This window comes from Pogona vitticeps, chromosome 3 (genome assembly GCF_051106095.1).
Source record: "Pogona vitticeps strain Pit_001003342236 chromosome 3, PviZW2.1, whole genome shotgun sequence".
Classification (NCBI taxonomy): Eukaryota; Metazoa; Chordata; class Lepidosauria; order Squamata; family Agamidae; genus Pogona; species Pogona vitticeps.
The window spans coordinates 242783821-242927999 of record NC_135785.1 but is presented as its reverse complement, the minus strand read 5'-3'; the positions used below and the strand labels follow the sequence as shown (position 1 = coordinate 242927999).

General features: G+C 40.6%; 2 long non-coding RNA genes across 2 annotated transcripts; one reads left to right on the top strand and one right to left on the bottom strand.

The window, feature by feature from the left end:
- Window positions 1–56843: 56843 nt before the first annotated feature.
- LOC144588053 (uncharacterized) lies at window positions 56844–101704 on the top strand. Its single transcript, XR_013543379.1, has 2 exons — window positions 56844–56893; window positions 96350–101704. It is a non-coding gene; the product is annotated as an uncharacterized LOC144588053 (long non-coding RNA).
- Window positions 87083–96371, bottom strand: LOC144588052 (uncharacterized). Its single transcript, XR_013543378.1, has 2 exons — window positions 94691–96371; window positions 87083–88405 (listed from the first exon to the last, which is right to left on the bottom strand). It is a non-coding gene; the product is annotated as an uncharacterized LOC144588052 (long non-coding RNA).
- Window positions 101705–144179: the final 42475 nt, after the last annotated feature.

Sequence of the window (144179 nt, the reverse complement as noted above, 5' to 3'; positions counted from 1 at the left end):
CCCTATCCTTGGCCCTGCCTACTAGGTCTCAATATCAACTTGGAGTGAGCGGTTTTAACACAGAGGCATGGGGCGGGGGGGGGGGGGGGAGAAGGGACAAACACCCAAATGGGAGTGTGCTGTGTAGAAGAATAATTCCTTGTGCCACCTGGTGTGTATGAACGGTTTTGTAAAATAATGCAAGTAAACAAGACAGAGAAAGAAGACCAAACCCAGCAGGAATCTAGCTATTTGAAAGAAAATAGGAGAAGGTTGAGTATCTGGATGATCTCAGGGCATGCTCACATAAGTTATACCCCTGGTTAGATCACTGTAGAAATTTCTGGTCACACGATGCATGGCCAGTATAGATTATTTACCTGGCTAGCGATGTAACTGCAGTTTATTTCTCCCTCGTTGGGAGGCTTCTGTTATTTTGTTCTAATGGTGTTTTGATATATTCCTTTGTGGTATGACATGTGTGCACAAACCCATTGATCCTTTTCTAAACACAGGTCACCATGGAAGGTGGTCACCATTACTGCCACGCGTCTGCCCTTGCTATAAGTTAAAAAAAAAATTCACAGCCAATATGATGATCCATAGGTAAAACACATGTCAATAGACAGGTATGCCAGGGCATTGGTAAGTCTTGCATGACACCACCTACTGCAGGGGTGGTCAATTAATTTCTATAGGGGGCCACATGAAAAATCTGAACTGTTTTCAGGGGCCAAACCAACTTTACTTAAAAATAAAAGATAAGCAACTGATCAACTTTAGACAAAAAGCGATAAATGGTTTTGATGTTCAACTTGTTCACTGAGAGAAATCCAGTCTGCCTTGGGCTTGAACAAGTGCTTGAACACCGGACTGGAGCGACAACCGGCAGGCCAGACAGGAGTGGCTCGTGGGCCGTATGTGGCCCTCGGGCCGCACTTTGCCCAGGTCTGACCTACTGTCTGGCAAGTAACACAGCTGCCCACTCCAGTTCTTCCAGAGTTACCCACAGAACAGAGGAAATTTTACGGAACATGAACCTCTACCTAACATATCAACGTATCATTAATTTTTAATATATATTTAAAGGGGCTGCAATGCCTGAGAAAACAAGAGAGGAAATAAATCAGTACCATGGTGTAGCCAGCTGTAACGATTCAAATAGGAGAAATGAATCAGTAACAATAAAACACATTGTTATGTGTGTCCCGGTACAGTATATATACCATGGGAGCATAATTCAGTACAAGAAAGGTATGGAAAGTATTGTTAGAACAGGGGAAGATTTCCCTGGTGTGACCACAGCCTCAGGGATTGGAGATAAGCAAAGCATTGGAGGGAAAGGAGTGGGGCATTGTGGAGAAGTCAGTAGACCAGATGGAGAACTCTTGTGGGCCAGATTCCGTCTGTGGATCAGAAGTTTCCAGGATCGGGCTATAAGAAACCACAACTTGTTTGAACTGTAAAACGTTAATGTAGCGTTTACCTTGAGTGTATTCGCGAAGGCTTTCACGGCCGGGATCTAATAGTTGTTGTGGGTTTTTCGGGCTCTTTGGCTGTGCTCTGGAGGTTGTTCTTCCTAACATTTCGCCAGTCTCTGTGGCCAGCATCTTCAGGGGACAGCACTCTGTGCTCTGGTGTAGTTGGCGTGGGAGTGCAGTATGGCTGCGAGATAGGCTTTTGTCTTTTTCTGTAGATGGGTTTACCTTGAGCTTTACCCTCATCTTTCTATATATAATGCTAAGAGGTGCTTAGAACTGAGATGCTGTAATAATATTGCAAGATTCAACTGCAAAAATGTTTAGTCTGCTGTATCATACTATCTGGACCTATTCAAGAATAATGTCCTTCTCTTCCCTTCTAAAAGGGAAGGAGACACTTTCTCTTGCAAGTCTGCAGGATGCTACGCTGTGAGAGGGCACAGTGACAACAGAGAACCAATCCAACTGTCATTTGATTTCAGTGGCCGTGGTAATGGGAACCACTGATGTTCATCAGCTGCCATGTAATCATCAGTGGATTCAAGACTGTGTCTAGTGTGGTTCCTTGGTCTTTAGAAATCTCTCACCACCCTTGTTTTAGATGGTGGATCTGTGGATACAAGAGTGTACAAAATTTAACCACTTAGCTTTGAAATACCTGAACTTTATTCTGAAGTCAGAGGCTTCCAGAAGGGATGAGAGAGAGGGAGAGCACCTCCTGCGTGATCAGAAGGGTGAGCTGTTTGACCACAACAGGTGTTTCTTGTCTCCAAGCTTTCATGGCCTATGACACTGCTGAGCTATGGACAATGCTAATTGGGGGTCTGAAGGAGACTAGAAAAAGAACAAATGTTTTAAATAAGAAAATCACCTGCCCCTGCCATACATACTGGACTACTCTTTCTAAAAATGAAAACAGGGAGGCAACCTTTCTCAGCAGGGTATGAAATAGAGTGTCAGTGTCTTAGCAACTGCAGAACAGTAGCACAAAAATATACAAAAAATAGCATACAACACTATCCCCACTGCTGAGTGAAGGAAGATAGCAGCCTGTTTTATAAAGATTGTGAGCATTAGTTTACTTAGTCTGTATTGTCAACTTTGATTGCCTCTCTAAGGCTTCAGGCAAGGACATTTCCCCTAGTCCTACTTAGAGATCCCTGGTGTTACTTTGTGCTCTCCCAAACAAATACAAACCATACCTGATCCTACTTAACTTTTGGATAAGACCATGGTGGTGTTTTCTGGGTGGTTTAGTGGCAACAGCCACCTTTCTGGCAAACTCTTCACATAGAGCAGTGGTTCTCAACCTTAGGTTCCCAGATGTTTTCGGACTAAAACTGCCTGAAGCCTTCACCGCTAACTGTGGTGGATTTCTGGGAGTTGTAGTCCAAGAACATGTGGGGACCCAAAGTAGGCAACCACTGACATAGAGACATAGCAGGAGTTGCGGGAAGGTTAATTATCCATGTATCGCTATTCCTTCATTATTGGTTCACAAAACCGATCTTTTCTTTATTGCTATTTTTTTCCTTACATCAAATGGGTCAGCATCATTGCATGAAGAGCCTCTGCGCCATCATCACATACCACCAAGTTATCTGGTGTTAATATGGAAATTGTTCATGTCAGCCTTCCTAAATCTTTTGGCCATGCTTGTTGGAGATAATGGGACTGTAGTCCAACACAGCTAGAGGTTTCCAGAGTCTCCAGATCATAATCAGATGACCTGATAGTTGTAGATGATAGAGGATGTTAGTCAAGGCACCAGATTGAAGAAGGCTGCTGTAAATGACGACAGCAGTGTATTATGGAATGAATTTTTCAATCTGATACATAACTGTTGAAGTTTTTAAACTGAAAATATTGGCTTGCCCCACCAATCTGTGATTATGGCTGTGTTAGGGCCATCTTTGCTTTGACCACCATCCTTCCTGTAGCCAGGTGAAAAAGCAGGCTAAAACTAACATGCGATTTTGAATGACATATGTTATGAGGTTCCCAGGACAGGGTCAAATCCAGGGTAGGAAGAAAGTAAATTCAGTTAATAAGGACCACCTGACATACATGGCATTCACTATTCAACAATGTATGAAAGACCCCCAACATAGAGTTTGGCTGTTTTTAATTAAGATATAAATCCTGATATCAAAGTGACACAAAATCCCCAATTTGCTCAAACATAAATTTTATACCACTTAAAGAAATTTTACAAGTTAGGATAAATATTCTGGCTTCATGGCATATTGGATTAATTGTATGACTTTTCAGGAATTTGGCTGGAGCAAGCCACTAATAATTCTAGCTCACAGCTTTCCTAATTAAATATATCTCTGATTTTTTTTTATCAAGCTTGCATGTACAAAAATAAGATACATATGGGCATAGTAGCTTTATTTAGACTACAATTAGTGGTTTGCTTCGTGTACTGTTATAAAACCAGTTTCTACATGAACAAGAAATTAGCATAAGTCGACACACATCCAGCTATGTATGCTTGGTGGATTTAGAATACTGAGTGCCTGTTGTAGGGGATGAAGGTAAAATACTGGAAAGATTTTGGTATGAAATATCCTAGGAGAAATAGCCTGGCTGGCAGGCAAACTGGAACTCTGAATGGGAGCATTCAACACTTCAACATATTATTCCAGGTCCCACTTGAAGATCTGTCTCTCTCCACACCCCTCTGATCCCCAGCACATAACTATTCACACCCCACTACCAAACAGTTTCCCTTCTCCTCTTCTTTGTGCTAGTTAAGAGAGTGGTGGTTAATACTCTTTGGTTTCATACTCTCTGGTTCCCATTCTGTACAGCCACAGGTGTCAATCAGTGGATTCGTGGTATCACTGGTGCAACACAGAAATAGTCTAGATAGGACCCAGGATTTTCACAACCATTGCTATAAATTCAGTCTCCCTCAATCACTGTGTCACCCTGCAAGTGTGACATGCAATCTCCTACTAGCCCTTTTTGTCATGGATTATCCATCTGACATCTTTCATCAGACCAACAACATTTCTGGCATACTGGTAATAACTTTGGACAATGGATGCTTCTCCTAATTCCTTTCCCCTCTTCTCTTTATATTTCACATTTACATTAGCAAGAAAACTTATACTCAACAATATTTGATCATTTTCAACTACTGTACTAATGGAATTACTATTTTTCTTTGTCTGAATCCCTTGCCGATAATACTACTGTGATTTTTATGTTCCCCAAACACACCATAAATGATAAAAACAAAATGCCTGAATGTCTGTAAAATTATAAATATTCCTTTGGGAAATATGGGCTTTTTGTCTTTATCATGGTGGGTTCTTTGAAAGAGTGTTTAGTGGGATACATAATATGAAAGGCTGGGAAACACCGCTGTACAGGATGAGCTCTTTTGTTGTGAATCACTCCTCTCAAGGTCCGGTCCAATAGTCAAGAGACATCCAGAAGGTTCACGAAGCAGTCAACAAACAATAGCATCCAAAAACAACAATTGCTTCCTGCACTGATTTAGCACAGGAGCCAAACCTATATGGGGCCATGGTGATTAGTCATTGCTTCCAGCTGCACTCCCTGGTTGATTCCCTTCAACACTTATGGCTCGGTCTCAGCTAAGTCCTCAACTGAACCACCACATCTCTTGTCTGTTATAGCAATGACATTACTCTGCCACTTGGAATGAAGTACTTTGCTTACTAAGAAACTTGGTCAAGAGTAGAGATTGGCACAAAGTACTTTGTGGCCCTTTGTCATAAGTCATCTGTGCTGCAGCACAACTGCTGTGCATTCCCTCCCCCAGCTCACTCGCTGATCTGCTGGAGTGTGCTGCTCCTTTCCTCCTCATCCAGTCTGGACAGGAGCCCAGACTTCCCTTTTCTGCCTCCTCCAGCAGCTGGCCACTTAGATGAGGAGGCGGGGCAAGGATTCAAAGGCAGCGCTGCAGGAATCCCTGCCCTGCCTCCTTGTCTGAGTGGCCAGCTGCTGAAGGAGGCAGAGAAGGGAAGTCCTGGCTCCTGCCAGGACTGGAAGATTGTTCGAAGGGAAGGGAAGGAACAGTGCACACTGATAGGTCAGTGGGTGAGCTGGCGGAGGGGGAAGGGAATGCACAGTGCAGACGACTTATGACAAAAGGGCACAAAGTACTTCATACCTATCTCTAGTCAGGAGTGTTCGACAGTAAGCACGATGTGGTACAGGAACAATGCTTACTTGTGTGTTTAGCCCTCTGAAATTCAGAATAATGATCTGAGCACACTTCCCCCTTTGTTAAGGAAACATGTTCATACTTTTTTCTAAGTAAATAAGAAAGCTTGTATTTATTAGAGAAATACAGTTGGAATAGGAAATGTGATAAAATCCTAGTTCCAGCTGAATTGGTAATGTCAGGAGGCATGGCTGCCCCTTTCATCTCTAGAGAACAAAGGCAAAATCTCTCCTCCTTGGAGAAGTGTGAGAAGGAAGGAAGGGACATCAGCAACCCTAAAAACAGCTATCTGAGTTTGAAGGAAGGGTCAGCATGGGTTAGAGCAAGTGAAAGACAGTCTAAGAAACTTAAGGAGGTCATCTCTTTACTCTTCCCCATGTATGGATTCATGTCCATCTTCTTTCATGCAAGTATTGCACCTGTCTACTTCCAGCAAAGAAAAGGTGGGAGCATTGTTGCTGGCTATTAGCTATAAAGCTGTATACAACTTCGGTCCAAGCTATTTGACATATCATATCATATCATCCGAGTCTTCTCAGCTCTTGAAATCTATCAGTACCACCACCTTCCCAAGCTCATTTGGCAAGGACACAAGAGAGGGCCTTTTGGGTGGCTGCCCCCAGGCTTGAGAATGCACTGCCCTGAGAAGTCAGGTTGGCTCCCTCCCTCTTTGTCCTTCTGTTATCAGAGTATTCTTCCTTTCCAGCCTGGCTTTTAAGCAAAAAGTGTCAAACGAATACTTTCTTTATTAAATCTTGGTTTTAATTTAGATACATGTTTAATTGTTATTTAAATATTTGTATGATATTTTAAAACTGTTGACTGTGTTGTAGTTTTAGTTGCTATGACCTGCCTTGGGTCACCTACGGGAAGAAAGTTAGCATATAAATAAAATAAAATAAAAATTGAAGAGAGAATTCTCTTAAGGGGAATCAAGCTTTACTCTCCTTGCCTTAACAAGCCAAGAATAGCTAGAGCCAGAAACACATTTTGCTGGCTGAGATAAAAGACACAATGGCATTCCTTCCGTTTTCCATAGGGCAGTTGACTGGAGTGACGTCTGAAACGTAGCGTGTAACTACATGGGCTCTTCTGGAGTGGGTTATGCTGCCTAAATAGGGTCACTTGGGGATGGTGGAGGTGTGATATGCTATTTGAGATGATCTTCACATCCAAATGGCATATCAGAGCTCAAGTAACCCTATTTGGTCTGACTCCTTCAATTTCTGATATTGTGAAGTGACTTAATAAGCAAGCCACTTCAGGATATCAACAAATTAAACACTTCCTCTGTTCCTCAGCATACAGGCAATGGAAGTGATTTTTTAAAAAGACTATTTAATAGACTATTGCTGATGTACTAAATCAGTTAATTTTTTTTTTAAAAAATATTTTCTTTGTCTTATCTTAAAGGGCCTGGTAAGAAACTATGGACAGCAAAATCCATGGCAGCAGATTTGACTGCAGGTGGTTTCTTGACTGGCGCTTTAAGATTAGCTAAAGATTTTTTTTAAATTATAATTGATGCAGTGCATTGGCTATGGTTTATTACACAATCTTAAAAATAATTCACTTTCCCTGCCCCTCTACTGAGTATCAGAGGAAGTGATTAATTTGACAATATCCTGAAGTGGTTTGGTCATTAAGCCACTTCACCATATTGGCAAATTCAGACCAGATGACTTGCTTTGGATTAGTTCCAGCAATCATATGCACTGGACTTATCCAAACTAGAATAATCCTACCTGCACCAAAAATCATCTGACTGCCATCTTTCAGACTGGACCAGCCCATTTGCCAGCAAACTAAACAGCAGAGTAAATGTCCATGTAGTGAGTCTCTTACTTCTGCACTGTACTCCACCTCAAGAAGGGCAGCAGGCAAGGCTGTCAACTGCCCTCACTTCAGCATGTAGTTTCTGAAATAGTTGCCTTTCATGCCTATTGGCTAAACTGGCTTGAGATCAGCCTTTTGCTTTAACTGGCTTAACAGGAGATGTACTGTAGGATGGATATAAAGAGCAGGAGACCTTATCACCAGTGAATATATATAAAAAGGCAGCTTCTAAGAAAATAGCTTTGATTTTCCTCTAAGAGATGAACAAATAAAAAAAAAACCAAGCAAATATCTGACCTTTTGAAAATGCCGATTTATCTCCTGCAGCTGTTGACAATCCACAAACTGTTAAGATACTAACGGGCCAAGTCCTGGGAGAACATTAGAGAACTTAAGAATTGCTTTGTGAAGCAACTGTAATTATGGAATTATCAGTAAAGAGTGAGAAAGTGTCTCTCACAGAGTTATTTTACGTTTGAAATCATATTGGTATATGTTATTCCTAAATGCAACGATGTGAACCAAGAAACTTGAAGTGTACATTTGGTTTTGTTGAAGTGTTTAAAGTAATCACTTCAAAGCTTGTCAAATTCCTCTGTACATCTGTGTATCTTTCCCGGTAGATAAAACAACTATACATTAGGTACACCTGGTCCCCAAAGACCTGTATGTAGGTATTTGTTGGCATAATAGACATAATTACAGTGCAAGCAGACAGACACTTAATGTAAGCATTACTGAAAAATTGATGCTTAGGTAATTGGCTCCTTTCCACTATTATATGCTTGAATCTAGAGAGAAGATAAGAGAAAGGCTGAATGTTTACACAGTCCCTGTGGCAGTTTAACAGAGAATCTCAAAATAATATAGTGCTTGGAAGAAATGGGTTACAAGTAACACAGTTACCTGGAAATAGTTACTTTTGTGTATAATGAGGGTGCAATGTAGTTACATCTCTAAAGTAATACAAGCAAGAACAAAGTTAATTTATTGATATAGCAAATAATGCTTCTTAATTTCTCTCAAACATATTTAAAGGGATTTAAAGGCATTCTTAGAAGTCTTTTCAGGGGACATTTTCTAAGTTTAATGCTACTTTAATATCAGTCCTACAGGTTTTCTTAAAAAGCCGCAGAAAGTAATGAAACCAAAAATAATAAGCAGCACAACAAATAATACTATAAATTACTCTTTCATCATTGTAATGAGTTAGTATAGCAAAACACTTTTGAATTGTTGTTAATTAATAATGGGGACAAATTTTATTTTAAAAAATTTCTATGCTCTGAGTAAATTCTGTAATTATAAATTTTTAAAAAAAATATTCAGTGCAAGGAAATAATTAGATATGCTATGATTCCCCAATGTGCCTTCTGGCAGAAGAGCCAGCCTGTGTAGCCTTGGTAAAGCTGCACAGGCTGGCTCTTTCCCAAGGGAAGTAGTAGTAAACTACTTCTGAGTACTGTATACTGGAAAGCACAAACACAAATCAAAATTGATATAATAGCACATAATTCATGATGGCAAATTACCTGATTATGGGAGAAAGAGACTGATCACGATGGACAGCTTCATGAACTAGAGGATTTTATTGAAGATATTGATCACTGTTCTGGGAAGGAGGCATGGACAAAATTGATCTGTGCTTGTATGTGGCATGCCCTCATTTTTTGAGCAAACAGTAAATATGTATTTGCTTTCTGATTCTATAAATGGCTTATTGAGGCTGAGGCAGGGGAAAGAATCTAGCTTCTACCCTTATAATGCCTTAGAGCAGTATTTCTAAGCATTGCACTCTCCAGATATTTTGGATTACAACCCCTGTCATCTTTGACCATGCTGGCTAAGAATGGTGGCTAGAAGTGTAGTTCAAAATATCTGGAGGATACCATGTTGAGAACAGCTGTCCTGAATCCATCTGTGGTGCATCATGGTGTAGCTACTGTCTTCTTCTTTAAAATAGGACTTCCAGTTATAAGTAAGATTAAAAGATAATTAGAACAATTAATATATCCGGTGCCTTATTAAACAGCAGTTAATTAACCAACTGAAGCCTCATGGCGCAGTGGTTAAACCAGCATAGACGTTGCCGTTTCAGTAATGTATACATGCTAAAAATTCCAGCTCGTTCTAGGACTACTCTATTTGGAACTTTGTCCTGCCAGGTGATACCAAAAATGCATCAGAGAGAATGCATATGGAGTTCAGCTTCTTCTTCTGCCATGGATGAAGGGTCTAGGACTCACTGCAGTACAGGAGTGTACTCAAGACACATGCTCTATAGACCTGGATCTTGGTATATGCTGTCAGCTTCTTATTAAGCCATACTCTCTTTGTCAGACTTGAGAACAGGGTAGCTGCTTTGCCAATGTGTTTATCCAACTCGACATCTAGGGAGAGAGTGTCAGAGATCGTTGAGCCAAGGTACATAAAGTCATGAACAACTCCAATTCTTGTGTGGAGATGGTAATAGATGGATGAGAGTCCTTATTTAGGGCTAAATAAGACTTGTGAATATAACAGTATTATGATAATTATTTACCAGAGAACATATGTCTGTCATACCAAATATCTAAGCACTATACATTATGTTCTGTTTTATAGATGTTAATAATTAATAAAAGTTATTCATGTTTTAAACAAGGGACAAGGGACTGTTTTAATATCAGTTGCTGGCACTAAGCACATGTATTGGAGAACAAAAATTTTTACTCTATACATAGTGTTTTTTAATCTAAATGTTTCCAGCTGCTATACAAGAGTTCTGCTAAGTCACAGATTATAATTTATTTATTATAACCAAAAGTCAACAATTTCAGAATGTCTCTTCTCTCTTAATCTGAATCTAGCAGCATCTCTGTGATAAGAAGGCTTTAGGCTTTAGTTCCATTTCTAGGGAGTTGAAGGAGACCAATGCAGAGGGAAGGTTCCATAAAAGAGATGACCTTGCTCTGTTATACATTATTTGAATACAAACCAACCTCTTTTTTTCAGCCCAATGATAAAAGGGACAGAGAGAGGACCTCCTACGTTATTCAGATCCAAAGACTGAAATCCTGTTCTGTAACTTACACCATATAAGGCTAATGATGTCCACTGTAGTCCTAATGATAATACTAATAATAAGTGGGTGGAAAACTGTATTGTGCAATGCAGGAATAGTGCTACAACGGCAAAATCATGAACATTTTTAGAAAGGCAAATTGTAAGGTAAAAACTGGAAATGGCACTGGGATTCCTGATTGTTGGTGCTACAACATCAGGAAAGATCTGACAGCATCCAGTAGTATTTGGAGTGGGAAGTGTTGACAGCCATCATTACTTGAGACTAAACAAGACCAAAAAATTATATAGAAAAAATACAACAAAATATGCTTTTGGAAGATCTCCTATTTACTTTGCACTACCTATAGTTTCTGACTACTGTATGTTTTACAGGCAGTCCTATGTAGTGCACACTACAATAATCTACTGCAGATTATAAAATTATATTATATTCTGTCTAAACAGATCTTCCTCAGCTAAGAAATGGTATAGCCGCTGCATCATATCAAGTTGATCTCTCATCTGGAAATAAAAAAAAAAATATAATAATAACAAATTATATAATTAACAATTTTCCTTTTTGTGATGCTCCATAACTGCTGCCTAAATCACTCTACAAAATGGTTGGGCTGTCCTTCTCCAAGGCAGGAGATGTTCTGATGGGAACACTGAGAGCTCCAGGGTGAGGCATCAGAAGATTAGAGGGTTCCTGAAAGAAAGACTTTGAAGGAAAGCCGGCTTCTTATCCAGAGTAAGGAAGGCAGGATTAAGCTCTGAAAGGTTCAGAACAGTCTTCTTGCAGCACTTATCACTTTCTTCATAAAATCTAGCACCGACGATCTAAACAAATTGGCTTATTGATCAAGAGGAATTAATATTTTGTTTAGTATAGTTTAATTTCTTTTCAGGCGTTTTTGAAGTTTAACAATAACATTGCCTTTGTATCTTCCAAGCAGTATGATTTTGAGCACATTTGTTTACAGTGTAATAGAGATTTAATAATCCCCGCCCTTTTGTTTTAATATCCTGATTTATATATAAAACTCGGTTTTTCAAAGTTCTTCATCCAAGAACAAAGCTACAGCAAGCTGCTTGCCAGGATTCCAAAAAGTGTCAGACACCATCCCCGAGGCTGTCTTGGAAAAGTAGATGTGATTTCAGTTATTTTTTATTACATGGACTCCAGATGAAAACTCAATGCTACCTGACAGTATTATTGTGCAGATAAGTACTTACTCCTTTATTCTTTTTTAGTTCTCCTTATCATTTTACAGTGGCTTCATGATGAGTCCATAACCATGCTTTTGTAGCATTTTGGTTGGCCTAGTAAGGTCAACTCTTGAAAATCTACAAAAGAAACAAATGACTCTAGGAATCAGAAAACTTGTCGATTTTATTTACACTGGCCTTTCATCAGTTCAGAGAAGGATGTGGTGGTGCTGCGGGTTAAACTGCAGAAACCTCTGTGCTGCAAGGTCTGAAGACCTGCAGTCATAAGATCGAATCCATGCGACAGACTGAAACCCCATCGCTTGCCCCAGTTCCCGCCAACCTAGCGGTTTGAAAGCATGCAAAATGCAAAAATGCGAGTAGATAAATAGGTACCACCACAGTGGGAAGGTAACGGCGTTCCGTGTCTAGTTGCGCTGGCCCCGTGACCACAGAAGATTGTCTTTGGACAAAACGCTAGCTCTATGGGTTGGGAACGGAGATGAGCATTGCCCTCTAGAGTCGCACACGACTGGACAAATTGTCAAGGGGAACCTTTACCTTCATCAGTTCAGGACCGAAAGCATCTGACAAAAGGAATGAAAAATATGCCAAGCTAGGGACAGAGTTGTATTAAAAGAGTATTAGGTAAGTTCTACTATAAAAAGCACCAAAATAAAACAATTTAAAAGCTACTTTAGAACACATGGGGGGGGGAGTAGTACAACACTGTCCATTACTGTCAGCGGCTAAAGGTCTATCTGATAGTGTCTTTGTCTGAGAACAACGGGGAGGGGGTCAACCTGTGGAACTCCTGTCTACAGCCAGGGAGCAGCTACTGATAAGGTACTCTCTTGTTCCAGAGTGTTGCGGCCCCACCAAGAAGGCCTGGTTTCTAATTGCAGGTTTCCAGACCTCCATCTCTTGGGATGACCACCTGTGACAACAAAGCATGGGAAGAGCAGGTGGCATGGATAGTAGATCTTAGGGAGAGATGCTCCAACTTCAGTTTTGTCCCTGAAATCTCAACGAATGGAATGCTGTTCACCTGGTAGCCCAGTCTTGAATGCCTGATTTTGGGACCGTCTGCTGAGTATGACAGGCAGGGTCATTGCTGGTGATACCATTACAGCTACAGAGCCTTCTGCAGGAATAACGGGAACCCCTGGGGCAATGCTCCACCAGTAAAGTTCCCTGGCATCAATGGAGAGGGATAATTACCCCATCCTCCCCTTGGGGATCAGGACTGCTCTGTTAAGATTTTCTCACCTTATATAAAGCTGGTCACAGTAATGCAGAAAACAACCCTGTAAAGTAGCTGCAAAGGGCTACCAGTTCAAGAGAGACTTGCTATAGATCAAGAGGATTTACATTCATTCAAAGCCCCAACTCTTCTGAAAGGAGCAGCCAGCCATCTATCAGCAATATATAAAAAAACCCTGCTTAGAAGTGGAGAAACAGGACATAATTTAGGTCTGTAGAAAGGGTTGTTTAATTGTCCTCAGTTACACAGAACTTTACTCTCCCCTACTCTCCAAACACAGATAATAACCATGGCAACTCTTGTATTTCAAGGCTCTTACAACTATGCTCACACCTTTCTTAAAGAAACACAAAGCACAATCCAGGTGGGCTTTAACCTGTAAATCATTTGAGTGGACTATTTTATTATTTCTTTTTCTCAGAATTTAACAGAACGCTAGAGAGGCTAAAAATCAACAAGATTCTATATACTGTATATAATCAGATGTTGGACTGTATGACATACATACATACATACATACACACACACACACACACACACACGCACGCACGCACGCACGCACGCACGCACGCACACATACATACATACATACATACATACATACATACATACATACATACATACATACATACATACATACATACATATGCCATTTTTAGCTGGTGTGGGAAATTACTGATGTTTCCCTATGCCATCAGAAGACAGCAGATTCCTTGTGTAGGGTGAAACATTAACAACCGAATCTACCTGGAGTCATCTGGAATACCTCTTAACTTCAGACAGAAATTTATAAAACAGTGAGCCAGGAGTAGCCACTTTTTTCTTTCTTTCATAAATTAGAAAAGCAGAATGAAATTTTTTCCAATCTACACCCAGTAACTGTTGCCATCACCACCACCACCACCACCACCACCACCACCACCACCTATAAAAGTTACTTTTTGAAAAATAGCTCCCAGAATCCTCCCATCAGCACAGAAAGTGGTGATTTTAGTCCAAGTCAGTAATGCTTCCAGGCTGGGCCATATTATTCATAAGGCTAACTAGGCTGAAGACTAGGGACCCTGCAAGGATTAGTAGCCCATCAATTGACCAGAGCCAGGTTGTCAGCTGTAGTGGGGTGGAAGAGTGGCGTGCCAGAGGCTGTCTGAAATACCTGAAAACCTAGGGGCCTGGCCACAGGTTAATATGGCCCTTCTTTCTTTCTTTCTTTCTTTCTTTCTTTCTTTCTTTCTTTCTTTCTTTCTTTCTTTCTTTCTTTCTTTCTTTCTTTCTTTCTTTCTTTCTTTCTTTCTTTCTTTCTTTCTTTCTTTCTTTCTTTCTTTCTTTCTTTCTTTCTTTCTTCTTGTCTTGATTTATATACTGGCCATAATGCCAAAGCATTCTCTGGGTGGTTGACAAAATAATTATGCGAACAACACTTTGGCCACACACACACCCAGCAAACCAGGTACTCATTTTACCGGTTTGAGAAGGATGGCAGACTGAGTCAGTCTTGAGCTGGTTACCTGAGCCCATCGGGATCGAACTCAGTCATGAGCAGAGGCTTGACTACAGTACTACAGTTTAACCATTGTGCCACAGAGCTTCTTCTTCTTCTTCTTCTTCTTCTTCTTCTTCTTCTTCTTCTTCTTCTTCTTCTTCTTCTTCTTCTTCTTCTTCTTCTTCTGTATTATTGCTCCCTTCATTTTCTTGCTGCAATAGGTCCCAAACGCCAAGGTAATCCTTATATGGTATTGGGTTCAGCCCAGTGGGAGGGAAATCCTTAGGAAGAGGCTGCAATTGTGAAGGTTCAGTTTAGAAAGCAGAGAGAGAGAGAGAGAGAGGTCTTCTCCAGGAGAGAGATAAGAATATAGGTCTTACATAGCCTACCAACACATGTGTGCAGGAGGGTCAATGGGAGGGCAAATCCCTCTAGTGATAGTCTGTATTTGTACTTGTCTTTGTATTTTGTTTTACGGCCTTGAAGGTTTCCTTCCCTTTGTTGACCCTTGGATCCTTGTAGCAGTTTGAAACAAAAATTACAGTCATGCATGCTTCTCCTTTAACGCTGGGTGTCAGTGGGGAGCATGTCCTGTTTGTTTCTAGTTCCAAGTACTATCTGTGACTAACATAACTACAGAGTTATTTTTCGTTCCAGCAGTACAAGGGGAAAGACATTAAAAGATAGAGACGGCTTTAGATTGGGTTCCCCACACATCTGGATTAGAGATACATTTGGAAGACTTTTCTGTGAACAACTCTTGCTCTAGCATCTTGTTTGGACATGGAACTCATGAGATTTTTTTTTTGAAAATAGTTTTAGTGTTTATTATTGTGGTTGTTGTTTCTGTTAATGGATTTCAAATTTCAAATTTTTGAAACATGTATTTTGCTTAGAGTGCTCATCCAGAAATAGCCACCTACAACCAAGACAATGGTACACCAACGGCAATATCACTCTTAGGTTTACGACCCACACTTAATATAGAAGCTGGGCATCATCCAACCATCTGTAAGCGTTTAAAATATCCCCATTGAATTCAACAGCAAAGTATGTGCTGAAATCTCCCCCATTGAAATAACAGGATTTAAAAGTGCTTGAAATTGGCTGACTTTTGCCACATATTTTTAATGCCATACAATCTGGCTGCTTTCACAAGCAACGGCAAGCATCCTTTTTTTTGATTCTGAATGTTTTCAGGGGACATTCGAGAATATTGTTAATGTGGCCTATTTGGTAGGGAAAATGCTATTTCTAAATCATTGGGTGTGCATTAAAAAGTCTCACATACTTGCACTTGAAATGTGTGTGGGCTGAGCGAGCCTGAATGACTCTGTCCTGCCATTGGTATTGGAAGCTCTTATTGTTGCTGCCTGCTGTTATTAATAATGTGCCACAACACCACTTAAGACTTATGGCAATCCTCCCCAATGTTTCCTACGTACAGAACACTCAGACCTGGCCTACCATTCTCTTTTTCTTACATTGTGCAGCTTTGCTAAGGCTGGACAGGCTGGCTTTTCTCCCAAGAGACGCAATAGAGAATTCAACTCCCAACCCCTGGTACTGCCTTCAGGTGCTCCGATCCACTGAGCTACTCAGTCAGGGGCTGCTGTTATCATTCTATTTATGTAGACAGCAAAGAGAATGCCATCGTGGCCTCCAGTTTGAGAGAAATGATAGAGAAGGCTCACCGAATGCATCTTTGAGGGTGGTGGGAGCAAGAGAAAGGTCTCCTCTTAAAACCAGGTTAACATAGAAAGATTCAGCCTTTGTAATAACTAGGATCCAACTCATATAGGGTTCTATAGGTCAAATACAGCACTTTTAATTGTGCCTAGAAATCGACTTGCAGCCAGTGGAACTGTTACAACAGGGGAGTTACATGATCCTTGTATTTTAGCCAGTTACCAAAAGATACAGGTGTCCCTACAGCTTGAAATGGAGCATGAAATTACGGTAGCCACAGCATTCAGTACCCACACTGAATTTCTCTCTCTTTTTTGGATGAGAAGGGTGAAATGAAATTATATTTCAAAGTAATGTAACTAATGGGAACTAAGTTGCTTTATTGGTGCAAGTTACAGTTTCTATTTTCTTTAAAGCTACATTTAAACGACATAGAGGTATTTTAACAGACATTCCCCATATTTTATGCAACTGTTTTATCAATCTTTTTAAAATAAAAAAAGATAACAGAAAAGTTATATTAAAGCAACAAAAAAAAGCAGCAGACAACACAAGGGATTCCTTTTCGAGCACTGTAATTATTAATGTCACTGAAATATTCTGAAACCACAATCATGAAAAAGGGAAAAGTAATTTTCCAAGGCCTTCTTGATTATATTTTCCTGTTCAATATGCTCAAAAAAGTGTATGGGGGTCAGTCACATTCTCTAGACAGGCATTTTGCTTTAAGTGTTGATTTAATAAAAAGGTAAAGGTTCCCCTTGACAATTTTTGTCCAGTCATGTCTGACTCTAGGGGGCGGCACTCATCCCGCTCTTCAAGCCATAGAGCCAGCGTTTGTCCGAAGACAATCTTTCCGTGGTCACATGGGCCAGTGTGATTTTAGACACGGATTGCTGTTTACCTTCCCACCGAGATGATACCTGTTTATCTACTCACATTTGCATGCTTTCGAACCGCTAGGTTGGCGGGAGCTGGGACAAGCAACAGGCGCTCACTCCGTCGCGTGGATTCGATCTTACGACTGCTTGGTCTTCTGACCCTGCAGCACAGGCTTCTGCGGTTTAGCCCACAGCGCCACCACGTCATGATTTAATGCATGCACTTAAAATCCGCCTGCCTTTAGAAGGCCACCCAACCCAGTAATACTCTGAATGGCACTGCATGACAGCCCTTTCCCCAGCCAGCACCTGGACTGTGGTGGTGTGGATCTAGTCCAAAACATGTGAAGAGAAAAGTGGCAAGGAAATCTTGTTCTATGTTCTGTAATTTTGGAAGTACGTAATTTGAAGATGCAATCTTAGAATTTTTTGACAGGTGAGGTAGGGTTGAGGTACCGTGTTGACAGGGCATAATTACTTTTTGACCACAATCAGGGTTAACAATAAGACCTTCAAATAGCTAGTGACACCAGAGGTTTTTTTTTTTTAAAGTAACATTCAAAGCTTGAGACGATCTCTTGCCCTTCTTAAATAGTATTCCTGGTGGCAAGACAGATGGAAAATGCCAGAACTGTGAGAGAGAGCTTCATTTACCAAATAGAAAGACAAAATAGAAATAAAGATTTAAACAAACAGTTAAAAACTGCAATCTGTAAATGCTGGACTGAAATCTCACTTAGAGATTTCTCTCCAAACAATAAATTATGGATTTTATTGGAAATATATATTTCTTTTTGTTGTTTTTTGTGCATGCCTTTTAATGGAAAAACTTGTGTTGACCTAGAAGATGGACTGTGTAACTTTTAAAGGACTGAAACTCTCTCCCTATCTTTGCTATTTCTGAACAATGTTCCAATACAGAAACCTAAAGCTGGCACTCGTCTAAAGGCGAGAGCCATAGCAAATTTGGCAGGCTTTTGTAGATTTTCCTTCTGCTTCTTCCATTTGTTTTTGTGCTTCTCTGGCCTCTGATATGCACCAGCCATGAAGCACACGTTCTTTATATCGGAGGGACATCAAATGCATTTAGGAAAAGGTGTCTGGAAGAATGAACTGAGACTGCCACACCTGCAGAGAGCCTTCCTAGGGAAACGATAGAAACTTGTAGAAAACTCCTTTTGAAACTGAAAATGGCTTCCCTATGGGTGATCTTCACTGAACGATGAGGTATTTTCCCCATTGGAACACATTAAACGGGTTTCAATGCATTCCAATGGGGAAAGGCTTTTTGCATGACGACGATTTCGCTTAACAGCGATTTTCCCGGAATGGATTATCGTCGTCAAGCGGGGCACCACTGTATTATGCAGTTGGTTGTACTGAGGATGTTGCAGAATTTTGTATTGTGGTCAAACTCCTGTAGCTACACAGTAGAAGTGCAGGGATTCACAGAGCAGAATAGCTTCAAGTTCCCCACATTACTGCACCCCCTTTTCAACAGGTACTTACAATCTCAGTAACTCACTCTGAGACATTGGTGGTAGAAAGAATAAAAAGTTTCATTATTCACAATAGAAGAAATCAAACAGCAAAATTGACAAACATGGCTGGCTGACCTTCAGCAACAGGCCTCAAAAAACTCACTGCCTGCTAACAGATTCTTGAGAAGGAAAGGGAAAAAAAGCATGAGCAGAGAGGTGGGACTCTCTTTGAATTCAGAGGCAGGTGGGAACAATTGGTTAGTCCTGGATAGATTGACAGTCACCCTAGCCCAGAAAGGTCCCTCCCAGCTACATCTACTAAAAGCAGCATGCGAGATTGAAACAAACTCCAACAGAGGATGTAATTTTATGTTACAACTGTAGGAGCAGGATTTTGTCCAATAAAATTTAATGTAACTTTTATAGTTACAAAGGTGTGACCTTGCTAAGATTCTTAACTATGGTAGCTAGCTAATTTGGGGAGTCTTGGAAATATAACTGAAACCCAGAGGAACTAATTGAAACTAATACTTTTTTTAAAAAAGTAACTTTCCAGACTCTGCAGTGATGTCATGTATGAGCCAGATGTAAGTACTTGTTCTTTTTCAAAAAGTAACTTTCCAGACTGCAGTGATGTCATGTATGAGCCAGATGTAAGTACTTGTTCTGCTTTAATCACATAATGTGAATAAAAGATACCATCATGTGATCAGGTAATTGAACTTTTTATGAGCTGTTTTAAACAAACTGTAAAAACAGAGGGGGAAACCCCTCAAACAATTCTCTTGCTGTGTACCAGGTACTGTCTCATTAGATATAGCAATCAAACGTCATTGCTGTCTAAGAGATACACAGCACATAAATTGCCAGGCTATAAGGCGTCAGGTTAATACTTCTGAAAATGTAGCTGATAAGGTTTCAAAACAGTGGATAGATTTTCAGCATGGATAGAAAAATATTCCAGAAATTTAGTCAATCTGGAGTAGAAGGTAACTTGTTTTAAATGACATATGGCAGCCTCTGTTATCATGACTGTTTCCTGAGAGACAGTTTATGAAAGGTGGTTTTTACAAGGCATACCTGAAACAGCTCCAGATTTCAAATATGCAATATAAACCACCCTATGAAAACTTCAGAACTAAGTCTTGATTTATAAATAGCTTCACACCTACTTTAAATGTAGGAGAATTTCTGAGATCAAGGGTGGCCACCTAAAGAAATAAATACTCAGGCTAACACAGGAGGACTTGTTGAAGGACATGTAACATCCAGTGTCAGCAGGACACTTACAAGATTAAAGACTTGCTTCTCAGCAAGAGGACTAAGAAGACCCAATCAACTTTAACAAGAATATTCTCAAGAAAAGAAATTTAATTACAGTACTTTCATTATGATTAAGGTCTCTTCTTAGCTGGCCCTCAACCACCTCCTTCCGACAGATAGGCTATTCAGTCAGTCTGTTGAAGACAATTCCCGATGCTAGAACAACTTGGAAACAGAACCCATATTTAGCCCTCCCTTAGGTAACAAATGATGGGGCAGAGCAATGCTAGCAGCTCCCTCAGCTGTCATTCTTGAGCCATCAACCATTCCCTTGCATTGGTAGACAGAAATACATGTGCCTGGTTTGGTTACTGAACTCTGATAATCTGGTCTGTGGTCCTCAGGTTGGGTGGAGGGCACAATTCTGTTGTAAGAGCTAAAATAAGATCCTGCTATATATAGAATTGGGAGAGCCTACCATTTTGTCCTTTGTGTCAGGAAATAGGGTTAGCAGGTCATGACCATCCTGTCTCCTGAGATTTGAGGGGCAAAACTTGCAACAAGGGAGCAGACCTTTGTGATGTCACCTGAAGATTAAGGATGCCAAGGGGATTCTGTACAGATAAAGCACAAATCCAGAACCAAACTGCTTTGGAGAGATCAGGTCTTTGTCTGAAGTGAAGCTGGTCTTCACCAAAGTAAGGTATAGATAAAGGTTCCCCTTGACATTTAGTCCAGTCATGTCCGACTCTAGGGCGCGGTGCTCATCCGCGTCTCCAAGCCATAGAGCCAGTGTTTGTCCAAAGACAGCTTCTGTGGTCACGTGGCTAGCACGACTAGACACAGAACACTGTTACCTTCCCACCGTGGTGGTACCTATGTATTTACTCACATTTACATGCTTTCGAACTGCTGGGTTGGCAGGAGCTGGGACAAGCGACGGGAGCTCACTCCATCGCGTGGATTTGATCTTACAACTGCAGGTCTTCTGACCTTGCAGCACAGAGGCTTCTGCAGTTTAACCCACAGTGCCACCCCGAAGTACCTCAAAGCAAATTGAGTGATTCCTGGAAGCTCAGGTGCAGGTCATTTGGAGGACAGATCAGACTGTATCAAAAGACTGCTAAATTGGTTGCCCCCCTTTTATACAGGTTGAGAAAACCTTAAGGAGGTGAGCTGCAATGTGAGGGGGATGGTGATCAAAGAAAACTGGGTTAAAGCACCTCCTATGATTGGAATCCTTTTGAAAGGCAGATCTCGTATCAAGCTCAGAAAGTATAAATAGCTGAGTTTCACATTTGGTATTCTCAATTAAATACTTAGCTGTTTGAAAATTTGTCTAGCATGATTGTACATTGCCACTTACATTTTTTTTAACAGCAGACACATTTACTGCTTTACTATTTGGGGTGATATTTCTCTTACCCTACCAGACAAGATCAAGTGCTAATGAAGGGAAATAATTTTCCAGTAGGTTGGGCTGGTTATGATTCACCTCATCAGAGCAACTCCCAAGAAATGGTGCTAATTAATGCCGCTTCATTATGCTGTTTGTTGTGAATGATGGTCCCTTGCTAACTTTTCCTCTTTAAATTAATATGACACATTGACAATACAAAAGGTGGGAAAATGCTAATATAGACATATTTCATATAGTACATTATAATACAGCGCCACTGCTCTGACTCTCTCACACTTCCTTGTAGTGCATAAGAAAGGGTTGTGGGTTTGGGGGTTTACAAATAAAATCTGACAGATACTTCAGGTTTGCTCATGCCAATGTTTTATTGTCTGGAAGGGGGTCCCTATGCCCATATATATTAAAGTGTGCACCTGCCTTCAATAAGCCCACATTAGGGTATGCAAGTGAATTCCATGCCAAATTTGCCTTGTAAAGTATGTGTAAAAAAGCACAGACATGTTGCGAATGAAAGAAGTCCACACACACACCCCGACAAGTCATAACTGGAGAAATTTAGCTGTGATGAAAGTGCCTGAAAAGGGCAGTGAAACAATTTAAAAAGGGGTAACATTTTATGCTTTTTCATACATAAATTTAAAACAGTTTTCTTTTAAAAATCTGTTTACACCCTATTGCCTTCAACTAAGGAAATGTATCCAACTCTCTTATTGAAGTCAACAGAGTGTAAACATACTTAACCTGAGCATGATCCATAATGTCCATAGACATGTATAAGAGGAACTTGGGTAAGTGTTGTGTGTGGAGGTTTCCTACATATTTGGAGGACACTCTAAAAAAAATAAAAATGAAACATCATCAAAATAGCATCACAAAGGCTTATGAGAGCGTTGATAGTGATTGAGCCTGTAGATATAAAAGAAAGGAAAGAACACTTCCAAAGTTGTTCTCTATTATAAACCTGTTTCTATGCTGATCCAGTTGATACTTTTCCTGCCATCCAGATAACATTCAGCTTGATAGTGAGTCAACACTTAACATCAATTTATTTGATTCAATTGGGATACCAATTGAATCAATCTTCCTTCCTTCCTTCCTTCCTTCCTTCCTTCCTTCCTTCCTTCCTTCCTTCCTTCCTTCCTTCCTTCCTTCCTTTTTCACAGCTAATCCCTGCATACACCCCCTGTCCCTTTTCATGGTTCTTAAACTCCCGCCCCTGAATAAACTGCATTCTGCATTGAAATAATGTTCTGTCGGGCACGTATGCCTTGCTTCTGAAATCCTCCAGGATGGGCAATTCTCCAAACAAGGAACTCGTCTAACATACATCTTGTTTTAGTAAAGAAAGGTAATTTTGAGCAATTGAAAGTGGGCATTTCCCCACTCTTGGTTGCTGCTGTCCCACTGATTTTATGAGGTGTAGCTTTTAGTGGGATGCAGGGAGCTGATATTGATCCCCGGAACCACTGCAGTTTGACTACCTCAAGCTAAAAGCATGTGACACCAAAGTAAAAATGGAAGGGAGGAAAAGAGAAATCAGCAAATATTCTTTGAGCAGGACTGGCAGAATGCAAGTAAGTTGAGTTGCTGCTAGTTTTTATTTCTTATTTGAATAGGAAGCTTTTTCCTTTTCCTGCCACTGTGTGCGTGTGTGCATGTGTGTGCGCGCGCACGCATGTGCTTGTGCATATATACTCATTCTGAAGGTGGGGGAAAGGAATATGGTGAAGCATGCAGGGATTGTACTAGTTATGCAACTCCGATTTGATATTACTTAAGCTGAGGTTATGATGGACTGCAAAAAGAATCCAAGCAATTACTCAAATGACGGTTAGAAAAGCAAATGAGGGCATATGTTGAAATGGCTCCAAATTGCTAGTTTAACTTACTATCTGGCACCATGTGGGTCTTGTGGGCAGGCCAACACATTTTCTTGCAGGTATACAAGCCCATTTGTATTGATGGCTATAACTAATTTTAGCTTGAGAAAACAAACAACTGTGGTTTTATTCAAAAATTGCCCTTGTACAAACTCCTGGGTGACTTCTCAGAATCATTTAAGCAATCTAACCACTTCTTGCTGTCCTCTCCCCATGCCCACCTTGCAAAAAAAAAAAAAAAAAAGAAAGAAAAAAGAAAAAAAGGACTGGAGTATTATTATTGCTAAATGGGTAGAGGAGAAAGTAATTTTCTCAGCTATAAAATTACAAGTCTAACAGATGATTATAAAAATACAGTACAATCCTGTATGTGACTTATTCTCAGACAACTTATATGGGGTTCTAGCACAATAGTGATTCACTTTGCAAGACCTATACATTTTTATTAAAGCAACAATATATCATGTCTGTGTTGTTGCCACAGAACAGTGTAAGCCTTTAGAGGTGTTTGTTTTTTGCAAGGTAAACACATGTGGAAGCCTGTTGGGTGACTTCAGGTAGAGATTCAGCATGGAATTACTGTGGAAGGCAGCAGGATATCTCTACTGTTAAACAGAATGATACGGTCTCAGTCAACAGATGCTGGGTGGAGGGCAACAATGAGGATGAGGGTTAAAGTGATTAAAGCAAAGCTGCTGCTTATACAGTGGTGCCTCGCTTAACGAGCGCACCGTATAACGACGAAATCGCATAGCGATCTCTTTTTTGAGATCGCTAGTGTGATCGCTTACCGATGGCCTCTATGGCCAAAACTCGCATTGCGAAGATTGGTAAGCGTTTCGCTTACCGATCTTCGCATTGTGACACCGGGAAATCAGCTGTTTGGCGGCTCACAAATGGCCGCCGGATGACCAAAAATGGCCGCCGCAACCATTTTCGCGCACTGCCCTCGCTTACCGAGGGTGCGAAAATGGCGGCGCTATGAGGAAACTTTGCTTAACGGTGAGTATAGAAGCCATTGGAACGCATTAAACTAAGTTTAATGCGTTCCAGTGACATTTTGTGTCCCGTTTAGCGATGTTTCCTCATAGCGAGGGTTAATCCGGAATGGATTAACCTCGCTATGCAGGGCACCACTGTATACTACCCCATAGTGCTTAAAGCACTCTCTTAATTATGCCGGCTACCTGCCTCCCCCCAGCTGTGTACTCAATTTACCAAACTTGGAAGGATGGAAAGCTGAGTGAATCTGGCTACTTGGGATTGAACCCAAGTCATAAGCAGAGTTTTGGCTGTGGTACTGCAATTTAACCACTGTGCCACAAGGTACCTCGAAAAAGACATAGTGGGACTGGAAAGGTGCAGAAGAGAGCGTTGTAAGTGTTGTAAGTCTGTGGAATTCCTTGACACAGGATGTGGTGATCGCATCTGGCCTAGATGCTTTAAAAAGGGGATTAGACAGATTTCTGGAGGAAAAGTCCATCGCAGGTTACAAGCCTTATGGGCATGTATAATCTCCAGGTTTAGAGGGAAGGTGCCTCCAAATGCCAGGTGCAGGGGAGAAGTATCAGGAGACAGGTATCTTGTTGTCTCATGTGCTCCCGAGGCGTCTAGTGGGGCCACTGTGAGATACAGGAAGCTGGACTAGATGGGCCCTTGACCTGATCCAGCAGGGCTCTTCTCATGTTCTTATGTTCCAAGGCTCCTACTGTGCCATGAGGCTCATCTTATGCCAGACAATGTGCCATGTAATTCCTCAGTTGTCCCGTTGCTCACAGGGGTGAAAGAGGGTGTTCTCTCCTTCATAGCAAATTAAGCTTCTTCTCTGCTTGGAATGGGGAAACACCATCTAGCCTTTCTCAGACAGCATGATGTTTTTGGCTTGAAGTAGTTGAAATGGAACAGCTCAACAAACCATTATCTCATGCAGCTTCTCCTTTGCAAATTGTCCTCCCTCAAAGCAACTTTGCCTAGATGAAACAGACACTGGGGGCTTATGTATCACCAAGAAGAAGAGCATGCATCACAAAAAGGGAGGAAAAAAAAGAAGGCAATGGTTTGCATTATATTGTATATGCTAATTCTGATAGAAAATTGGAAATTAATTTTATTTGTTTATTTTATTTTGATACCACCCATCTGGCTACTAAGGCCACTCTGGGCGGTTTACAAATTCCATCATTGTAAAACAACAATACAAACAATAACCGATTAACAACTTAAAATGAAGTGCAACAATAATGAAAATAAAGTAATTAAAAGAATAAAGGGTATGGCTGAGGGTTGAATGTGTCGTTGTTTAAAACACCACTGTATTAAGATGTTCTAGAGTCCAGGAAGGTGTGTCTAAACAGCCATGTTTTTTAGTAGTCTTTTGAAAGTTCGCAGTGCGAACTTCGAGGAGGAGACTATTCCAGAGTTGTGGAGAAGGCCCAATTTCTAGTCATCATCTTCCGGGCCTCCTTCGGGGTCAAACCTCCCAACTGCCCAGCCTGAGAAGTTCTTAGAAGATGGGACGATTGTTATAATTGCAGCACTTCTCACTTGAGTGAGGAAAATGGTGACCAGGTGACCTGCATGCTTCTGGCTCTGCTGTTCAGGCACTCATTGTCGACGGGAAACTGCGAAGTCCCAGAGTTCCCTCTTTTTGGTTCTTGATATTCTCATCAGGTATGGACTTCTGAGCAGTGTCCTAAACTCAGCTCTGGAGTCCTTTGTGCTTGTCAGGTCTGGGGAAGGAAAGGTTCATGAACTTACAAAGTTTTCTACAGAATAATGTCTTTATTCATCTTAATAGTGACTGTCTGGGCCTGTGGGCTATGGGAGTTGTAGTCCAAACAAACCCTTTCCAAGCTCTGATTAGAACTACAGTTATGTCGAACAATATAGCAATTGCCAAAACAGAGCTAAATGTAAGCATAATCTATTTCACACATTATGAATGCAACCGATAGTTCCTCTTAGCTCAAAGAAGATTCTCTTATTTGCAAAACCTCATAACAAGCCACTCAGTCCAAACATTCCTCTCCTTCACCAAGGTTCTAGAGACCTCATAATTACTCCTCGGCAGACACCTTTAGTCTTGAAGCCACAGAACAACAAAAACAAATAGTAGACTTTAAAAATGCAACTTAAAGGGCACAGCCCTACAGCAACAATGCAAATGTGTAACTAATCTCAGAGATATGAACACACACACACACACACACACACACACACACACACAAACAGAGAGAGAGAGAGAGGGAGGGAGAGGGAGAGGGAGGTTCAGTGTCACAGAACAGCAGGTCCATCAAGTCACCTGAATGTCATCCCCTGAGATTTCAGGGCTAAATGCTGTGATTGGAGGCTGGTCCTGGCAATGTCAAAAGGCTAGATGCTGAGAATGTCATGAGGGGGGCAGAAAAGGTTGGGAGAGAGCAAGAAACCACTAATTGTGGAAGTGGTCATCCTTGTTGCCCTCTTCTGAACTTCTTCCAGTTTGTTAGCATCCTTCTTAAAATGTGGTGTCTAGAACACAGTACTCTAGATGAGGCCTAACCAGTACAGTACTGTACTGAACAGAGAGGGACTACCACTTCATGAGATTTGGAGACTAACAATGGGAACTGCCTTTGATCTGTTGATGTGCCAATTGTCAGTTTCCACTGGGGGAATCCTTTCTATTTGTCTTTCCTTCTCCTCAAGCTGAAATAGTGCTTATCTGAATCATTGCTAAATGGAACACACACACACACACACACACACACACACACACACACACACACACACACACACACACACACACACACACACACACACACACACACACACACACACACACACACACACACACACACACACACACACACACATCTCCAGGCAATCAGATGAGGGGAACTGACACCCTTACGAGTGCTCCTTTGTGTCAGATTAAGTGATCATACAGGACACAAAGCAGAGAAAAGCAAATTCCGCCCATGAAGCAAAATAAAACCACCTCTGCTAGCTGAATAAAACCAGATAATTTGATGCAAACTGTAGGATAAATGAGCAATGTAGTCCCCCCCTCACTTTCCTAATTTTCCCCTTAATAACTTTGCTACTACATGTCCAGATCAGCCAACTGATGGAGGATGAACACTTGGTAATGGAAAATGCTGTAGTAAAAGACCGAGAGAACCAGTTCTTGTGCCACCAACAGCAGACAATAACCCTGCAGGTATCATGCTAACAGTAGAGATGCTGACTAGCACTTAGTTGCTTTGGCTTTGATGTTTGGTATTTTTACACTGTAGTTTTTCTATTTTGGCACAGGTAGGTGCAATGCTGGGATCTGCTCCGAAGTTTTCTTCTGGACATGGGTCCTTCAGAAGGCTTCTCGCATCTTCCTGTAAGGGCTTCCACGTTTCCACTCAAAGAAATGCACAAGAGGCTTTGAAAAGGCGATGATCACCTAAATTCCCATAAGCTCTAGTTGTACCTGAACATTTCCCCTAGAGAAATCAACCATCTGCCTCCCCAAGGAGAGGAACAGCACTTCACCTCCTTTCCTACACAGGTAAAAGCAGAGTGCATCTTTGACCTCAGGAGAGGTGAGGTGGAACAGAAGGAGCAAGAATGAGCTGTGGGAAAGCAAAAGCTATTTATATCGTGTGGTCCTGGTTAGACTCTCTGTTCAGCTGCTCACTCTCTGAAGCTTTTAGAAGTGGTCTCCCATTGTATAGGCCTCACAAATTCATAAAACTATGTGCTACCTCAGTGACTCAAATACAGAAAATGCCAGATCATGTCCGTGACAGGGCCAGGTGAGAGTAGAAAATGCATGCACGACCTCAATTGTTTTGAAGAAGTACTTCTGGAACACATACATAATACATAAATGCTTGGCTTTTCAAAAAGCTACTTGTCCCCCCTCCCCCACTTTCCTATCACACTGAATCAGCACTATAAATATAACTGTGAGCAAACAAAATGTTTTATTTGCATAAGCCTTGGCTGAGGGAGAAAGTTGCTTTGCTTTAAGAATTTACTGCTCCATGCACTTATATATACTGTATTACCTCTGCTTGTTTGGATAACCTGGTCCAAGAGTAAAAACACTTACCTCTGAATTTGTTCTGGCTTTTCACTGAGCAGAGGTTTTAAGGAAGGGAGCATTTGATTACTTTGAATCAAATGCTCCCTTCCTTCCACAGCAATGCTGTGTAGGGTTCTTTACTTCCCTGCTCCTATATTTTGACTTCTGGGGTACACAGAAGTGCAGATAATTTTATGTTGAGGAAGGAGGTAACAACGTAATAACAATCTGCAAGGTAGGTTAGTGTTATCCCTGTAACCCTTTGTGTATGTGTGTGGGCCTGTCCAGACTGGCCCTTTGGCGTGTGGCGTGGATCAGGCTACAAGGTGTCCGTTGAGGTTGGGGGGAGGAGCAATGTGTCATTTGGTGCGCTCCTCCAGTCTGAACAGCAAACTGCCCCTTGTAGCCCGATCAGCGGTCAATTAAGCATGTCCCCTGATTGTCCAAGGAAGGTCAGAGGAAGTGAAATTATTGTAAGAGCACAGACTGACTCCTGTCCTCTGAAGATGCCGGCCACAGAGACTGGCGAAACATTAGGAAGAAAAACCTTAAGAACATGGCCAAACAGCCCGAAAAACCTACAACAACCATGAAATTATTATTATTTTTTTACATTGCTCCTCTTTCCCTCTCTTGGTGCTGTCCTGTTTCTCTCTCTTCCCCCTCCCTGCTTCCTTTCTGTCATTCTTTCCTGACCATCTCTCTCCCTTGGAATTTGCTGCCACGAGGGCAGAGACTGCTGAAGCCTGCTATCTTCAGGCTAAACAACGAGCATGCCAAAAACGATGCATGCCCTACTGCTGGGCCAGAAAGTTGCGTAACAGCTCTTTAAGGGGAAGGATGGATCATTCTAAGTAGAAATACTTTATTTATTTATTTATTTATTTATTTATTTATTTTATTTTATTTTATTTTATTTTATTTTATTTTATTTTATTTTATTTATATGCCACCCACACTACCCAAAGGTCTCTGGGCGGCTTACAACATTTAAAATACAATTAAAATTTAGAACAATTAAAATACAATTAAAATTAAAATGCAATTAAAAAAATACATATAAAATTGTCATCGGACCCACAGCTAATATTATTTCAATTAAAAGCCTTCTGGAACAGGAAGATTTTGACCTGGCGCCGACATGTCATCAGCGTCAGCGCCAGACGAATCTCAGTCAGGAGGGCATTCCATAGTCTGGGGGCAGCTGCCAAAAAGGCCCTTTGTCTACAAGCCGTCCCTTTTACCTCCTTGAGGGACGGCTCTTTCAAAAGGCCCCCCTGGCTAGATCTTAACTGCTGGGTAGGTTCATATGGAAGGAGGCGGTCCTTCAGGTATCCAGGGCCCAAGCTGTTTAGGGCTTTATATGTCAAAACAAGCACTTTGAATTGGGCCCAAGCAGCAACTGGAAGCCAATGTAGCTTAAACAGAATCGACTTGATATGTTACCTAGCGGCTGCACCACTCACCAGCCGCGCAGTTCGATTCTGGACCAGTTGCAGTCACCGGACCGTCTTCAAAGGCAGCCCCACATAGAACATATTGCAGTAATCTATGCAGGATGTTACCAGTGCATGTGTAACTGCAGACAAGGTTTTTTTCCCCTATCCAAACAGTGCCATCAGCAATCCATATAATATCTCTACCATGTTTCCCCGAAAATAAGACAGGGTCTTATATTAATTTTTGCTCCAAAAAACGTATTAGGGCTTATTTTCCGGTTGCTGCACAATGCTGCACAATGGCGTAGGGCAGGGTTTCACTTAACTAGGGCTTATTTTTGGGACAGGGCTTCTATTACGAGTGTCCTTAAAAATCATACTACGTCTTATTTTCGGGGAAACAGGGTATATGACAGTGTGGGCAAGTCCTAGGTTGAGAATGCAATTGTTTGCCCAGAGATTCCCTGGTGGAAGAAAAACTGCAGTTGGGAATTTCCTGGTTCAGAGATAGGCCTTAATGATTCCACTAATTTTTATACTTCATCACTCACATTACAGATAGAAGTGTGAGTGAAAAATGTCTCCTTGGAGAGGGGGGGTCTCAGCAAGAATTCAGCTACTGAAAGCAGCTCAGCCGTTTTCTTTCTCTCAAATACACCATGACTGTTTTTGCATATCATTGGTGTATTCTCTTTTAACACTCATCTTAGCAGCCAAAGAACTTATCAGTGTGTGAAGTGACTGTGGTAGCACTTTATTTAACACAGAGCTAAAAATAAAATAAATTTTCCCCTTAGGGGACATCTCATATTTTCCTGTAGGAGTATTTTACAATGCTAATTTATCATCCGTTTCTTTTCTTCTTCACCTGTCCTTGCTTCTGTTGCTGTGAAGATGCATTGCACCGGTCTTTTGTCAGAAGAGAGATGGAGCTCCTGAATATATAAATAGCATTCTTGCTAGTGGATGAAGTTCAGTTCAAAGTTTCAGGAAGCTTTCTCTTCCCTCTCCCTGTATACTGCTTTAAAAATATTTACTGAAGTAACACAAATACAGGGAATAGTGGTGAACAAGGCCATGAGGTCAAATGGGTCACTGCCACAGCCCCGATTGAGGCTGCCCCTAGTAGGCTGCTCTGCCTGCTTTCATTTCTCCAGTGAGTAGTGAATGTTTGCTTAGGTAACTGATTCTGAATATCTCTCTCTCTCTCTGTGTGTGTGTATGAATGTCCACTTTTGCTCCTGGCTCCACCCACTACCCTTGGCTCCTCCCTTCATTGCCTTTAGCCACAACAGGCACCAGCCATCTCTGCAGCAAGTGTATACCGTATTTTTCGCCCCATAAGACACACCTGACTATAAGACGCACTTAATTATGGAGCGAAAAATATGGGACATCAAATGCAAAAAAGCAGGGGGAAAAGACGGGAGATTCGAATTTACTGCCCTTTCTCCCTCCCTTTTTGCCTTCAGAGGTCTCAAAGGGCTCCCTCCAATGTCGAGGGAAAGCCCTTGGAGACCTCTGGAGGCAAAAAGGCAAGGGGAAAGTGCAGAAAATTCAAATTTCCAGCCCTTTCCCCCTGCCTTTTTGCCTTTGGAGGTCTGCAAGGGCTGCCTCCAATGTTGGCTTCCTCCAAGCCACCGGAGACCTCCTGGGGGGTCCCCCGCTGCCATCATTTGACCCTGAGGAGGTCTCCAAGGGCTTTCCCACCAACACCGGAGGGAGCCCTTGCAGAAGTGTATTCGCTCCATAAGACACACAGACTTTTCACCCCACTTTTTTGGGGGGAGAAAACTGCATCTTATAGAGCAAAAAATATGGTATATGATGGTGAGTTGAGAGGAACCAAGGCAGAGCTGTAGGGCAGAATCTGCATCTTGGTGGTGTATCAATAGCTTAGGAGATCTGAAGCGGAACCAACATTAGTAGTTTAATGGAATTTAAAGGAGGAAAAGGAAGTGAGGCAGAATGGACAGTTTCAGATCTGGGTCATAGTATGAAAAGACTTAAGTAGTTTATTTTTTCATGTGGTATCATGATAAAACCAATGTGAGCTAGGATTGGATATTCATGAAGAAGATCCAGAGTCTACCTTCACTTAGCCATCAAACAAATGAAGCAAGTCATGGTCTCGGAGCTGAGGAAGATTCCTCTTTTTTTGGAAGAAGGTCTCCCAATAATCCAGGTCAATGAAGCCACTGACCACACTAGCTATGGGATTCTGGGAGTTATAATGCACGGAGTTACTTTCCCGAGGTCCATCTGCCTCATACATCTTAATCTACCTTCCAGGGAATGTTATGCCAACACGACTGAGAGGCAAGAAATAAATGTAGAAACCACCTGGGATTCCATAAAATACAAAGTGGACAGCACGTGCCAGCTTTTGTAAAGGAGCAGTTGTTCATACAAAAAGGAGTTGGACAAATGTTTTGCCAATGCAGGAGCGGTGAGACTGCCATGGGTTTCCGCAAAGGAAAGAATGGATTACCATTACCCTGCACTCACCTTTTGCCCATTTTCTTTTTACCACCTGCAGATTTCAAGTCAATGTTGTCTGAAGATGAGAATTAATTTAATGCTGCTTCCCTGAGTCTTGCACTGCTACTGCTGAAACCTGATCCATTTGCTTCACATTCTTCTTCCTCACCTGCCCCTGCAGAGGAAATTTAATTCTTTCAATGAAAGACAGACAAATTAATAAATGAGAAAAGGAGACTTATTCCGAATAGCCCTCCTGGATTTGTTTATGTCCCATGGTTTCTTCGATCAAGATCTGGTTACAAGTGCCCAGCATGAACGTAACCTAGCTTCCTGCTAAAATGCTATCGAGGCTCTTGTAAGATGCAAAGAATTTCGAACAGATTTACTCAAGCAAGAGTTTTCATACCAAATTTCTTTTGAAGTCAACGAAGAACTTTACTGTTGTTTAGCCAAATCTGTTTAACCAACACGAGATTTTAGGCTACAGTCTTTATCATGCAACGGAAAGGAGTTCAGAGTTCGCAAAAGGTACTTTTGTGGGGGTATGATAGCTTACAGAATCTCCAGACCTGTGGTGCTGCAAGCATGGCTGGAGGATTCTGGGAGTTGTAATCCAAAAAGTACAAGATCCCAAAAGTTCTGAGTACATTCCATTAGAAACAGGGCTGTGTTGTCTTATCCTGAAGATGAGTTCTCATAGGGATAGTTCCCACAAGTGATAGATTGTCAAGATTTGACAATGTCAATTTGACAAGGGATAGCAGAGACCAAGAAACAGGTCTCCAGGGAGAACATCATGGTGAACGAGATGGAATCTTCTGCTGACATTTGTGTTAACCAATTTTGAAAAAAATTAGTCTCTATAGTTACATTACTTTAATTATTTTACAAATTTTTGGATGTTTTTGCCAAACCAGAAACATTTAGATTCCTTTAAAAAAATTCATTTTCAATGGCAATTCTTTTGCACGAGACCAGGGAGTCTTTCTAGCTGTATGCATTTGGATGTTTATCATTACTGGGAGTTTAATCACCCCTTAAATATCTGATAAGGGACAGTGAGAATTTAAAAAACACCCACCTTTAACTTTAACCCAAATTCAGATATATCTAGTACTTCACTTAGTGGAATTGGTAGCTTGTGTGGTTCATTAACAGGGCTCTAAATACAGGCCTGCTGCCATTTTTTGAAGGCAAGGGGAGAGATGTAGTGGGGGAGTGGAGAGATTAGCGGTCAAAACAGATATTGTGGTGAGCCTGTTTTAAGAATGAAGCTCTCTTAAGAGGTTAAATTCAGTGAGGTTTCTCAGCCCTGCAGTTTGCAAATTAGCTTTGTTTTCTTTAGTGATTAGTCATCAGAAGATAAGCACAGGCTCCATTTACAAGTTGACTGTGCAAACACTACAGCTTTGAAGGGACAGAAAATGTTTTATCATTTCCTAATTGTGAAGCTAGCTAATTTGGCCCTGGAATTACAAAGTAAATTAACCCTGACTTAACCCATTGTGCTGAATACAACACATTCTTGAGAGAAGGACACAGAACTTTATTTAAGATTGAAATCTACCTACAAGCCTACAGTACCATCAATTACTAAAAGCATATTAGACTGACTAGATCAGGTGTATGAATTACCGTCCTGAAATACACCATGGATCAGGTAATTCCGTATAATAGTGAACTCAGGCTGAGTTTTGACAGGATCGTAACCAAAACGGAGCTACAGAATAACAAGCAGAAAGTATAGATAGTATGTGTGGGGAAATCCCCAGAATAGCAGCTCTGTCAAAATGTTTCTCATCCCAGTGAGAAATTAGTGGATACCAAACACTGATTAGTATTTTGGAGTCAGGGGCAACACAGGAAAAACAGAAAAAGAGTCGTATAGCTCACAGTCACTGTAGTTTGTGTGTGACATTTTGGTTGAGATATGCCTTACACAAACAGTGAGTCACCCAGATAATGTGCAGTATATCCTGGAAGAGCACCAGGCTGTTTGTCTGGAAGCAAGAACAAATCACACCAATATTGCAATAATTTTGTTGCAAGCTCCAAAAATAATAGTATTGTAACAAAGAATGTGAATATCTCTCAGTTGAGTATTCACTGGTACTTTTTCTGTTCCCCTGAAGCCAAATCTCTTTCCCTTTCTTGTCCTGCTTTCTCAAAAAGCTCAAAAATGGTACAGAAATAATGTGGATTTTTTTTTCAAGCCCTATTGGCAAATTATGAACCTGACTCATTTTCTTTCAGTGGTTTTGCAGCCGTTCTGACTATAATTACTGTCAAAAACAGGGAAGTGTACCTTGTAATTTCTCTTTTTCAGTGGTTCACAGTTTTGCTGGAAAGAAGAAAGGAATGACGATGCTGGAGACTTCACTGAGAGTTCCAATTAATGAATAGTTGTGTTCTACTTATGAACAATCCCCATGGAGTAAGAGTGGCTATGTTCTCCCCTTTCTTTTTGGACTTACATGAAATAGAAAAGTAGTAGGTCATGCCATATTAAGAAAATAAATAATCTTGCTAGAACCTGATATATAGAAATTTGTGATACTGAAAACTGAATGTGGTAGGCCTGCTTCCTAAAATAGATTGGATACCACTAATACACTCTTCCACTTCATGGATTGCTACCTTGTTGTGGCAAAGGGGCTTGAGTAATTCAGAGAAGCTATGGGCTATGCCGTGCAGGGACACCAGGACGGATAGGTCATAGTGGAGAGTTCTGACTAAACACGATCCACCTGGAGCAGGAACTAGCAAGCCACTCCAGTATCTTTGCCAGGAAAATTCCATGGACAGGGAAAAAAGGCTAAAAGATATGACGCTGGAAGATGAGCCTCCTCAGGTTAGAAGGCATCCAACATGCTACTGAGGAAGAGCAGAGGACAAGGACAAGTAGCTCCAGAGCTAATGAAGTGGTTGGGCCAAAGCCGAAAGGGCGCTCAGCTGCGGACGTACCTGGAAGTGAAAGGAAAGTCTGATGCTGCAAAGAAAAATACTGCATAGGAACCTGGAATGTAAGATCTATGAACCTTGGCAAGCTGGATGTGGTCAAACAGGAGATGGCAAGAATAAACATTGACATCCTGGGCGTCAGTGAACTAAAATGGATGGGAATGGGTGAATTCAATTCAGACAATTATCATATCTACTATTGTGGACAAGAATCCCGTAGAAGAAATGGAGTAGCCCTCATAGTCAACAAAAGAGTGGGAAAAGCTGTACTGGGATACAATCTAAAAATGTATAGAATGATTTCAATACGAATCCAAGGCAGACCTTTCAACATCACAGTAATCCAAGTTTATGCACCATCCACTGATGCTGAAGAGGCTGAAATTGACCAATTCTATGAAGATTTGCAATACCTTCTAGAACTGACACCAAAGAAAGATGTTCTTCTCATTCTAGGGGACTGGAATGCTAAAATATATCTGAGAAGGCCATCTCATGAGAAGAGAAGACTCCCTGGAAAAGACCATGATGTTTGGAAAGTATGAAAGCAAGAGAAGAAGGGGACGACAGAGGACGAGATGGATGGACAGTGTCATCAAAGCTATCAACATGAATTTGACCTGACTCAGGGAGGCAGTGAGGGCCTGGCGTGCTCTGGTCCATGGGGTCATGAAGATTTGGACATGACTTAACAACTAAACAACAATACACTCTTGCTTCCAGGCACAGTTCTTTTAGTGACTTGTTCCTACACACCATAGAAACTTCTTATCTTCTTTTACTTTATAAGTCTGAGGACTGACCCAATATATTTTGCTGCCTGAAGCAATGGCCAAGATGGCATTGTTCCCATACCATGTATAAACACTAGTTGGACTGGCAATAGAATAATTGGTGATGAGACAATATTCTTCAACACATTTGAAGGCCATAGAGTAGCTTGAGGACCTCAGGGCAGACAGCTTAATACACAGTGTTCTCCTCCATCTAGTGGTAGCTGCTGCCTATTCTGATTGGTGGGGAGGAACATAGAGCAGCCAATTATGGGCAGAGTCTAGGGAGACCACCATATGGTGGTGTCTTCTCTCTTCGTCCCTCTGTATGAGGATGGCAGATTTTGGATTCTGAGCATGGCAAATTCTGAGGATGGCAACAGGATGAGAACTCACACAAGGTCCTGGCCCTCTCTATCCCCGGAAATAGGCAGGCAAGATTGGATTGCTGCACTTGAGCTTGAGGTGGGTCAGCTGTTTGTCCTTTTGGGCCCACCACCATGGCTTCCAATAGTTTGCTACCATCTCTCAGCACCTGCTGTTTAAGGCAGCCACCTCACTCCACATAAAACTAGCTTATAAGACGAGATGGGCTATAAACCTATAATAAATTAAAGGAACCCTTCAGTGAAGTCAAACTGTACACAGAAGATATTACCATTAAAAGCCTGCAAATTATAGCATGCATAAAATGATTCTTGGTGACCTAATTAGAAACAACTGGTTGCAAACTCAGCTTGTGTGGTGTACTATAACTTTAAAAAGAACTGTAGGTAAAAATCAGAAGATAAAACTAGTTTTTCTCAGAGATCATAGTAGTTCCACTTTTCTGGCTTTGTAGGGTGTGAGTCTATATGAGGGAGGTGGCTTCTAGATGTTACATTTGTGCTGCATTATGGGCTGGTTGTGCACAGATCTTCCCTGGAAATTCCCCAGGTATCCAGAAAACATTCCTCTTATCTTATTTAAAAAAATATTTCCATGAGTTTAGCACAGTTATTTGTGTTTGCATTCCAGGAATAATTCTGGAAAAGGTAGACATTCTGCTTTGTCCTAGTATTTGAAGTATTTAGTGAAAGAGAAAGCAAACCCCAGACAACGGAAAAGCTGCCTTTTTGTGAACGTTAAGTGTGAACAATCACTGAGCAGTCAGCAAGTTCCATTTTGGTGCAGTTTGTGATTACCAACATGAATTTGACCCAACTCCGGGAGGGAGTGGAAGACAGGAGGGCCTGGCGTGCTCTGGTCCATGGGGTCACAAAGAGTCGGACACGACTAAACAACAACAAATCTTTCATGACCAGGTTAGGGCTGATGCTTGTTGCCCGCTGGTGTTGGCTTTTATGGCAGACAAGCAGGTGATGTGGATGAAAGCAAAACCAACATGTTTTGCCACCATTTCTAACTATCCTTTTCAGGGCTGAAGATGCAGGATCATTATTATCAAACAAACAAACAAGGTTATGGAAAGCAAGTGCTACTGAAAAGCTATATTCCACTCAGAGGGAGGAGACCCTTTGATTTCCTGAGATATTGAATGACAACTGTGCTCTTATCACATGATAAAACCTTGGGCTACACCAGCTCTAGACAGGCTAATAAACTTCTAGTTTATGAAGGCTTGTTCCTTCAAAAGTATTTGGGCAGCTATGTGCTGCTGAAAGCTGTCAGGGTGACTGTAACTGTGACTTTCTCCCCCATTAGTATTCTGTTGATATAATAATAGGAAGTATCCAGTCCAGAGCTAGCTGACCTCCAGATGTTCTGGAGTACAATTTCCATTACACCTAGCACAGTGGCCTTCAGTTGTGGCTGGCGGGAGTTGTAGTCTCTATATCTGGAAGCAAGCCATATTGTGGAAAGCTGGTCTCAGCTCATAAAAACAGCCTCGCTGTATTACAGGAATGCTCCATCAGGCATGTAGCTGCAGGGCAGGGGAAGCTATTTTCCTATGTACTGAACCCACCTGGTCTGCATGTTGCAGGTGAATGACAGAACCATATGGTCCAGGCTAATTATGTCGATCTTGCTCACCTGCCTGGCAGCTGGCCAAGAATCCGCCCTGCGCATGCCATTGCATCATTCACATGTAGCCTGCAGCGACATCAGACATCACCTGGAATGATGTGGTTTCCTCAATGCTAGGCAGGCTTATGCAGTCCAGATTTCTGAGTTCAGCAAGAGCTAGCTGGATACCTCTATAAGTAAGGAGAGGTGGATCTGTCAGCTCCCCTGCCAAACATCTGAATATTCATTTTAAAGTTTTAACTAGTTTTGCTGTGTTTAAGAAGAAACTTGCATGTTTTCTTCAGTTTTTAAACAAAGCAAACAAAATCATCTGCACTGCCTAAATTCATTAGATATAGCTCTTTCAGCATGTAGAAGACCATGCAACATCTACCTGCCATGTTGCTGCTAAAGATAAGGAGCATGACACATAAAAAATACTGTTACATAGCATAGCGGAATACACAAGGATCTAAAGGCCAGACATCCGTGAGTTAAGCATTCAAAAGCTGAGCTGTGCCAGAATGGGCAAGTCTATTTCTTTCTCACTCTCCCAAGTTCACAGTTTTCCCAGTTTTCAGTCTTCCTAGTCCTTTCATACAAAGAAATACGTGTAGTTTTGGAAGCTTTTAAAAATAACTCAAATTAAATGAAATCCTCACCCATCCCTAACTAAAAGTCCCAAGATATGTATAGTTGTTACCAGTGATGCACCATCTGAGCATGCAGGTTCTATTGTTTGTTCAGAGATACATTGGACCATAGTATCTCAAGACTGAAGGATGCCTAATCTAATCTAACATTGGTAGCTGGTTGACGTTCAAGCCCTAGAGAAAATCAAGCCTGAATTATCTCTGGAGGCTAAAATAATGAAACCAAAGCTGTCCTACTTTGGGCACAGCATGAGCAGGCAAGATTCTTTGAAAAAGACAATAAGGCTGGGAAAGGTTGAAGGCAACAGGAAAACAGGAAGACCAAATGTGAGATGAATTGACTCCATCAAAAAAGGCACAGCCTTGAGTTCACGAGAGTTGAGCATGGCTGTTGAGGACAGGACATTTTGGAGTTCACTCATTCATAGGGTTAGAGGTAACTTGGTGGCACAAAACAGCAATTACTATGCCTTACGGTATTGAATAGTTCAATAAGTTAGGCATGGAGTTCAGTTCCCCACTGTGCATTCCATACGAGCCAGCCTATTTAGTCTTGGGCAAATTGCACAGTCCTCAGAAAAGGAAATGGTAAACCACTTCTGAGTATTCTTTACCTGGAAAACCCTGCAAAGAGTTGCTTGCAAGTCATAATTGCACACAATTATTATTATTATAATAATTATGGTATTGAATCTTTATCCAAAGAAAAGAAGGAGTTGATACCACGTTTGGCCATGTTTCTACCGTGTTTCCCTAAAAATAAGACAGCATCTTATACTAATTTTTGCTCCAAAAATGCATTTGGGCTTATTTTCAGGGGATATTTTTTTTCATTTATTTTTTCGTTTATTCAAATACAGTCATGTCATCTTCTTCTGGTTGCTGCACCATGGTGGAGGGCAGGGTTTCACTTAACTGGGGCTTATTTTTGGGGTAGGGTAAGCATCCTGAAAAATCATACTAGGGCTTATTTTCAGGTTAGATCTTATTTTCGGGGAAACAGGGTATGTGCCTCTATTCACAGTCACAGAGGATCAATGTGTATAAAATAGAAGGCAAGGTGAAGTGGAAGGAGGCTTGCTGAGCTCCTGTCAGCCTTTTGTCTAATATATCTGAGAAGGACATTCTAATCTATAGCACAAGGAGTCGAAACTGAAAACGACTACCTTCTGAGCTCATGCTGCACATCCACAGCCACGCCAACTTGCTTTAAACTAGGGAACCTGGTGTGCACAGGCCATTTGGAACTTCTGTGCTGCTTCTTCTTCTTGTGTCCGGAACCCGATCTCAGATTGGCGGAGGGGCTGCCAGAGCAGGGAGATCTGTGATCCCTGTAACCAGCCCTAGTGAACACGGGCTGATGCATTTCAGACCCGCTGCATTTACACCTAGGCATGCAGAAAGCAGTTCATGGCATAAGAAGAGCAATAAACAAACAAACAAGACTGCATAACAAAAACACTACCTGAGATTATTCACCAATAAAATATGTAGGCCACAACTAGATACAAACAATGAGGCTGGAATTGGCAAAAGACCGTGCCTTCCAGAATTCTCAAAAGCTAGAAATTCTGGTCATTACAATCCAAACAGCTCAAGGAACAATGTGATAGTGAGGCTTAAGGCAAGGGGCATCATGAACTGTAGCAAAATTTTATCTGGAATGAGGGATAAAGTCAATTATCTCCCAGAGAATTGAAAACCAGATATGGGAAAAGTTACTTTTTTGGACTGCAACACTCAGAATTCGACAACCAGCATGCCAGCTCTCCAATTTATCCTATGTCAAGGTCTATGCATATTTCTAACCATTTTGCAGTTGTTCTCGTGCATAAAATACACAACCTGTGAAAATGCAGGTTTTGATTCTTGTTTGTGACCATGTTGTGTCTGATTCTCGTTTTGTTTTTTTCTTTTGTGTGTGTGACAGACCTCAGAAAAGTTCCTTTACTGGCAAAATCTCATACCTCATACATTTCCATGAATGTGCCCTGTGTGGCTTCTCACCTCCCCCCCCCTCCACTTCTTTTTTGACAGAAGAAGGTTGACATTTTGCAAGGAATTGACATTTGCCACTTGTGAACACTCCTTTCCATTGCTATGGAAACTAAAAGAGAGAAGGGCTGACAGTTCCGTGGCCATCAAGGTGCTTCATCTGTTTCCCTGGCTGCAGAACAAAGTTAATGTGAGCCAAAGAGTTCCCCTTCCCCAGGTCCCTTGGCGCATAGCTGCTTTTCAGTGCCAGCTCTCTCTCACTGATCTGGATCATCAGGTTTGTCTCCATCCCCCACCCCCACTCTGTTAAATTTGCTGCCAATTATTAAGAGAGCTTAGTTTAGGGGAGGAGAACCTGAGGCCTGCAGGCTTTATCTGGCCCACTGAGTTTCCCTATCCCAGTTCACAAAGGTCTGTAGACTCAATACCACCCTCTTGCATGCCCTTCTTACTACTTCAGGCTTTGCCCCTTAGGGTAGTTTGAAGGATATCTCTGCTCTTCCCAACTGCTGATTTGAAACACCAGGGTTTCACTTTTGGACTTCATATTTTCTCCCCATAGCCCATAAGGGAAGAAGGAGTAAATTAACAGTTCTACCAGCAAGTGTTTGCAAATATTGGCTGAGAGTACTCTACACAGTCTTTAATAGACCATCAAACACACTGAAAAGCTCTCTCTCTCTGTATGTGCATGCATGTGCCTGTGCGCATGTGCATACATGCATGTGTGATCTCTTCATTTTCCCTCCATTCCAGTTCAGGCTGTGGTCCTAGGACCACTTACCATATCATTTGGATAGCCAGTCATTCACATAAAGTATTTCTTTCTCATTTCATATTTTTCTGCCTTTCCCAGGAGAACCTAAGGACAGAACACAACCTGACTTCCAGTGTGCTCCATCTTCCCATAAAGACCTTCATCGTCAGATATGGTGTATTTACCACTGTGCCTGGTAGGTGTCACTCATACTGACATGGTTGGATAAGAAGGGATAAGTCTTGGCAACCTGAATCCATTCCATCAGCATATTTCATGCTGGTCCTGTTGGCACACATCTTGGTTGTCCAAGATGGGTCTCCCAGTGCAGCCCACCAATATTTTTGTGCCCCTAGATTTATTTTTGCTATAAAGGTCTTCTTATTCTCTAGAGAGCATGCAGGGCAATTTTGCTATGATTTTCAAAGCCTGGATAAGTTGTCATTCGCATGAAGTTCTTTCAGGAAGTAGAGACACAGGTGGCCTTCTTTCGTTAAAAAAAGGGCAAAATAGAGGGGTGTCAGGGCTGTAGGGAGGCATAGGGGATGACCCTCAGTAAGGTCATCATCCCTGCAATAGGGGGCTCTAATCACTGCCCCTTTCCTTTATCCTCCCATAGATGACCTGGCAGTAGGTAATCTTATGTCATTTATTCTAATAGAGTAGAGGATTCTGGAGCCTTGGTGTTCTTTTAATATAAGAAGCTAGGAACTCATCTTGAGAAACTCTGCATGCAAGCCATGTACTTCACCACTGAGATGCAAGCCTTCCCATTGATAGAGATGCTTAGCTCAGGATGCACCTTTGCTCTGACTCAGCAGGTCGGTTTTTATGTTTTTCTTTTCATTATGCCTCATGTTGCGGGAACATCAGAAAGCTGGATAATGAAGGAGCTGTGTTCCTGATTCAGCTAATGGAAATTCTATGATACTGTGGAGCCTATTTATAGAAAATTCATTGCCTTGACGTCTGAAGCAATTAGTTTTAAAGCATACTCAGATTTCCAGTTAATTTTTTTTTGTTGAAATCATAATTAAAAGCTGATGGGAAACTAATTTTAATAACTCATTGAATGGGAAAACACTGCTTTATGATTGTACTGTTTAATAATTATATTGACACTGCACTTTACTGGTGATGAATTACAACGTGATCTGTTAGGCAATCGAAAGACAGAAGCAGAAGGTGGGGGACAGTAAATGCTTGAGTAAGTCCGTCTGAAAGGTGGAGAAAATTGGACGTGCTGATATCCAGGTTACTGGAAGAGAACCCCATCAGGACAGACAAAGTTATGACTGCACCATCAGTTTTTCCTCCCCACCAGCACTTCCGAGTGAAAAGCTGCATCGCAGCCCATAATTCAAGACAATTGTGCTAAAAATAAATGCTCTATCCTGCTGGTTACAGCAGTTCCACAGCTCTGAAGATGCTGGCCACAGAGACTGGTGAAATGTTAGGGAGAAAAACCTCCAGAACACGGCCAAACAGCCCAAAAAATCTACAACAATCATTTGGAAAAATATTTGGAGGATCATGAATAATCAAGGTTCCCAGTAGCATGGAGAGGCTTCACAAATAGTAGACCGTCTCTCTTTCAAACTGTCTTTCCTCACATAGACAAGGAGAGAGGTAGGAGGTGGGGCTATGATTTTCTCCCTACTCACACTTTCAAACCAAATTTTAAAAATCCCCCCCCAAAGATTTTTTGTCTCCCTATCATTGGCCACATCCCTGCATCCAATTATATCTCAGCCTCTCCAAGGGTTTTTTGGAACTTTTTGTTAATGAGGTCAGATAAATATATAAAATGCTGGTGGCACAGGGATGCTCCCTCCCCCATCCTCAGATATCAAGGGGGCACCTCTGCTCTGTTCACAAGGCATCCATGGCTGAAACCAATCTTTTGGGGAACTCATACAGCAAGATGGGACGGACTGTATTCCATCATATATTGGTTGGGGTTTCCGTTACTGCTTTACTCTTTCTTTGCTGCTGTGAGATAGCATGGCTACCCAGCTGGAAGGATTCCAACGGAAATGTCAAGACAATCAATATTTCCTGCTTGTTGACACACCAGACAAAGGAAATAAGTTTAAAGGGCAAGTCATACCTTCCCCAAAAAATCCGTATCAGGCACAGTTTGCAGGCGTGCTGAGGGGTGCAGCATGCCAACATTCAAGGAAAAGAAATTGTCCCTAGAGACCATCAAACATTGTCAGCTGCTGTTCTGTATCAAACAGTGTGCTCCAGCAGTAAAATTGATAACACTCTCCTGATAAATCCGTAAGCCATTCAGCAGTTATTCTGCATTTTCACATGCTTTAGGTTGAAGTTAATTCTGAGTCTTTTCCATGTGTATTGTTCATTTCTAGTTCCTTGATATGGTATGTCAGTTAGCTGCCTCGCTCCCCCTCTCCCAATAATAAAACTTCTATTAATTAAAAACAGCACATTCCAAAACATGGGGACAGACAAAACAAATAATCCATCTGTAGACAGTCATTCATGGAGGCAAAACTTTGCTTTCATAAAGAAACAACATGGGAATCAGGAAAAAGTCTTGTCTTTAAAGAAGAAGGAAAAAAGTCCTGTTTGAAGCCACACCTAAAGAATTTCATAATATGTGCAGGTGGGCCATGTGATGACAAGTCTCTGCAAATAAAATGAACAGATACCACACAGCATTAATTGTATATGTCTGTTTCTCTGATAGTGCAAAGGAGCAAATGTTGTCAAGCCCATTACACAAACCAAGGCCCTCCAACATTTTGCAACATGTAGCAATTAGCTTTCTTGTTCCTTCTGTAGTCTGTTGGTTAGCTTTTGTTGTTGTTGTGGATGATGACTCTGTGGTCTACCCTTCTCAAGTCCAGTTCATCTTTGTACTATGTACTACTGTCTTTGGACAATGCTTGGAAACCAGCAGGTCCAAAAACATGGCTGCTAGTTTATGAATGGGCTGATCACAGGAATCATGTAACACCCCTGTTATAGCAGCTCCACTGGCTGTCACTCTGTTTCCGGGCAGAGTTCAAAGTATTCGTTTGAATCTATAAAGCCCTAAATGGCTTGGTTCCAAAGTATCACAGATGTGTTTGGTGTGGAGACGGGAGAGGGCCTTTCCTTTTGCTGTTTCCAGACTTTGGAACTCTCTCCCACAGGACCCCAGGCTGGCACCATTCCTGCTATCCTTCTGAAAGCAAGCAAATATCTTTCTCTTCAGGCAAGCTTTGTGACAGGCTACTTGAGTGGTATTTTTAAATGGATCGTTGTGCCTTGACTATGCTTTTCGGTGCTGCTTCTGTGTTTTTCAGTGTGGTATTTGTTTCATTCTTTTCAGTATTTGTATACTTGCTGTTTTCAACTTTAAATATTGTCTTTGAATGATGTAAACTGCCTTGGGTCCTCTTTAAGGATAAATTTGAGGCAAAAATATTATAAATAGATAGACAGACAGATAAACAAACAAACAATCAAACAAATGAATATCTTTAGAATTAACGAATTCTGAGCCCTTGGATTTATTTTAAGTACTGCAGCAGAATTGAGCTGAGCTCACACAATCTTTCCACACAAAGAATCTACTCCGGCCAAGATGTTTAGGAAATATGATTTTTTTACTTTGTACTTAAATCTTCATTCTTCACTATAAGACTAGAGACAAGGAACAGATTGGGGAGGGCATAAGAAAAGGAAGGAAAGAGTTGAGAGGAGGAAGAGAGGGGATGTCTTATTGTGTGGAAATTCAAATTGGAGGAATCTGGATTACATTCAAAGAAAAATGAAAACAGGTATGGAAGCTTAGAATGAGTGGTTCCTGGTCTATGTAGAAAAGAGACCCCCTTTTCCAGCTCACCTCAATCCAAGCCACTCACCGTGAGTGTAGGGTTATAATATCATGGAATGTGATTCTGAGGAAGGAAGTATTTATGCAACAGTGAACTAAATGCACAGGTGTGTTGTTGTGGTGTCTACTTTCCATGTGCATTGAAATCAAACACCTCTTGGAGTTATGAATTTGGAATTGTGCAGTCATTGCCTGAGGAATAAGAAAACAAAAGGAAGCATGGAGATGGTAATCTTGATCTCTGTTTACACAATGTTGTCCTTTTTCTAAAATATGTCCCTAAGCAACTTGTTCAAGATCACACAAGACGCCTTTGGCAGAAAAGTTAAATAAAATTGGTGTGTTTTTTTAAACAGTTTAATCACTGTCTTTCCTGCTCAGCTTTTCACATCTCATTTAGGATGACAGCAATGATATACTCCATTTGGCTTCTATCTCTGTCCTGATTATTTAGTGTCTCAAAACTCTTGTGTTTGCTGTGAAGGAGGAAAGGGAAAGGCTGCAAAAAAGAAAAAAGAAAACAGAGGTGGATAGAAGAGACGGTTCTTGGAATATTCTTGACAGCTAGAAATATTGAAGATTCTTTCCAAATATCTTGTTGAAAAGCAGAAAAACAAAATGTCCAGAAGTGGGCTACTGTAGAATTAGGAAGCTGTTGGTGTTGATATTTAGTTTCATAGCAATGTACGTTCTCTGTTTCATTAATCTGTTCCAGCTCACAGACATGCTGCATAAGGCACACAATGAATTTTTCTAAAAATTCGTGAAGCTTGGAAGACATTTTAATATACACACACTTTTAAAGGTAATTATTAGTATGGATACATACTTTGATTTTTGAATTTGCTTTTAAAACCAAGTGGAGAATGTTGCCAAATGCCTGGCATAGATTTTCGAATATTTACAAAGAATATTTGAGAGCCTTCAAGTTATTACATTGGCATTATTTCGCAGACCCTGGGGCCACAATTGTACACAAAGGAAGTGTACTTCAACTTGATGAATTCAGTGAGGACTGGGATATAATATTAGTCCCTAAGTCACGTGCACTTTAGTCACGAATGAGAAAAGTAATATTGAATCTTCCTTCTCATATTACTTTTACCTTGTGTTTCAGGTTCTTAGAGCTTTAAACATAGTTTAAAACATGAAATATAGATACTTATATCTGTATATAGGCTGATGTCCAGATATTTGGAACTGACTGTAGTCTAAAACCCTCAGAAATTTGCACCAGGCAAACAAAGGCCTGCAAATATGAATACCATTGGCAGGGATGGCCTCATATCACAGCTGACACTATACTACCCTGAACATAGCTACTCTCATTTCATTTTGGAAGCTATATAGGGTCTGGTTTGCACTCAAATGGGAGACTGCCTGGTAAAGCCAAGAATCACCCACTAGGGCTGGGAGAGATGCCTGCTTGCCTAAAGGGTTGCTGTCAGTTTACCATTGGCAATATCAGGCTCAATTGTCTGACTCAATGTAAGGCAACTTCCACCTTTTCTGATAGAAGTTGTAGTACTTTAGGTCAGCCATCCTTAATGGAGGCCATATGGTCTCCTTGGGGACCTTGGCACATTTGAAGGGGACCACAGATGAGAAACAATTCTTCCCACACCACCTTATAAGATTTGTTATGCGACTTATACAATACTGATCCAGCCTATAAGTCTTTCATGTTGAGTTTATGGCCATGGCCAAAAAAAGGTGAGAGTGGCTGCTTTAGGGGCTCAGACTCTGAAAGGCAGTGGGTTCATGATGATAGGTAGCCTTCCAGTCTAATTCTTCCTAGTTCAAATTAGACCACTGAAAATGGACAGAATCTGTTCGTTCCTCCGCACTCTGAGTCTGTGCCAAGACAAAATAAAATATGTTTGTTTTGAGAGCAGCGCCGTGCTTCCCAACCACCTCCACTGCTCTTAAAATATTGTATCTGTCTTCACTGTGGGTTGTTTGAGGGAGTTCCAACAATTCTCTTCTAGAAAAAGCAGTATATGGTCCAGAGCAAAAACAAATATATATTTATATATTTGGGAACATGTTAACCAGATGCAACAAAAGACAAGAGTTCCTACCTTTTTAATATTTGTATGAAAAGAGAGATGTTTGGAAGTTCAGTGTCACTATGTCACAAGGACATCAAGCTAAGAGAACCTGCAGTTGCCAAACACTCATAGTAGTTTGGTACTTTTAACACTAGAAGTGTGCAGATTTGTGTTTCTGGAGCACTACCCTTAACTTTTGAAAATTGAAGCCCAGAAACACAGAACTGGACTCAGTCCTCACCTTCACACCATATTTGCTCATCTACTGAGATATGGCTGCTGGATCAGATCACTTTTTCTTCAAGGCACTGAATGTATGGTCCCAATTCCTTGTGTGACCATTGGGGTCAACCAATGCTGAAGCACATCAGTTACATTTTTCACTGACTGTCTTTTAGTGTGTGGCACACTTATATTGCAAGCAAGCAGTTTATGGCAGTGGGTAGGGCCTGAACAGAAATTTTTGGTGCCTGTGATACAGAGATATGTAATGTTACTTTTCGGACCACAATACCCAGGATCCCACAGCCAGCTCTGTGATCAAGCTATCCAAAAGCCAACAACATGCTCCCTCTTCACTTTGTACAACCAAGCAGCATCCCTAGCACAACCCTTAGCATCTTAAAATACCAATGACACTTATCACAACAACCACCAAGGAACCCATTAAAAAACTCTCCAATCCAGACATTTCCTGCATACTCTCCTTTATTTTGAATTCTGCAGATCCTAAATGCCTTTCAAAATAAATCCTAGGTGTGTTCTGTGTCATCCCAAAGAAAAGGAAATGCAAGAAAGCAAAATGGCTGTCCAACGAGGCCTTAGAAATAGCAGAGAGGAGAAGGGAAGCAAAATGCAAGGGAGATAGGGAAAGTTACAGAAAATTGAATGCAGATTTCCAAAGAATAGCAAGGAGAGACAAGAGGGCCTTCTTAAATGAACAATGCAAAGAAATAGAGGAAAATAACAGAAAAGGAAAAACCAGAGATCTGTTCAGGAAAATTGGAGATATTAGAGGAACATTTCGCGCAAAGATGGACATGATAAAGGACAAAAATGGGAGGGACCTCACAGAAGCAGAAGACATCAAGAGCAGGTGGCAAGAATACACAGAGGAATTATATCAGAAAGATGTGGATATCCCGGACAACCCAGACAATGTAGTTGCTGACCTTGAGCCAGACATCCTGGAGAGTGAAGTCAAGTGGGCCTTAGAAAGCCTGTCTAACAACAAGGCCAGTGGAGGTGATGGCATTCCAGTTGAACTATTTAAAATCTTGAAAGATGATGCTGTTAAGGTGCTACATTCAATATGCCAGCAAGTTTGGAAAACTCAACAGTGGCCAGAGGATTGGAAAAGATCAGTCTACATCCCAATCCCAAAGAAAGGCAGTGCCAAAGAATGCTCCAACTACCGTACAATTGCACTCATTTCACACGCTAGCAAGGTTATGCTCAAAATCCTACAAGGTAGGCTTCAGCAGTATGTGGACCGAGAACTCCCAGAAGTACAAGCTGGATTCCGAAGAGGCAGAGGAACTCGAGACCAAATTGCTAACTTGCGCTGGATTATGGAGAAAGCCAGAGAGTTCCAGAAAAATATCTACTTCTGCTTCATTGACTATGCGAAAGCCTTTGACTGTGTGGACCACCGCAAACTATGGCAAGTTCTTAAAGAAATGGGAGTGCCTGACCACCTTATCCATCTCCTGAGAAACCTATATGTGGGACAGGAAGCAACAGTTAGAACTGGTCATGGAACAACTGAGTGGTTCAAAATTGGGAAAGGAGTACGACAAGGCTGTATATTGTCTCCCAGCTTATTCAACTTATATGCAGAATACATCATGCGGAAGGCTGGACTGGAGGAATCCCAAGCCGGAATTAAGATTGCCGGAAGAAATATCAACAACCTCCGATATGCAGATGACACCACTCTGATGGCAGAAAGTGAGGAGGAATTAAAGAACCTTGTAATGAGGGTGAAAGAAGAGAGTGCAAAAAATGGTCTGAAACTCAACATCAAAAAAACTAAGATCATGGCCACTGGTCCCATCACCTCCTGGGAAATAGAAGGGGAAGATATGGAGGCAGTGACAGATTTTATTTTCCTGGGCTCCATGATCACTGCAGATGGAGACAGCAGCCACGAAATTAAAAGACGCCTGCTTCTTGGGAGGAAAGCGATGACAAATCTTGACAGCATGTTAAAAAGCAGAGACATCACCTTGCCAACAAAAGTCCGAATAGTCAAAGCTATGGTTTTTCCTGTCGTGATGTATGGAAGTGAGAGCTGGACCATAAAGAAAGCAGACCGCCGACGAATTGATGCCTTTGAATTGTGGTGCTGGAGGAGACTCTTGAGAATCCCCTGGACTGCAAGGAGAACAAACCTATCAATTCTAAAGGAAATCAACCCTGAGTGCTCACTGGAAGGACAGATCCTGAAGCTGAGGCTCCAGTACTTTGGCCATCTAATGAGAAGAAAAGACTCCCTGGAAAAGGCCCTGATGTTGGGAAAGTGTGATGGCAAGAGGAGAAGGGGACGACCGAGGATGAGATGGCTGGACAGTGTCTGCGAAACAACCAACATGAATTTGACACAACTTCGGGAGGCAGTAGAAGATAGGAGGGCCTGGCGTGTTCTGGTCCATGGGGTCACGAAGAGTCGGACACGACTAAACGACTAAACGAACGAAACGTGTTCTGTGTAATGTTTCAAAAGTGAGTATAATAACAAAACAAATTCATGCTCTATGCTTGTTGGTACTCATGCTGTGATTTCAACTCTCTGGTGTAACTTTGCAACTTAGTCAGTGAATTCTCATCATTTGGAAAGGGAGGCTTGGAAAAGCCCCAGAAATTCATTGTATTCCATTGGGGGGGGTTCATTCTGGGCTCATTGTGGAGTTCAGAGATGATTTGTTGGGTTTTGTGGCAGTTGCATAATGAGATATTGCATTTCCCTTCTCTTGTCTCCTATGGCATGCAGTCATATGTTTTACATGACTATTTTCCCCATCCTCAACCCAACTGCATTGATGCATGATGTCCATCAACTTACTGCTATGCAATATTTTTGTTGTGACTGAATTTATTGACTGGCACCTATCACCAGAATGATTTCTTTCGAGTTAGACACATACTTGGTATCAGTGATGTTCCCTTTTCCATACTTCACAGCTGACTGGAATGTGTGTTCTTTTCACCAACTCCAGAGCAGTAGTTGCTTGAAGAAACAAGGAAGAATACAAATGAAGACAAATAAGAACAAAGACCCACATACATTTATTGACTATGGTAGGATATTCACAACATAAAGGAATCATTTCCAAGTGTATTCGAATACAGATACATAAGGTCACTATGTCTATTCACCCTTTCAGTAGTCCTTCTGCATGAACATATTGAAATTGTGTTAACTAAACCAAGGTGATTAAGACACTATCATTCTCCAGGGGAACAGCAGATCCTGCCTCTGTAGCTTTCCTGCTCTTTCTTAACTGAAAAAAAATTTGAATCACAACCCCTTCCTAAGAATTCACCCCTTGGGCTGAATAAATAGCCCACAGGACTTACATCAGCACTGCAAAGTTTGGAAAATTTTGAGGTGTTAGCTGCATTATTCTCTTGCAGGGGAAAAAAAGTCTTGGGGAATCTTAAAGACTTACAAGTTTGCGTTGGCATCAGGTTTCCTGGGCTCCAGACCATGAAAGTTTAGGTCACACAGAGTTCACAAAATGTAACTTTTTTGGACAAGCACTTCCAGAATGATGTGAGTAACAGACACATTTAGAAAGGTAGATGCTGTCTCCTAAGGATTAGTCTTCCTGCTCTTCGACGAATGTTTCTTTGTTGGCCAACCTGTATTTGCTACATCTAAAATGGTATTCTTTTCTTGTGGACTCTGTAGGCCAGTGGTCCGTAACCTTGGGTTTCCAGAGGTTCTTGGACTGCAACTCCCAGAAGCCTTCACCACCACCTCCGCTGGCTAGGATTTCTGGGAGTTGAAGTCCAAGAACCTCTGGAGGCCCAAGGTTGGGGACCACTGCTGTAGGCTACCTGAAGAGTGGTATCGTGACCCCATCTCATCCCTCTGTTCTGAAAAAGGTATCTGTTGAATTCAGAGCTGGCACACCACAAGCCTACTCAAATCAGTAGCAGCTACCAGGTCACAGACAGCTGATCTGCATAGACACCTTCATCCGCTGGTGTATGTTGTTCAAAGTGTTTTCACACAATCAGTCCTGAGACCAGACACAGGCTACATTGAGGTCCTTTGTCTGTGGAGATCTTCTGAATGTCAAAAACAAGTCAATGTGAGTAAAATGTGCCAAATTCTGTCTCTCTGGGTTGACACAAAATTTTTGCTACCTGGATTAAAGGACAAAATGGTGCTCCCTCCCAAATAAGTGGATAGGCTGGACTTCCTGTTGAATCTTTTGTACTGGCAATTGAACAGAACACCTGAGGCCAGGGGAATGAAGACAGACTGTGTGGGACACACCATTCTGTACTCCAACAATGGGTGGACTGCTGCTGCGGCTCCCTTACAGTCTCTCCTACCTGAGGCTGTTCTGCCTATTGGTGGGCCAGGCTCTACTGGGTCTCTGTAGGAAGGACATTCCTCACATAATCTTGTTATTGGTGCATATTCCCTCTTTGAAAAGAGGACTTAGGAGAAAAGGAAGCGTTCTCCCTTCCCCTCCTACTTCATTCTGATGTGTAACCAAAATATTATGAACATATCAAAACAATATTCCCCCCCCAAAAAAAGTCCTAATCAAACATGCTTCTGTTATCTTTGAATAACACAACACTGCACAAATTTCTCATTTCAGACTGCGTCTATTCATTCTCTTTATAAACATTCACTAAGGAGAAAACTATTTTTTGAGCATATGGCTGTTGTTGTCTCGGTTTTGGATGGAAAAACGTCTGGCATTTTGCTGACATCACTGCATTGTGAGTCATTAGGAAGCTCTGTCTAAACAGCGAGGTATTTTCATCAATTAGAAATAACTGAGATATTTTCAATGCAGCATATCAGAAAAAGTACTGTTATTTATTATTCTTATAACATTTGTCCTTTTGGGCTTGGTAAGATGTTGTGTGCTGAGCCCAGAGACTGGAGATAAGGGTCCTCACATCACACTTTCTGCTTTGCCTGTGACTGTGTACTGTATTTTGGGGGTGGGTATCAGACTGTGGTGTGCCTTCGTGAAAGAAGAGCGCAACACAGTGCTGGCCCTGCTATTAGGCAAAAATAAAGCAGTTGCCTCAGGTGGTAAATGTGTGGAGGTGGCAGAAAACTGTTAGAGGAGATACCTATGGGGCCATAGGAATCTCCTTTCTTGCCCTGTCTCTAAACAATCCTGCTGTCTTCAGTCATAGGGGAGAATGCAATTTTTTTTCCTCCTGGGCAAGAGAAATATCCAACTGCAAGGTCAGTCAGCTTTTAAACACAGACTGCAAGATGGCACCATCTTGTTCTTCACCTCACTAATTTATTTTGGCCATTCCTAATGGAACACACCAATTGTCTTTCCCATTTCACTTAAACTGACTCTGTAAACAGTTTTGCAGAATAGCAACCAAGTTTGTTTGCAGTGGTAGAAGAATCAAAGTGGAACTGGAGGTACTCATTACAATAATTCTTATAGCCACCTGCTCTGTAAGGAAAGTCTAAAAATGCAGGCAACCAGATCAGCCCACATCAACAAATGAAGAAGAGGTACTGTATTTTGTAATGTTAATGTCTCTTACTTGCTCATCTGAGACCACAGTTAAATACTTTGTATCGCATAAGCTGGGATAATGTGCAATAACAGCAATCCTAGTTATTGTGAATATTGTAGCTAAGCTTACCGGAAAGCCTGGGTGGGGATGTCAGGCCATGTCAGATTCTGTGTTGCTGAGTAAATCCCACTATTTTGACCATGTGAAGCTGTCTCCACTAAACCATAGGCTGTCATTGTAGATGTGGGTCTCCATTTACTGCAGAGACCCATGCATTCATCATGCTCTTCTGCACTTGACTGCCAGTCCAGCGTGAGAGGCACATTTTGGAGCCTGCTTTGGATTAAGGCCCATTGTATTTGGTGCTGTGCTCTCACACAGGATTCCCCTCCCCCGCACACTACTTTCCCCTGAATATTTTGGTCCATCCTTAGTGAGTATTTCGTTGCAGGAAAGATTTTCCTTCATTAGGATGGCTGAAATTAAACTCCTAGAACTAGGTAACCATTGTATTACCGTAATTGTTCTTTTGGAAAGAAATTAGGTACGTTTTGTGCTGTACTTGCTCAAGCTGCCAGCAGCAGGGATAATGATAATCCATAATTATTTTTTTTTAAAACAAAAAACACATTTTGCAGTATGAAGATGAAAATATATGTATGGCCTCCAGTATCAATGCTGGCGATGCATTTCACAATAGCAGTTTGTATGGAGAAGGAAAAATTCTTGAAACTCTCTCTCTCTCTCTCTCTCTCTCTCTCTCTCTCTCTCTCTCACACACACACACACACACACACACACACACACACACACACACACACACACACACACACACACACACACACACGAAACCCTAAATGTAGGATACATTCTTTCTATGCTAATTAAACATGACTTCACTCTCGGCACAATCAAGACTATTCAAACTTCCACAAAGACCCATCAAAGGAGATGATGAGCAAAAAAGCAATGTTGGTATTTACTTTAAGAACATCCTGACTTGGTCCTCCACCCAACAATTTCATTTGATCCTTTAGATTGGCAGAACTCTTCTGTCATTATTGGTACTGCCTCTGTGATTATATTAGACACATTTTATGCTGTTCATTGCTAAGATGAAAGGGAACTAAGATATGCAATGCAAACTTTCGCTTACTTTTTTAAAAAAAGTGCCTTCCCAAGTGGCAAATAATAATAATAAATACTTGTGTGCCGTCAGACTGATTCTGACTTGTGGCAACTCTTTCTAGGATTTTCAAGGCAGAGAATACTCAGAAGTGGTTTACTGTTTCCTTCTTCTGGAGACATCCTGGGATTGTGCAGCTTGCCCAAGGCTACTCAGGCCGGCTCTTCTCCCAGGAGGAATAGCGGAGGACTGAACTCACAACCTTTTGCTTGGCAGCCAAGTATTTAAACCTTTGAACTATCTGACCAAGGGCAAATAGGCAGTCAAAATGAAAGGAATTTGGCATGGTGTATTATCACTAGGACTTGTGCTTCAAGTGACCTAATTCAGACCAAGTTATAATCGGTCTATGGAAAAATTAAAAAGTCATGTGTATGGTCTGGTGTCTTCAGTGAGGAACAAGAAGTTCTTAATCAATTCAAAACCTATGGGAGGGACCAAACCAGCTACTTTTTTTAATTTGTGCTATCTACAAGTCAAGTCCAAAGCATGAGGTACTGTTAGCTGAATGGGCATTACAATACAGACGTAAGTCCCTCTGACGTCTGTGATGACACCTACAGTTTAAAGACTCAGAGATGAGTGACTGTGTACAGTAGTACTGTATGAGGATCTGTATGTTTCTTATCTCTACTGTGGGCTGTCTCCCTTCTTTCCTGTTCAGGCATGCCATGAATTTTGCTGCTCATGTCACTCATACATGCACTGTTAATTATTCACAAGAATTTTATCCTACCCTTTCTCCTCTAGGATGCTCAGGATGAAACAGTGGATTCTTCTTTCTCCTATTTTAGCTTCACAGTGATCTGCTAGGGGACATTAGGGTGAGATACAGTTACCCAGTGAACTTAATGGCTGATGGGATTTGGAACTTGGGTCTCTGCAGTTTCAGTCCAGTATTTGCTATTAAACACTCACTTTCCAACTTCTGGCACCTGCTCGCCCTTCTGACTCCATGTAGAGAAAGTCTAATGCCTTTAGTTGCTACAGCTCCGGTAGAGTTAAACTTCTAGCTTAATTTGTATATTATTTGTATTGTATTAGGCATCCTTCAGTCTCGAGAGACTATGGTATCATGCTCTGAATAGAGGTCTTGGAACAGCATCTCGTGTGGCTGAGAAGGCCAATACGAGAGTAACAATCCCTTCCACACGGAAGACAAATACAATCTGTCCCTTGTCCAGCTCCCTGATTTTGTTGGTTTCGGGACTGCCTCTTTGCCTCGGCCTGCTGGACAAGGGTCTCTTCAAAATGGGAGAGGCCATGATGCACTGCCTGCCTCCAAGCTGAACACTCAGATGTCAAGGTTTCCCATCTGTTGAGGTCCATTCCTAAGGCCTTCAGATCCTGTTTGCAGATATCCTTGTATCGCAGCTGTGGTCTCCCTCTGGGGTGATTTCCCTGCACTAATTCTCCATACAGGAGATCTTTAGGAATCCAACCAATCAGCCATTCTCACAACATGCCCGAGCCAACATAGACATCACTGTTTCAGTAATGTATACAGTACATGCTAAAAATTCCAGCTCATTCTAGGACAAAACTATTTTGAACTTTGTCCTGCCAGGTGATACCAAAAATGTGTCAGAGGCAACACACATGGAACATGTTCAGCTTCCTCTCCTAGCTTAAGAATTGCTTGGTTATATCAGACCATTCTGCTTGGCAGGCATATAGAAACCTGCCCTATACTGAGTCAGACAATTGGTCCTTGTACGTCAATACTGCCAACTCTGACTGGCAGGTGTTGTCCACAGTTTCAGGCAAGATTTACTCCTAGCCCTGCCTGGTGATCTCTAGTGTCTCCCATGGAGGTGCTGTCCATTCCTGATCCAGATTAGCTTTCCAAATCAGATTGTAGCCAAGGCTGCATGGTGGCTGGAAGTGTGGGTCTTACTATTCCTCCATTCTCTTGCAGCATGTCTAGATATATGAACAAACCATCTACTATTCAGCAGGGTTAGGTGGGCGTCCCTGAGATAAAGACATGCAATGAATGATGGTGCCACCCTCCCCTTGTTCATTTATCCTCCATTTATTTTAATACATCTTGTTCCTGAGCTTTCATAGACAATACACCTTGCTTCACCTCTTCTCTCTGAAATGTTAAAACACCTCAATCTAATCTAATGACCATTGACACAATTATTAATAAATTCCTTACCAATTAGGCTTGATACAAACTGAGTTAGACATGGTTTAAATCCACTGAACTGGGGAACTTTCAGACCACCATAACTAAATATCTTGTCCTGCTGGAACTAAAGCGTGAATGTCTTGTTCTGTACCCAACCCATTTTAAAAGCCAATTTAAAAACCTACAATCAGTAAATGTCATTGCATCACTTGACCATTTGTCAAAGCCCAGGTTTTATAGCCCATGCTAGGAAGCAGAGAACTTCAGTTCTTGATCCAGGATAATAGATCTTCAGAAATGACCTTGGTATCCCTGGATTGTGTAAACAAGCCCACAGTGGAGTTGGCAAGACATCTGAAGAGAAAGGTAGGACATGGAAAAACACGTTATTTCTGTGAAGTCTTTTATATCCCTGACTCAGGCAGGCGATTGTGCTATTTAGCTCTGTCTGAAAGCAAAAATCTTAACACTCCCAAGAAAGAATGCTAAAGAGCATTTTGGATTCCAGGAATAAGAGAAGACAGGGTAGTGAAGCTGTTGAGATCTGTCACTTCCCCATGATCACTGGCTCTGAGATTTTAGCCCCTGCAGGAATCAGCCTGTAATTCTTAAAGCGTTGAAAAGTCTAACAAGATGCAACCAACAGACTAAAGCTGGATTTTATCATTCTCTACTTTGTGGAAGGTACAGGTGGGTGTGACCTCATTTGGTAGAGCTTGGGTTGCTTTGCAGAAGATGTTAGATTGTTGTTTTAACGTCAGCAAAGATAGGTTTCACCCGGGAGGGGGGGGGGACACATATAAACAATCTCCCATCTGATGATGTGATTGTATTCCGCTATTGCAAGGAGAAAGTGGATCTTGCTTTTCTTTCCAAATGTGTAACGAAGTAATTCAAGGAAGCATGGTGATAACAAAAGAAAAAGGCAAAATTGGAAGTGAATGCTCTTGGTGCTGTAGGAGCTTCTCCCCTCCTGTTGCTTATTAAAAGGCTTATTGGCACTGATAACAAAAAGACACGTTTGTTATGGCGATAACACACTATGTTGCTAGGCTGGTTCACATACAGTATTCTCTGTTAAGTTGGTTTTTTAAAAAATTGTTATGAGAATGCTGAAGTCTGAACCTAAGAAACAGAGTTCCGCATGCAGATGGGCCTATTTCTGGGCATCTAATGATTTTAAGTAGCAGGGTTGTAAAAATATTCTGACAGAGACCCACTGCTAAGTAATTGATGCTGGGAGAAGTGGACCAATGGTGTGATTGAGTGTCAGGCAGTTTTCTGTGCCTTGCTAAATGAGATCAGAATCCATCATTGGGCAATCACAAACAGGGGACAAGAGCAGTAATGTCTACCCTTATCACAGTACCCGATATTCAGTGGTATCATATCAAAGCAGAACATGCCCAGAAGAGATGAGCAATGAAGATCATGGGGGTATCAAGACCAAGTTCTATAAAGAAAGATGGAAAGAAGTAGGTATATGGAACCCAGAGAAGAGGCAATTCAAAGCCATCTACAAGTGTTTGAAGGACTGATGATAGAACAAATTTACTTTCTGTTGGCTTCACGGGCAGGATCCAAACCAACAAGTTCAAACTGTAAGAAAGGAGATTTCAACAAAATATTAGGAAGAATTTCCTGACATGATAACTCTTTGATGGTAGAAAAGGCTGCATTGGAATGTGTGGGTGGGTGGGTGTCTCAGCATCATTAGAGATTTTCAGTAGAGGCTGGATAGCCATCTATCAGGACATAATAGTGATTTCCTGCATGGTCCCCTTGCATCTCTGTGATTCTCCTGTTTACATGAAGGTTCCATTTAGAAAGTATAGATAAAACCATCACTAGTCCACCCTCTGTGACTTTGCATCCAAGATTTTGCTTTTGAAGGAATTAAATGTACCCAAGAGAAAATCAACAGTTGCTGCATAAATATGGCTAATTCATTGTTTATCTTTGTAAGATATACTTAATGTGGCTCTTCCTTTATTCCAGAGCATAGGTGGTGGTGATGTGAGACATTAAAGATGGGATGTAATCAGATCTTGTGTAAATTGTTAATCTCATTGGATGGGCATCCATGTGTTCACATGAACAGCTGTCGCATTCCTGGTGGCCTGTGAACTGTGAATGTAATATTTTTTCTCTATTTTGGTTAAAAGCTCTTCCTGTTCGTGCAAAATGATAGGAATTAAAACTGGCTAGCTGTTAGCAACTATCTACAATTATTCAGGATATGATGACGGGGTTAGCATCGTTCTTCAGCCAATCTAGACAAGTTTAAGAAATTGTTCAAGAGGCAGAATTTTTCTTGTGTGCGTCAACATGCATATCAGCTTAATCACAGACTTTTGCAGACATTGCAAAACATTCCTCATATTTTGGCAGGCAAATGAAGCACAACAAACAACTCAAAGTGATTGTTCACAAGGTGGGCTTTTTGATATGGTCCAAGTGCCAAAAATAATTTTTGAAAAAGTAAGTGGACTTCATTTTTCAGTCCATTGATTTCCATGATAGGGAAAGTCCCTTGAAAAGAGTGTGTCAATGTTTTCCAGACAACTTTGTATTAACAATATAATAAGTAGGCACTAAGGGTATGTTTCATATTTGCACAAATCCTGAACTCAGTTAGAATGATTTAGACAGATTTGCAAGGTGTCCAAACTAAGCCAAGTGCAGTATCATCAGGTGCTTGTTTAGTAAATATTGTAGACTCTTGTCCTTCTGCTACTGTATTTTCCCATCCATTGTCTAACCATCCAACTTCACTTCCTGTGATTTTGATGCCAGCTGAGCAAGGCCACAAACTGTTCTCCATTATAACTCTCTAACTCTTAACCCTCTCCCTGTGTATTTTTGAAGCCTTCTTGGCTAGTGACACTTTTGTAACAGATGCCACTTTCCTATGAACTGCTACAACAACAACAACAACAACAACAAAAACAACATATTGAATAAACCATAAGCTGAGCCAAACCAAAACTAAAATGAGAGAGAGAAGTCAATCCTGCTTCTAAAAAATTTCCTAGATCTACGTATCCTGAACGTTTCCAGGTTTCTTAACAAAGACCACTTCTAATCTGCATGCCATTTTTATAACAATTGCCCGTGGAAAATCCCAAGATGATAAAGGCATTCCTTGTGCAAAACCTACTCCACCTCTTTGTCTGAAACGTGACAGGATTGATCTGCTTAGAAGGATCAGCTATCCTTGCAAATTGTACCCAATAACCCTCTGCACCTGTTTGTCTGAGACCTGGCAAGCACAAACAATCCAGTTCTTCCAGGCAGAAAAATTGAGAAAAACCCAGCCAAGAAATGAGCAAAGTGAGCAAAAGATATTCTTATTTCCATTTTAAAAAGTCATTTATTTATAATGTATCTTCATGTATCATCTGCCGCCAAAAAGCATATTGCATTTCCTCAAATGTTAGCTCATAATAGTCTAGAATACTCAAATGTTCGCTCATAATACTCTAGGCCCATCCTTCAGACCACCCTAGCAGTGGTTGGCAATTTCAGATGGTTTAAGGGTCAATTTTCCAAAAAGCCCACAAAAGCCACACTAACCCCCAATGGAAAAACATTATGCAAAACGCAAGACAAATGTTGCTGTAAGTTTACTCCTGGTTTCGTTTTTGTGGATTTATTTTCCTTTCCTTTTCTTTTTTGGAGGTAGGGGTGGCGGACCCTGCATCTTTTTTCATTGCAAAACCACCATTTCTGAAGACTTTTCGTAGTGAAAAATGACACAATTTGCTGGGCTTTTTTCCACACAGGGGTACCTTGAGGCCATAAAAACTGCCCTCAGCACCACATGTAGCCCACACATTCCCCTGTTCCAGCACCACAGGAAAGAATTCATGAAGGAAACCAGTCTTTGAAAATGTATCTCTACATATCCTCAGTGCTGAAACCTAATACTTATGAAAGCATTCATAAAAGGCAGCTCTTAGCTAGAAAAGCTTCAGGAATTTGTTTTTCCTGAATTCTAATATGAATTGACTTGATCTGTACCATTTTGAGTAATGTGAAGTTTGGAACATCTTTCAGATGTTGGGGTTTACTGAATGTTGCAATGCAGTTTTCAGTGTTAAAGAATACGTGTTAAAATGCAGAGCTTGGACAAAAAGTGTCCCTCCTAACCATGCCACTTGAAAGATTCTGAGAGTGATAGTAACTTTTCCAGCCTTGGTAAAAATGTGTGTAAGAAAGATATAAGATAATATTCAATTTGAAGTATAGCCATTATATCTAAAATTTAATTTGAAATCATTATTTCGTACTTTGAATGAAAAAAAATTTATTTATTTGCTGAGAAAATAAATCCATTAATTTATTTTTGAAACTTGGTTTAATCTTAACCCTTTGAAGTAATCAGAGATTTAAAAGCTATTTAGGCAAGGAGATAGATGTGTGTTGTCAAAGAGGCAAAAGAGGATTCATTTGAACCTAATGCCTGTAGTTTTGAGGGCCAGTAAAGCAATGAAGCCTAATGGCTAAATACATTTCCTGGAATCTAGAATGACTATGTGTGGTGAGTCAATTGTGTTCTGCGGCCAGTTGTGCATCACCCCCAAAGAAAAAATACGTCATCTCCAAAGATGATAAATGAGGATGCTACTTTTTGTGGTTTAAACAGGAACACAGTATGTCTCACCATAATCAAGGTGCCTGCTCAGTTTGCTGTCCAAATTCTTACTACTGATGTAGACATTCAAGGCTTCTCTTTGCTTAAAGTTCTTTTATCTTTCATCTGCACTCCAGTTGGAAAGCCCTTCAAACAGAGAATTGTCCTCTGTAAAGAAAGACACATAGCCACAATATGTAGAGTTGTGCATTTGTTAACATAAATAAGAAATTTTAGCTTTAAAAAGGAGAATTTCACCTTCTATTTTTGCCCAAATGAGACACTAACTGATATAAAAGCTTTAGTTTAACAAGTGTAAAACAGGTTGTTTGATTTTATTTCTTTATATTTTCTTAATTTAAATTATTCAAGGAATTTCTCCCCTTTTGTGAAGTGTTGCCGTGTTTCTAATTCACACTGACTTTCTTTACAAATGTTCACACTCTTGCTTTCTGCGATTCCTGCCTAATTAGCTTTTAAATCTCTGATTATTTCAAAGGCATATGATTATCGCAAGGCACCCTTTCTCCGCACCACAAGATTCTGTGTTGAATAAAAGTTACTTTTAATACTCTGGAGCAAGAGTAGCTGCCTGTGTGAAAATAAAAAAAACCTTTTATGGGAGGAAAAACTCTTTGGCAAGTTAAAAAGATCTCTTTTTTTTTTTTACAAAAAAAACCCTCTCATCAAATTTCTTTCCTTGCCATAATATTTTATTATTACCAGTCTCTTTTTCTTCGAGGCTCCCTCATATTATTATTTTTAATGGCAGATAATGCTTACATGGTTTTTATTCCTGCCTTCCTGTGGTTCAAGTTGTAAGAAGAGGTTACACAAAACTTGCCAATCTTCCTGGAAGCCAGTTATAAGACATATTTTGTGCTTGTGTCCTCTCATTAAACAGGATCAAATTTACTTCAGGCAACATTTCAAAATGCTGTCATTCAGCAACTAATAGGAGCTTTGTTGTGGATCATTAAAAATATTTATGAAATAGCTGCTATTATTTGCCAAATTTTACTCAAGGTGTCTAACAATAGTAACACCAATAAAATTTGTTTATATATACCATCCAATCCAATAGAGAATAATAAAATGCCGGGAAAAATAGATAGAAGTAATGCAGGTAATATCAATTAATAATATCGATAAAATAAACAGCAAGAGAAGTCTGCTTGTGGGCTAGCATTCTGACTAAATATTTTAAAATGAAAGTAACCTTGCTTTCATTTTCATTAAGATCATTAGAGACTGGACCTCCCTCGGCAAGAAGTTCCTGAGTCTGGGAGAAACTTCCTCTTGAGTTTCTTCTGAAAATGCTTCAGATGTTGATGAGACAAAAAGAAAGGCCTCTCTTGAGGATCTTAAAATCTGGGGTACCTCATATGAGAGGACGCAGTCTTTCAGGTAAAGTGGTTACCAAATTATGTTGGGTTTTGTACATCAGAACCATTTTTTAATTATTTTCCAGCAATAGAATGGCAGCTGAGGAAACTCTTGTAATGTACAAATCCATGCCTGCTGTAAATACTCATGCTTAGTCATTTGGCTGCTCCATTCTGCAATTTCTGAAGACTGTTCAAAGGTAATCCTACATGAGGATCCATATTGAAGTCCCAAATGAAATTCTTTATTGCTATGGTCAGAATCCTGTCAGAGTTGTGCAGTGATAATGAGGCAATTGCAGAAGCAGCATTCTCTGTGGAGCTGTCTATTTGTTGTGTTCCCCTGCCTCCTTTACTCAGGAAAGCAATCATTTGTCTGATTTCATACCTATGCAAGAGATGGTAACAAAGAAGGACAAACCACTTGCATAGTTCCCCTTGCAGACATGGTTTTCTTCAACAGGATTTGGGCCTATGTATTCAATTATTTAACACAAATAATCAGGAAAATACAAATGATTTTATGCACAAAGGGTTTTGTAACTTGGCCACAATGGGTGTCATGTGGTCAATATAGGGTGGGCTTTGGGTCACTTGAACAAGAATGATTTTTTTCAGACAAAACTGTGGTAGAGAAGTGTGATTTCTTCAGTGGTGTCAGTGACATGGACAAAAATCCAATGGGTTCTAATCCAAGTTCATTTTGAACCATCCATCAGCATCATGTTATAAGGCTTGTTCCACTACTCCCAGCCTCAGGAACCCATAAATATAAGCCCTAGGTAGTAATCTGTCCCTGATAATAAAAAAATGCATTTCTTGCACATTCAGAAAATCACCCTCTCACTCGACACAGAACATCATATCAGGAGTGTGCCCTGCTAAGTGAGTGGGGCCAGAAATCAAGCAGTAGAGTTCCACAAAAGCCTTCAAATTTTGATTCAACCAGAGCAGCACATCCTTAGCCTTTATGCTGATGATGAGCAGGGAACATTCCAGCACCAGCCACATCTAACCAGATATAGGAGATACAGGCCAGATCAAGATATTCATGAAGGAACAAATCCTGGATATCTATAACTGATCTGGAATTCAGCAAAAATGGCTACAACCTTGAGGGATTGTAGCAAGGCAACTAAAGCACAGCAAGTTGAGAAACAACCTAGAAGATGGAAGAATCAATACACAGTTGAAACCCCTTCCCTTTCAATGCCCCAGCTATCTCCCCCATAGCATTTCCCTCTGTTCTCTGTTGCAAAAATGGATACATCCCAATTCTTTCAGTCTCTCCACCTATGTCAACACACATTTCTCTCACCAGCAGAGGATGTGCCAGAGCAGGTATATTTCAGCAAGTGCACATGGTAATTAATAGACACTATTTTGTTGACAAGACCTGAAGAGGATGCATTCTCATCCTGTCTTTGTACATGTGTTGTCTTCTCTGCTTATAGGTATATGACAATTTTGGATACTGAAACCAAGATTTGAGTTCTTTTCTTAGAATGGAGGAAGCCTACTGCAGATGGTGGTGGCAATTTAAAACTTAAATTATATCCTGCTTAACATTTCCAGACGACTATGGGTCACTTCAAATGTTTTAAGCCAAACATGTGGAATTAACTGTTAGAGGAAGTAACAGATGTGAAGTTGGACAGAAACTGCTCTTTGCTGGTGATTCATAGGTCCAAGGCCTTTTAGTTACTAATGCCAGAGAACTAATAAAAGTTTAGCTCTTGTACAACCATCTGCCCCAGATGTAGGTGGCCATACATCCTCCTTTACAGAGTACAATCCCATGTTTGAAGGGACATCAGAGGATGATAGGTTGTTTGAATGAAGATAATCTGTATTTGAAGGTGGACCTTGCATTGATCCAAGTTTCCTTATAAGAACTTGGAAGAGAGAACAGGGTTTGCTCATTTATGACCTGTGCAGACCAAGCAGACATAGAAACTATATTTATTGTTGTTTAGTCGTTAAGTCGTGTCCGACTCTTCGTGGCCCCATGGACCAGAGCACACCAGGCCCTCCTGTCTTTGAGATGCATTGTACTTCTATTTAAATCAATTAAAATAAGTCCCATTTTGTCCCCTTATTTTGTTGGTTCATTATTTTATTTTATTTTTTTTAGTTGCTGAAATTACAGCAATATCTCACAGTCACTGATGCTTCCAGGTGTGGAAACAGAGATGAGACTCCCCAGAGGCCTCTCTGAAGAGGATGAGGCATTTTCAGGTGCTGAATGTAGGAGAAACAGCTTATAATTTGCCATGTCTGGAATGGAAATCTCGATGAACAAGGCAGTTTGGTTGCCCTGAGATGTCAGCAGTGGAAAAGACAGAGAGCATAATGCCTTTCCATTAAATTTCTGGCAATTTTTACCATCTGTTTTTGTTGAAATACCAAGACGAACTTAAGCTCTATGCGGACATCTGTTTAGAGTTGCCACTAGGAGCTGTCTCAGCTCCTGAAGAGGCTTAGCATGACCCTGCTTCTGGATATGACCCTGCTCATGGATACAAACTAGAAGTTAGAAGTCCCTTCAGGAAAGTATAACTTAGACTGGAGGAGAGCTTGTGATGTATCTGTAGCCTTGCTTCTTTTCAGCTTTGCCATTTCTGGAGTCCAGATAACTTGCCTACTGGATCTTCAGTTTGTAGATTTCCAAATGCAAATTTTAAGGTGCATAGCAGTGGTCTCTGTGGCTACATCTTCCATAATGCTTTATCTTAAGGAAAGGGTCTCAAAAAGAGGCATTCAGATGCTAAGTACACTCCATAACAGAAACTCATGAGTTTCAGATGGGTGGCAGGAAAGAAGCAGTAGCAGCCGGATCCTCATTTATTTCAGCTAGTTTAGTTCCTACAGCTGAATCCTTACACCCCCATGTAAGGAGGCGCTGAGTTAAGGATGTAAACATTTGCTTATTCCATTTTTGCAGGCGAGAAGAAAAAAAATGTGAAAAGTTCTGTGAGGGCCATTTGTGCATTTTTGAAATTCAGTACCTTATTTTGGAAGACATTTGTGCAAAAAGACTTGTATTTTGTGCAGAAATCTTGTATTTTGTAGAAACTAACAGGTGTTTTATTACACAAAAGACATACTTTTACATAAAATACTTGTACACAATACATGTTTTTGGACTAGAGTAGTGTTTTGTTAATGCTACTGCTGATGAAAAATGAGCTTGTCTTTTCTCTTGGGAGAATGAACTGAAAATCCTAAAATGGTTGACCATTTTTTCAATGGGGTGTTGTATTGTGGCATGCTTTTTTGTTGAGAACAGGAAGATTTGAGAGTATTTGTTACATCTTTATTTGGATTACAGAAAGGGCTTGACCCCGAGATTGACACATGATCAGTTTTTAAGTATTTGTTATATGATTCCTTGTGATTCATTCCACCAAAGTTTGGCTAGCTTCAGAAAATTAAAAATATTTAGCATGTAAGGATGTTGTCATGTCCATGATGGTTAGTTTTTCACTGTGCATTTCACAAATGTTTTGCTTTGCATACCACTGACACTAAGCCGGCTTTAATTATCATAAACAGGAAAGTGAAGACAAGAAGAAACATATTTTCTGTTACCCTTTTACTAGTTTTTTTGCAGAATTAAATACCAGAGGTTTTTTTTAAATGAAAAAGAAGAACTGTTCTATCATGATAACAAAACAGCACTTACTTTTCCCCTTAAATAACATTTCATTAATTTTAACCACTCCTTTATAATTCTATGTTGATGCTTGTGCATAAGAAAATGTGAAGAGTTATATCAATTCTTATGGACCTAGTCTATTACTGAATATATATAATTGTTTAAGTAATTTTGACATCTTCGGTGCAAGACGAGTGATGGTTGTGTGTGTTTTGGAAGATGAGAGAGCTTTCTGAAGTTCTCTAATTACATGTGGAATGTCAATACATTCAATAGGAGTGGTAGGTTTGCATAACAGAAAAAACATGGAAAAACACATGTGAAGAAATAAGATTATGTGTTCAGGTATTGAGTTAATGAATAAGAAAAGGCTTCTGGTTATCAGAAAAAATGAAAAAGAAATAGATTCTGAAAAAGCTTCTGATGATCAGAGCAATCTCCCTAGAATATTAAATGTTGTCAGGCAGGGGTTTTTTTTAGGCCTATTCATACATTCATGGCAATCATAGGAAGTCTGTGGCCCTGTCAACAGAATCATAGAATTGTAGATTTGGGAGCAATGCAAAGAACCATCAAATCCCATTGCTTGCCAGTATGTGAAATCCGTATCTAAAGTATCTCTGACAGATGGCCACATAACCTTGACTTTAAAACCCTCCATCAAAGGACAGCCCAACACCTTCCAAGGTAGTCCATTGAGGAACTTTTACTATCAAAAAGTTGTTCTTAACATTTAGCTGAACTTTCCTTTTTTATAATTTCCATCCATGGATTCTATTATTTTGAGAAGCAGAAAACAAGATTTGTTTATTTTATTTATTTATTTCTGGAGCTTCTATACTGCCCTGTTAATGCACAGCATTATTCTGAGTGGGTTACATAAAACAACAAGATAAACAACAGCCCCAACAAAGCATAAAACAACACTAAAAAGAAGCTAGGAAGGCGTGAAAAGTAAGAGTGACAGAACAGGGGTGGAAACGTTAAATTTTTGTTTAAAAAAAGGCTGCCTTTGAAGGCTTTCCAAAAGAGAAGTGCCTTCTCAAAACTAGGGAGGGAATGGACCAGGTGTAGCTCCACAGAGAGGCAATTCCACAAGTGTGGTGCCAAACCATAGAAGGCCCAATTTCTTGTGGAAGATTTCCAGGCTTCCTTTGGTATAGCCACTCGGAGAGGCATAGCCTGGAGGATCTAGTGGCACGGGCAGATTACATTGGGGAAAGACACTCTGAAATTTAATGTGGTCCCAAACCATGAAAGGCTTTATAGGTTAGCATCAAGACCTTGGGACACAAGCAGAAGACAGTGCAAGTGAGCCAGGACTGGGAAGAATTTTATGGGACATATTTTCAAATATCTGAAGAGAGCTATGGTATCGCTTCTCAGTCTGCTCTTTTCCAGGGTAAATATTGTTGTTGTACTCCAACTTCCATGATCCTTAATTTTTGGTCAAGCTGGCTGGGGCCAGTGTGAGAGGCAGAGCTTCTTCACTGCAAAGTATACTAAACAGTCTGTTCTCAGACCACATTTAAAGCAATGGCTTGCCTTAAGTCTTTGTGATTGTAAAGCCCACAAGGACATCAGGCCATTAGATGGTGTATAGGGTTAAATAAGCAAACAAACAAATGGAAAGCCCTTTGCAAGGAAGATTGAAAAACTCTCAAATAGGTGGAGGTAGAACGTTGTGGAAACGCTGTGCATAGGTATGGCTGAACAATTTGATGTATCACTGACTGCCATCTGATAGCTGAAAGGCACACTGTAAAACAGGATACAAAATGTAGTTTACTAAACACAATTACTATTATTAGATGGAACAGTGTGAATGTATTATCCACCATCTACATATTTTATGTCATGATGACTATTTATGCTTGATTTATTACCTCCAATGCAAAGCACAGCTGTAAGAAACCAAGGAATGACTCATTATTTTTCAGTACAATTTTCCCCCTCAAATTTTCAAAATTATGGCTTCATCCAATCCATTTCCTAACTCTACAGTCCTGCTGAAAACCCATCCTAGCTACATTGGATGAATTGTTCAACTATAGAATTATACCTTTGAATATAATAATCAGGTTAACATTTTCTTTGTTCTTCAGTTTATTTTCCCCAGGTGTTTAAGAGAAGAAGATGTCTATATCTAATACTTTCTTCAAGAGAGAATAGTAGACACAGACTACAAAGAAGATCCAAATCTACTCATATGATTAGTCTCTCTTTAATTATAATATTTTCATAGGTGCTGCTCAGAGCTTTTTAAAAAGCACAATTAGATTTTTACTCACTGGGAACTCTCAGTGATTCAGATGTAAGAACATGGCATAATAACTTCTTAAAATGGGATTTGCTGGAAAGTCCCATATTTCATATAAACAATGTTATGGGGGTTACGTGATAGCCATTTTTGCCCAAGAGCAAGATAGGAGCAAGTATTGTCAGAATATGAGATAAAATATTTAGGTACTGTTGGTCTGAGAACAGACTTATATTTAAAGAAAAGAATGCACCAAGACTCTCTGGAGCTTTACTGAGAGTGAAAATGAAATCTATGTGCAGTAGAGTAGCAGCTGTTCCCTGAGAAACAGTTTCTTCCAAGAAACCAATGCTCCTTAAGGTCCACTAGTCACATTGCAATGTGGTATGTAAGACCACTCAGTTATTTACACTGAATTCATTTTCATTTTCATTTGCTTTTACCTTCACTTAGCAATAGCTTTGCATAAAAATATAATTGATTATGTAAAACTGTGATGATACTGGTTTTATTGCATGAATCCTGACTGGCTGAACCCACATGTGATTTCTGATTGGATGCCCCCCCCATTCTTCCTTTTTTTCCTAATCATCATTGCCAAGTTCATTGAGAGAAAGCGAAGGCTTAGCAGCACACAATTTGCATCCACCTGCTTTGCTTTTGATGAGCATCTCATTGACTACTTACTGTCTGAAACACAGAAAAGGAAAGGAACTCAAAGGCATTTACCTTCATTAAGAGGATCATATCTGAATCAGTCCCATATTTTACGATACTGAGTGAGACAGTCTTTAGCTGGGTGGAGGAAACCAATGGAAATTGTTTGCAAATTGTAAATATGAAAAGGATATTTGAAATCACTGTAAATATGCTATAAGTAGACTAAAATAACCAAAAGTTAATGCAGAAGCCTATTCTTCTCGGAGGCACACCCATGTACCTTTATGTAAATTCACCGTTTAAAGAATCAAGATACATTAATGCAATCAGCTTAGTATCTACCAAGTAACAAGAAGCAGAACAACAGATTCCTGGTAGCATCCAGCTTTTAGCATTTTATCATGAAGGAATATGTGTTTCTAAGAGATAAACTGACTCCATGATAGGACAATTAATCATTAGAGAAAGCATGAGAACACTACTTAAACCATCAAAAATAAAAGAGAAAGAATGGAATGTTCCACACAGGAATGTAATGAAAACTCCTAAAACGTCAAGTGGAAAATTCTGATTCTGTTCCTTACATGCCTAAAAGCAGAAGTTTATATTATTAATTGAACACATTAGTACCTAAGATATAGGAGTCTTAGTAGAATTAATTATCGAATACTCTAGGTTTGCTGCATTGACCTGTATCTATCCCCTCTCCCCTCACTTTCTAATATGAATAGATACACATCCTATGGCTCGATGATGAAAGGGATATTATTTATGTCTAACAGCACCGCTAGAAGAGATAAACTGAAATGTGCCTATGTGAGAGAAGAACATCTCCTATACCACATTAAAGCTTGCCCACTGACTGCAGACATTTCAAAATGGGTATGGCTCATTTTGAGACTGTGAATATTATGGATCCTCACAATGTTACACTTGCTGGTGGCATCTCCTTGCATTCAGATAACAGGGTCTTGGTTGGGGAGCTCCACTTCCTATGGGTCATGTTGATCGTATGTGTGTTTAAGAGCAAATGTGCAGCAATATGAATTTGTGAAGAAATAGTCCACATTGTCTTGTTTCACACCCCTCAAAGTCTAAAAACATAGACTGACGCAGTTTCATTGCAGGCAACACAATTCAACAAAGGGCGAGATTCCTAAATCTTTGATTGTTGTGCCAAAGAGGCAATTGATATAGAGAGCTTATCATGGCACTGTGGTGGAAGAATGAGAAAAAATTAACCTGGTGATGTTCTTCCTTTTATATTACTATTACAGATGGAAAGTCTAGTAGAATTTATTCTCCAAACACCAGTCCCCTTTCTTTATCAGTCACTACTGACTCAGCCCCACCTGTGTATATATGAAGTTCATTTCTGTGTGGGTGCATGAGGAGCAAATGCCGTAAGTGCACACTTATTTCATTGAACTCTACTTATATGTTTATCCCCCAATTTAGAGCAATTCCAATCCATATTAATGAGTTTGGAGATAGATTTTCAGAGTTCCATGGTCTCCCCTCTTGTTTTAACTTGCCTAAATATCTGGTGATTTCAGCAGATTTGACTGCCTCAGTGCTTCCCTCCTAACTCTGGTGCTTGTTTAATTTTTTTAAAGGTATTTCCTATTTTGAAGTGAAATAAAAATGTTTTGGCAATTTTATTCTTTGGCATTTTTCCACTTAGAGGTACATTAAATTTAATATAATTGTGGTCACTGTTTCCAATTGGTTCACACTAGAGATGGGCATGACTTAAGTCATGCTTCATTGTACAATTCGTACTGTGTGGTGCCACAGCTGACATGTATTCCCTCTGACCACACCTCCGCTGGCTGCCCCACTCACAAGCCTCCACATGCCCCACTCACAAGCCTCCACTGGGTCATCCTCCATTACTGACTACCCAGTCTGGGAAGAAGCTTGGGCTGTCCTTTCCTGCCTCCTCTGGCAGACAACCACTCAGGTGAGGAGGCAGGATGGGGTAATTCCCTGTGCAGCTGATGAATGCTGAACTGCTGGAGGAGGCAGGGAAAGGCAGCCCAAGCTCCTCCCTGGATTGGGCAACTGGTAGTGGAGAACAACCAAGGCAGGACAAGGAGGCTTATGAGTGGGGCAGCTGGCTGGTGGGTGGTTTGTCTTTGGGCTGCTGGGATGCAATGTGGTGTGAGTTGTATGATGTGTAAAGATAACTGATGCCCATCTCTAGTTCACATATTGCACTAGATTCTGGACAGCACTTAGAATTAAATACAGAGCACAGCATTGAAAAGTTACTTATGGTCCAGAGGTCAGTAGCTAGGGTATTCTAGGAGCTGCAGTCCAAAAGATTTAATAATAACAGTAGTTCTGATTGAAAGCCAACAAATCAGTGACCAGTCCGTCAGCTAACTATTCCAGAGCACAGTCATTTGAAATATCTAGTCATTGTATTGTCATAATCCTACATGTGGTACCTGAAGTTCCTCTTGTACTCAGCAGATTTAAAACATAACAACACAACATCACGAGAATAATGCTAGCCTGATCTAAAGAGAAACCCAGTTCATGTCCACAGAGGGCTGATAGGCAAGGGAGCCCCTGTGCTGCGTACAAAACCTTGACCCAGAGTCAGGTCATCTATTAATCATTTAGCACAAGGTTTCAAATGTTCATGTATTACACTACAGACAAGAGGCTGCCCCCTCCTGATTGCACCTCTTTGTCATGCCTGGGGACATGCACTTGCCCATTAATGTGAAAATAACTGAACTCACTTAGTAGTGCAGCCCTATCTACTTTGGATATCTCCTGGTCTATTCCCCATCTCAGGTCATCCTTTGCAGGGAACATGTCCCCAGTACTAAATTCCTTTAGGCATTTGGTACTTCCTCTTCCTCCAGGAGATTAGACATCTGAGCTTCACAGTTTTAAAGGCTTGCACATATTACAAAATTAAACCAGATGCAACAACGCATACATATGGGCTCTTCAAGCAGTAACATAGTAATTTAGTCTAATAAAGTAGAAGCTGTCACTATAAGCTAGAGGTTGTGAAAATTAATTTTGGATCACCATTTCCCAAATACCTCAGGCACCATGACCATTAATTTTTTTTAAAAAAGTAAAATTCCAGCTTTTAGATTCTGATATAGCGTCCTTGCTCTTCAAGCTATGTATGAGGAGGAAACAATCCCCAGCCCCTCTCAGAAGTTGACCACCCATCTTAACAGTTGCCTTTAGCTCAAGTATATGTTTAATAATCTGTCAACTAAAGCACCACTTCATGTATCCGAAAAAGTAGGCTATCTGCTGCCTGCAAAAACTCATTAAAAAGTTTATTGTTCTAAGATGTTGTAAGACTTATTTTTTGCCAGTATAGCTTGTTTTAGTACAATCCTGCAAAGTGCACGTGATGGGACATATGAGACGCTACCAGTGGTTTCTTTGGGAGTGGAACCTTCTCTAGCCTGTGAGTAGGTCACAGTCAGAATAGCTGTTTTCAGGCAACTCCCCCCCCCCAGTGGATTGCTTGATTACATTTATAAATTGTCTTTCCTCCAACAAACTCTGGGTCTCCTAACTCCCATCTAATACTAACCTCCGTGATATTACCTATTATTTCCCATAAACAGTCCCTCTTTCAGATGAAAAATACAATTAAAATTATTTTAATAATAAACATTCAGCCTATATACTGCCTCATTAGTGTAAGCACTACGCTGGGAGGTTTACAGAGGATATATATATATGTACGTACATACATATATACAGTATATAAACAGTACATAGATATATACAGTATATAAACAATACAGCAATACAACACATAATTATAACCATAAAATGAATTATGCTATAAAATCTAGAATTATTTTAAAGTTATTGTTGAGAGAATCCAGGAGATTCAGTTATTAAAGGCAGCTTTAAATACTTCTATATTTACCATCTCTCTAAACTTAAGGAGTGAAGGAGCCTGGCATACCTCTATTGGCATTTTATTCCAGAGACTAGGGGGTCACACAGTAAAAAAGACACGATTCCTTGTTTTCACTTTCTGGCCTCCATTGGGGTAGCAACTTTTAATTACATGGATTTGAGAGGAGTGGGTGGGACAGATAGTTTGATTTGTGGAATACATGTTATGACAAGTATCAAGGCCATAAACCATTAAAGTCTTTATACATATGTCATAACCAGCACCTTGAATTGTTCACAGAAACGAACATGCATTCAAAGCTGCTGCTTATATAAAAGCAAAGTGTGCTGCTTATATACCGCCCCATAGTGCTTCAAGCAGTTTACAAGTTAATTATGCAGGCTACACATTCCCCCACCAGTGAGTTGGGTACTCATTTTACTGACCTCGGAAGGATAGAAGGCTGAGTCAACCTTGAGCCGGCTACCTGGGATTGAACCCCAGGTTGTGAGCACAGTTTTGGCTGCAGTACAGCGGTTTAACAAAACTGCGCCACAAGGCTAGCCCTTAGGTGAGCGCCTTTGGTAAGGAGCTCACCTAAGAGGCACAGTGACCCATATTTTGGTAATGCATGAATAAAAGAAGCACATGCAAACTGTACAGATTGCACTTTACTTCTGATTACATCTTACTGCAGGGGAAAAGCATCCATATTGATTTTACCATTTCAATTAAACCCATATAGAAAAATCAAATATTGATGCTGTATTATGTTATGCACCACTTTTAGCAGGGTGGTTAAATTCTCAGCGGGAGCTTCATCATGCAAAGAGAATGCATTCTGGGTTTCAAATGACACTTGTTCTATATAAGCGATGTATGGTAGGAACATCTGTTGGTTAAATATACATACTAAGGAATCTCACAGATCTATCTTTGTCTTGTAGGCAATGCATTGGGAAAGCAATGATGAAAACAGCCCAAAGACAAATGTAGCAATTATTAGAATTTTTTTATGGAATTGAGATTTTTTCAATCTTCCATTAAATCTGTATGTGTACTTATTTAGAGTTTTTAGCTTAATGTGTGGGCAACTCAGGGACACTTACGTACATAAATCAAGATGGGCAAAGTAAACCCTGGATATGCTTACAGCTTCAAATGGTGCTTTTGCACCCCACAGCCCTTCACTGGTCCCCTTTTTTCCTGCCCTGCCAAAGTTGAATTGCAGTGTTAGAAGCCTCCAGAAGGGTGAAGTCATTGTTTATACAAGCTCTCAGGGTCCGGCTATATAGACCTAAAACACCAGGTTTGAAAACTAAAAGTGAATGTATAACCATTTGCAAGTTCATGGTGGATTTCCCACCTCCTCAGGATCATAAATAGTCTGTGCAACTCCTGAAAGTTCCCTGGACCTGTCAAATTTGCCCACCTCTTTCAGGGATGACGGATTTTCCTAGAAGGCACACTTGATCAATAACTGCAGTTTTAATAGCGAAGGATTGATTTTAGCAACAAGGCCATATGTTTTATAACCAGTTGTGGTTGGGAAGCTTTTGTATTCAGAAATTTAATGCTCTCTTACCAAGAAGGGCTTGCCCAAGAAATGGAAAGGTGTAAGATAATGTAAGCATTAAAACAAAGTGTACTGTTTATGTACTGCTCCACAGAGCTTAAAGCACTCTCTGGGCAGTTTACAGTTTGATTGTGCAGGCTACACATTGGCCCCACAGCAGGTTGGGTACTCAATTTACTGACCTCGGAAGGATGGAAGACTGAGTGAACCTTGAGCTGGGATTCTGATCCTGGCACTGAACCTGGGTCATGAGCTGAATTCTGGTTGCAATTTAACCACTGTGTCACAAGGCTCCTAATCTTGCTAGACCAGATGAATGGATTCGTGTAATGTTCTCTCCACCACCAGATTAATCTATGGACACAGGTGCCTTCTTGTAACATGCATCAGAATGTCACAATGCCCAAAGACCATGGAACTGATTCTGGCTTCAGTGGCTTCCTAAGGGGAAACCCCTTTAGCCAATGTCTATAAGAGACAAAGAGACAATGTCTATAAGGGACACGAGACCCAACATCTAGTGGTGCCTCGCTAGACGATGATAATCCGTTCCACTGAAATCGCTGTTTAGCGAAATCATTGTCTGGCGAAAAGCATTTCCCCATTGGAATGCATTGAAACCTGTTTAATGCGTTCCAATGGAGAAGAATTGTCATTGTCTAGCGAAGATCAGCCATAGGAAAGCCACTTTGCGAACCGCCAATCAGCTGTTTAAATCGCTGTCTTGCGAAGCTTAGGTCCCGAAAACACCTGTTTGTGAGCGCGGAGGGAGCTGTCAAAATCATCATCTAGCGAAAATCGGTTTGCGAAGCAGGAACCAAACGTTGTCCAGCGATAGACCCCCACAGGAATCACTGTTTTGCGAATCGCTATAGCGATCGCAAAAAGCCAATGTCTAGCGAAAAACCTGTCATGCGGGGTGACTGACTAGCGAGGCACCACTGTACATCTCTCAACCTTGTCCTGCTCAAAGGCTGGTGTTTCAAAATTCTACTTGTGAGTAGACCTTATGTGTTTTTGGTTTCCCAGAAACGACACTGGTTCACCCGTGTGTGTTGATGGTGCAGGATGGAACCTTAGAAAACAACTTTTTAAAACCCCCTCAGACTTTAGCCTGTTTCATATTCTGCTTGAGGTGGGACATAATGCTACTTTGTTTATTTTTGGATAACGATAGACCTTTTTTTTTTTACATGAAGCGCCTGGTTTAACTATTCAATTTCTCCCCCTCATCCCCACTTAGGGCACTCGTTGCACTTGGAGAGAAGATTGGCACACAGATCTAATACCCACTGAAATCAATAGAAGCAACATTCACAGTTTAATCTTTAGGGCCAACTTTGGGACTCTTAGCGTTCTCTTGAACTGTCCTCCTTGACCTTGCTTATCATGTACAGTATGTGCTGTGATATCCCATCTGTAAAACCGGGGCATATATCCACTGCCTTCGAAGAAAAGTATAAATACAAACTGGATCAGGAATATTTGTGAATTCGTGGAGTGACCGTAGGCAGAGCAAAGAGCTGCTTGTCTCCCTTGGGATGGAGCAAGACACACACAGAGACTTCATGCTAAATCCAATATTCACTCATAATATTTAGAAGTGGGGGGAGGAAGAAACTCAAAAAACATGAAGGGGGATATTCATTTTATCTTTGCAGCCTTTCCTACTGCAAAGTCATTAATTAAAGAATCAAAATCCTTGGCCACACCATAACTAATTTCAGAATGAACAGGGAGGGTGGAGGCAGAAGAAAAAGACTGGAAGTAGGTAGAAGAGCAGGCTCCCTGCATTGCCCTTTAAGAAGGAATTTAAAAAAATGACTGCATCCATTGCCTGTTCAGTGTCACTCACAAACTCCCTTCCCATTGGCTGCCTTACAAGTCAGCTAGGATTTTCTTCCGGCAACTGTCAAAAAAGATTAAAATGAAACAGAATGCCCAGCTCTGAAGGTTACCACATGTACCCTACTCTCCTGACTGCATCATCCAGTTTATGACCTGGCCTTGCCATTCAGATGTCCCTGTTCTCAGGAATGGAGTTTTCATGGAGAACCCAAAATGCAGAAATACTTCCATGGGGCTGGGCAAAAATGGGGTCAGGGTGTCACCAAAGGGAGCAGAACGGATCAGGCCTGAGCTATTTTGCTCTTATTCAGGAACAGAGTGGGACAGGGAGCTTCTGCACAATTGCTTTTGGGACAGGCCTTAAGCTGCAATACTTCAGGGTGACTTTGGTTATCTGTGATTAACTTTAGCCTGAGTGCTGAAGAAGACAATTCTATATTAGTCAGCCTTTCTGTAGCAACCCAGCTGAAAGCTTTTGTTGGCAATTTTTTCCCTTGACACTGTTTCTTACATTGCCACTTCTTCTGGAACCATAGGAATTGTTCCTGGGTGCAGACTTGTGTGTTGATTCAGCATAGAAAACCTTAGGTGGGTGACAAAAGAACCACACCACCCTCCAAGTTCTTTCGAGTTTGAAAAGTTTATCATATCTGAGCAGATCAAAGCAGAATTTCCATATTCAGTGCCAAGATGAAGTAAAGTGAATTTAAAAATCAGTTCAGATCCAGAATGCAAAACCTTAAAGCTAGCCATCTGAAATTTAACAAGTTTAGTACCCTCACATCTCCAGATTGCATTAACATCTGTACCAAAACAATAAGATTTATGGCCATTTTCGTCTTCCAGTAAGAGCCAACATAAGACTTTATAAATAGCTTGGATCTGGGGCACAAGTTGAACAGAATGGGGCAAAAATAGCTATGGACCAAATTGGGATGAATCTGAAGTCTCAAGCTGGCATTTGAATCAAATTGATGGACACATGCACAAACTTAGTTACTATGGTCTTGGGGTGTAGCTGTGTGCCTGTCCATATGTTTGCCTTGCCTTCAGACCTTACTGCTTTATATCACTAATTTTCAGATTTTCTGGTTTCATGTAAGATATGGAGAGAAAAATAAAGTCTCATGTAAATCTCATTTCTGGTCAAAAACCAGGCTGTCTTGGTAACAATGATAGAGCTTGCCGAGGATTTTCCAACCTCCATTAGAGTTCTTATCTCCAAAGGAACAGGGGCAACAAGTACTTCTCCCTCACTGTGTTCACCATGTTTTGCAGAAAAGATGCAGCACAAAACTAGTTCCCCAACCTTTTCCCTACATGCACATGCAAACAGCAAGCATCAAAAGGCAAGCTGAGTGATAAAAAGGGCATAAACAATGCATCTTATGCTGCTGCATATATTAGTACATGCAAGAAGCCCATATTGATTGACTTTGCAGCTAATGAACTTTTTACCAAAATCAGTATTGCAAATGTGCAAAATCCATGCTATTCCATGGTGAGGAGAACATCATCGACCAATCAGTGAGTCTGTTAATCAATCATCATCTTAGTGCTTTCTTATTGATGTAATGAGGACAAGCCAAGATATACATATCTGACTTGTTCTCAGATGTTCTTTTAGGGGCTGTTCTTCATGGCCCCACATTGAATTTTCATGTGGCCTAGGAGTCCATGCATAGAGTAAGAACATCTGCAAAGGAGGGAATTTGCTCATAATGCAGTTGATGCAAGGGCCTCCCCATTAGGGACCCTATTCCATCCTCTACATGCAAGTGTCCATTGGGAAGATAATGCACCGTGTTTGATACCGGCATGTAGGGCTCTGTGCTCTGGCCGCACTTCTTGATTGTATGTTTGTGTAAGTGGGTAGAAGGGTGGTGGGAGAGGACTAAGGATAGGACTAGGGAAAGCAGACAGGATAGGCCGAATAGAACTAGGCAGGCCACAATTTTGCAATGGAGCACTGGTTTAACTATGAAAGTTCAAGAGAAACAGCTGGTCAGCTCTGCCAGATGGCCTAGTATGAACAAAGAATACATATATCTTAGGACACCTCTAATTCTCTGTGGTGCTTCCACATTGTATATGAAGATTCAGAATGGGTACTTCGTTTATTTGTCATCCGATCATCACAGATTCCCTATATAGGAAGTGTCAGGATTCCCTGCAACATCATTTGAGAATTCACTGCCTTTCATATTTTATTTTAAGTAAGTAAGTAAGTAAGTAAGTAAGTAAGTAAGTAAGTAAGTAAGTAAGTAAGTAAGTAAGTAAGTAAGTAAGTAAGTAAGTAAGTAAGTAAGTAAGTAAATAAGGAAGGAAGGAAGGAAGGAAGGAAGGAAGGAAGGAAGGAAGGAAGGAAGGAAGGAAGGAAGGAAGGAAATCCATATATGTCAGATGGAGCTGGGAGTTTTCAGTTTACATTCCCATAAACCACAAATTATGGAGATTTCCTTGAATAACTACTGAGCCTGTTCCTCTAAGAGTCAGGCTATGATCCACAAATCAGTTAAGCCACTGTGCATGTATTTAAGCTAGACAAGAAAAAGAAAAGAAAAGAAAAGAAAGAAAAATAATTCACCTTCTACCAAGAATTCATTTCTGATAGAAGACTGGAAAATGTAGTGCTACAGAAGCTGCCCATCATAAACAATTACAATTTTTAAAATCATCGGAGAATATCCACTGACCCAACGCTAGAATTTAACTATAGAGAAACAGCATTTAGCAGTTATTTTACAGGCTCAAAAAGTAGTCAGAGATCAAATCAGAGAGTGTTTTTGGTCCCATGCCAATGTTTAACTATACCACATGGGATTCCTATACACTTAGGGCACTTCACTAAGAACCATATCTAAAAGAAGACTAATATTATTTCTCCCAACCTGTAACTCAAACACTGAACATGTGTTCCAAGTAGGCTAAGTTGTTGTTAATCAAACAGGAAAATGATGAAAATGTGAGTCTGTTATATAATGTGATTATTACCGTTCATTCCAAGGTACAATATAAGAGAAAAGGAAGCAAAATCTAAAGAGTTAAAGAGAGTAGAATCAGACTACCCACTGGTTTACCAAGATGCTGGCGGTGTTGAAATAAGTGGGATGGAATTTAGAGTGATGATGGTAGAAAACCTGAATCTGACCCAACAAGGGCTTAGGGGCCTCGAAAGCCTGCTCTGTGGCAGCAGCAACGGTGAAGGAGTCAGTCTTCTCTGCCATCATTGCATCTGCACAGAGTAGAGCTCTTTCAAGTGGTCAAGGGCCTATTACATGCAGGCCCAAATCATATAAGAGTTGAGATAATCCTCAGCATTTTGAATAGTGACTGGCTGAACATAAGCTGTCCATTCCTGCAGGAATTTCAGGACAGATATAAATTTCAAGCCCAGTTGGGCTTAACGTCAGCTTTCAAAAAAACAAAACAAAACAAAAAAACAAAAAAAAAACACCCAAAAAAACCCCAACAACAACAAAAACAGACCTTTGGAGAGACCCAGTGCCAGAGATGGGACCATTTATATTTCACAGAGAAACACGTCTGGCTTCCCATAATTTCAGCAGACGCTGATGCTACTCTTGCGATATGCAAAATGGTCGAGAAGTCATTGAATTGTTGCTCTGGCAACCCCTCGTTTCTTTCTGGGATGGATACTCAGGAAGAGGACAGTATGATTCTCTCATACCCCTGTGGTCCCTCTCACCATAAACTGTTTCAAAATGTTATTGATCACTGTCGTGGGTGGAGTTTGCGTTTGGCGGTGTCGAGACGGAGCTCCGAGAAATTCAGAGTTATAGCTGGTAATGAAGGTAAACCCTTTGAAAATTTTCTACTTATGAGAGAGCTTCTCTGCTGTCAACAAGCCTAGAGAAGAGAAGAGGAGTTTGTGCTGCAGGCTACAGCGTCTGAGAACTGAGCAGTATTTTACAACCAATATACTCCCCCTCACATACGCAAGATAACATTAGACAAGGAGCCAAGAAGTTGGCTCTGGAATGTTAATGACTACTGTCTTTTCATGTTATCAAGTATCTTGCAAGAAACTCTGATGTGAGGCTCTTAAAGGAATCACCTGTGCACCACCAGTTTTTAAACTCTGTTTGTTGAAGCCTTTACCTCCGTTAACTGATTTCCACACCTATACTCTCTGCTTCTCATCAACATAACGCAGAGATTTGCATCTTTAACCAGAACCTATGGAGAATCTACAGAGAATGGAAGAGCCAGTTTTAATTACTGATGGGTCACCTGATCAAGTACTTGACTTAACCTTATCTCCCCCAGCGTTGCAACAGGTGCTGAGATATACTCCAATGTCCATTACTCCTGTTACTGAACTTAGAAAAAAGTGCAACTATACTGAAATGCCAGACCATTTACCAGAGGATAAACTTCAGAGTTGCAAAAGTGACAGCCAAACACAAAGAAGGAGGAGGCAAGCTAAGATGACAGATTATATCTTGAGATCAAAATCAAACTGCAAAGAAGAACCATGTAGCCCAATTATTGATTTGCCAAAAATGGTTGCTGATCAGAGCCATCTCCTGGAACAAAGTCACTTGAACAGCTTTTCAAATGATGACTTTGGCAGGCTGAAAATGGAATACTTTACATCCCCTCTATGCAACATGGCTACCCCTGTAGAAATGCCCACTGAACACAATAACACCCAAGATGAGTATCTAACAAAGCTCCCTATCTTCGATGAGAGTATAGCTAAGAAACTACAGGGACCAAAGCTGGCGACACACAATAACTCTCAGTGTAATCAGGCTCCAACCCTACCAGAAGGAGACACTCACTTCCCTCAAAATATTATCTTGGAAATAAGGGACTCAGTAAAGGGTATAAAAGACCTGCTGGGCTGTTTGGTTGATTTAATGAAGGAAAGGGTTATTCCACACACAAATGACCCTATTGGACACAGTGGAAAACCAAATGCCTCCTTGTGGGCAGAAGCTGATGAAAACTTCAATTTATCATCTCATACCATCCAGAAAATCGCTAACCTCTCCTATGAAGAGTTACTCTCTTGCGTTACACAGACAAATCAGGGACGGTCCTTGCCTCCTAGGCCAGACTTAGATGAAGTGAATGAAACCTTAATACCTCAAATCATCATCAAAGAGTCTATACCAAACATACCCATAATAAGTACTAGAAAGGAACAGGTGAAGCCCAAAGCCAAAAAGAAAGACAAAGCCTCAAAAAAACAAAGACCAACTAACTCCATAAGACAACCAAATTGTAAGGTTAACAAAAACAACAAAGGTAAGAAGGGATTCATACATCTTACCCAAAAAGGTAGAAGGATGGACTTTAAACCCTTATTCCAAATGCTAGATGTAATGCAAAATGACCTAAGGAATAAAGATGACCAAATAATTCCACAGCAAGGAAAAGGAAAAGCAAGAGAAATGACTGCAAAGGAAGGAAATCAACGGCACACACTGAAAATGGGGGAAAAAACCAAAAAGCCTCCAGCAGAGAAAGGTGAAGCACCTGTTCAAAAGAAGAAACAAATTACCAAACAGACCTCAAAGATTCTATTGTCAGATATACATTCTCCACTCAACGGAAACTCGGAGATGATTACTGCCAAGGTGGTCAACAATGAAGTGGGAGGAAACAACTGCAGACAAATCCCAGTCCTGATACGAGACAGATATGCAACAGCTAAGAAAAGAAGGGGAATTTATAAGAGACCCACATATATGTATGGAAATACAAATTATTCTGCTAACTACAGAGCAAATTTTAAGGCGGATCTGCAACCTGCTGATTTTAATCAGGTTAGCCACAGAGATCTAAACCATTTTTGGTGGGATTATAGCAGCTACGAGGATAGACCCACCTGGAACTATATGTATTGACCAAATAGCCATTGCAATGAGCCAGAATGCTTAAACACCAGCACCATGAAATCTAGCTGGATGCCCCAGATATCCCAATCACATGGAAAGGTTGTCGTATATCCAGATGTCAAGACTGAGGCCCAAAAGACAACCTTAACGTCAAGGGCCTGTTTATTGAAAATCCTTTCATGGAACATAGCTGGTTGGGCCTCCAGACAGGGTGACCCAGGAATATTCGATTATCTAAGATTACACGATATAATTGCAGTACAGGAAACCTGGAGCACTGATAATATTAGTTTGAATGGCTATCTGGTACTTAACAGCTATGCAGTTCCTAGCAGTGGAAAGGGCCGCCCCAAAGCAGGGATGGCTCTAATGTTCTCTACTGCTATGGAGGCTAGGGTCAAATCGCTTCCACCCTGTGACAAAATTGCTATGGCTGCCTTACTTGTTATCAGGTCAAGCTTTTATCTGATCATCAATGCTTATATTCCTCCATTGTCTTCTAAAAATCAAATAACTCAAATGTGGAACCAATTGGAACTTTATATTACAAACTTAGAATCTATAGTCCCTAATGCATATGTGATACTTATGGGAGACCTGAATGCAAGAACTGGATCGAATAATGACATCTTTTACCCCTCCAATGTCTGGGGCACAGACTCTGTAGAGAACCACACCCTGATGAATTATAGAACATCAAAAGACTTGAAGATCAATTATAGTGGGATATGCCTGGCACGGATGGCAGAACGTCTTACTCTTTATATTGTAAATGGCAATGCATTGTTTGATAATTGTGCAGAATTTACTTTTGTATCAGGGAGGGGCAGTAGTGTGGTAGACTATGTGTTAATTTCTCCATCTTTAACCAGGTTGGTTAAGGAATTCTCCGTTGGACATAGAACAGATAGTGATCATTTACCCCTACTCCTAACCTTGTCACTGCTAAACCCAATACATCTTCCCCCTGAACATCACTTAAGTGACAATGTCTTATCTGTAAGATATAAACGTCTAACTTGGACAGATGAAGTTAATGCAAAAGTCTCCAGTTTCTTAAAATCTCCTACCAGTGAGAAACTAAGAAACTTAATAACAGCACCTACAAAATCTACTTTGACTTCCATCGTAACAAACTACAACTCCCTAGTTTTAACAATACAATCTGTTCTAAGCCCAAAACAATCTCAAACTCATAAACAATCGGGAAGATATACTCCTAAATGGTTTGATAAGGAATGCTCCCATAAAAAAAACCAACTTAGAGAAATATACATGCAGTATAGGAAGAAGAATTTGGCAGTTCTCCCCCGGGAGTACTACATAGTTAAAAACCAATATAAAACCCTGATTGCCCAGAAAAAGAAACAATCAATTCAAAAACAATGGAACATCTTGATTGACTCAGTACTAAACAAAGACTCTAAGCTATTTTGGGCCTTGGTCTCTGGAGCGCTAGGTGCCCAAACAGGATCAGCTTACTGCACTATCCCGGCAAATATATGGGAGCGGTACTTCACTAAAATATTCGAGGAAACTAAACCTGCACAAACTGTTAACATCACATTCTTAGATTTAAACAAATTGCCAAACTGGGACCCAGTAAACGAAAATGAAATAAGGCCGTTAATAGCTTGCCTAAAATCAGGGAAGGCACCGGGACCCGATCTAATACCAGCAGAGTCTTTAAAGGCCAATGTAGACTGGTGGGCTCCCCTTTTATCACATTTATTTACATTTATTAATAACACTGGGCAAATTCCATACTCCTGGTTAGAGGCAATAGTGATACCAATCTATAAGAAGGGGAACAAAGACGAACCCTCAAATTATAGACCAATTAGCCTCCTGTCAATAGTGGGCAAGCTTTATGCTAGATATCTAAACAATAGACTAATCACATGGATTGAGGAGGAGGAGATCTTAGGGAATGAACAGGCTGGTTTCAGGAAGAACCGCTCCACTTTCGACCACTGTATAGTACTGAATCACCTCGCAGAGAAGTATATGGGTTGTCATGGGAATGGCCTGTTTGCAGCATTTATAGATCTAAAATCTGCCTTCGACTCAATACCCAGAGGAAATTTATGGGAAAAACTCTACTCTTCCTCGATTGATAAGAGGCTACTATACCTTATTAGAAGCCTCTACCAACAGACCACAATTAGGGTAAGATGTGGAGTTGATGGGAATCTATCAAACCCCATTCAGGCAGAGAGAGGGGTTCGCCAAGGTTGTATTCTGGCGCCTACATTATTTAATCTGTATTTAAATGACCTTCCTAAAAGCTGCACAGCTCCTGAATTTCACTCCCCGAAATTGGCTAAAATCAGAGTGCCTCTTCTACTATATGCAGATGACGCAGTTATCATGTCACTATCAGAAGTTGGTCTCAAACGTATTTTGCGTGCATTTATGAGTTATTGCAGGAACAACCTATTAACAATTAATTTCCAGAAAACCAAAATAATGGTTTTCTCTAGACATAGTAAAGTTAAAGATTGGGTTATCGAAGGCCAACATATAGAACAAGTTAAAACATTCAAATACTTGGGAATTGTCTTCTCACGTACCCTCTCCTGGGCGTACCATAGACAAGCAGCAGTGCAAGTGGCTAATAATACAACCAAAGTTCTTAGACGATACCACTATGTCCAGGGTGGGCAGTTTATCCCTGCTGCTCTACAGATAGTCAAGTATAAAATTCTTGCACAGCTCCTGTATGGTATTGCGATCTGGATAAATGGTTTCAATTCCTCCATTGAAAGTGTTCTGTCAAACTCACTGCGAATCCTATTCGCTATGCCAAGATGTTGCTCTTTAGCTGCTTTGCGCTTGGAGGCTGGCCTTCAATCGGTGGAATGTCAAGCCTGGTTGCATGCATTCCGATTCTGGTTGAAGGTGGTATATGCTCCCATAACCAGTGGGTATATACACTATTTACAAAAAGATGTCTTTACCAGCTCATGGCACAAGGGATTTACTAATAAATTACATCTCTTAGGCTTCTCTATGGACTTCTTCCTGAGTCAGCCTTACGACAACATCAAGACAATGCTTGTGCAACGCATTAAAGACATAGATCTTCAGTACTCATTAGCAGGTGCAGACAGGACCTGCTCACCAACGTACTTTGGTATAAATTTTAACTTTCCCAAGTTACCAAATTATCTATATCAAATCAATGTACCAAGGTATCGTTTTGCCTTCTCAAGGGCTAGGTTCAATTGCTTTCCCTCAGCCTTGTTAAAAGGGCGGTTTAATAACATTCCTTATGGAGAAAGGATATGCCCCTGTGGGGAAGAAACAGTTGAGTCTCTGGCACACACCATTCTAGAATGTAGTTTATATAAGTCTGAACGTACCCATTACCTCCACCCAATAATGTCTAAATGCATTAGTATACCTCCCGCAGACTACCTTAAGTTTCTGCTGTCCGGAGAGAACCAATTAATATCACAGTCAGTGGCTAAGTTTTTATTCTCAGTTTTAAGAATCCGTAAAGTGTTGTGTTTAGATGTATGATTCAAGTTTTTATTCCTGCTATCTTTTGATATCTAACTTGTTTTGTATATTTTATGTAATGTTTTTATCCTTGTATTTTTGGGTCTTTGACCGTACAATAAATTCAAGTTCAAGTTCACTGTCTCATCCCTCATTTCTATTACCAACGTCAAACCTCTTTTTGCCATTCCACTTGGCTATTGAAGTAATATTCTCTTTAAATCACCACAGGAACAAAAGTGCTTTCCATAACAATTGTCTTATTTCCTCTCTTTGTCTTTTGCTCTCACAGACGTTTAGCTGCCCCAGTGTGTACAGATTTGCCCCTTTATGCAGGCCCTTATACCACTCTTCATACAGCCAACCCTCAGGTATTGAATTCAACACCCCATCAGCTTGAAGAAAATAAAATAAGGTTTTATTAAAATAAGACTGTGAAAAGAATGTTGTTTATTCAATACATGTCTTCATTCTGTCTATCAGCTCTCCCTCTCAAATTCTCACACAGGTTCTCTCTGGGACTCCCCAAGCCACCCTAACCCTTTCCTGCACCTCACTGCATGCAAATCTCATCAATACTCCCCTCCCCTAGTTTCTTTCTCAGCCAATCAGAACTATTCTTACCAACATTCCATGATCCTCACTCACCCCCACATCACACACTTACCAAACCAATTGTAAACAGTACATTTAAACACAACTGGGCATCACATGTATTTGTTTAATTTACTTGACCTCCCTTATACTTATAAAGGCTGGCTGGATAGCTCTGTGATTTAGGTATCTGTCTGCAGTGCCAGAAGTTAGGGGTTTTATTCCCCACTGTGCCTCCTGGGAGATGAGCCTTCTTATGTAGCCTTGGGCAAGCTGCACAGTCCCAGGACTACTAAGACTACTATTACGACGACGACGACGACGACGACGACGACGACGACGACGACGACTACTACTACTACTACTACTACTACTACTACTACTACTACTACTACTTCCTCTTCTTCTTCAGCTGCCTTGGGTTCTTTTTAAGAAGAAAGGCAGGATAAAATATTTTAAATAAACAAATAAGTTAGTGTGGGAAGAAGGTTTAGGAAAAAGAATAAATGATGAAGAATGGATGAAGATATGGAAAATGAGTGTTTTACGATTAATGTCACTGAGAGTAAAAGAAAAAAATTTAAACTAAGTTTAAGATGGTATTTGACACCGATAAAATTGAATAAAATTAACTCTTATCTGAATATCTGTTGGAAATGTGAGAAGGAAATTGGTACATATTTCATATGTGGTGGGAATGTGAAAAAGTGCAAAGATTTTGGAAATTAATCTTTAAGGAATTAACTGATATATGTGAAAGGGATATAGAATTTAATCCTGAGATAGCTTTGTTATCAATATTTGTAAATGTGGAATATGATATGATGACTAGATAGTTGATTACCAATTTATTAACAGCAGCCAAATTAATAATAGCCAGGAATTGGAAATCAAAACTTGAATTTCAAATGGAAGAATGGTATAATGAAATGGAAGAAGAAGACTACTGCAAGAGGTCCTGACTAGGGTGGTGGAGAACACAATTGATTTGTATTTTGGCTTATGTATTTTATGTTGTAGTTTATAATAAATAAAAAATAAAAAATGAATTGATTGATTAATTAATTAATTAATTCTTGGAAAAAAGGGACCCACACACCCAACATTAATGAATTATATATTATGGAGTATTCATTAAAACAACAACATAAAAATGAATAATTTAAAGCATAATTTAAAAACTTAACAATTAAACCATACTTCTTTATTATATATTTGACTTATACCAGTCTTTCTCATAAAACGGGAGCTCAAGGCAGCATAGACAGTATCTAAGCACTTAATGCCACTTCAGCAGCAAATCAGCTCATATGCCAAAGGCCTGCTTGAATGAAAATATCTTCATTAATGCATGAAGGTTACAGCCAGTGGAGCCAAAGGGAATATGAGTACACCACATATTCAGGATAATAAAGATTTAATCAGCCATCACTCCTGAAAGTGTGCAAGGTTTAAATTGTGGTGTGGGATGGGGGGGGGCTGAAAATGAACGTCTATCCTGCCCCACACCTCTCCATCCCAAAGGTCTGAGGAGGAGCTTATAAGCACATTCAATTGTACATACTTACACCACTCCCATGACTGAAAAACCTGATTTAGCAGAGTGTTCTTGGCATCCAAAGTTTGCTACCTAAAGCAGTTGCTCAATTTGCCTAATGACAGGGCCTTTAGATACATATCCATCTAGTAGTGGACTTTCCCAACTGCAGTACCCACGTTTTTAAAGTTTGCTGCTTGTGGACTACAGCATACCCCGGAAACAAATTCGACGCTTATGGTTAAAATGTCAGTGGTGGCTTGTCCTTGAATCCTGTGGCGGTAAGTGATTTTAAAAAAATTAAATAAACTTGTATCTGATGCAGTGTAATATGAAGCAGGGAACATGTAGGATAATTCATAATTTATGTATGACAGCAGCCGGCTGATGACAGACTCTTGCAGATCCCTAGGGTGTTCTTCAGGCTGGAGCCCTGATGCCGAAATGAATGCAAAGAGGGAATGCATCTGCTGCTGAACATTCACAAAAAGGTGGAGGGTGTGCGCGCAAGAGAGCTAAATAATGAAAGTGAAAGTTTTTTCTTTGGTTCATTGATCAGTATTTCTTCCTGCTCCGCCTTCCCCTCCCAGTTCTTATTCACAAGAGATCACTTTTAGACATCCTGAGAAATACATAAATCCTTAACATCCCCCAGGCCAGCTGTTCTTTTTGTTGAGTAAATTGCTACTTCACACAGCGAACGTGCTTCACATCTGTCTCGGAGGCTCTGAAAGCTGCAATCCATGAGCAACTTCAGTTCCCGGATGCACCACCAACTTCTGTAGGATAGGTTGAAAACAAGAGTGAGATTACAAATCATGCAAAAATAGTAAATTTTATTTTATTTATTTATTTTATTTATATGCCGCCCACACTACCCAAAGGTCTCTGGGCGGCTTACGACACTTAAAATACAATTAAAATTTAGAACAATTAAAATGCAATTAATATATATATAAAATTGCCATCGGACTAACAGCTAATATTATTTCAATTAAAAGCCTTCTGGAACAGGAAGGTTTTGACCTGGCGCCGAAATGTCATCAGCGTTGGCGCCAGATGAATTTCAGTCAGGAGGGCATTCCATAGTCTCCTTCATGGATTGCTGCCTTGTCGTGGCGAAGGGGCTTGAGTAACTCAGAGAAACTATGGGCTATGCCGTGCAGGGACACCCAAGACGGACAGGACATAGTGGAGAGTTCCGACTAAACGCAATCCACCTGGAGTAGGAAATGGCAAGCCACTCCAGTATCTTTGCCAAGAACACCCCATGATCAGAAACAAAAGGCTAAAAGATATGACGCTGGAAGATGGGCCCCTCAGGTCGGAAGGCGTCCAACATGCTACTGAGGAAGAGCGGAGGACAAGTACAAGTAGCTCCAGAGCTAATGAAGTGGTTGGGCCAAAGCCGAAAGGACGCTCAGCTGTGGACGTGCCTGGAAGTGAAAGGAAAATCCAATGCTGCAAAGAAAAATACTGCATAGGAACCTGGAATGTAAGATCTATGAACCTTGGGAAGCTGGAGGTGGTCAAACAGGAGATGGCAAGAATAAACATCGACATCCTGGGCATCAGTGAACTAAAATGGACAGGAATGGGCGAATTCAGCTCAGATGATTATCATATCTACTATTGTGGGCAAGAATCCCGTAGAAGGAATGGAGTAGCCCTCATAGTCAACAAAAGAGTGGGAAAAGCTGTACTGGGATATAATCTCAAAAATGATAGAATGATGTCAATACGAATCCAAGGCAGACCATTCAACATCACAATAATCCAAGTTTATGCACCAACCAGCATTGCTGAGGAGACTGAAATTGAACAATTCTATGAAGATTTACAACACCTTCTAGAACTGACACCAAAGAAAGATGTTCTTCTCATTCTAGGGGACTGGAATGCTAAAGTAGGGAGCCAAGAGATAAAAGGAACAACAGGGAAGTTTGGCCTTGGAGTTCAGAACGAAGCAGGACAAAGGCTAATAGAGTTTTGTCAAGAGAATAAGCTGGTCATCACAAACACTCTTTTCCAACAACACAAGAGGCGACTCTATACATGGAAATCACCAGATGGGCAATATCGAAATCAGATTGATTATATTCTCTGCAGCCAAAGATGGAGAAGCTCTATACAGTCAGCAAAAAACAAGACCTGGAGCTGACTGCGGTTCTGATCATCAGCTTCTCATAGCAAAATTCAAGCTTAGACTGAAGAGATTAGGAAAAATCACTGGGCCACTCAGGTATAATCTAAACGAAATCCCTTATGAATACACAGTGGAAGTAAAGAACAGATTTAAGGAACTAGATTTGGTGGACAGAGTGCCTGAAGAACTTTGGATAGAGGCTCGTAACATTGTCCAGGAGGCAGCAACGAAAACCATCCCAAAGAAAAGGAAATGCAAGAAAGCAAAGTGGCTGTCCAACGAGGCCTTAGAAATAGCAGAGAGGAGAAGGGAAGCAAAATGCAAGGGAGATAGGGAAAGTTACAGAAACTTGAATTCAGACTTCCAAAGAATAGCAAGGAGAGACAAGAGGGCCTTCTTAAATGAACAATGCAAAGAAATAGAGGAAGATAACAGAAAAGGAAAGACCAGAGATCTGTTCAGGAAAATTGGACATATTAGAGGAACATTTTGCGCAAAGATGAACATGATAAAAGACAAAAATGGGAGGGACCTAACAGAAGCAGAAGACGTCAAGAAGAGGTGGCAAGAATACACAGAGGAATTATATCAGAAAGATTTGGATATCCTGGACAACCCAGACAATGTAGTTGCTGACCTTGAGCCAGACATCCTGGAGAGCGAAGTCAAGTGGGCCTTAGAAAGCCTGGCTAACAACAAGGCCAGTGGAGGTGATGGCATTCCAGTTGAACTATTTAAAATCTTGAAAGATGATGCTGTTAAGGTGCTACATTCAATATGCCAGCAAGTTTGGAAAACTCAACAGTGGCCAGAGGATTGGAAAAGATCAGTCTACATCCCAATCCCAAAGAAAGGCAGTGCCAAAGAATGCTCCAACTACTGTACAATTACACTCATTTCGCACGCTAGCAAGGTTATGCTCAAAATCCTCCAAGGTAGGCTTCAGCAGTATGTGGACCGAGAACTCCCAGAAGTACAAGCTGGATTCCAAAGAGGCAGAGGAACTCGAGACCAAATTGCTAACTTGCGCTGGATTATGGAGAAAGCCAGAGAGTTCCAGAAAAATATCTACTTCTGCTTCATTGACTATGCGAAAGCCTTTGACTGTGTGGACCACAGCAAACTATGGCAAGTTCTTAAAGAAATGGGAGTGCCTGACCACTTTATCTGTCGCCTGAGAAACCTATATGTGGGACAGGAAGCAACAGTTAGAACTGGTCATGGAACAACTGAGTGATTCAAAATTGGGAAAGGAGTACGGCAAGGCTGTATATTGTCCCCCAGCTTATTTAACTTATATGCAGAATACATCATGCGGAAGGCTGGACTGGAAGAAACCCAAGCCGGAATTAAGATTGCCGGAAGAAATATCAACAACCTCCGATATGCAGATGATACCACTCTGATGGCAGAAAGTGAGGAGGAATTAAAGAACCTTGTAATGAGAGTGAAAGAGGAGAGTGCAAAAAACGGTCTGAAACTCAACATCAAAAAAACTAAGATCATGGCCACTGGTCCCATCACCTCCTGGGAAATAGAAGGGGAAGATATGGAGGCAGTGTCAAATTTTATCTTCCTGGGCTCCATGATTACTTCAGATGGAGACCGCAGCCCTGAAATTAAAAGGCGCCTTCTTCTTGGGAGGAAAGCGATGACAAATCTTGACAGCATCTTGAAAAGCAGAGACATCACCTTGCCAACAAAAGTCCGAATAGTCAAAGCTATGGTTTTTCCTGTCGTGATGTATGGAAGTGAGAGCTGGACCATAAAGAAAGCAGACCGCCGAAGAATTGATGCCTTTGAATTGTGGTGCTGGAGGAGGCTCTTGAGAATCCCCTGGACTGCAAGGAGAACAAACCTATCAGTTCTAAAGGAAATCAACCCTGAATGCTCACTTGAAGGACAGATCCTGAAGCTGAGGCTCCAGTACTTTGGCCATCTTATGAGAAGAAAAGAGTCCTTGGAAAAAAACCTTGATGTTAGGAAGGTGTGATGGCAAGAGGAGAAGGGGACGACCAAGGATGAGATGGCTGGACAGTGTCTGCGAAGCAACCAACATGAACCTGACACAACTCCGGGAGGCAGTAGAAGACAGGAGGGCCTGGCGTGCTCTGGTCCATGGGGTCACGAAGAGTCGGACACGACTAAACGACTAAACACACGCCATCAGACTAACAGCTAATATTATTTCAATTAAAAGCCTTCTGGAACAGGAAGGTTTTGACCTGGCGCCGAAATGTCATCAGCGTCGGCGCCAGATGAATTTCAGTCGGGAGGGCATTCCATAGTCTGGGGGCAGCTGCCGAAAAGGCCCTTTGTCTACAAGCCCTCCCTCTTACCTCCTTAAGGGATGGCTCTTTCAAAAGGGCCCCCTGGCTAGATCTTAACTGCCGGGTAGGTTCATATGGAAGGAGGCAGTCCTTCAGGTATCCAGCTTATATTAATTACAGATAGGCAGTGTCATGAAGAGTGTGGATTGTCAGGCCAGGACTTTATTTATGTATTTTTATTTATTTAAACATTCCTAGTCCACCCTATATCACAGGATCTCAGAGTGGGTTACAAAGGATATGGAAGAACTAGGCTAATTTCTTCTCTTGAACCATGAAACGTATTGAGTAATCTTGGCCCAGCCTCTCTCTCTGAGCCTGGCCGACATCACAGGGTTCTTGCTGTGCACGTTAAAGAGTTTAGTGAGATGAGGCTCATGTATGTTTCCTTAAGGAAAGATAAGACATAAATCTGTGTTGTTGTTGTTGTTGCTGTTGGTGATGATAATGACCTTTCTTCTGAAAATATTCAGCACAACTTACAACAGTATGCTAAGAATGGAAACCTCAAAATGTTTGAAGCTGTTAGATTGTTGATTCAGTTTTGGCTATCCTTTATAAAGAAAAGGCATGGCTGCGAACTGGAATGGCCCAATAGATAACGGTGCTAGGCCCTCTATACAGCATCCTGACAGCCTATAATATAACTTGCATTAAACACCCCCACGGCCAAAACATGTTCTGTCCTTTAATCCACATTTTTGAAATACTGAATGTGCACAGTAAGCCAGCTTTTATTCAAATAAATCATAGCGTTACCCCTACTGCTTTTCTACAACTGCAGTCGCATTCCTTCCTTCCTTTAAACCTGCAGAGTCACGGCTCTTAGCTTGCAGTGCATAGGGTGCCAAAACTGCATGGTTAAAGAATAAGTGCATTGCCCAGTCGTTCAGTTATCTTACTAGTGAGAATTTCAGTGACTCTGTTCCATTAATTGTCTCACTGTCCATGATGAGACAGATTTTAAAAAAGAAAGAAAAAAGCATTGTTGCTACCTCACTGCTCTTAGCCTTTATTTTGATAAACAAAACATCTCTGTGTTTACAATTCCTCTTCTACCTGGATCACTTCTAGCCGGTCAAATGTGACTCCCAAGACGTTGTCAAGAGCCTGAGAGATGACAAAGCCCCCCATCCTCCCAACCAAATTATTGTTCTTACCAAAAATTATTTTTTCCCTGCTCCTAAAGGTGCCCAGGAATGGGGATTTTTTATCGTTCTCCAGTCCAACTCTTCCCAACCTATTTTTCTCTTAAAATGTGGACAGAGTTACCATCAACACCATCCCATTCCCTGAAAATTCAAAATCAAAGTCTAAGATAAGCGGGTGGGTCCTTGTGATGTGACAGGATGAAACGTGAGGGCATCAGAGGAGGAAGGACAGGCAAGGGTTGGAAGGGGAAACCAAAACTAACTCTGGACCAACTGGTTGTGGATATAAACCTAAGGTGCTCCACTTTCTTTGCTCCAAATGATGCACAGTCCCATCATCTCTTCTCCTAGTCTCCTCCTGACTTGATCTTTTACAGGCTTAGCACACATAACACACACTTCTGTTGAGTCAGTGGGCAATGGTGCCAGTTAGAAATGAGTGGAGATGGATGCCCCGTGGATGCCCAGTGGAGATGGATGCTTAAGTCATTTCACAAAGAAAAATCATACTTTGTCTTCTTGCAGCGGCACTCACTCTGTGATTGGCCTGTCCACCTGGAAATCCCATCACAGGGATCATTAGAGACACAAAGAGCACAGCAGTTGAGAGTTCGGAGGACACTCTAAGCCTCATTAACCATTGAAGTGGACATTGGGTTATTTCCTTTTTAAAAAAATTATGTTTGCAAGTTTCACTGTTAGGGGTGGTAGCAAGACCCTCAGTTGGTAGCGACAGCCATGATTTGCTTCTCAAGCTGACCAAAGTCACTCCACGTTGTTCTGCAACATGGGCACCAAAACTAAGAAGGAGCTGCCCCACCTGCTTGCTAGCTTACACTTCTGTTGTACCATCTTAGCTCAGTATTTTAAGTACAATATAGTGGTTGTAGTCTCTATATAGTCTCATATTTGAAAGGCCAAATATGATATGGACTGACTCACTAAAAGAGGCTATGGGCTTGGGTCTGCAAGAGTGGGGCAAGACAGCTAGGAACAGGGCATGTTGGAGAGCACTCCTTCATGGGTTTGCCATGAGTCGAAGGTGATTTGACGGCATATAACAACAAACAATATAGTGCTGCTTGGGAATTTTGATATCTGGACATAGAAGATAAGCAGTGTCAGTAGACTGGCTTTGAATCAAAGGAAAAATGTTTGGGGTAGGATAAAAGCAATATCAAAGGACTGACAACATCAGACCTAAATTTGCAGCCACCCCTTAAGCTTTGATCATGATTGAAATCCCAACTTGTGCATCCAAGTGTCCTCTTTTAGTGGACTTGATACAACAAAGCATCTGAGGTACCTGACAATTTCTCATAATGCCATGAAAGACAGGTGTTCATTCCTAGGAAAGCTTTGAAGCTGAAAATAAAATAAAATAAAATTAAAATTAAAGGATATTTCCAGGTACATAGTAATCATCTTAATACTTACATTTCGGGTGGCTGGTACACAAACGAGCGTGTGAAATGCTGACAAAACTCCTGGCTGAAATGGAATGCAGACAATGAGGTAAAGTAAAGCTTTGTAAGTCATTTGAGATCAGTCAGCGGAGAATGCCTTGTCTCAGCCGTGTCATTATCAGATTAATAGCCGAGTTCCTATTCAAGCTGGAATTATTTGGATAATGAAATCAAAAGGGATGTTTTTCACAAACAATTTGCCCTCGAGCAAAATATAAAAAAAATCCCAGAGATAGAATTCTCTCTCTCTCTTTCCCTTCTTGGCCACCACACCCCTCAAGATTCCTTCACAAACAAACCACAAGGACCTTTAGTTTTAAACGCCTTGTTTTTTTACCCTTGCCTTGCACTTTAATGTAAGGTGAGACATCTGATCTTTAAACACCCAAGGGACATTTGTTTACTTTGCAAACAGACTGGTGAGGAGCTTGGGAGAACTTGGTAGCATCCATTCATTTAATATGAAGAGCGTTTCCCCACTCCTAGCTGGGGGAGGGAGGCTAAAAGTGTATTTTGCAGCCTCATAGGACATACTCACAAGTGACCCTGGGTCCATAATTGTATTTATTTTATTTATTTATTTGATTTCTATACCGCCCATCTGCCAGCCAAGGCCACTCTGGGCGGTTTACAACTAAACAGGAAGAACAATAGAATCACGAAACATAACATCAATAAATTATAGAAGTGCCAGAAAAATACCATAAAATACAATAGGAGACATAATAAAATACAACTTTATTTATTTATTTATTCTATTTATATCCCGTCTATTTGGTCAGTTATGACCACTCTAGGTGGCTTACAGCATAAAATACATGAATAAATTTAAAAAGGATTATTATACAGTAGACACATTAACAAGAATAAATAGCATGAAAACATAATAAAGACTTGGTAACAACTAGAGTAAGCCCAATGGCAGAAATTCTATTACTTAGCATAGTAAGATGAAGCTATAGGTAGGCTTATTGAATCAGTGGAAATTTGGTGAGTCAACTCTTCTATAATTTCCAGTGATCAAGACTGACCTGCTCTAGTTTCAACTCATAGGAAGTTGCATTAGTGCCATGGATTACAGTATCCTTCTGAGCTGTTTGGCTAATATGGGGCATGGGTGCGTGTGCTGTCCTGCCATAGTTCCAGTCCTGTTTGGCTAAATACTTTCAGAAGGCAATTCTGAAGAATTGCCATATTATCCCAACTCAACAGACTTTTGGGGTTCCTCAAGACTTAGTATTGTCCTTTATGGCTTATGGGTTCCCCCAAAGCCCAGGATTATCCCTTGTGCTCTTTATTATTTACATGATACTGTGGGAATATGTCATCTGGAGCCCGGAGCTTGAGTTCCCCTACTTGTGGTGCAGTGGTTAAACCCCGGTACTGCAGCCAAAGCTGTGTTCATGACCCAGGGTTCTATCTCAGGTAGTTGGCTCAAGGTGCACTCAGCTTTCCATTCTTCTGAGGTTGGTAAAAGGAGTATCCAGCTTGCTGGGGGGCGGCGGAAAGCAATGTATAACCTGCATAATTTACTTGTAAACTGCCCAGATACTGCTTTAAGTGCCATGGAATGGTATATAAGCAACGTGCTTTTATGCTGATAATGCTGACCTCCATCTCTTTTTTTCAGCTAATGTCAAGAAGGGTGTGGAAGTCCTGAAGTGGTATCTAGATACATGGAAGAGTTGGATGTGGGTGAAGAAATGGAGGCTGAGTTCAAATAAGACAAGAAATCTGACGGTCAACAAAAAGGCAAAAATGAGATAGGGAATATTTCAAAGTCAAACAGAACCAACAGAGAAGACTTTACCCAGTCCAGCTGTGTTTGGATGTGGTTGCACTTCCCCTGAGGGACTAAGTTTGAAGCTTGTGAGTTGTTTTGAAAAGTCAGGTGGCTGTTGAATTCAGGAGTGACTTCCTTCAACTTTGGCCAAATTTGCTAGGTGCACTCCTTCCTAAAGAAGGTAGATTCTGCCATAGTGATCTATACTTGAATCACATTCTGATTATTTAGCTGTAGTGAACTCTGTGTGGCGACATTTTTGGGAAGGGGTCTGGAAGCTACAGATAGTGAAAAATGTTACAGCTGGACTATTGCCTGAAATTTATTTTAGAGACCACATAATATTAATTAGGAACCAATTACCCAGATTTCCATTTGCTTCCCAGTTTCATTCAAGTGCTGTTTTTTAAATCTATAAAGCTCCTAATGGCTTGGAACCAATATATCAAGAAAATTCCCATTCCTTCTATGCACCTGCTTGGAGAACATAATCAGATATCTTACTGAATCTTGTTCTATTCCAAGAGGTTAAGGTAGTTAGTACACAAGACAGGCCTTTTCCTCTAGTAACACCTCTGTTGTTGAGCTTCCTTTCCAAGGAAAGTTAGGCTAGCTTCATCTCTGTTGAGCTTTTAATGGGCAGCTAAAACTCTATAATTCTTAAGGGCCTTTGGACTCTAAGACTGATTTTAAAAAACAACTTTCAGAGAATGTTTGGAATGCCTTCCAAATATACTTTTGACCTATTTTTTTAAAAAGATTGAATCAGTTTTAAATAATTGTAAAAGGTAAAAGTAAAGATTCCCCTTGACATTTTTAGTCCAGTTGTGTCTGACTTTAGGGGGCGGTGCTCATCCCGTTTTCAAGCCGTAGAGCCAGCGCTTGTCCAAAGACAGTTTCCGTTGCCATATGGCCAGCATGACTAGGGAACGCCGTTTTACATTCCCACCGAGGTGGTACCTATTTATCTACTCGCATTTGCATGCTTTCGAACTGCTAGGTTGGCGAGCAGCTGGGACAAAGCGACGTGAGCTCACTCCCTCATGTGGATTCGATCTTACGACTGCTGGTCTTCTGACCCTGCAGCACACAAAGGCTTCTGCGGTTTAGCCCACAGCGCCACCACGTAATTTATTATAAATCATTCAAGATGCTACTTTTTCCTAAAATTGTTAGACTATACATTGAGGGTTGTCTTATACACGGAAGTAAGTTGAGGAGAGAACAAATCAGCCCATACCTTGCCTCTGGCAAACAGGCTTCCTCCAATCACAAACCTTATGTAACTGATGTCAGCTGATGCTGAACAAACTAATTGCAACAGTGCTCAGATGCAACAGGGACTCCTAATGTCCGAGCGTTCTGAGCCCAGAGGCTGAATAAAGTTAAAGTGTGATGCATAATATGACAGTACTGGTATGTAAATGTTATCTTATTACTAAATAAAAATATGTTCTGTTTTATCTTTAAAATATTGATTTCTTAATTTTGGGTTAGAAAAGTCTTATACATGGGGCCTCTTATACACTGAAAAATATGGTACATACATACATACATACATACATACATACATACATACATACATACATACATACATACATACATACATACATACATACATACATACATACATACATACATACATACAGTCAGGTTGATTAAATCCTTCAACTGTAGTATTTTTTTAAAAATAATATTTTGCTTATCTGGTGTACAGCTCTTTCAAATACTCTCATCCCAGACCATTTACAGATTGAAAATGGTGTGGAAAGATAGTTGCTTTCAGCAAGTGAATATGCACCAAGCTGCAAGTGGAAGTGAAGATATTATCTGTAGTGTATTGGATCTGGTATGGAGATATTTATATTTATATGCAGCCTACCAATATACCTTTTAAAAGTTAATGTACCAAGCCACATTTAAACATTAAATGCAAATAAATAGCAATAGAACAGAGCAATAGGAATAAATGAAAAGAAGTTTGATTAGAACAGTGGTTCCCAACTTTGACACAGAGTTCCTATTTCATTATGTAAACATAGTGGTCCACAGGTGTCTTGGAAATGCAACAATTTAAATAAACACCATTTAAATTGTGAATGTCGTCCCCAACATCAGCACAACACTTAAAAACACTGGATTAAAAGCTACCCCAAGGGAACACATATAGCTATTCAAATACCATGTGACTGCCACGTGATTTTAAATCTTTTTCAGTAACACTGCTGCATATTCCAAGTGATTTTAAATCTTTTTCAGTAACACTGCTGCATATTCCAAGGTATTTCATTAATGTAACTGGGCTCTCAGATAAGTTTACATGTGCTCAAAGAGCAAATCCTGATGCACTTTTAAAAACCACTTCAGTAGAAAATGTGGGTGTGTGGGTGTGTGTGGGCCAGTCACAGAGTAATTGGCAGCCTTTTGGTCTTAAGCGTGAGATGTAAACATTCCAAACCATGCCGCAAGGATGCTTGAGGCCACAGCCTCAAGAGGATTGATATCACCTCTTACAGTCACATACCATCAATTTTTGGACTCTTGTGTACAATTTTTCTGCACTATCCATGAAGAGATTGTGTTCAGCCTGTTAAAGTGGGATTTTCTCCATGAAAGCTTGCAATTTGTTTGATTTTTTAAGTGACCCAATAAAAGGTATCACTCATGCTTACATTTTTGTAATGTTGGGGACCACACCGCCTTTTCCTTGTTCTTCAATACAAAAGTTAGTTTTATACATAAGTTTTTCCTACTGAAGCAAAGTGGACTCAGCTGGATTAAACCCTATGACTTGCAGGTGCAGACTACGTGTATCTTCTCTTCAACCAGCCAAATAATTCAAAATTTACACTCAGAATACTATATTCTTATATTACAGACATTCTTTTTAATTTGAAAGCTAAAAATATTTCACATCAAGTTTCATCCACACACATAATCCCTGCCCCCCAACCCAACTGTCTCGGTCCAACATATATACAAACCTCTTTTCTCTGGAAAATGTGACTGTCATTGCTAAATGTTAGAGAAGGCAACCTCTCATTTAACCTGAAATTATTATGGGTTTTCTTTATGAAAGGCAAGTGTTGGCAGTTCTGAGTAGCTCCCACAGCAATCATCACTAATATGCAGCTGACTGGAGTGAAGACATAAATTTTAAAGACAAAGATAATCATCTCTAGAGCATGCAAGTCCCTTATTAGTATGCAGATAGGGTTACTAAAACTTCAAGCTGTGTATTACGAGCCAGTCTTTTAAGCTGTTTAATTTCATTTTCTCAATATTTAGTAAGTGCAATCTGAGAAGCTGAATGGCTCCTCACCAGCTGGACACAGCTCCTGTTTAGGCAAGGTTTCTAAAATTCTAATATGAAGATGGAACTGGTGGAAACAGGCCAGGATGAAACATATGGAATTCCAGTTCAGACATCAGTTTTGAAAGAAGCCATTCTCCTCATCTTTTCCTCAACCTTTAGTGACTCCTGAAAAAATAGAAACAACACTGAAAAAAGAGAAGAACACAGAACCACTTGGTCTTTCAAATGGGTGGAAAACACAGGAAAGATAATTTTGCAGCACTTCCTTTTAAAGGAGGTTGATTCTGAAGACATGTGTAAGTCAGAAGGTCTGATAGGAGTGCCCAAGTGTCCTCTCCTTTACTACAGAGGTACTTCCACTAACATCCTAGGCATTTTGTCTTTATCTTGCAGAGAAGATCTGTACAGCACCCCATCTTAGCTAAAAAGGGCATATAACAGGGGATGTTCTATCTTTCAAGCCATGCAGGTTCTATGCGTTGTATGTTGGGATGGGTGAAAATTTTCTTCCAATTTCCATGTTTTTTTAAAAAAAATCAGAATATTCAGATTTCTTTACTTTTAGTATGGAAAGAATGCAAGCTTCTTTTTAAAAAAATCCAATCCAGATGTGGGAGAAACCATTCTTCATTTCTCCATTCAAGTTCTGGTCTTTGAATACATTTCTTTTAAAAGTCAGAGTTTGAATCCTTTGTGTAGTCTTCAAAGGGGAAAAAAAGATGCTTCGTATAAAACAAAAAATTATGATTGAAGCTCTACTCAGTTGGGAACAGAGATTTCGACAGTCTAATGGGGGAGCAGACATATCTGGAAGATTTTCCCAGCTCTCCTCTTTCCATTGTGATGTGTGAAAGAAACAAAAGACTGGCAGGGCTTTCTCCCAACCACTTATACAGGTCCAAAATAAAATAAAATAAAATAAAAGCACCTCACCGTAGAATCTGTAGCAACCTGATTTTGACAGGAAGATTTGTCTAGTTCATGCTTTGAGGTATAGTATGTCAATCCTTCACGGATTGCTGCCTTCTTGTGGCAAAGGTGCTTGAGTAATTCAGAGAAGCTTTGGGCTATGCCGTATAGAGATAGCCAAGACGAACAGCTCATAGTGGAGAGTTCTGACTAAACGCGATCCACCTGGAGCAAGAACTGGCAAGCCACTCCAGTATCTTTGCCAAGAATGCCCCATGATCAGAAACAAAAGGCTAAAAGATGTGATGCTGGAAGATGAGCCCCTCAGGTCGGAAGGTGTCCAACATACTACTAGGGAAGAGCGGAGGACAAGTACAAGTAGCTCGAGAGCTAATGAAGTGGTTGGGCCAAAGCCAAAAGGATGCTCAGCTGCGGACATGCCTGGAAATGAAATGAAAGTCCAATGCTGCAATGAAAAATACTGCATAGGAACCTGGAATGTAAGATCTATGAACCTTGGGAAGCTGGAGGTGGTCAAACAGGAGATGGCAAGAATAAACATCGACATCCTGGGCATCAGTGAACTAAAATGGACAGGAATGGGCGAATTCAATTAAGATGATTATCATATCTACTATTGTGGGCAAGAATCCCATAGAAGAAATGGAGTAGCCCTTATAGTCAACAAAAGAGTGGGAAAAGCTGTACTGGGATATAATCTCAAAAATGATAGAATGATTTCAAAACAAATCCAAGGCAGTAATCCATGTTTATGCACCAGCCACCGATGGTGAAGAGGCTGAAATTGACCAATTCTATGAAGACTTACAACACCTTCTAGAACTGACACCAAAGAAAGACGTTCTTATCATTACACATTACGATTTACGATATTAATCCATATCGGAACGGTGGCCGTAACTCAAAATTATTGTAAGTCGAAGCACCATTTCCCATAGGAATGCAATGAAAACCGATTAATCTGTTCCAGCTGAAGAAAAATATACCAAAAAGAAAAAAAGAAAAAAAGAAAAAAAAAAGAATAACAAAAAGAAAGAAAATAAATAGAGCAAGTCCCACGCTGGGACTGCAAAAAGCAAAAACAAAACAAAACAAAAAAACAAACAAATCCAAAAATAAACATTGCAGCAAGTCCCACGCTGGAACTGGCAAAAAAATCACCAAAAAACAAAACAACACAGAAACATAACCCCCCAACCCAAACCTGCCCTCCAAAACCCACCCAGAACAACTTTTTAAAACGGAAAAAGGTGCACCTTAACCGTCGGAAGCCTCCTCTGCCTCCCAGGCTTCCCTGCCACTGGCGGAGGCGTCCTGGGGTTCCCCGCCGTGCCGCCATGCCACCGGCAGGGAAGCAAGGGAGGCCTCTGGTGGCGGCGTTCACGGCGGTGGGGAACCCTGGGAGGCTGATCCCAGCTGGGATGGTCCTGCAGCTTGCCTCCCGGCGGCGGCAGCAGCAGCACTGGAAGCTTGGGAGGCTGAGCGTCCCTTTTCCTAACCATTGGGGCAAAGAAGCAGCCTCTTCGTAACCAACGGTTTGAATTTCCCACCCGTTTTCCCTGACTTTTTCCATTCGTAAGTGGAAGCTCTGGCTGCAAGTCGAAGCAAAATTGTGCGGCCGGAGCTTTTTGTAAGTCATAATTTTCGTAAGTAGGGATGTCCGTAAGTTGAGGCCCCACTGTATAGGGGGCTGGAATGCTAAAGTAGGGAGTCAAGCGATAAAAGAAGCAACAGGTAAGTTTGTTCTTGGAGTTCAAAATGAAGCAGGGCAAAGGCTAATAGAGTTTTCTCAGGAGAACAAGCTGGTCATCACAAACACTCTTTTCCAACAACACAAGAGGCGACTCTATACATGGAAATCACCAGATGGGCAATATCGAAATCAGATTGATTATATTCTCTGCAGCCAAAGATGGAGAAGCTCTATACAGTCAGCAAAAACAAGACCTGGAGCTGATTGTGGCTCTGATCATCAGCTTCTTATAGCAAAATTCAAGCTTGAAATGAAGAAAGTAGGACCACTGGGCTAGTCAGGTATAATCTAAACCAAATCCCTTATGAATACACAGTGGAAGCGAAGAACAGATTTAAGGAACTCGATTTGGTGGACAGAGTGCCTGAAGAACTATGGATGGAGGCTCGTAACATTGTACAGGAGGCAGCAACAAAACCATCCCAAAGAAAAGGAAATGTAAGAAAGCAAAGTGACTGTCCAACGAGGCCTTACGAATAGCAGAGAAGAGAAGTGGAAAAAAAGGCATCTTTTAATTTCATGGATGCTGTCACCATATAATAATTAAATGCAAATCTCTGCCCTCTTTTTTTTATTTGGCGGCGTGTAAGACTTACACTGGAAGCTGATATTCTATATTGTTGATATCCTATATTATCCATCATTGTTTAAACTGCTAATCTCTGGACTTTTGCATTAGATCAAATGCCTAGGCTGAAAGCTGTGCACTGTTCCTTTGGGATTAAGTTCTATTGAACACCGTTGGGTTTATTTCCAAGCAGATATGCATGAGATTATACTGTATATGTAGAAGCAACAAGCAAGAAGGGAAAATTATTCCCCGCAAGAGACCACAGTCAAATGTCACAACTAAGAAGTCAGGAAAAATATTGGAGACTGATTTTGATGCAAGACGACAAAAATTCTACATCCAAAGAGCCATTTGTAGGTCCAAAGATGAGAAATAAAGAACGTCACCCTGTATACAGAGGTGCATTAAGCAGAAGCACAGAGTTCTCAGTATCCTAATTAGAGGCATGTAGATTTGTACTTTTGGTCTATAAGAATTATATTCCAAAAATATCGATATGTACACCTCTAATCCCAACCTATGTTTATGCCTAATCTACATTTTATGAGAAATTCAGATATATTTTTGCTCCCGATTGTGAACCAGTGGAGGTTTTGGAGCACTTTCCAAAGGCAGTCCCAAGAAGATTGTGTTACAGTAGTCCAAATCAGATTACAGGTCTCAAGGAACAGTTGCAGTGTGGTAGCCTCTTTTGTGGAAATGTAAAATGGTGCCTTCAAATCCCCCTCAGGACAGAATGATACCATGATTGATGGTACTGGAAGATCCTGCAGAGCCAAGCAAATGAGAGATTTTTTTCTGTCTAGATCATGCACCAAGGCAAGTAAAGCCATCTCCAATCCATAACAAGTTCTGAAGCTGGAGTGATATGGATCTAGACCAGTGTTTCCCAGTCTTGGGTAACCCAGGTGTTATTGGACTGTGGTTCCCAGAAGCCTTCACCACCAGCTCTACTGGCTGAGGTTTCTGGGAGTTGCATTTGAAGAACACCTGGGTTACCCAAAGTTTGGATCCACTGATCTAGATAAACTGTTTCATTCAGAAACATCTGTATCTTGAAAACCCACACATGCTAGCACTTTGCCCAAGAACAGGAGAATGGAAACTAGCTGAGGAGGGCATTTTCAGCAGAGGTTTCACTGCCATTCCTTTTTATGCTTGTTTGAACTCTCACTTCTCTCAAAGAAATGTCAATTGTGTCCCCATTTAGTCTCTAATTAGAGCCAAGAAGGGCAAGTGTAAAAGCCCATGTAGGGGGCGAGTCTCATGTCACCTCACACTATCCATGTCTTCAGGTTTCACACACTGAAAATGAATGTGCAAGGGAAAATCTATATCCAGTGGACCTTTTCCATCTACATCACTAAAGCCAGAACAAATCTGAGTGATTTCATCTGCAAAGTATTGTGCAAATTTGTCATGGCAGGCTAGAGCAGAGTTCCCAAACCTGGAGCCCCAGATCCCCAGATGTTTTTTTAAGACTACAATTCCCAGAAACCTTTGACCACTGTTTTTGTTAGCTAAGGCTTCTGGGAACTGTAGTTCAATAACATCTGGAGCCTCATTTTTGGGCAGTTTTGGACTAGTGCTTCAAGGTGCAGAGAACATTAGTCATACTGAGCTTTTGCAAAAGGCCTTCCATCCCTCTGTCCAGCTATTGAACCTTGGGTATAAAGTATTTTAGGCCTTAATTTATCTTTTAGTTCATAGGGATCCATTTATTTCCGCAAAGAAGGCAAATGTCCTCAACACTTAAAAGACATATTTCATGGGGAAATACTGTAAGCCTTCTCATATCAAGGAAAACCCAATTTTGCCAATAAGCAGACAAGTGACAAATTTTGATCATCAAATGTATAAGTTCCAACTGCCAAGAAGAATAAAATAGGGGACTAGGTAGCATTTGGAGTTCATAGAAAGCCTGGATGATTTTATATCAGAATGGATTGGAAGGAAGTTGTATTTTAATTCTCTCTTTGGTCAAACCCACAAAAGACTAATGGTAAGATTTCCAGATAATTCTGTACCACATGAAGGGGAATTCCTCAGTACGGTATGTGGTTGCTGAGGTAGGAAAAGAATCGGTAAAGTTTGTGGTTTTCTTTATCATTTTTATTCTTTGGAGAAGTTTTTCTGAAGTAGCTGAAGTAGCCTGAAGGAGGGCAATTTTTAAAAATTAAATAAAATAAATTTGTTACCACTCAGTCCTTTTTATATGAAGTTTGACGTACAGCCATTTCCTTTCTGAATATTTTACTATTTTAATCTTGTCATGTCTTCAGTTACACAGCCAGCCAGGCTCTGAATCATACAAAGTTTTCAGGCAGAAATCCCCTTTGACATAACCACTCTAATTAGGCCAATAATGTAGCAGGGGGAAAGGGAGTTTTAAATTTGCAATAATAATAATGAAAAAAAAAAACCCCACCAAGCCTTGTTTTGAATTGCCCTGGAGGCATGAAACATGGAACATGTATAATGCAATTAGTAATAGAGAAAGAATAAAATGAAAAGCCGATAAATTTTTTTAAAGTTTCTGAATCAGAAGTTGTTCACATCTCCAAGATATGTACAATTTTGTGAGTCTGCCTTGCCTTATCCCATTTGCTAATTTAAGAATACCCTCTTCTTAATTATTATCATAATAAGCTAAAAGCAAATAGTGTCTTCATCAAGCCCAAGTAATACCGTGGAAAGGCAAATTCCCACAGTAAAAGGTAAAGGTAAAGGTTCTCCTTGACATTTAGTCCAGTTGTGTCCAACTCTAGGGGGCGGTGCTCATCCCTGTTTCCAAGCCGTAGAGCCAGTGTTTTGTCTGTAGACAGTTTCCATGGCCGTGTGGCCAGTGCAACTAGACACGGAACGCCGTTACCTTCTCACCGTGGTGATACCTATTTATCTACTCACATTTTTACATGTTTTCGAACTGCTAGGTATGCAGGAGCTGGGACAAGCGACAGGAGCTCACTCTGTCATGTGGATTCGATCTTACAACTGCTGGTCTTTGATTTTGCAGCACAGAGGCTTCTGCAGTTTAACTCGCAGCGCCACCATGTCCCACAGACGTGCTTTCAACTTCCTGTAAAAAGGCGAAGAGATAAGTCTGATAGAAGTTCCATTTGTTCTGGGAATATGTTCTTGTGGGACTTGTTTAGTTCAATTTTCATTAATTCTGAAACAAATTCATTTGACAACAAATAGGTACTAACATACTGAGGAAAAGGGGTAAATATATTTGTTAGCCATCTCAAGAATAGACTATTGAATCTTTGAGGCTTAAATAAGGGTTGACTTAGAAAGTTGCATTTGTTCAATGAATCTATGGTTCAGTGGGCCTACTGTAGTGCAACATACTGTGCTAAGCAACAGGATTTCAGCCAAACAATGACTAAAATGCAGTTAGCTTAATTCTCATGACTAACAAAACAAATGTGATTTTAACTACTGTTTAATGAATGTGATCTTTGATAAGTTAAGGGAATGGAGTAGTGAAATGGGAGAAGAGGTCCCACACTGCTTGCTGATATACACATGTAGATGATTCTTCATTGCAGAAGCATGTAGCTGTGCTTGTGCTGAGGGTGAGGTCAGTTGTGGCTGTTCCTTTAGGCAAGTGGCACATTTCCTCTCCTCAGGTTACTACCAGCCTGCTTACCTGTTCCTATCTGCCTCCTTGTCAGAGGGCTTTGGTCTTTGTGCATGGTTGTGAATGCTTGCCTTCAGTTCTGCTTCTCTATGTATTTGGGTATGGATGTTTGCATGAATACTCATTTTGACTCTTTGCTTGGCCACTCCCACAATACAGGTTATTGCACCTTCCACACCACCTGTCATAATGGGCATCAATTGCCACTGCTTAGAGCTTAATCAAACAATTGGATCCTGAATCAGCTGTGCTCTGAAGGAAGGCTGGTCCTATTGTGCAGCAAAGTGGTACAGGTGACTACAGGTGGCCAAATCTAGTGGCAATTATGAAGGTACCTTAGACACTTTGCTTGGGGCAATAAAAGATCTTGGGCAGATCTGTTCTGGATTCTGCCCCCCTGGTTGTACAAGAACCTGTGTGGGAAGAGAATGAGCAGAACTACAAACAAGATGGACCAAGGTGGTGCTGAAAAGGACCCTTTCACCTCTATTTCTGAAACTTAGGGAATGTGACATTATTGTGACATCACATTATTGCCCTGTAAGCCTTCTACCCCACATAACTGTCACACAATAACTCTCTATGCAGTGACACCACAATGGAGCACATTGTTTGTTGAGAGAGAGAGAGAGAGAGAGAGAGAGAGAGAGAGAGAGAGAGAGGAAAAGAAAAGGAAAGGAAAAAGAAACCATGAGAATATTCAGGCAGATTCTTTTGCTGTTTGGTTTCTTGTGAGTTCTGGCATATCTCTTCGCATTCTTTATGATAATTCATACTCACTTGCAAGCTTTTGCATTTTTAGCAAGACACAGCAATAAATAATTCCATTTTATAGCACGGAAGACATTCTTGGATCCAATGACCTACAGTTTTCTAACTTTTTTTTAAAAAAAATGTGCAGATGAAACATCCCTGTGTGTATGTGTGTTGGAAAATAGCTGTCAAAAGTGGAATGGCTAAGAAGCAGGAATTTTGATATTTCACAAAGTTGCAGATTAGAGATGAAGGACCTTTTCCAATGTTTGCGTCTAGATATTAAATAGAAAAGTTTGTGATTTCTCAGATGCAAGTACATGATTGGTGGGAATGAAGTACACATTTGTAAAGATATCAGATTGTGTCAGATAATTACATTAATCAAATGAAGCAATAGCAAAAGGCTTGGTAAAAATAAAGTTGTGATGAGATGAGGCCACAAATGTTGGGAGTCTGTTAATCTAGCTGCTAGTCCCAACCGGAGTAAACATACTGGATCAACTACTGAATAGATAGTCAACACTTAAGTAAATCTCACTGATTCAGGGGTCTCCCCTTGTTGGGATTAGCAACTGAATTTATGATTTGGTTTTCTGTACAGCTGAGTGAAAGGAAAGTTTTAAATGTGCAATGGCTGCAAGTGTATTTAGGTGTGGGATGCTTAGATGGAGACTCACAACGAAGTATTTAAGTTGGAATTCCTGCTGTGTGTGTGGTATAAATGAGAATGTGCTAGCTAGTTTCCTTGGGTGTTGAAAGAAGCTTGGAAGAGAGCTTGAATTATAAGGAAGAAGATGATAGAATTTTCTTTGGCTTCCCTGGCTTCTCCTTTCCTTTTAAGCATCTTTCGAGGGGGAAAACTCAAGAACATACTCAAAAGCCAAACGTGGAAAGGGTGGGTTTGGAGTTGTACTAGGCACCAACAGTAGAAAGGATACTAGTTGTGGTGGAAGATATGAGCATTTTAATTTTATTTATTTTTACATCTACATTTATTTTTACATCTGAACATTTATGTATCCTACCTATTATACAAAGACTTGTAAGCATCTTGCAACAAAGAAATATTAATTTGTTAAAAACATCCTTCAGTTAAAAAACCCCCCACCAAAATAATGGCAGAAAGACACAAGATTCAACAATAAACATGTTTAAAATAGTAAAAGCAGGGACTAATAAAATTTACTATCTGTTCACTTACTCAAAGTCCTTGTTCACCAATTGTCAGAGAATGAAGTCAATATTGGCTTCTTTTGGAAGAAATTTCTAGAACTCATGTGCAGCCACCAAAAATACATTCTCCCTATACCTAGCTATACAGTATTTTCTTTGGGTATTGTCCAGATAGATGAGATGCCTCTGAAGATAATTCTGCTAGTTGTCATGACCACCTATTAAAGGTCTCAGGAAGACGCAGTTCTTCAGATGGTGTCATTCTGACAAAAATGTTCCTAACTTGACAAAGACCAAAAGTGTTTAATTCACAGCCCATGTTGCCAAGGAGAATGCATCTGACACCCTGTTCAAATTGAGTCTAGACTTCTAGTTCACTTTTTCTATTTATTGTTTCGAGGAGACCTTCAAATACACAGAATTCATCCCTTTCCCCCCTAAGATCTGGCCCTGTTTCATTTCCAGGTTGACTGACTCTCGGGTATCACAGAGAGTACCCGTGTCTTTGAAAGAAATCTGTGTGTCATTGCTTGAGCTTTCTTGCCTCCCTGTCTTGAAAATTATATTATTTGGTCTGCTAGAAGAGGGGATGACATCTAAAGGGTTGATTTTTTTAAGCTTAATTCAAAGCACCCTTTCCCTTCTAGAATTCAATAAATGACATACAGTGCCATGTCCATCATTTCCTGGTTCTTTTGCATATCTTACTTTTCCAATGAACAAGATGGTGGCAAAGAAGTCTTCGAAATGTCACGGAAGCTCCTTCAAGAACACTCTCTAATTGCACCAGAATGCCCTTGCCTCAACATAATGCCTAATCTGCCTAGCCCTGACCAAAAAAACCCCTGGAACCAACTTTGGCTGGGTACTTCATCCAAATATAATAGAAACGTTGCTTTTCTAGGAACATACATAAAAAAAGGCAGGAGCTTCGAAGTGATGAGCTCACAGTCTGAGGCACCTCAGTTATTTTAAGCAGTTGCTGTTAATGAGATGCAATTTCGGTCAGAGACCAAAACAAATATAAAAAATGAAGCCAGATGGTGAATTCATTTTACCTAGCTGTATGTGGTAGTGGTGCTTCTGACTCTCAAATGCCTATGACCACCACTAAAAGACTAGAATAAGACACACCGATTCCTAAAAATGTTCTCGCCCTTGAGAAAAATGGGTGTCTCAGAATATTGGGACAGCCTGTCACAAAAGCGATAAACTTCTGCAAATTTTTCATTTTGGCAAGAGAGTAAAAAGACTAGTATATTTTTCATCACCAGCAGTATTGTAAGAAAGAAGCCATGTGTGTGTACCAAAAAAAAAAAAAGTTTGCTTCAAACCTTATTTAAAATATTGCATTTTGCTCAAAATACTATGGATTTTTTTTTTTTGCACAAATTGTTATGGATTCTTTTTTTGCAGAAAAAAAAAATTTCTTGGAATTTTTCACAAAAACACGACCTGCCTCTGAAAAATGCACAAATGTTCTTGTAACTTTGCCCAATGGGGAGAAAACTTTTTGAAATGTTTTATGCTCATCTACAAGAACGGATTGAACAAAGATTTATATCCTTCGGCTAGAATACTTACTCCAGGTTCTGCTGTCAAATGGCATACTCTAAACAAGGCAGTTGTAGTGTGAGAGACAAAGTTGCTTAAATGGACAAGAACTGATGATTTTATCTGCACCAGCAATCCTCTACAGCTGCAGACTGATCTTCCACTTCGTGCATCACTTATCTGCAGTCACTGATCAGTGATGAAAGCTACTAAATATGTCTTTCCGTGCTCAGCAGTAGCAGTTGTGCATTGCAATATTCATTGTTACATGGAAGATGCTGGTGTTAACTAGTGGGGTTGACAGCTTAATATTAAGTCCCATTTATATTTGATGAAGTGTTCTTTCCAATCAAGGAATCCAATGTCACACCAGGATTTGATGAAGAGATAAAATAAGGATAGACAGCCTCAAATACAAGTCACTGGATCATTGTATCAAAACTCTGCAATTATTTTGCCTGATTTCCAATTAGGGGTGCTCAAGTATTTCACTCAGTTTGTTATTGATTGATTGATTGATTGATTGATTGATTGACTGATTGACTGATTGATTGATTGGATTTTTTACCCCACCCATCTAGACCATGTCTACTATTTTAAGGAGAAATGATACAGTTCACACTTTTCTACACCAGTGCATTGACTGGAATATACTTGAGACTTAGATACATTTAGAATTGATCCATTGAAATCCATGGGCTTGAAGCCCCTTCCAGTCATTAAAGTCCATGCTGAATGCATGTAAAGAACACTGTATTTCCCCCCCCCCATATCCACCCATGGTGTTATCCTTCCCCTACATGGAGGCCTGCAAGTCTGAAGGAGAGTTCTGCTATTCCCAAATCGATCAGGATCCTGGTATCTGACTGTCATGGAGACCCCCCCCCCAAACAGAGTCTCTATATCAGACTCATTGTCCTCCACATGTAGTTTGGTGATGAAAGTGTTGTCATAGAGGCAGGGTTAGAGCACTCCTCTCTATACGTGAGAACTCTACAGGGATTTTAATGCCTGAATAGGGCATAAATTGTACTGAACTTAAAGTTCACTATTTCATCCATTAATTATTACTAAACTTGAATCTGACCCCACAATTTTACACTGAGCCTTCCTGCAGTGGAAAGTGGAGCAAAAGTCTTTTGTGTCACCAGGATGGTTATCAGTAAGGCCCATAAAACAATACACATCGTATTAAATGTGACATTGAAAAAGTCAATGCCACATAAGTGAAAAGGAAAGAAGGAGATATTTTCCTCTGCCACAGAAATGACGAGAAGAAACAAAACAAAAAGCTGCTCTCTGCAATGCAGCCGAAAGAGGCAAAAGCTAGAAAACACATTAATTCCTTGTGTTATACCTCATGGAACAGATGCGTCTTATTCCAGGCTGAAACCTGAGAGCCCTCAGCCTGTGAGACATCAGTGAGTTGGAAGTCAGCGCAAATACTTAGACAGTCTCGGTCCTCAAAAGATTCTCAAAATGGTCAAATCCCTCAAAGATACGTCTTGCAAAGTTCTCTCCCAGAACTGCAGGCAGTGAAGACTTTTTGCTTTCAATTCCACCCCCTCCCCATTTTGAAAACCAGATTTCTTTTGTTTTACTTTGCTTGATGAGCAGCAATGAAAGAACAAAGGCTCTTTTGTACAAAACAAAGGAAGCAAAAGATGCAGACATTTTGTGTGTGTGCTGTAATATCAGTTTGTTTTACATTCTTGAAAGTCAACACTGAAGCTGTAATCTGGTGCATACCAACCTGGCAGTAAGCACCACTGGATTTTTATATCTATAAATTACTACAATTGCACTGTATATCTCCTTTTTGTTGCTGCTCAGGGTTCTTTCTCCTTTCCCATGTATTTAATGCCTGAAGCATATGTGGACAATTTCAACATGCAATATATAGCTGATCATAATACATCTGATTGTTTAATTCGTTTCAAATTTGCTAAGCTGTTTCTTTGACTGTCCCTAGAAAGTTACCAAATGAACATGTTTAGTGAAATTCATTTACTCTAGTGATTAAACTCAGAGTTTAGAGAAACAATTTTTTAATGTGGGAGTAGACCTTTAACTCTTGGCAGCTAGCATTAAGATTACATTTTCAAGTACATCCAGATTCTATTTTATCAGCAAAGTGAAGGTGACTTCACCTAATGGGCAAAATGAGCACACACAGCATGTCCTCCCATGTCCCAGATAAAATGGATTTTTGGAAGTGCTAGCTATGGTCACTAAACAGTAAGAGTGAGCTCTTTTATAGGTGGGTAAGGACTTCTATATTGTCTGTATATAGGCTGTATATTGTCTCCATGCTTATTTAACTTATATGCAGAATGCATCATGCGAAAGGCTAGAGTGGATGAATCCCAAATCGGAATTAAGATTGCCAGGAGAAATATCCAGAACATCAGGGATGCAGATGATACCACTCTGATGGCAGAAAGTGAGGAGGAATTAAAGAACCTCTTATGAGGGTGAAAGAGGAGAGTGCAAAAAATGGTCTGAAGCTCAACATTTAAAAAAAAAACCCCTAAGATCATAGCCACTGGTCCCATCATCTCCTGGCAAACAGAAGGGGAAGATATGGAGACAGTGACAGATTTTACTTTCTTGGGCTCCATGATCACTGCAGATGGGGACAGCAGCCACGAAATTAAAAGACACCTGCTTCTTGGGAGGAAAGCGATGACAAACCTAGACAGCATCTTAAAAAGGAGAGAGTTCACCTTGCTGACAAAGGTCCACATAGTCAAAGCTATGGTTTTTCCAGTAGCGATGTATGGGAGTGAGAGCTGGACCATAAATAGGGCTAACCTCCGAAGAACTGATGCTTTTGAACTGTGGTGCTGGAAGAGCTTCTTTAGAGTCCCCTGGACTGCAAGGAGAACAAACCTATCCATTTTGAAGGAAATCAACCCTGAGTGCTCACTGGAAGGACAGATTCTGAAGCTGAGGCTCCACTACTTTGGCCATCTCATGAGAAGAGAAGACTCCCTGACGTTGGGAAAGTGTGAAGACAAGAGGAGAAGGGGAAGACAGAGGACGAGATGGTTGGACAGAGTCATTAAAGCTACCAACATAAATTTGACACAACTCCGGAGGGCAGTGGAAGGCAGGAGGTCCTGGCATGCTCTGGTCCATGGGGTCACAAAGAATCAGTCATGACTTAATGAGTAAACAGCAACAAAGGCCTTGCACCCAACTGTTTCTCTGTGGAAGCAGATATATAAAACCAAACACAACAACATGTTTGGGCACATAGTATTCTTGGCTTCTATGAAAACAATACACTTGATTGAGTGGTAATATTTTTCTGATCCAGTCCATTTCCTCTCGGTCCATCCCGTAAACCTCATTTACAGTCTTGTATTTTTCCACTGTCCTTCCAGCAAAGGACAAACTCTAGTTATCAATCATCAGATTTTTCTTTCCAGGACTTTCATAAAATTAGATGGCATGCCAAAGGTATTTGTAACTGTTGGTTGGTACAGCATCTCTGGTAAGATGATCATCTTGCTTTTCCATGAAAACGCCTTAGGGCTTCTTTTCAGGGGGTGTTTTATTTTACCGTCATATCATCTTCTGGTTGCTGCATAGGGCTGCACAATGGTGGAGGGTGGGGTTTCACTTAACTGGGGCTCATTTTTTGGGGTAGGGCTTATATTACGAGCATCCTGAAAAGTCATGCTAGGAGTTATTTTCAGGTTAGGTCTTATTTTTGGGAAAACAGGTTACATCAGTGAAGAATTGCATACCATACTCTGTATGTTAGTGGGGAATGAAAATAGGAGAGTTTAATTTTTCTCACATCCTCCTGCCAGGCTTTTATTTGGTCACTATGAGAACAAAATGCTGGAGTTTTGGAGTTTTGGCAGTATCTGGCATGGTTATTGTTACTTCTTGCCTTTTTCCATCAATTTTTTTTCCTTGTGACAAAAGTGCCTCCTTTTCTTCCTTGAGATGTGCTGTGCCTTTCTCCGTTGAATGGCATTCACTTATTCCAGATGTGTAGCTTTTTTTCAGTAGAAAGATTCAATGACAAAATGAACTGCACTTGTTCAGTTTGGGTGTGTCACCTTCTTACAAAACTGTCACCTTCTTACAAAAGAAGGTGACAGTTCTGAAATTGTTGCCTCGATTAGCAACTGCCCATTAACTGTGACATGTTTAGTGGGAAAAAGAATGGTAAACAAAGCCATCTGTTGGCTTTTGTGCGTTGAATTCTTCTACTCATTTCACTGGTCTGTCATCCAAATCCAGTGTCTTTTTTGTTGTTCTTTGCTATAAACATCTGGACTCAGTTTTCTTTTGCCATCTTATCCTCCCACATAGATTTTTAAACACTAGGTCCTGGTTGACTATAGGCTACAAACCTACTATTTGAGGGCCATGTTGTTGCTAGGTATATGCTGTCGAAGATTTCAATCTCCTTTGTGATATTTGAGATTTTGTGGCTTGCATATAAATACCAGCCTCCTTCCTACACATCCAGGAGGTCAATCTTCATTTCAAGATTTGGTCATTGTTTTGTTTTGTTTTGCTATAAGAGACAAGCAGAAAGTCACAGCTGCCCTGTGTACACCGGAGATGTCAGGGAGAAGGAGGAACAAGGTTTAAGGAGCTTTCTGATTTGGAATCAAATCATAATAAATGATTTTAGTACCGCTCAATCTGATCAAACATGGCAGCTCTTTTGGATCTAAGGAAGAAGATTTTGTTCTCTCCAGCACTGGTACTAAAGACCCTTTATCTGCGGATGGCAGGGAAGTACATCTGGGACCTTTTATGTAGCCAACCACTGGGCTAGGAGTAGGACTGGATTATAACTCACAACACCAGAAGGCATCAGATTTGTGATATCTGATTCATGTATACTCAATCAGTCACCTAGGAGAGATGTCTTAGACTCTTAGAACTGCAGAACTGGAAGGAACCCTATGGACTGTGTCCAGTTCAACTTTTTTTTTAAAACATAGAAGCAGAAAATGTCCCCAAATTTAAATAGTGTTTTGCCCATAATGATTAAACCTTATCACTATGGGCAAAGAAATTAAAATCATAGATTTTTTTCTGCTTCCATATTTCAAAAAAGGGAACATCTCTCCTAGCTCACTGACTGAGTATATATATTCCAGATGTTACACAGCTGATGCCCTCTAGCTGTTTGACTAGATTCCATTATTCCCAGACAAGCATGGGCATTGGCATTACAGGCTGGGAATGTGACTTGCACTATATGCTTTTAAAAGCAGAACTTACTGTGTTCATTTCTGAATTGTGTTGTCATTTTTATTTTATTTATTTATTTATTTGATTTTTACCCCACCCCTCTAGACCATGTCTACTCGGGGCGGCTTACAAAATATGATCATGATCATGTATATTCATAGGTTTTCTTGTTTCACATCTGACAAGATAATGCAGCAAATAATAGATGGTAAGAGAGACAGTAGTATTAAATAGAGTAGCCAAAATCCTGTTGGTGATTTAGATGTAAGTTAAATTGTCTAACTCACTGCATTAAATTTCCACTTAATGATGAGATGTCATTTGCTTGGTACATGTCTGTTGTGCAACCAGCTATACATCTTGTAATGTGACTGGCACCTCATTAGTTAGCAGTAATTTGGGACAATGAGTTGTTCAGTTTAACTTGCACACATGTAAATCACCAACAGGATTATGGCTATTAATTGATAAAGATGCAAATGCAAAATCCTATTGGTGTTCACACAAATGCATCTAATTGTGGCCTATTAATGAGGTACAAGAATAGGTTTTAGTTCTATGCCTGATCAATAAGCCCTGGCACAATTAGATGTGGTAAATTATCCAAACCTAAGGTGGACACCGCTATGACCAGGCTAACAACATCTAAGGACTGACTTAGTCACTCTTACTCTACAAATTGAAGTGGACTTTGGTTTCCACCATCTGAAAGTAACACTGATGTTATTGTACAGTAAAGGACAGCATTGCTACCTTGGAGATCCTTTTAACTGGAGATCACAAGCATTGAGTATAGGATCTACACTATTCAAAGGGAAAATATTCTGTGGGATCCACCTCCATTATGGTAGACCCATGCTGTTTGTTTCTTTTCCTTCTGAACAGGACCACTGATGTAATTTGAGAAACTGTTAGCATCTGGGAAAATCTTCCATCTGGGTATGTATTTAGCCAGAAAATGAAACCACTTGTTTCTTAAAAGATTTTTTTTTCAAAGTTAAAAACAGGGGGCAGGATGCTCCAAAGGATGGCTGCATACAGTTCCATATTGTTGCTGCCAGTAAATAGCAAATTAGCCATGAAACTGAGTGACCATGGGCTAAATACTCTTATTCAGCTGAACCAACCTCACAGTCTTGAGAGAATAAAGTTGGGAGAAGGGAAACATTGTGTTCATTGGCAAAAAAGTGGAATAAATATATAAATAATAAAATAATTACGTGAGAGTTTTGGTAATCCCAGAACACAAATGTTACCCAAAAAACAATTTTCTTTTTCTTTATTTTTTTCTTTTATCTCTCTCTCAATCTCTCTCTCTCTCTCCCCCTTTAGTTTTTGCATTATCTGGAAATGGGTGAGGGAAGGCTGCTGCATATTTCTGGATCCATGCCAATATTACTACAATTGAACCTTATTAAAAGGGTTTATATCAACGAAGCATCAAGCAACCAGTAGCTATTTCCAAATCAGCCTCTCTCTGCTCTTCACTGTAAGCACACAGGTTTGATTTGATGGGTAGTGTCAAAGGCTTTTGAAAACATGTATACTTTTTGGTTCATCTCCCATCCTACAAACTGGGAGGCTGAGAATGTCTTTAATATGCTTTTCCTGTTCCACCAAAGAAGTAACAGTCAGCTATCAATGGTGCTTTCCTGGCAGAGAGGGACTGAGAGGGAGAAGAGAGTTGAAACCAGAACTCCCCATTCCCAAATAAGGTGCAGAACCCAACCGAAACAAAATGAACCAAATAAGACAAAGGAATGCAATAATTCTATTGACTTCTGTATTTTGGGTTGTTTAAGTAATATGCCAATAAACCTTGGAGGCAAAGTTTACAAGTTATGATTTCATTAAGTGATTTAGATAAGTAATTCCATGCTGTTTGTTCTTAGCCATTCAATGCATCTTTAAAAACTGCAGAATGGACACTTTAAAATGGATGCATTTAATCAGATTTATCAGATTAAATAGCACATAAACCAATGTAGAATTCTCGAAGGCTTTCACAGCTGGGATCCGATGGTTGTTGTAGGTTTTTTGGGCTGAGAAACACAGCCTGCAGAAAGGTCAATGAACTCTACCCAGCCACAAGGACAGGTGATAACTGCACACAAAAGACTAGCTAGCAACACCCATCAATCACAGTGACAGATCATCTCCCCCCTTATCACAACAATACACCCATAACAAAAAACACCCTGATCACCATAATCACCCAATCTCCTGAAAAGGACAAAAAGATGACCCCACAGCTAGAAATACTCAGCTATCCCACACAGAGTTCGAACTTCTGCCCTCTGAAGATGCCAGCCACAGAGACTGGTGAAATGGTAGGAAGAAAAACCTCCAGAACACAGCAAAACAGCCTGAAAAATCTACAACAACCAATATGAGAAATGTTAGAATGAGATATTCTGAGCTTGCAGAAAAACAGTGCATATTAATATGCACTATGGTGGTCAATATGACCAGATAGGCGGGGTATAAATGGAATAAATAAATAAATAAATAAATAAATAAATAAATAAATAAATAAATAAATAAATAAATAAATAAATAAATAAATAAATAAATAAATAAATAAATAATCATTTTGAATAGGTGAGAAAGCAGAAATCTCTGCAAAAAAGTCTGGATTTGATAATACTGTTCTTCCAGCTTTCAAAAATCTATAGTACATCAGCTTTGAGTAATCAGTGTTCAACACTGACTGCAACTATTCACCAGAGTATATCAAACATTGGTCACCGCTTTTAACTGCCTTAGAATAACCCTTAATGACATACTGCCCATTCTGAGCACCACCCAAACAAGCTAGGTAGGATAAGACATGGCCCATTAATAATTCTGCTACAAACTGATGGTGTAGCCATCATCAGTTTGTAGCAGTTTGTAGCCACTATAAGCAGTTGAGTAACTTGAGTCCACAGAGAAAAAGCCCAGCAAAATGACAGCAATAAAAGGAACTACTGACTCTTGTGTTTCCCTTTACAGCTCTGAATCTGAAACCTCCATTTCTTCTTTAAGTGCACCTCTAGACAACTGTCCCCTGCCACTGGATGCATTCATAATGGGCTGCACCAAACCCTTTTGGTGAAACTAGATGGAAACAGAAAGTCACTTTTGGTGTCTACAAATATTTTTTTGCATAAAAATTAATCTTTGGGGTATGGGTGCCTTGTATAGGAGAATGAGACCACCTAGAGCAGAAGTGGGCAATATCCAGAAGTTTGGGGACCACCTTTGTCCATCTCAGGGCCTTGGAGGGCTATACCAATTCCTGCAATCACTACCCCCTTTTAATTTCCTACAAAAAAGTCTTCTTGCAACCTCCAGTAGCCAAAACTAGTTGTAACCCTCCCCCCCAAATCTAAAACACAGCAAAATGGACCCCATGCCTCCTAGAAAGCACAACAGGACTTTTTGACCTATTCCTCCTCATTTTAAATAATTTTGGATGCATGTGGGTTCTTCGTGGGGGGGGGAAAGGGTGGTAGGGAGAGCATTTGGGCCCCCGGGAGGGGGCTGCATGGAGTCTATGGGCTGTATGTCACCCACCCATGAGCTAGAGGCTTTTGGAGGCATGGATCTCCCATGTTTTTGAAAAACATACAGAGGAGAGGTGTGTGCAGGTTGCAAAAATGGGCTTGGGGCCATAGCTGAGGGGTTGCTAGTGGCACAAGTGTGATGTTTTTAAAAGTCCCCCTGTTAATTGATCGCTAAGCCAGGAAGAGACAGTCTGAAAGCATAAGCCAAGCACGTCCCATTGGAAAGCGGTGTATTATAGCAGAGTCTCACACAACTTCCACTCATTTGAGTGGGATCTGTGCAAGAGAGAATGCATGGAGGTTTTGTTTCTTTGGGACCAGAACTCCCAGAATTCATGAGGAATTCTTCCAGAACAAATCCTAGGAGATCCAGGCCAAAACCAGTAGTTGAAACAGAAGCTTTTATCATGTCCATGTGGGCCTCTGCCACCGCTATATTGGCCTTTCAAGAAGAAAGAAACAGCTCTTTGTGGTGCCTGGGAGTGGAGGAAGGGGTCATGGGGGTTTCAAGGGGGCATGGAACACCAAGAGGATCCTCCTATAGACACTCACAAAACTTTGCTCCACTCCCAGGCAACACTGGGGGAGTTTCCTTCATCTTGAAAGATCAAGAGGGAAGTAAGAAAAGCTCTTTTTGAAACAATTTTTGGGGGCTGCAGTTCCCAGGATTTGGGCTTGGGGGGGTGGGATTCTTGGCAAATTTGGGAAATTGCAGTCCATCCCTAAGAGACAGCACCAGAGTGTCCTGTGGTTTGGGGTAATAAAGAATCATTAACTCCAAATGAGCATCAATTACTCTTGTTGTATCAGGTTTCACTTTGCCTGTTCCTCTTGCTGAAGTGATTGCAAGGACAGTTTTGCGTGTGGGGTGTGTATGCGTGGGTGTTTGCCATATAAATGCAACAGTTAACCTCCTTGTAAGTTCCAGTAAAAGAAATAGTCATTAGATTGTAAGAATGCAGCCTTTTAATCCCCCTCCTCTAGACTGTCTCTTTCCCAAGGTCTGCACGTAGATGCAAAATACATTAGTGCTAATGTCAGAACTCTTACAATCCACCTGGCATTAAAGAGCTGTAAAATGTTGCCATGTGGACTTTCTGGACAATATCATTTTAGAAACAATGTGTGCTATGGAATTAATTAACAGGGGTAACATGTATAAAACATACATTTTTATTGTTTCTTATGTACCATAAAATTTGCAAGAAAGAAGGGCCTGGGAAAGCCATGCAGTCTTGTGAGGCATTGTATCGGGAAGGGCTGGGTGAAAGCAGATGGAAAGTCTGAAGATGAAATGAGAACAGATGGCAAGTCTGATGGTAAAAATTTAAGCAAGGGTGATTTAGAATCTACATTGCTGAGCAAAGACTTAATAAAGTTCTGATAAGAAGGAGTTCAAAGTTTACTGCCATCTCTACAACCCAGAATACCTCCCAGATTCTTAGGGTTTCCTTAGGTTTTCTAGGTTACCATAACTGGAAGATCCTTTACAAATAATTCTGTAGCAATGGGAAGGGTTGTAAGTATAGCTTCCTTTTCCCTGCTTTGTTCAATAGCAAAAGCAAAAAAAAAGCATGCTGCTTACATACTGTCCCATATTGCTTAAAGGCACTCCCTGGACAGTTTACAATTTAATTATGCAGGATACACATCACCCCCTCACCCATCAAGCTGGATACTCAGTTTACCAACTTTGGGAAGATGGAAGGCTGAGTGAACCTTGAATCAGCTACTTGGGATTGAACCTGAGTCATGAGCTGAGTTTACGACTGTGCCACAAGCTGAGCATCTTTTTCTTCCATCGTTGCATTTAAATTAGACCGTACAGTCAGTATGTCATTAGAAGCTGTTAATAGAACTTAGTGCCGAGTATTCTGGGATAAACTGATGACATTACACATGATTCGTCATTAGAACAGGGAGTTCTTTAACTACTGAAAGCACTTGAATATTGCAGAGGAGCTTTTCTCGGCTAATGCAATTTGCAAATTAGCTTGCTTTAGTTTTTGTTTGCTCTCTCTCTATAGGTTCCCTCTGAAGGCTAATTTCTCAAGCACAAAAATTGTCTTAATCTCTCCAGCACAATATACCCTGTTTTCCCGAAAATAAGACCTAACGTAACCTGAAAATTAGCCTTCGTATAATTTTTCAGGATCCTTGTAATATAAGCCCTACCCCCCAAAATAAGCCCCAGTTAAGTGAAACCCCCCTCCACACTTGTGCAGCAACCAGAAGATGATGACATGACTGTATTTGAATAAATGTATGTTATTGTACATGAAACAAATAAAACAGTAAAAATTAATATAAGACCCTGTCTTATTTTGGGGGATAATAACGGTAGCTATAACAACATGCTGTCTATAAAGTCTATTTCTTTCCTCAGACTTATAAATGAAGCCTGGGTTTACCTTCCAGAAAACAGTGAAAAGTTGAATCTAATTTGTAAGATAGGAGGTTGAGAAAGCAAGAGGACACTGAGACATGTTTCAGGGCTTGAGGAATTCCTGCTTCTGATGACGTGCTAGAAAAGAAGAGGTAGAGGATTCTGGAAGGCACAGTGGAGAATCAAGCTCCCAACCTCTTGCCAGATACCTAAACCATGATTCAGCAGTTCATCTAGTTACATCTGGTTTTGTTTTGCATTTTGTCACTTTGAGCCATTTCTGCTTCACCTTGCAGTGGGTGCTGGGGGGGGGGGGACATTTTATCTTGCCCAGTTTTTGTCTAATCAATATTTTTCACTCTTCCCCAAGCCTGTCTTTCTTCTTCTTCTTCTTCTTCTTCTTCTTCTTCTTCTTCTTCTTCTTCTTCTTCTTCTTCTTCTTCTTCTTCTTCTTCTTCTTCTTCTTCTTCTTCTTCTTCTTCTTCTTCTTCTTCTTCTTCTTCTTCTTCTTCAATATTATCACCTTTATGTTCCTTCTATAAATATCTAGGGCCAGTCCCATCAGCACAATATAGAGGTCTTACAGATGAGTTGTTGGCTGAGATGCAAGAGCCTGTAGCAGGCAGAAAGAAAATAAAAATCCCAGGCTAAAATGGAGGCTAAAATCTGCTTGGCACAGCACAGGATTTCATCCATAAATCTATCAATGAATTATAGTTGATGGATAGAGTAGAACCATTTGTACCGGCAGTTTTGATTTCTCCCACATGACGTCTAGTTTGCTGCCCCCTCTCCTGTGTTGTTTTCCTGAATGCAGCTCCACATATCTCAACTTTCCTTTCCCCATTGTTACCAGAAAATGCAGGAGGAAACAGTAGATCAAATTCAGAACTCCAGTTCTTGATGTGATTTTAGCAGAGCTGGAAAAAGTTCCTTTCTTTAGGCAGCAGCTCCCAGAACTGCCCAGCTAGTGCCAGGCAGTCTGAGGAATTATGGCGGTCGTAGTTCCTCATCCAGTTATTCCAATCGAGGCGCCAAAGGCCCCCCACGTTAGGGGAGCAGCCCATTCTTGTGGCTTACGGTACTTTCAATCTTCTCTCTCCCAGCAGCTGCAAGCTTAGACTTTAAATCCAAGGTAATTCAGTAAGTTTATTTCATTACAGATTAAATTGTTTATGATGCTTTATGAAACACCCATTTTGGTGTCCACAAGAATGGAATGCTGTATTTATGAGGCGCAACACATATGAGAGGCAATATAATTTTAGTATTACAGAGTTATGGTATGCCAGAAACACACTATTTTGCCATGAGGGAACTGTTACGGTAAGAAAAAGAAAGATCGGAAACACGCAAAACTAGAAGGTCCTAATAACAAGGTAAATTTTAACAGCTCATTGTTCTCTGGTGGTCCAGCAGAAATCATCATTATCATCTTAGAACTGCAGAGGTGGAAGTGACCCTATGGATCATTGAATCCAGTCTCTGTCAAGGAGGCTCAGTGGAAAATCTAACTTCCAACCTCTAGCTCCACAGTCAGAGACCTGGTAGAGACCTAACCCAGTGAGCTATCCAGCAACTCTGTGCATACAACTGTCCATTCACCATAGAACTCCCATTTGTTGAGCTCATGTCTTGCTCAAATTTTGTCACCTGCTCTGCTCTGATTATGGATGCTAAGCAGGGTTGGAACTATCTAGCATCCAGATGGGAGACCATCAGAAAATCCTAGGGATGTCCAGGCAGGGCTAGGAAAGAATCTTGACTGAAACTTTGGAGAACTATTGCCAGTCAGAACAGACAAAACTGGGCAAGGTAGATCAATGGTGTCACTTCTATATCATTAACCTACAAGGACATGCTTTCTAAACTACGATACATACAAACACTTGTTTTGTTCTTGGGCCATCCCACAACAGTTAGTGCCTGAGACAAAATAGCAGATGCTGCCTCCCCACCAAGTCAAAGGGCATAGACCCAAATATCTATTCAAGCTACCGTATTTTTCGCACCATAAGATGCACTTTTTCCCCACTTTTTCTGTGCGTCTGATGGAGCGAAGAAAACAGATTATATTTTCCTGTTTTCTTCTCCTAAAATATTGGTGCGTCTTATGGAAAGGTGCGTCTTATGGAGCGAAAAATACGGGTATTTTGGTATCAGACAATTTGTAGCCTTGGGGAAAGAAGATCCCATGAGCATCTCTGTAAGACGAACAACAAATAATGAAAAATTTTCTATCCTTTTAAGTCACCCAAAATCAGCTGCCCAAGGGAGTCGCCACACTCTGCCTCGGGATATTAAAAACCTGCCCGTTTTATTTTTGTTGTGTTGCTCAGGATCCTACCACTGTTTTCTTGTTGTCTACATTTTCTATGGGGTAGCTCCCCCTGTTTAAAAATTAATGTGCATTTTGGTGCACAGTTTCTAAAAGGTATGCATTTAAAGGATTTTCTTAGTATACCTACAGTATGTTTCCTTATTTCCCCCTGGTCAAAGCATATTTGTGCACCAGATTTGTGCACAATTAAAAAAGAAAAAAAAGAGGCACCCCTCCCAATCTGACAGTCCTAGTTTCCTCACTGATATGGGAAACCAAAAGATGCGTGCGTCTTCACAGATCACAATTTGAATAATTTTATTTTAATAATTAATCCATGCACATTTCTTTTCCACCCCAGACTCTTGTCAAATAGTATGGCCGGCCCCATTTGTCTTCACGCTCATTCTGTTGTGATGAACTGTTGGTGGAAGAGAGACTGAGCTTCCCCCACCTCATTTGATGAGAGAGATGTTTTCTGCCTCTGGAGAGTCAATCCGAACTTACTTCATATTTTGTGTGAGTCCACATCTACAAATAAGGGGCTGATAAGGATCTAACAACACGTGGAAGTTCACAAGCTTCCTATGTAGGAGTAATGGGGCTATGCCATTGAGAATAAAATGTAAATCATTAGGGAAGAAGCCATAGAAGTCCTTCTCATCTTCTTCTGCACAAATCGGCAGGAGAAGGAAACACAGCAAGCCACCATTGTTCCTGTTGCTTGTCAGCTAGCCCAGTTCTTTTGCATTTTGCTCCTATAGCAGCATGCATGATGAGGCAGTTTGTTCCTTTTTATGAAACACTTCACTAAAATCCTTCAATTTCTTTAGACTGAAGAGAATTGGAAAATTATTATTATTATTATTATTATTATTATTATTATTATTATTATTATTATTATTATTATTATTATTATTATTATTATTAACAACAACAACAACAACAACAACAACAACAACAACAACAACAACAACAACAACAACACTAGATTAATGAATTTATTAATTAATCAATGTATTGTTAATTAATATAGCAATATAAGTTATATATTTTCATTATACTGGAGAGATGGGAAGAAGCAGAGATTTTAAAAATTCAAATCTGGACTATAATGAAAATGATAGGCTTCCCTATCAGCTCTAAAGAAGCATGAAGTCAGAGAGCTCAAGCGATTGCGTGCCAGCAATGTCTGTCATTCCTGCTAGAAATAGATTCACTTCCATACTCCTGGAATCAACAGCCACCAAACGCCAGGAAGTCCCAGTGCAGCCTCATGATTACTCTCGGCGCTGGTAGAATGCCACATATACACGTATGCATCTGTATACATTTACCCCTTTTCTGATACTGTGAAAAACTCATGGCGACATATAAAATGCAAAGGTAACTCTATTACTCACTGTGTACCATGGCGGGCAAATACCCTCAAAGAATGTGACCCACTTCAGTGACAACCTTGCCCTTAGCAGACATGAATAGTCCTTTTCTTTCATTTTGGAGAAACATAATAATGCTGAGATTTGGACGAAAGGAAAAGAAAAGCTAGGTTAATAGGATTGTGGTGATGACAGATGGCAGCTGGTAGGGTTCCCTGAAAGAGAAGTAATGCACCCTGACACAGCTCTGATGCAGCCCCAGAAGAATTTATCCCAGAAATATGGGGACCACACATGTGCTGTGATTACACTTAAGTTAAATTCCTTTCTCCGTCTGCCTTTTTCAAATGCTCCAGTGTTTCCATTTCATTCCCTTTGAGATATTCTCTCTCTCTTTCTTTTTTTCTCCTTCCCTCTTCAGTATGTATCCTGATTTATGGATTCTGCTGTTTTATAGAAGTTTCAGGTCTTTCCAGATAATGAAGACAAATCTGTAGTTTCAAGAGGACTGACCCCAACATTACATAAGGCAAGTCAATAGTATGTGTGTGCAAGCGTACCTTTAAAGCAAAGTTGCAGAAGCTTGGTCTTTGGGCACTCCTTACTTGGCCTCTAAAACACTTGGTCTCCACCCCATCCCATCCAAGATAATCATGAAGTTGGGAATGGGAATATCTTTTTTCTATATTCTGAGTATGCTGTCTTCCTACTGTTAGTACTGTTGAGAAGAAAGCACTGGTCTTAATGGGGATTTCATCTCCACATACATGCTCCCCAAATCCCAATATTTAAGCAGGCAAGGATGAGAGGTATTATGAGGTAGGACAGTCTTGATTATTCTCTCTCTCTCTCTCTCTCTCTCTCTCTGTGTGTGTGTGTGTATGAGAGAGAGAGAGAGAATCAGAGTGCCTGTTTAGTCTTCAAGACCTCATGGCTAACTAAAAGCAAATGCTGTTGGATCCAAAAAGGTTGTTTATCTCAAGCAGCATCCAAGAGTCCAGGGGCCATGGGAAGCTCCATTCCCCATCCGATACAGCAACCTTCAAAAATATTTTTTATATATAATTAAAAATAACAGCCTATAGAGTCCTTGACGGTGCTGATGCAGCTTGTCCTTTAAATCAGCCATTCTCAACCTTCTTTTGGCCACGTCCATAAACACAATATGGAATATAAGCCAGATCAGGATTAACAAACCTTATAAAGTAGTGTATGAAGAATCGTTGCGGATTGAAGGGCAAAATCTATAATCAGAGTCCTCTAGGAGCATAATTTACAATTTTGGAGCTCCTTTTTGGGTGGTTTTGAGGATTTGGGGATGAGGTGCCTGGGGGAGGCAAGATCTAAAGTAGACATTTTTGCAAAGCACACATTATTCTCTTACTCCTTAGGGCAGTAAATGGTGTTCCCAGACATGTCCAGTGGGTGCCTTAGCTCAATCAGAGATCATAGAATCTGAACAACAACAATTAAAAATAAAACAGAATCAAAAGAATATTTCCCCAGAAGTAGCATTTTGCAGTGTTTTTAACACAAAAATGTGATTTTGCTGTAACAAAAGTGCTACTTTGGCAAAGGACATTTTTGTCTTCAATAGCTTAATGTCAAAGGAATGACTTGTCTCCTACCCATATCAAAGACTCATCAATGGCTTAACCAGGGCTAGGCTGAGGTTGACAAGATGTTGATGTCCTCATTCTATACACCATATACTAGTGTTTCCAAACCCACTGCCTGATGTACTGAACAACATCCAGATACAGCAGGTTGCTGATGATGTTGGGCTGGGCAGCGCTGTAGTCCTAAATATTCCAAAAGGTTCCAATTAAGGACAGCTACCATACACAGAAAGCCACTGGACTGAATTGTCTTTCAGCACTAGTGACAGAATGCTCTGCTGTGCCTAATGGCAGGATAACCTTTGAATTGCAGAGCTGGAAGGGACCCTGAAGATCATCAAGTCCAGCCCCTGTCAAGGAGCCACAGTGGGGATCAGAACTCCCAACCTCTGACTCTACAGCTAGAGATCTAAGCCACTGAGCTTAGGAAAAAGGCAGCATGTCTATTCCTTGCATCTTGGCATTCGTCACTTAAGGTAACTGCTTCTCTATGTCTACCCTAATGGTAGGGTCATCTTTGGGTTTCAGTTAATGTTTGTCCAAAAAGAACAGTATGTAAAGTGTGTTTGTGGTCCCTTATACAAATACAGGAAACTGTTTTTGACTATTCATCTACATAGTTTAGCACTGTCTGCTTCATAAGGCAAGCAATCATTGTCTTTCTAGTGCTTCTACACATTTCCTTGGCTCAGCCAACATGGCCAATGGTCTGGAGTGATGAGATTAGGAAGAATTTTGGTTACCATCCCCAGCTTGTTTTTATTATTATTAATATTATTAGCAACAATACTCCAATGTTCCCTGGAAAAGTTTGTGGTTTTCAGTGTAATCCTCACCTTGTCCGTTGAACATGATTGTAAAAGTCCTGTTAAACACACAGACAAGCTGGTAGTCTGAGTAGGTAAACAGCCCCCATCCCATACTCGTAAAAGTATGCTTGGTTGACAGTTGAATTTACATGCACTGTTGTTTTAGTTCATCATATTTTGAACTGAAAAGAGAAAGAGAAAACAACATCGATACACAATGTGATGATTAATAAGCCAGACACAAATATTTGGATGGCTTTTAGCATGAGCATCTGTTTTGCTTCACAAAAACACTATATTAGAGTTGACAGAGGAGGAAAACACATTCTTTAATAATTTGTATGTATCATGCACTATCTAGCTTTAATACAACCTTCAAACACATCTCTGACTCAAATGTCAGAATGGTGCCAGCAAATTCTCCCTATAATGGAACAGGTGTGAACAGCTTTCGGTTCCCGTCATAGCTGAGGCCCTGCTGAATTGACTGAACTGTGGTACTGGGAGGGGGAACCCCTGAAAATTTGCCAGTTCTGATCTTCTGTCCACAGATTCTGGATCCAACCCACAGCCATCTTCTGGTGCTCCGAAACTGTGCAAAGGAAGTGCATATCAGGCCCACCCACAGACAGAAACTGTCTCTAGAAACTGCCTTTCTTGTACAGAGGATGATAGAACTGGAGATGGTGGGGTATGGGGTATGTGTTCCCCCTCATTTTTTACTTCATGAATAAAGTTATCTGCCTGTCTCTCTGTCTATCACCTGACATCACTGACCTTCTCTATATATTTTGTATTTTTATCAATAGTGGGTTGGCTGTACAACTCATTGAGTTGGATACCTACCTGCAGATCCAGGTGCTAAGTATTTGATTCCCCATTATGCTTCTCAGGAGAAGAGCCAGCCTGCATACCCTCTGGAAGCTTGTACAGTGGTGCCCCGCATAGCGAGGTTAATCCGTTCCGGATTAACCCTCGCTATGCGGAATCGTCGCTAAACGGGTAGGGAAAATGTATTGAAACGCATTAAACTTAGTTTAATGTGTTCCAATACCTTGCTTACTTACCTGTTCAGCGAGGATTCCCCTTGCCGGCAGCCATTTTCGCGCCCTCGCTAAGCGAGGGCAGGGCATGAAAACGGCTGCCGGCAGCCATTTCCGGGCTTCCGGCAGCCATTTTGGAGCCGCCGAACAGCTGTTCGGCGGCTCCAAAATGGCCTCCGCAATACCCGATCTTCGCAATGCGGGTTTTCCCCATTGCGAAGATCGGGTATGTTTCCGTATAGCGATCCCGAAAAAGGGATCGCTATACGGAAACATCGCTATACGGTGCACTCGCTAAGCGAGGCACCACTGTACTGTCTTAGAGCACTCTCACATGAAAGGGATGGCAAACCATTTCTGAGTACTTTATACCTAGCAAACTCTGGGAAATCATAGGTTGTGATTGACTTAATAGCACATTATTGCTATTTTTATTGTTACACTGCACTTCCTATTTCTTGACATTACTGCCTCATGGGAGGGTAGAACAAAAGACCAAAGGGCAGGCCTGAAATTAGGAGCCAAGTCCTAAGAATCTGCAAGTGAGATGGCATATTGGGAAAATCACAAATTTTTTGACTTTCACAAAAAATATATCCTGGGAGGCACCGTGGGGAACTGAACTCCTGACCTTTCGCTCCATACCTGGTTCATTGAGCTATCTAGCCACTTTTGTTATATTTTTACTTTTGTTGCTGTTTTATTTTAAACTTCAAGAACAGCCCGAATAGAAAGAGGAAGGGGAAAAATGTAGAATTTTAGAACTCCCTTTTTCTTCATCTTAGATTTCAAGAAGCTTTCTGTTTTTTGGTTACAGAAGCACACACAGGCCATAAATCACAAAGCATAAGTACAGTATATGTTGGCACACTTAGTATAATTATAGATTCTAAGGCATAAGTAATGAGGCAAATCATAAAATAAGTTTAAGTATAATCTACAGGCTTAGAATATAGGCTCATGGGCCAGGGTGTGGACTCATCTCCCTCTAATACCATCTCTACACAAGAATTGGAGGTTGTTCATGATTTTTTGTACCTTGGCTCAACGATCTCTGACACCCTCTCTCTAGATGTTGAGCTGGATAAACACATTGGCAAAGCAGCTACCATGTTCTCTAGACTCACGAAGAAAGTATGGCTGAATAAGAAGCTGATGGCACATACCAAGATACAGGTCTATAGCGCCTGTGTCCTGAGTACACGCCTGTACTGCAGTGAGTCCTGGATCCTTTGTGCATGGCAGGAGAGCAAGTTGAACACATTCCATATGCGTTGTCTCTGAAATATTTTTGGTATCACCTGGCAGGACAAAGTTCTAAATAGAATAGTCCTAGAACGAGCTGGAATTGTTAGCATGTATACATTACTGACAAGATGGTAGGACAGTGTCATCAAAGCTACCAACATGAATTTGACCAAACTCCGGGAGGCAGTGGAAGACAGGAGGGCTTGGCGTGCTCTGGTCCATAGGGTCACAAAGAGTCGGACACGACTTAATGACTAAACAACAACAATACATTACTAAAACAGTGACAGTAATGACAGTCAGATTCCAAAAGATCTCCTGTATGGAGAATTAGTGCAGGGAAGCCGCCCCCGAGGGAGACCACAGCTGCTATACAAGGAGATCTGCAAGTGGGATCTAAAGGCTTTAGGAATGGACCTCAACAGATAGGAAACTGTGACATCTGAGCGTTCTGCCTGGAGGCAGGCGGTGCAGCATGGCCTCTCCCAATTTGAAGAGACACTTGTTCAGCAGGCCAAGGTGAAGAGGCAGTCCCGAAACCAGCAAAATCAGGGAGCTGGACAGGGGACAGATTGTATTTGTCTTCAGTGTGGAAGGGATTGTGACTCTTGAACTGACCTTCTCAGTCACACTAGACGCTGTTCCAAGACCTCTATTCAGAGCATGTTACCATAGTCTCCTGAGACTAAAGGATGCCTACATACTATATAGGATGCAAGTCATAGATAATACTTCAGTCATCAGTAAGGTATATTTGACAAGTTATTTAGTGAATCAGTATTAATTGCAATGTTTATTGTATATAAACTGGTTAGGAGGTATAGTACCTTGAAGAGCAACTTGGATCAAGTCAAAAAACAAAAGGAGAATCAGAAGGAGGAATTGAGATATGAGGAATTTGAAAAACTGAGTGCAGAACTGAGGAGTTCTAAGACTTCAAAACATAGTCTGGTAAAAACAGGTGTAAAAAAGTTGACCACACATAGGAGAATCACTGTTGCCAGAAGGGATAGACTAGAATTTCCCACTACTACTACAAAAAAAATTGGGCTAAAATTGAGATGCGCTGGTTTTAGTTTTAAATGTTATTTATTTTATTTATTTATCATTCGATTTATACCCCACCCCTCTAGACAGAGTCTACTCTGGTCTTAGAATAATTAGGCTTGATTAGGACATTTTGTTTTCACCAAGGAACAAGGGGGTTAAAATTGCGGATGATTCAGCATATCACATTCATCTTGGGGCATTTTACTGTGACTGTTCATCACCCATTTACTTTTCTTGGTAAGTGCTCTATCCGTTCTGTTTGTTAATGGTCAATCTTTAATTCGTTTCAGTGCCTAAACTCATCTATGCTGAAACGTTTCCCTTTAAATAAACCTCAATAACTGAACTAGAATCCTGAAAATTCTCAGAGGGTGGACTGACAATCCAGGCATATAATACAGGCAGTGATGTCTTGTGAGTCGGGCCGGGAAGCACCCTTCTGATCATTGTGGTCCCCCTTTCCCAGTCCATAAGCTATCCACATATAAGAGAAAGGAATATCTCAAGACTTCCTTTCACTGGGTGGTGATTTAGGAAACACCAAGAGTGGTTTGGATTCTGGTTCGAAAATATTTCCTTAAAACTTACAATATTCCCAGTTACTTAAAAATACTACATACGTCCATCAGCTTTCAAGTACTTCATTGCTCATGATAAGGCTGACAATAAAGCTTGGAAGTAACTCATACATTACAACTAAATAAGTTACATGTATTTAATTCCTTTTGCAGTAACTCATCCAAACAAAGTTGCATTATGATTGCAAAGTAATGAGACACAACTTCATTGTAGTGCATCTCGACCTGCTTTTAGTTAATTTCACACACACACACACACACACACACACACACACACACACACACACACACAGAGAGAGAGAGAGAGAGAGAGAAAGAGAGAGAGAGAGAGAGAGAAAGAGAGAAAGAGAGAGAGTGTGTGCTCTTTCTACAGTAGTTTGCTGTGCTATACAAAAATGTCCTGTGTCTGAATGAGAACTCAAAAGCTCACACATGTTATGATTTTTAATTAGTTTTAATATAGACATTGTTTTACTCTGCTTTTGTTTTTTCCCTTTCTATTCTAGCCATGTAAATAGAAAGGGTAGGGTATAATTAAACAAACAAACATATCTGCTATGAGACACAGCTTATGACAAGCTGATGGCGGGTAGTGTCCCAGGTTTCAGGTAAAGATGGCTGAAATGGAGCAGGAGAGTGCCTACTTTCTGTATTTAATCCTCTAAAAATAACACCACTATAATAGGATTCAGTGTTCCATTAATGGTTTCACTGATAACGATGATTCATTCAAGAATGGTGGTATCCTTCTTTTCCGTTTCCATCGAAGTATTCTCTTAAAACAGTGATTTACTTCACCATTTGGGGATGGGAGAAGTGGGACGATAGTTTCCAGTAGAAACGTACTGGGATATGTGTTCACTGGACCTTTCCACTAACAGTGTAATTTATGCATCTATAGCAATAGGTAAGTGCTATTGAGCATCATGGGACTTTTGTGTAAATGTGCATAGAACTGTGTACTATGCCTTTTTTTCCCCTTTTCTTTGGGCTTGATTTTGACTCACGTCTTGCTTTCCAAGATTCAGTAGCCCTGCTTCTAAGTGTGACCTAAATCATCATTATATAATGGGACAAAATTAAGGGTAATTGAGGCTGGTCATCAGTGCAAAAATGTCTAACAATGAGCTCTATTCGAATTATGGAATAATCTCTTTGGGGATAGCAATTCAAAACTTATCCCTTGAACATTTTAAGTTGTCTTGCACCAATTATGGTAAGTAGAAAATGTCTTGCTCTGGCTAGGGAAAAGGTAACTGACTTTTTTAGTTTCTAATTTTTTGTTTTTGCATTAAAATGATACAGTCTCTTAAAAACCTCCCCATTTCCCCCCCCCCTCCGATTCTAAGTGTTGAAGAACTTTCTGGGAAAAAATTCCTGGTCTTTGCTAAGCTGATGAGATGCTGTAATTAAATATTGTTAAGTGCTGGCGATCATTAGCATTCCTGGGGCTCTCCTGCATGCTTTGTTTATGCAACATGGAATTGAGAAATGTTTCTTTCGGCTTTTATGAAATATTGGCAGTGTCACCTCTCATAACCATCAGACTGTCAATTATTTGACAAAATGTGCTGATGATTGTAGCTGTGCTGCAATTGGTCTCCATGCCAGGATACTATTAGCATTTTTTTTCTTTGAGGACAAAGGTGCTCAAGGACTGAAGCCTCTCTGAATTGTTGCTACAAATCATAAAAGTTTCTAGACTTCTTGTCGCATTAAGAATCTGCTTAATGTTGAGAAATGTGGCTGTTGTTTCGATCCCCCAAAGATAGGCTGCAGAACAGACACAGAGCCGTGCAATTTTATTGGGCCAACTTCTGTGGGTTGCTGAAATATGTGCATTGCTGTTAACTTATTCAGCACGCACGTCTTAGTTTTTTTTTTAAAATCAACTTTCCATTGCTGCAACTGCTGTTTGTGCTTCTCATCCCAGCATTGAGAAAGGCTTTGTGAGATTCTTGCAATTTCATACTATTACACTTACAGAGTTATCTCCTCACAGAGAAAGACTTAAAAGATTTGTTCTTTGTTCTTCAGCAAAATACTTAATAGAGAACATGAGAGAGGTTTTTTAACAGTATGAGTGGCTGGATAAGAATGAAAAGGGAGGAGAAATAATAAACTAAAAAAATTCGTGGAATGGGTAGATACCATAGCAATGTGCCATTCTGATTCTTTGGACTAGAACATTCCTCTGACAGAATTCTAGGTCTTCCAGCCCAAAGACCTACACCTACCGACACCTTCAGACACACCTACATTTTGTGTGGAGAAAAGTCTAGCTCAAAGGCTCCATGGCCAAGCTCCACCCTAGCTTCCTGTTAAAATAGAAGCTGCCCCTGGAAGTCCTAGAGCCTCCTGGGAGGTATAGTTTTGCTGCCCATTAGGTTCTATATTGCCTTCTTATAGAGCCCACTGGGCAATGAGAATACACCACCCAATAAAGTCCTAAGACTCCCAAGTAGCACCGCAGCAGCATTCAAGCTAGGCCCTTCTCTGGGTGCATGAAATCTAGGTTTGTCTGAAGGTGTCTGTAGGTATGGGTCTATGGGATGCAACTCTTAGAATTTTGCCTGAAGAGTCCAAAAACTCTGAATGGCACATCCCTAGTAGATAAAATAGTTCACAGACTATTTAAACAATGACTATTTCACCTAATGCATCACTAAAGTACAGAATGCTGCACTCCCTAATAGGATGAATGGACTAGGTATCCATTAGTGTCAACTAACACTCAAGGGCCAGAATCCTGTTGCCTTACATTATTGCAATGAATTGTATTTTGAAGGCAAGTGTTTTCCATATCCATCCATCCGTCCGTCTGTCTGTCTGTCTGTCTGTCCACTTTCATCATATGTTACAATAATGCCAGTGCTGGCCGAAGCTCATCTTGCTTTCTGCAGTAATCACAGGATTGATCCAAGCAAAGATCACACTGTGAAAGGGATCGATCAAATAGAAAGGCATCTGCCCATACCATTGTCAGCAAACACATTTTAAGAGTAGCCCATGACATTTTTAAGCTTTGGGAGGAGAGCAAATGGCATTCTTCACATGTCAACGTGCACACTATCCAGAGCCAGGTTGGCTTTTTGGCATAGGAGGCAGAATATGCCACAAGTGCCTTTTCCCTTTCCAAGCAGTAAAATTGCAACAAGAATAAATTAGTGAGCCACTTGTTATATGATACCCCAAATCAGGCACCCAGGGCAGCTGTGTCACTCTTCTGAATAGAGGCGTCAGTCCTGATCCTGTGGGTGGACATGAGAAGTCATAGTTGGGTTACACAATGACATCACTTGTGTGCATCAAAGATAAAACGGTGAGACTGATATATAGAAGTCTGCTCAGTTTATTTATTTACTTTTTATCCCACCTTCTCCCCAATGAAGGGGCACAAGGTGGTGAATCACGTGACAAATCACACTATTGAGACAAGGCAAGACAAAACATAGGGGTTAACTATACTTTACAGTACTTAACACACCGTTAGAATCTGAAATGTGTTTCTGGACAACCTTTTTTTACATCCAAATAACCAGTCACAGAATGAAACAGGCTAATTTGCAAGCTACAGCAGGTATAAAAGCTCTTACTGTGATAGTCAGACATATTCAACACTTCAGGAGTTGCTTTTTCCATCTAACATTTAGCATGGCCTACAGCCAGCCTTGGAAGAACCAGAAGCAAGGAGAGCAATATCAGCCGTCTGGGCATGTGACAAAAACTCCCAACAGGTCTCTGTTTCTACATAACATAGCTTAACATTATATGGCTTGATGGTTATCTGTTCTATTATTTTGGCAAAAAGGGTAGTGTGTTACACAGTATAATCCAGAATAATATGGCATTTAATACAGCAAGGCCAAGATTTCAGAGCCAGAGAGATTGCGATCCTTAATTCCTATTAGTTTAATGAATACATTAATCCATTGTCTTAAATCCTCTCATCCTAATTACTTCTCTGTCTTTATGCCAGAGCCGTTCAATTACATACCTGCTATTCATTTGCAAATACAATTTACGTCCATATTCCTGTGATGGGCTATGCATCTCTTTAACCCTGCTTGTCATTTATTTGCTGTCTCAAGGGGTTCCTGTGGTTGATTCTTCCACAGTGCTAGCCAATTGATCATTGTTATCAAGGGTAGGGTGTATCTGAAGATAAACTTGTATATTTACATATAGGAAAGTACAGAAACTCACCTTCTCCCAGTTAAACCCACATAGTGGGCATCAATGTCAAATAATGTGGCACTCATCCATATAGATAAGAAAGCATCAAAACCCACTTCAGCCATTTGGGTAGGCTTCTGATCTGCATCAAGAATGGGGCCAGATCCCATCCTGGGCTTTATGTCTTCATCCCATATGCAGCAGCCAAGACAGGCATAGATAGGTAGACAGATGCCCTATTCAGGCATTTTAAGTTGGTCCAAGGAAACACTTGTGGAGGTTCTCCTTGTGATTCTGAATGAAGGATCTCCCCTGTGTAAGGAAGGTCTCCTTGTAATCTGGATTAGAGATGAGCATGAACTGGAATAAAGTTAAACCGGGCTGGTTTGTGGTTTTGTAGCTAACGATGGTGCACTGTTTTTTCAGTTTGTGTGGGGTGTGTGTAAGCTACCTCCCCCTTATCTGTGCTCCCTGCTCACCCCTTTCCACTGCCCCTGTTGCCTCCCTACCTGCTATTGGCTTCTTCTCCACCACCATCCTGAGAGGCAGTGGCTCCTTGCATGGAAGCTCGGCTCACTGCTTCTGCGCATGCACCCACTGCCCAGCTGATAGGCTCTTTGAAGCCAGACCCAACACTTCAGTGCCTGCATCCACCTGTCAACTGAGTGGTGGGCGCATGCACAGAACCAATAGGCCCAACTTCCATGCAAGGAGTCGGGCTTGCTGCCTCTCAGGAACACGATGGTGGTGTCGGAGGAGGAGAAGGTGGTAGAGGTGATGACAGTGTCAGAACCAGGTAGGGAAATGGTGGGGGCAGAGGGGAGGGGGAGGTGGGCATCCCGTTTTGCCAAAGCAAAACAAAACACTGAGGGGAAAAAAACATTCAGTGCTCATTTCATTTTGGCAAAACAGGATTCTCGAACTGGGTTGCAAACTGAACCACAAACCAGCCCAGTGCATGCGTTTTTCTGGTTCGTAGCTCGATTCGTGCCCATCCCTGTTTTTCCAGCACAAATAGTGGAGGCTTTTCATTTCAGCCAGTCCCTTTTCACATGGGGAGAGTGATCCTGGAGAAAGGCAAGGCAGCTTACAGTCCAGGAAAAAGATGATTCTTTGTGTTCTGAAATCTGTCACAGTTCTCTTAAAATGTCCATTATCTTCAGGGGATGGAATTCCAAGGATATTTTTCCAAACAATGATAATAATAAAGCAAAACAAACAAACAAACAAACAAACAAAACACAACTTTTTCCTGATCCAGTGGTCTCCTGGGCCCCAGAGGGCAATATTTTTCCAATATGGAAGGAAGAAAAATGAAAAGAAGCATCAGCATTTATTACTGCATGGTTGAATAGAACCTGATACAGTACTCTGTTCTCCTGGGCATTTAACCTTTTACTTCTGATTAACTTTATCGCTGCAAAGGAACAAACCATGCTACAATGAAAGCAGCCTGTCATAATAGTCAAACCAATTAAGTAAATGGATTGCTGCCCTATGGACTTCCTTTGAAGAAAGCAAATTGCACATTAGGAAGAATAGCAGATATTTTTGAACTGGATGGGAAGAAGTCATTATTATTCCAATGCACATTAATTGCAAAAAGCAGAGGACGGCTTTTTAGATTGCCTCCCACAGTATATGTGAGTGGTTTTAGTTGATTATTGGAGCCGGCTAAGGAAGAGACAGCCAGGTTAATCAGTACAAATAGGAGTAGCTTGGCTAAATCTTATGCTAAATTTAGCAACAAATTCTGTTAGCAGCCATTGGTGGCAAGAGGTGTAGCTGTCATCCAGCAGGATCTATCAGCCTGGTGACTTTATGGGACTCCAAGGACAATTGATATGTTGCTGATGCTGCAGTGGTGTAGAGCCATCAAATACCTTGCTCCCTTTTTCCTGTTCTCTCAGCAAATATATATGCAGAGAATACACAGGAATGGATTTGGGAGAATGGCGGTTAGGGAGGGAGAAATGATGGAGAACTATATTTAGAATTGGATCACAAATATTGTCACACCAAGAGATTTTTCTGCTTGTTCTGACTGATCAGCGGAGGCCACAAGAGAACTGGGCTGTGGGCCAGCTAGTGGCTGTGAAGTATTACTGGGGTAAAAAAATTGTTAGCTGATTTATAGCCTGGCTTCCTCCGAGAATTGGGAGATTAAAGCAGTCACAGATTAGAAATATGCAAAAGCTTATCCTGCTAAAACGCCACTGAACGAAATTTAACATTAAAACAATACTGAATTAAAAACAATTAAAACAATGAGTCAATCACATTTTAAATTCAAAAGCGCAGCAGCTTTCTCCTTGCTCCCACTCTGGTTAAAAATCCTTTCCTCAACTGTCAGTCAGTGGCTGAAAGCCAGCTAAACACAGAGGTCTTTGCCCACTGGTAGGAGGAAAATAGGAAGGGATCCAGCATAGCCCACCTTGGGTACCAAGATGGAGCAACTGAGAAGGCCCTTGCCTTCTACCTGGCCTGGCTGGATATTTGGGGCCTGTCCGATGTCCTAGTTCTGCCTCCGGATCAGAGCCTCTTAATCTGTATTGAAGCTGATTGATAAAGGTCTTTGGGAAGCATTTAGAGATATTCACTTTGAGTGCCGACTGTTTTGCCCCAAACAATTTTCTTAGTTTCAAGACAAAAATGAAGGTATAGTTATACATTTCAGTTAGAGGTTCAACCCCAACCCCACTCCCTGTGGATGACCCACAAATGATTTGTTTATTAACTCAGCCAGGAAAGGTTTGTGTAATGTTTAATGCAAGAATCATTCAGCTTGGGTCTTCCTTTTGCAAAGTGCCTGCATAAATTAGAAAAAGCTGCCAGATCTCCATCTGTTAGCAATACAGCTCTAGCCACAAAGACAACTGTCGTGACAACCACGTAGAGTTAGTCTTTCAAATAAAACCTGTGAAAAGCTACTGCCCTCCAGCCTCCGCCCACTGTAGTTAACGGCATTAAATAGCACTCTAACTAGTATTTATTTTCTTAGGCGTTCCTCACTTGTGCAGCTGCTGGCATGTTGGCCTTTGATTTAAAATAAGCCCAACAGGATGAGAATTTAAAATCCCTGAAGGTCACGAAGTATGCAGTGTGTGTGACTTTGGAAGAGCTGCTTTTGTAGACTATATCTTCTAAGTGGCTATGCTATTTTGGGGTGTCTGGGAGTTGTAGTCCAAAAAGTTTTTTTTTTCTAGCTAGTGTGTCTGTATGTGAGTGTGTGGGAGAAGAACAGATGGACATCCTCACTAGTCTTGTCCTTGCACACATGGACAAAATACTGCAAAATTAGTCTCCATCCCACAAGAGGGTGCAGCATTTTGAGAACAAGGAGAAGAATTATTATTATTTATTCTGGACAAATAAAGCAATTTGCACAAATAACGTTATCATGCAAATTGCATAAATTGGGCAAAGTGATGTTGGCTGTTGCTTTCTTCAATGGACTTTTAAAGAACAGATTAACTGAAGGGATGGTTAGCACCTTTTAAAACTATCAGTTATGAGATTACATTCGCATACATTCTTGTTTGTGATTTTCAATACAAAGCTAGACTGTTTTTTATCTTCCTCTTGCTGGAGGCAAAGAATCTCATGGCCAAGGTGCCTTGTTCAAATTGACACAGACAAAGTGGAGAAGAGTTTAGAGAGTATTCTGCACATCCCTAATATGGCATACTTCACTCAAAGGTCCATCCAACAGCCAATCAATCAACCAACATTAACCCCAATTAGTCTGATCGTCTTAGATGATACAAGGTTGTGCAAGGGTTCCCCGTTGGTTCAGAGGTCAATTTGAGGCTTCGCAATGGATTCCAATTTGGTCTGGAATGGTTTGTGTTCGTCTGATTTGAGTTGTGCTCCAGATCAGAACAGATTTGTAAATTCAGATCATTAGCCTTTAATGGACATGAACTTTTAACATTTTTGTTTCTGAATTGGTGTAAATGAAATTTAAAGACATGATTAACAGGGGAGTAAACCTGTGAAAGTTCAGATAGCAAGTGGTTTGAGAACTAGATGCCTTAAAAAGTCTGGAATTTTTTAAAATGTGTGTGTGTGTTTTAAAAGCCCAAAGCATCTGTGTCCTATCTAATTTGATCTGTATTCTCATTGGCTTAATTTTGTGCTCAACATCCAAATTGCTTTGTAAATTTGGTTCATTTCATCCTTGAACCAAATTTGGCCATTTCATTCCAGACCCAACACAAATAGGTGCAAATCAGGCTGATTCAGTTAGTAATCTGGATTTTGGCCAAAGCTGGTGCACAGTCCTATGTTATATATACAGTACTCGGCTCTATTTTACTTATGTATGTTTCTGTCGGAACAGTATTGGCACACACTGTTTGTTTTCCAGATGAAAACTAACCACAAAGATACCACTGGGATTGTTCTGGACAACTGGCCATCATTTCAAAAGTAGGAGTAACCTCTATGGCCTCCCTCTCTTTCCCAAACTCCCGCAACTTCATCTCATCCTGTTTTTTTTAATGAGTTCGTGTGGCAAAACCTACCCTGTTTCCCTGAAAATACAACCTAACATAAAAATAAGCCCTAGTATGATTTTTCAGGATGCTCATAATATAAGCCCTATCCCAAAAATAAGCCCCAGTTAAGTGGAACCCCGTCCTCCACCATTGTGCAGCAACCAGAAGAAGATGACATGAATGTATTTGAATAAATGTAGATAGTTGTACATGAAAAAAAAAACACACATCTCCCACAAATAAGCCCTTATGAGCTTTTGGAGCAAAAAATTAATATAAGACCCTGTCTTATTTTTCAGGGAAATATGGTATCAGGCTTGTTCCATCTGTTGTGCCAGAAGAAGGCAGTTGATTTTTATTTGTTCATTCCCAGAGCTGCTTATCTACTGTACAAACAGGATAGGCAGCTACCTAGGGCAGGACAATAGATGAAGAAACAGGTAAAATCAGCCAGCATATTGTTGAACCCCAGGGTTCCTCTTTAAAGATATTATATGTATGGCACAGGTTCAAATGGATTGACCTATTTCTGTTTCTAGTCAGTTTTGCATACGGTATATTCATGACCATAGGTCTATTCTATCTTGTTTTCTACGTATGATTCATACTTCAGTTGTACACATTTTCCGACAAAACATGCATTTTTGTACACATCTTTGGGACTAGAACTGTATTGCAAAACTTGGAGAACTGTACAACCTGAATGTCAGATGTATTCCAACCATGTATTATTCTAGTTCTGCAAATCAGGACAGTTAACTGAATAATACAGACTGCAGGAAAATCTTCCTCATCACTCGTGTGTTGAACTGAAAATGGCCAATATGGAGGGGATACAATGATGCACTGAAAAAAGCAGGCCTTTGGAGTGCAGTTGTTTAGTGACTCTAAGCATGCTCACTTTTCTCTTCAATGAAATAGGAGCATGCTAGCCTACCTAACTGGATGGTTGTGAAGGTGAAGGAGACAAGGACTGTAAAACAGTGAGTACAGAATACAACAGAGAGAACAAATCTGGGCTGAGGAACTTGTGCTCTTTCAGAAGATGTTGTTACATTCCATTTCCCATAAGCCCCACCAGCATGGCTAATAGTGAGGGATGATGGGAATAGTAGTTTATCAAGTATCTGAACAGACATAGGATTCCCAACCACTGTCTTGGTATACAAATAGATAGCTTCTGTTGCAGGAGAGAAGTCAGTAAAGACTACTTGGAGTGTGTGTGTGGCTAATGGAGTTAAATACCCTGCCATATGTGCAGCCTTTCTAAATCCCAGCGTGCAGCCAGAAAGAAGGAATGGTAAACAACTTCTGAATGTTTTACATCTAGAAAACCCTGGAAAGATTACCGTTACTTGGAACTGACTTAATGGCACATAGTAAGTATTAACTAATAATTGTCAAAAGACAAATGCAATAATGAAAGGAACAGAGCAAAGGCAGAAACTAAACTGTCTATCAAATTAATTGTTAATAGCCAGAATCTTGTCGCTTATACACACCAGCATAAGTGCAATTATGTAGATCACAGCAGTTTATGTGTACAGCCTGACTGGCTATGAAGCAATAGAGTATTCATAGTCATATGTATGCGAGAGGAGAGATAATAATAACTTGAAAAAGTTACTTGACTGCACTGACTGGGGGATTCTGGGAGATGTAGTATAAAAAGTAATGTATCTAAGCTTGGGAAATGCTTTATTAAAGACAATGCTTACGACTTGGGGATTTTGTGAGGGCTTGTAAACTTTTCATTCAGTCTGGTAGCTGAAGAAAAGCTTTTTAATTTATCAAAAAGCTTTAGTCCATTAATTTAATAGAGTCAGCATGGCATTGATTTAGTATAGCAAACCTTGCTTTAAGGCTAGAAAAGTATTTCTAACTGGCAGTATCTCTTTAAGTTTAAAATAAACTAACAGCAGAATGCTATAAGTTTATTAAGTCACACAAATTGTACAGGTTAGTGGTGACCAATGGAGGGAGAGGAGAACAGCGTGCTTACTAAGTTGTATGGCTCCTAGGAAGAATGCAAGTTGACACATATTTGGGGTGGCTCTTGATGTACTAATAGTCTCATGTGTAACCACTGGGCCACATCTGGTTTACGTATCATGTGTGTGTTATGTGTTGTCACGTCACATTGACTTATAGCAACTATTTGTATTTGTATTCTTGGGGTTACAAATACAAATAGCAGCACCACAGGTGCCATGGAGGTCCATTCCTTTCCCCCCAAAACCAGATGGTCCACTCACCATTCAGTGCTCGGCTCCATTGGTAGCCATGTTGTGCCAATCATGGAAGGAGCCCGGCTGGCTCTTCCCTCTCCTCCCCAGGCAGCCAATGGGAGTCCTCCCACTTACCTGATGAGTGGTCAGCTGTGCAGGGAGGTGGAGAAGAGGTAGCTGTAATCCTTCTGCAATTGGTGCACCAATGCTGATGATGGATCCATGTGCTGAAGAGTTCTAAGGGAAGGAAATGGACCTGGGGTGTTGCTATTCATATTTGTATCCCCATCGAATACGAATAACCCATCTCTAATAGCAACCCTATAGGGCTTTCAAGATAGGTGAGATAGTTAAAAAGTAATTTTATCAATCTCTTTCCACACACCATGTTTCTATGTCTGTGTTGGAATTTGAACCCAGATTTCCTGAGTCCTAGTCCATCACTCTATCCACTGTACCACGCTCGTGACCCAGAGCCACCTACTACAGGATCTAGAGCAGGCAACATTAGTGTCTATTAGTTCTGGGCAGCTGAAGCACGTGATGAGGTTTTCCATTTCAAATGGGACAAATTGTTATAAAGTTGATATTTACTCTTAGGTGCATCAGTGTACAATCAGTTAGTTCTTGTGTGTGTGTGTGTGTGTGTGTGTGTGTGTGTGTGTGTGTGTGTGTGTGTGTGTGTGTGTGTGTGTGTGTGTGTGTGTGTGTGTGTGTGTGTGTGTGTGTGTGTGTGTATGCAGTATTGCTTACCTTGTCCCTTTATTCTTGCTATTAAATATCTTTACTGCTGGAGAGAAAAAGAGAGGAGGGGGGAGAGGAAATCCTGAGGACACAGGAGAAGCATGGTAATGAGATTGCAGAATGCTTAAAAAATGTAGTCCATAGGATTCATTCTGTTGGATGGCTGGAACTGGGATGGAAGGAGATGGCTGTGTAGAAAAGCTAGTGCTGTAATATCTGGAGCTCTATGGAGGTGTTTATGTAGTACAGCTCAATATGACTTGGGGGCCTCCACGGAATTAATTTCCTCACCTCAACAAACAGTTATCATGTACCTTGTATTGGAAGTATGTCTCTAGTGGTCACACAGTGAATCCCACAAGACAAGGTGTCCGGGGATGAGAAAGACAGTACGCTCGGAGATGGCCATACCAGATGGCCATGCTAGCTTGACTACACTGGGAGTTCTAGTCCACAAAACCTTACCCAAGCTTTGATTCAGTTTGTTGGGTCAACGTTGTACAAGTCTGCCAGCAAACATTTTCCTCATTGTGGTTGATCTCTACCATGCCCTACTACTGAAACACATTATATTCTATTACTCTGGCTTACAGTTTTCATTCTTTGCCCTGTCACTGTCTACCTGCTGTCATCAGATAGTTTAGGATTACAATGTGAGAAATCTAAACAATAGCCAATAGCCAGAGCACACAAAAGAGCTTTCTGGTGCAGTTATCTTCAGTTTCAGCAGTCTCCATATAGATTCAAAAGGGAATTTTGCTTTTCCAAGTGCATTCAGTGTCACCAGCTTCAGAGCTACAGTATCGGAGTTCAGTGAAACATCTGCTTCAGAGATTAGAATTACATCGTTGCTGGTGGCATTGTCGAAGGAAAGGTTTGAAAGTCACTTTGAAGATTAAAATGTGCTGGTCAAATGTTAGTTTGGTAGAGAAATTATTGAGCCTACCACAGACCTTTTATCCTCCCTGTCTGCCCACTCAAGGCCATCCAGTCATCAGGAAATTATACAACCATGACACTCCAGCTAGGATATATGCAAATTTAATGGCAAATTCTGTATATTTGGGAACAGGCAAGGAATAATTCCTAGTGTTCCAACGGCTCCCCATCCCCATTTATAGC